Raw genomic sequence first — 106,920 nt, forward strand, 5'->3', positions numbered from 1 at the left:
TTTTTTTTTTTTTTTTTTTTTTTTTTTACCGTTTATTCAGTTTGGAGAGAGAGAGACAGAGCGTGAGCAGGGTAGGGGCAGAGACAGAGGGAGACACAGAATCTGCAGCAGGCTCCAGGCTCTGAGCTGTCAGCACAGAGCCTGATGTGGTACTCAAACTCACAAACCATGAGATCATGACCTGAGCTGAAGTCGGATGCTTAACCGACTGAGTCACCCAGGTGCCCCAGGACCCATTGCTTCTTGATTCCAAGTCCATCCAAACATCCCAAAACCCCTTCCTTTTTTATTTTTTTAAAGGCTTATTTATTTATTCTGAAAGGCAGGGCGGGGCGGGGTGGGGGGGAGCAGGAGCAGGGGAGGGGCAGAAAGAGAAAGAATTCTAAGCAGGCTTTGCGCTGTTAGCAAAGACCCCAATGTGAGGCCTGAACTCACAAACCCTGAGATGACCTGAGCCGAAGTCGGACGCTTAACCAACTGAACTGCCCAGGCGCCCCCCCCAAAATTCCTTCCTTAAATAAATCCATGCTAGTTGGTGGAGCCCTTCCTACAGATTCCCTCTTTAAGGAGTACACTGTGGTAAATAATTTTCACTACTGCCACACCTACTCTGAACTCTAGGAACAGTTACCAAAGACAAGAGGCACGCCTTCCTCTTTCTAGTTACTTGCTTGTTCATTGGGGTGTGCCAGCAACCCTCTTCCATCCCCTAAAGGCCTGCCAAGCATAAAATTGGCCTAAAAATAATCTTAGGTGATTAACACCTGTCTTTTCTCCTCCAGTTTTATTCAAGTAGCCTAGGAACTAATAGGGCAAGTTTATCAAAGCAGTGATAGTCAGTGCCTTAAAAGCTTTATTGCTCCATGAAGTTCAAGACAAATTACGTTGAAAATGCAGTTCTAATACCCTATGTGTAGGAGATATTTTTTCCTAGCAACACACTTGGACTGCAAAGAACTTCTGCCTAGGGAAACACCAGTATCGTCAAAAACAATGACATTGATTTTTCCCCCCAATGTTCTACATTTTCTCTTTTTTGAAATGAGTAATAGGATAAATCAGACAGGTTCTTAGAACTTGCACCTTTGTAGGAGGTGTGGGGGAGCCACGTTGGCACAAATAGGAACTGAGGTATTGTTTCTGCTCTGGCATAGGAAGGTGGGATAAAGCCCTAAACTTCATGATGAGTTCTGATTCACCCTTTGCATTTCTCTTTTCAAAAAATTATTGTTTATTATTATTATTATTATTATTATTATTATTATTTGAGAGAGACAGAGAGAGAGACAGAAAGCACAAGCAAGTAAGGGGCAGAGGGAGAGGGAGAAAGAAAATCCCAAGCAGGCTTCACACGCACTGTGGAGCTGTATCTGGGGCTTGATCCCCTTACTGTGACCTGAGCTGAAATCAAGAGTCGACAACTGACTGAGCCACCCAGGCACCCCTGCATTTCTTTTTAGTGCTCATATTAAACACTGAGGAGGGGCACCTGCCTGGCTCAGATGGAGGAGCATGTGACTCTTGATTTCTAGGTTGTGAGATTGAGCCCCACATTGGGCTGTAGAGATGACTTAAATAAAATTTTAAAAATGGGGGGCACTTGGGTGGCTCGGTTGGTTGAGCGTACGACTTCAGCTCAGGTCATGATCTCAGTTTGTGAGTTTGAGCCCCCTATCGGGCCTTGTGCTGACAGCTCAGAGCCTGGAGCCTGCTTCACATTCTGTGTCTCCCCCTCTCTCTGCCCCTTCCTTGCTCATCCTCAGTGTCTCTCTCTGCCCCTTCCTTGCTCATCCTCAGTGTCTCTCTGTCTCTGAATAATAAATAAATGTTAAAAAAATTTTTTTTTACTTTAAAAAATCGTTATTTTTTTAATAAATGATTTTAATAAATAATAAACATTGAAGAGAGGCCAGTAGCAAAGGGTCTGGGGCACGGGCATGGAGAAGATGAGCAAGAGGTGAAATGGAGCACTTATGCATTAATGGGAGGCAAGAAGGAGGGACTGTAAGAGGAAAGAGAATGGTTGGAAATGAACTGGGAAAGCAAAGAGAAAACAGTGAGAAAGCAGAGGAATAAAGAGATGCTTGCATGGGAGAGAGTATTCTGTCCTTACCATGAAAGACCTGGCATCCCTATCAAGGACCTTTCAGAAGATCCTGTATCCTTACCACTCAACTCCAGTCAGACTAACTTCCTTGCTGCTCTTGAGCACTTGGCTTTAGGACCCTCCATTTGCTGTCCTTCAGGTATTTACCGGGCTCTTGCCTCATTTCCTTCAAGGCTCTACCCAAGTGGTCGCTCTATCCACACCCTACGTAAAATAACACCTCCCTCCTTTTTATCCGACTTTATTCTTAAAGCCTCAATCACCATCCACCACACGATATGCGATTGTCTGACACTCTCCACCTCCCTCCCCAGAAGGTAAATTCTATGTGCGCAAGGATCTTCATTTTCTTCACTGATACATCTCCAGGACCTAGCCTGACACTCTGAGGTGGGGGCGGGGCTCAACATAAGTTGAAGGACTCAAGGAGTGGGTGTAGATGGGCGGAGACGGTGTTCCGAAGGGGTGTTTGGGGGTGTGCTTACAGCTCCACACAACAGCAATTTTTCTCTCCTCCCCAGGCATTTCCTCCCCTAGGAAGCTAGGAATCAGAAGCAGGAATGAGAGAATTAAGGAAGCATCCAAATTAGTCCAGCTCAAATTCTAATTAAAAGTGCAAAAGCGAGAAGGACTGAAAGGTAAAGAATACTGCATACACGCAAAAGTGAGAGTGAAAAGTAAGAGAAGGCTAACAGGCGTCACTCTTTCCAATCTCTCCCTGATCCCCCCCCCCCCCCCCCACTCCACGTTGGGGCGAGGCGCTGCTCGCACACTTCTCTATCGCTCCTGTTGCGTTTCGCAGTCACCATCACTTTGGGGAGACCAGGCCCGCCTTCGCCCGTCAGCTTCCCCCGCCCGCCTCGGCCAAGGCCCTGGCACGCGCCCGCCAGAGCCGCTAAGGCGACCGGGACTACACCTCCCAGGGTGCAGAGCGCGGGGGCGCCTGCGCAGTGCGGCGGGAGGCGGCGGTCTGTTCTCCGCTGAGGAGGAGCGGGGCAGAGGAGGGAGGCAGTGGGTGAGAGTTCAGAGTTCAGCAGCAGCAGCCCGAGCCCATGATTCCCATATGCCCTGTAGTTTCTTTCACCTATGGTGAGTATAATGTGCCCCGCCGAGGTCCCTGCCCGGCCCCTTCCCCGGCCCGGGGCCGCGGGGAGGCGCGGGGGTTGGGGCTGGCTCCAGGGAGGAGGCGGCGGCCGCCACCGGGGCGTGCGAGTGAGTGAGGGAGTGCGAGGCGGGAGGGGGAGGCGGCGCGGCCGCGGCCCTGGCCCCGGCCCGGCGAGGGCGGCTTCTCACAGCGCCTCTCTCTCTCCCTTTCCCTCCCTCGGCGTCTCTGCCCCTCTGCGCCTCTCCTCCCGCCATGGGACCCGACTCTCCGTGCCCGCCGCAGTGCCCAGCCGGCTGGGGGAAGATGCCAAAATGGCGACCGGCAACTACTTTGGATTCACCCACAGCGGGGCGGCGGCGGCGGCGGCTGCGGCCCAGTATAGGTAACGGCTCCCCGCCCTCTCCCTTCTTTCCCCCTGCTCGCTCTTCCGCCCACATCCCGCCGACACAACGCCCCCGCGCCGGCCCCCGCCCGGCGCCCCCGAGTCCCGGCCCGAGACGGGCCCGGCCCGGCGGCCTCTCCCGCCCCGCTCGGCCCGCGACGGGGAGGGGCCCCCTCGGTGGGGGCGGGAGCGAGAGACCGCCGAGGTGTTGGGACGTGGAGGGCCGCCGGGGCTTTCGGCGGCCCCGCAGCTAAAATGGCCTCCCGCGGCCTCGGAGCCCAGCCGCCACCCCCGCCCGGCCGGCTGAGGGAGGGAAGCGAGGCCGGGGCTCGGATCTCACCCCCAGTCTCCGCCCCGCCTGTCCAGTTCCCACCTCTGAACCCCCTCCCACTTGGGGAATGGAGAGGGTGGGCGCAGGGGAGCGCCGAGTCGCACTGCCCACCCGCCTGTTCTGCGACGCCTCCCGTGCGCCAGTCTTCGCCCAGTGCCGAGGCCCCTTGAGCCAGATAACGTGTCGTTTTCTCGGGTACCTTCTCCTTCGGCTACTCCTGTCCCTCGTCTCGAAACCTGCAAACAAACCGCGGGTGTCAACTACATTGGGTTCCTTTTAGTTTTTCCTCTAGGGAGAGATGTAAACATACCAACCACCTGTGAATTTGTAGTTGGTAGACTGGTAAAGATGTGCGAAGTTTCTAGTACTGATAAATGAATCCATGGCCTTATTCTAGCTATTGAGTTTAGGCCGGGGGGGTGGGAGGTGGTAATAATTCCCCTTGGCGGGTCTTTTTCCTCGAGTATGGGGGCGGGTTGGGGTGGGGGGGAGTTCGAGTGAGATTGTACTGACATTGTGATGCATCCAATGAAATCTGTACCTTAAGGGAAGCTCTAATTTCTGAAGTGTCAGTAGTTCATTATACATCTTATCAAAAGAGAAAAACGCGCTAGATTTTTTTTTTTTTGTGGTCGTTGTTGCTTTTGAGTCAGTCTGAGACATTGTGTTCAGATTCAGGCCATAAACCTACAGGGCTCCTAAGCGACCAGCTTTTTATAGAAAGAGATATATTAGATATGTGTGTTAACTATTTGGTTAAACCCAGGGAATTTTTTTATCTCCTTAACTTCAGGTGTTAGGTTGTGTAATGCAAAGGGCATCACTGGGAATCAGAAGACCTGGCTTCCATGTCTTTTTTCCTCTTGATTTTATGTCGTTGGGGGCATCACTTGTTTGGGCTTTCATTTTCCTCATCTGTAAAATGAGATATTCGTCTGTCTTCTTGAGTAAAAGCTTGTAATTCTGAAAAGGTTGCTATATTTCATGGAATTCTAAGATACCGCTTATGTATGCTTTATTTTATATATCACCAAAGAAAGTTGTTGCCAATTAAAGTATACAGTGCTTAAGACCCCATTGGTTTTAAGAGATGTTAAAATGTGTAAATGTACATTTTATTTAAAAAATTGGTATTAAATTTTTATAATTGTTGAATTCCTTTTTTTTTTTTTTAATGTTTGTTTATATTTGAGAGAGTATGCCGGAGGTGGGTAGGGGCAGAGGGAGATGGAGACAGAATCCAAAGCAGGCTGCAGGCTCTGAGCTGTCAGCGCAGAGCCGGAATCCCGGCACTTGAGCTCACAAGCCCTGAGATAATGACTTGAACCAAAGTCGGACACTTAACCGACTGAGCCACTCAGGTGCCCCTGTTAATCATTGAATTTCTTAAACGCATGTGGCAATTTTTACAAATCTGTTTTATCTTGAGACATTCCAGAAAATATTGAGGGCAAGATCTTGGGGCTTTTCAAACACTAACAAATTCTTCGCTACTAACAAAGCATCAGTTACTTTGATAAAAATCTTTTAGAGCTAATAATTTTCATGGAGAGAGGGGAAAAAAACCATTTTCTTTTCCTGGAAAACAAGCTAGCTAATCAGCATCTGTGCCATAAATCCTGTGCTACCAAGTACTATGTGTTCTAGACAAAGCTCTATTTAACCATTAAAAATTTTACTTGTTTCACACAGTATTTTTGTTGTTACTATGGGCAGAGTGATAGATTTGGGGATTATTTGCTGAAAATAGAATGGGTTCTTTGGCAGTTTTGAAATAATTGTTTTCTAGTCCAGACCTACAGATAGAAATGGGGGAGGAGGGGTGCCTAGGTGGCTCAGTCTGTTAAGCATCCCACTTTGGCTCAAGTAATGATCTCACAGTTCATGGGTTCAAGCCCTGCATTGGTCTCTGCTGACAGCTCAGAGCCTGGAACCTGCTTCAGATTCTGGGTCTCCCCCTCTCTCTCTGCCCTTCCCCCACTCACACTCTGTCTCCCAAAAATAAATAAAATGTTTAAGAAAAAAATGGGAGAGGAAATGCTAACTTAAAGACGCTTAACCTTTTTTTTTTTTTTAAAGTTCATTTATATTTTGAGAGGTGGGGGAAAGGAGGGACAGGGAGAGAGGAGAGAGAGAATCCCAAGCAGGCTCTGCACTGTCAGCACAGAGTTCCGATGTAGGGCTCTATCCCACCATCTATGAGATCATGACTTGAGCCAAAAACAAGGGTTGGATGCCTAACCCTACTGAGCCACCCAGGCGCCCCACTTAATCATTTTTTTGATAAAAATAGTTGTATGTATGTGTTTTATCCCAGTATAGAAAAGTAGTACAGAATTTCTGTACCTACTTTTTCTATTGGCTTTGAATCTCAAGTTTCAGTAAACTGTAACAACCATCCAAATTACTAAATTTTTTATCTATATGTCTAATAAGGAAATACTAGTCTTTTAACTATACTTATTTATGCATATGCCAGCAAAACTAATTGTTAATATGTTCTGTCCTTGTATATAGATATAGTACATGGCAAATTGTTTGCTTTTATGGAAAGAAATCAGGCCCAATAATGCTAATCCTACAGCTCAAGGAAGATAAATAGCATTAATAATAAAAGCATATACAAAAAATGCAGTGATGATGCTTATTTTTCTTCCTGTCTAGAAATCACTATAATGTAACTTGTAGACATGGAAGACCAAGGGCTTACTTTGCAAGTTTTTGTTGTTAGTTTTTGTTTTTTATTTTAATTTAAAGGATGCAAACTTGGAAATTTTAAGCATTTACTTGTGGGTAATGTGTTGAATCAAATACAAATAACTCATTGAATACAAGTAACAAAGTAACCTAAGTCTACATTTCATTCTAGTTCTTAGTTTTCTTGGTTATAGCTGTCTGTGTAAGGCTGTAAGTTCTACTTCTCACTGCTAACTTCTAAATAAACTAAGTTTTTTATTTGTATAATGCATATTAAATATTTTCATGATAAGCACTCAGTCCTTGTGCTACATGTTCCATCAGCTACTGTTTTTCTTTTTGTATTTTTTTAAGGCAAGTAAATAAACCTATGCCTATTAGCCACTGTTGCAGATAAAATCTTTTCATTTTTTTGACCTTTTTTCCTCCTTAGAAATGAAGAAATCAAAATACTTTTAAGTATTAGTTTATGTGTTTATATGTATGTGTTTCTGGTAGTATTAATTTGTGGGGCACAGGATGAAGCAGATAAGAAGTATGGTGAGAAAATAGGATGGCTTCATGGCAGAAAGGGGGGGACTTGGTTGGGTAGGTAACCTACTTTAGTAGAGCTAGCCTTTTTTGTTTGAGAAGAAAGACTTTCAGATAAATTTAATTTTGCAATCTTGGAAAAAGTATTTCAACAGTTATGAAGACTTAGTGTAGCAAAGAATGTGGGGAAAGATAGTTCTCAATAGAAAAAAAAGTTTTCTGATAGTTACATAGGCTCAAAATCAATTTTTTAATTCATTCATTGGCAGTGATAGAGAAGTTCTCATAGTTTTTACTTTTTGAAAGGGGTTGTGGCATATACAGATACATGTATATGTAATAAATGTGTAAAATAATATATATCATGTGTATTATATATATAATAAAATAGTAATATAATCCCATTACATTTTATTATTAATAGGACATAAACATTTCTTTGAGAGTTTTAAGTAGCCAATTTCCCTTATTTATTTATAATTTTTTTATTTTAATATTTATTTTTGAGAGAGAGAGAGAAAGAGCGAGCATGAACAGGGGAGGGGCAGAGAGAGGGAGACCTAGAATCTGAAGCAGACTTCAGGCTCTGAGCTGTCAGCACGGAGCCCTACAGGGGGCTGGAACTCACAAACCTGAGCCAAAATCAGAGCTTGACTGACTGAGCCACTTAGGCGCCCCTCCCTTTATTATTTAGACAAGCCTTGGACATACAAGTTCCTTGTCCTCTTTCTATCTAATCAAGCTATTTGTTACCTGGATAACCTAAATCTTTAGCTTTTGCTTAAACTAATTTTCTTTGTCCTATATATAATTCATAATGTATCATTGAATAATTTAAAGTTAGCTATTTGAAAAAATCATTTGGTAACTTTCTTTTTTACCCTTTTTATATCTAATATTTATTGAATTTAAAGGCTTTTGGGTAGAGATTTTATAAAAATATAAAATAATTACTTTACCCCCATATTCTTAGAATCTTAGCAAATGTTGTTTGAGGATAAATGTTTAAGTGGATTTTGACTATCATCTGGACATTAGTTTAAATTCAGCATCTGCTAATTCAAAAGAAGGCATCTCATCAGTGATTCTTAAGATCTGTTTAGTATGTCTGTTCCTAAAGGTTAAGTATCTCCTCACATCACTAAGATAACTTGGGTAGGTTGATAGCTGGTGAATTTTTTTTTCTTTCCTTTTTAGTTTATTTTGAATATAGTGTTAAGAATACTCTCTTGAGGAAAGAATGAGAGTAACATTAGTAGGGTAAAAAAGGAGTAATCCCTAACTGAGAAGGTGAAAAACCAGGTGAACAGGTTTTTGAAACCAATCACGGTGATGGAAATTTACTGGCTCTATAAAAAAAATTCTGCAACTGCTAATTATATCAGCTCTTTCATTGTTGAATCAGAGATCTTAGGATTCATAATGCTTGAATGAGTTTGAAATAATGAAAATTTTCTTTCCAAAAGGATTACTACTGTTACATTGGTGATATTTCTTGCCTGTGTTATTAGTAGCCTTAAGGGTAGTGTGAGCCAGAATATTCCTGTAGAGAATGTTTAAGGTGTATGCTTGACTGTGCTTTTGTAAACTGCTTTACAGTATACTCTAATGGGAAGAGCATGAATTTGGAGCTTGTGAGACTTCAGATTTGAATCTCAGCTCTATCCCATCAGTCATTTGGCCAAATCACTTCATCTTTCTAAGACTGTTCCCTCACCTGACTTACCTTGAGATGAAGATTAAATATAAAAACTTCCTACCCTGGTCCTGATTTTCAGTAGGCATTTTACCAATGTTTATTTTCTGTGAAGTATAGATGTTTGAATAATACTATAAGGGTTTTAAAGGAATTCATTAGTTGATGTCTTTCATATATTTAATGTATAGAGTTTCATAATCTCAAGGTAAAATGTTTTAAAAGTAGGTAATTGAGTATCAATTGATGAGCCTCAATTTGTGTCATTTTGTTTTTTTTATTTTACTTATTTTTAAATGTTTAAGAGCGAGGACACTTGAGGGGAGGGGAGGGACAGAGAGAGAGAGAGAGAGCGCGCGCGCGCAAGGGAGAGAATCCCAGGCAAGTTCTGTGCTGTCAGTGGGAGTCTCTCCAAATGTGAGATCACTACCTGAGCCAAAATCAAGAGTCAGATGCTCAACCTACTGAAACACCCAGGTGCTTCCCACTCCCCCTGCCACCGTGTCATTTTAATGGGGAAGGAAGGAGATTTTTTTTAAGTTTATTTATTTTGAGAGAGATTGAGCAGGGGAGGGGCAGAGAGAGAGAGAAAGATCCCAAGCAAGCTCTGTGCTAAGCCTGACCAGGGGCACAATTGCATGACCAACCTTGAGATCATGACCTGAGCAGAAATCAAGAATCAGACACTTCCCAAGCCACCCAGGCACCCCGGAAATTTATTTGCAAGCAACATGATTATTTTATTTGCAGCCAACAGACAAAAATAAGAGAAATAGTAAGTACTTAGCAAATTTTCTGAATCTATAATCAGGCAGGAATTGGTAACATTCCTGTTTCAGCAATATTGTGTTAGATTATTAAATTTCAAAATAAATCTTTTTTTATATAGCCACAAAACCTATTAAGTAGAAATAGAACTAATGAGATCTACAAAACACTTAAGGAAAAAATACATTAGGATATAAAGGCCATAAAAGAATACATAAATAAATGAGGATGGACTGGGTCCGTGGAGTGAAAAAATACCATCAAGTTATCAACCTTCTTCTATGTAATCTATATAATGCAATTCCAATAAAAATCAACAGTCTTGGGGGACAGGGGTTAACTTGATAGAGATTCTAATGTTGGTAATGAAAATAGTGTTTGTCCAAAAGTAGTCATAACAGTCTTGTAAGATATGACAAGGAAGGTCTTGTATTATCACATACCCAAACTTTATTAAACAGGAGAATGTCATATTAATCAGTTACAGGGATGGACAAATAGATAACCGGAATAAAATAGAGATCCCAGAGATAGAATTATGCTTATGAGCAGTTGGATTATAATGTATAGCTGTTTAAATAGACATATTCGTTAAATCAGCCAAATTAGTTTTCAGAAGTACACCATCATGTTAATCAGAAGACAGGCCTTGGGCTTATAAGTGTAGTAATTGACAAAGTATGTTAGAATTACTTAGCTAAATGATTGAAGGTGTGCAGTGCACCCACTATGCTTGGCCATAAATTGCCCTTGGCACTCCTTCCTCAGAATTAGGGTCACTGTTCAGAGTATTCTATTCCTTAGTGCTGTGTGAAAGCTATGTGCAGTGCAGCTCTTTAATTCAGGCTTGTAGAGGACATACTAATAAAATAAAGATTACGTTGGGCTTTAAAAGATATTTCCTATATAATATGTATATTAAAATACATTTTTAGGGAGTAACGTAATATTTAATGAATATCTACAATATGTATGTGCAGTCTCTGTACTCAAGGAGTTTATGCTTTCGTGGGATGTCCTGTGGGAGGACAAATATACCTGCAAATAACCATGCCATGATAATGATCATACTTGAGTTTAAATGAAATACTAAAATGGGGAATTGGAGGATTCTCACTGTGGAGTTTGAGATGCACTTCCATGGTCTTTCATTCTGAAAATTGAGGGAAGATCATTTTAGACAAAGGAAATGTGTTGAGCCAGGAAGGCAATGTATGATGCTTGATATGATTGAGAGTGGAATGACTTTGAAGTCAGACTACCTGAGGTGAATCCTGGTTCCCTGTACTACTTGCCGTGTGACCATGGGCATTCTCTTGATATTTAAGCTTCGTCTTTAAACTGGAGAAAATATTGTTCCTTTCTTCATAGGATTGAGATTTTTAGAAAGTTCTATGTTGAAGTACAACATAGAGAAAAGCTGCACAGTATAGCTTGATGAACTGTCATATACTAAACTTTACCTGTATAAACAGCATCCAGATTAAAAAGAAAAACATTATCAGCATCCTGGGAGGCTTCTACATTCTTCATTGTGTTGTTTTGATAATTCAGTGACATAGTATTTGCAAAATGCTGGGTACAGTCCCTGGCATATATTACATCCCCATCAGTGTTAGCTATTATATTCAGTAGACATTTGGAATGGAGCTTAAGAAAGGGATAAGAGTTGGTAGTGTAAATCTGGATATCATTCATATGGTAGTGATGCCCCGTTTAGTTGTTGAGCATGGATGAAACCAGAGAAAGTACAATGGCTGACATATGTCATTTAGTAAAAAATTTTGAACGAATGAGAGAAAAATAGAAAAAATAAAGCCATGGTTACAAACTTGGGAAACATCTGTGTTTAAGGTAAGGCCAGAGAAAGAAATAAGTAGGGCATGCACAGAGTTCCTGGAGGGGGGAAGGCCTTCTCCCAGCTTCTCAGCCTCACTGCAGGGTGGATGGGGTAACTCCCTGTGTCCTGAGTCCTTGCTAGAAACCTGCATTTCTGTCCACACACCTTGGACCTTGGTCCTGGGGGCTCAAAAACAAAAACAAACTGAAAAAGTTTTATGGTCTAATTTAGTATTCAAATAAGTTCTTGAGGGCCCTAGAGATCACAGGGGCTTAAAGTATTGGGAAGATCAATTAAGTGAAAATAAAAATTTTAATATATTTTTTATTTCTGGGAAAATATATGCTGTATAAAATTCATTAACATTGATATGGTAATCAGTTTTAAGTGGGAAAGAATGTTCTTAAAAAGATTTGAAGAAATCTAATACTTTTTTGATAGGAAACAACACAAAAACCTTTTAAACGATAATCATCTAGATGAGGGCGAAGTGCTGTTATTTATGAAGATGGCGTTATAGCTTCTCTCACTCTCCCAGTCCTACACATCCCAAACCATTTTTTTTTATTGTAAACAGAATACTCATCATAAAATGTAAATTCAGTCACACCACTTTTCTGCTTAAAATCTTCACTGGCTGTCTATTACTTTGAGAATATCTGGTTATCCTAGTTTTATTAAGGACTTCAGTATCTTATTGTACACATTTATAATTCCTTATCTACATTTATGAAATCAAAAAACTACTGAAAATACTCCTGGTAAGTTTGTAAAACACTTGACAATAAAAAATTGATCTGAAATATCAGGAGCCTATTTTTAGTTTGTGTGTTTTTGGTTTTAATGTTTGTTTATGTTTGAGAGAGAGCGAGCAGGGAAGGGGCAGAGAAAGGGAGACAGAGAATCCCAAGCAGGCTTCACACTGTCAGCGCAGAGCCCCACATGGGGCTTGAACCCACGGACTGTGAGGAGATGACCTGAGCTGAAATCAGAGGAGTCAGTCACTTAACTGACTGAGCCACCAAGGCACCCTAGTTTTGTTTTGTTTTTCATTTTACTTACTGTGAATATTCATATCTTTAACTGAAGAAATGTTAATGTGTTTGTGAAATAATGAAGAATGTATTTTTTCTTGAGTTTGGAAAGTTACAAGGCACTTTGGTTTAATTACCTTATAGTATCCATCAGCTTTTATTGTACCTAATAGTTGGTGAATTTCTTTTTTGAGCAGTTCTATTTATAAACAGTTAAAAGGATTGACATTTCATGACTTGTTCCTTTTTAGAGGTCTTCAAAGAAAATCTGCTTAATTTTTAAAAGTGGAGTAAAATTCATTTTTATCTTGCAATTACTGTATGGATCCATTGGGTCCTTTTTATAAGTCTTAAGATTTACCATATGGGATTTTAGTGATTTTACTTTTCTATGTCTTGAAACATTTTGCTGTTTCATCATCCTAGGAATTATTTCCTCTTGTCACTTATTCCCAACTACACTAAGAAAGATTAATACGATAGAAAAATGGAGGAATGTTGGAATCACCTAGAAGGGTAGTACAATAGTGAAATAACTGGAGGACATTGATTGCATTGTCCTCATCTTTGCATCTTTGAAGAAATATGAAAGAAAGAGACACTACCATTATAGTTGGCTTTTAGTTTTGTCCTTCAGCACAGTTGAGGATTCCAAGCTGTTCATACTTTGTCCATATTGGCAAAGAAAAGAAAATTAACAGGAAGATATTTGACAATTATTAGATAAATAGCATGAATGCCAAAAAACAGGATCACTGTAGACTAATGATAGTGACATTGATTGTAAAAGCAAAATCTCAGACTAAGAATTTTTAGATACAATATCCTAGATGACATTTTTTTTTAAGTCAGGAATCAGTGAGTGAAAAATCAAGTTTTTCTAAGGATTAAAAGGTAAGTATGGTAAGGGCATCTGCATGGCTCAGTCGGTTAAGTATATGACTCTTGATTTCCGCTCAGGTCATGATCTCATGGTTGGTGAGTTTGAGCCCCTCATTGGCCTCTGCACCGAGAGTGAAGAGCCTGCTTGTGTGTGTGTGTCTGTCTGTCTGTCTCTCTCTCTCTCTCTTTCTCTCTCTCTCTCTCTCTTTCTCTGCCCCTCCCCTGCTCTCTCTCCTCTCCTGTCTCTCTCTCTCAAAAAAAAGTAAATATGGTATTCTCATCTAATCAGTCAGTAGGAAGGACTTCTTACATAATATTCTGTGACAAGATCTTCAACATCTCAATTTGCTAGAAGTGTATGTGGCAGAATTCTTTCATCTTTTTGTAATGTTTATGCATCACAATTTACTGGATAGGATTCATCAGTGGACAGATACTGAAGGTACGTATGTATTCAGAGATAATCGGAAGTAAGTTGATGGTGTCGAAAGGAAAAGATTGATTAGATTGATCATTCCAGACTTAAAATTGAAAATGTTTGTATGGAGCAAAGAAGATGACTGTCTCTCAAAAAAAAAAAAAAATGGAGCCATCAAATGTTCTAAAAAACTTTTTAAGCATTGTATTTTGACAGTTCAGGTGCAGGAAGAAGAGCCAGAAGTAATAAATTAGAACTCATTGGAGATACATTTGAAATCTGGATTCCACATTTACGAAATAGAAATGTTGTGGTTTGTGCATAAAAGTTGATGAGCAGTTAGGCTCAGGGAACGTGGTTTGTTTTAAAACCAAGAACATACGGAATAAAAATTTGGGTTTCTAATAGGTTTTTATTATCCCTTAATCTTCTGTAAATAATTTGTTAAAATGATTTCAAAAATATAAAAAAAGTGCCAGGGGCACCTGGGTGGCTCAGTCAGTTAAGTGTCCAGTTCTTGGTTTCAGCTCAGGTTATGATCTCACAGTTTGTGAGTTCGAGCCCCATGTTGGGCTCGGTGCTGACAGCTTAGAGCCTGGAGTCTGCTTCAAATTCTGTCTCCCTCTCTGCTCCTCCCCTGCTCATGCTCTGTCTCTCTCTCCTTCAAAAATAAATTAAAACGTTAGAAAAAAAAGAAAAAAAATCTCTCAGTGCTTTGGTAGATGCATAAAATGCCATAATTTGACCTGGAAAATTTAGAGAAGTCCAACAATGTTGAGCATTAAATTTGGACTCATGAAAAGATAGAATTGTGTTTTGAATGCCATGAAAAAGAAAAAAACATTTTGTCTATCAATTTGACATTTTATCCAAAATTAAAAATAATGCACACACACAGTATGTTTTCCAGAGGAGAAAAAAAAAACACCTTTAATAATTTGAGTGACAGAAGCAGCCTACATTTTCTTGATTGAGACTTTTTCTCATTCCTTTTACAACATTAGGTATTAAACATTGTTTCTGTTTTACAGTGGTTGCTCTAGAAATTTAATATGGATATTTCACACTGTCCAAAGTTAATCATTATCTTTACTCTCCTAAACAATATAAGGACTTAAAATGCTTTATCTTTTTTTCTTTCTTGCCTTTTTTTTTTAAACTTTCTATAATTTATTTTTTATAACTTACATCCAAGTTAGCACATGGTGCAAAAATGATTTCAGGAGTAGATTCCTTAAGCCCCTTACCCATTTAGTCCATCCCCCTTCCCACAACCCCTCCAGCAACCTTCTGTTCTCCATATTTAAGAGTCTCTTCTGTTTTGTGCCCCTCCCTGTTTTTGTTATTTTTGCTTCCCTATAAAATGCTTTAATCTTAATCCTCTCCTGATTTGTGCCATTGTTATACAATATTTTAGATTTTTTTTAACCCCACAACTAGTCATTGTTGAACAAAATTATATAGTCAGTGATTTTTTTTAAGTTATTTATTTATTTTGAGAGAGAGCATGCACAAGTCGGGGAGGGGCAGAGGGGGGTGGAGGGCTTGAACCCATGATCCATGAGATCATGACCTTGAGCCAAAATCAAGAGTCAGAGGCTCAACCAACTGAGCCACCCAGGTGCCCCATATTAGTGATTATTTAAACTTACTTTCATATTCACCATTTAAAAAAATTTTTTTTAATGTTTATTTTTGAGAGAGAGAGAAAGGGAGTGCGAGTAGGGGGAGGGGCAGAGAGAGAGGGAGACACAGAATCCGAAGCAGGCTCCAGGCTCTGAACTTTCAGCACAGAGCCCAATGAGGGGCTCGAACTCACAGAGAGATCATGACCTGAGCCGAAGTCGCAGCTTAACTGAACAACCCAGGCACCTCTATCACTTTTTTTTTTTTAAGTTTATATATTTTGAGAGAGAGAGAGAGGAGAACACGAGCAGGGAAGGGTAGAGAGAGAGAATCCCAACCAGGCTCGGCACTGTCAGTATGGAGCCCAATGTTGGGTTTGAACTGAAGAATCATGAGATCATGACCTGAGCTGAAACCACAAGTTGGTTGCTTAACTGACTGAGCCACCCAGGCACCCTATATTTACCACTTTTTAAACATAAGTGTATTCATTCTGAGATCATTTTCATTTTTCCTAAAGGAAATCTTTAAAAATGTCCTTAAATATGGGTCTACTGGTAACATTTTGTGTGTGTGTTGTGTGTGTTTTTAATCTCATGTTTCTCATTATTGAAAAGTCATCACTTAGGCTCTGTAGGCAAATTGTTTTCCCTCAGTACTTCTCTTTGTTGGGGCTCTTGAATCTCAGGATTGTTATTTTTTTATTAATTTTAGGAAATATCAGACATTCATTTTAGGTGTGTTTTCTTTTTCTCCATTTGCAACTCTACTTAGATGTAACTTACCACTTTTTTTCTTTCCTCCTGATTTTTTAACCTCTAATATTTTTCACCTCATTGTCTCTGTCCATTCTAAGTAATTTTGGAGACAATTTTAAGTTTAATTTTTTTTTTGTCAGCCATGTCTAGTCAGTTATGTAATGCCTTTCTAAATTCCTGATTATAATTTTTATATATAGTGTATTTTGTCTCTGGAAGTTTTGTTCTTTTAAAAATTCATCTGGTTGTGTTTGATCAATTTCTTGGTCCTTGGTCTTAGTTTTGATAGTCTCTTTTACTTTTTTTAGTGTACTTATTTTATATTTTGTATCTAATAATTCTAATGCTTCTAGTCTTTTCAATTTTTTTTTTTTTTATTCTGCAAACTCTTGCTCATAGTAACTTGTTTCCTTGTGGGTTTTGTTGTGTTTTTATTGAGAGCTCCTGTTTCTTGGAACATTGTAGCATTTAGAGAGGAAAATGTGTTTTGTGGCATCTGGAAGCACTATCAGCCCAGAGATACATTAAACGAACTTCTTAGCTGGGAGTGTTCCTAGTTAGAGAATGTGCATTCCAGAGCCCAAACTAGGGGAAGGCTGGCTTGTGATTAATTGTCAGGGGAGACTTCTTTCCCCTTTCCCCAGAGCCAAGGCTGAGATAGTAAAGTTTCTTTTACAATTTTCCCTTAAAAGGGGAAATGGGGGTCCCTGGGTGGCTTTGTTGGTTGGGTGTCCAACTCTTGATTTCTGCTGAGGTTGTGATCTCATGGTTTGTAGGAACCAGCCCCAAGAGCCCTGACGTGTGGCCTCTGTGGTGACAGGGCAGGGCCTGCTTGTTGGGATTCTCTCTCTCCTTCTCTCTGTCCCTCCACCCACGTATGCCTCAAAATAAATAAACATTTTTAAAAAATCTTTAAAAGAAGTGGGGGGAATGGATTTTTTCCTAATTCACCTTCTGTGCTGGTTCTCGTGGGAGTCCCAGAGTTCTAGGCCATTGCTTCCCAATGCCTTTCATGTCTGCTAACACAGAAAATTATGTTTGTTGAGCAGCACAGTAGGCAAAGTGGGAGATTTGGAGCCCTGGATAGGGTTATTGCAGCTGTAGGCAGCAGATATAGGGCTCTGACCATGTGCACTGCTCATTTTCCTGGAGAACTGTTTCCCTGTTACAGAATAGAAGGAAATGTTTTTGTTTAAAGATATAATTTAAAGAGTGGGGAAATGATGATGAATACCATTATAGACTCTAAGTTAATGCTCTATGATAAAATGGTGGTTCTTGAAGCTTACAGTTTTGGGACCCCTCAAGCAGTTACAATTATTGAAGACCCCAAAGAGCTTTTGTTTATGTGGGTTATATTTACTGTCTTAGAATTTAAAAAAATATTTATTGGGACACCTGGGTGGCTCAGTCGGTTAAGCATCCGACTCTTGGTTTTGGCTCAGGTCATGATCCCACAGTTTGAGAGTTCTAGCCCTGCATTGGGCTTTGTGCTGACAGAGTGGAGCCTACTTGGGGTTCTGTTGTCCCTCTCTCTCTGCCCCTCCCTTGCTTGCTCTGTCTCTCAAAATAAGTAAAAACTTAAAATTATTAAGTCATTTTAAAATAAGAATAAAATTACCACATGTTAACCCCAAATTTCTTTATGAAAAATAACTAGATTACTATCCCCCCAAAATAGTGAGACAAGAGGCCTTACCTCACACTTTTACAGAGATTTTTATTAAATTGTTTAGATTAAATTATATGAAAGCAATAAATTATTTGGATTAAATTATATGAAAGCAATCTGTAACTGAAAAAGGGATAACCTCCTGGATCCTAGTAGTCCTTGGATCACATTTTGAAAATCACTTGTATAAAGATTAAAAAGTATAGAGAGTAGCATGGCAGGCTCAATCTGAAGAGCATACGACTTTTGATTTCAGGGTTGTGAGTTTGAGTCCCATGTGGGGTGTAGAGATTACTTAAATAAATAAACTTAAAAAAAAAAAGAGGTATAGAAATGTTTTCCCTGTTACCAGATGCCACTTATATGGACAAGTCATTGGTACACATAGTTGTTTTAATGTCAGTAGTGACTATAACTTTAGTATAATAGCCAACTCATACTAATGGAACTTGCAAATGCTAAAAATGGGCTCAGGGTTGGGTATAGGTTAGTCCAGAAATGTAGAAATTAGGAGTATCTTAAATTTGTGGTGGGTGGTTCGTCGGTTATTCAAGTTGCCAGTTTGAGAATTCTATTCCGATACTTTCATGCTCCCCCCTAGAGTAATAATACTGTAATCAAAAATAAAATAGTATAGAAGGGCTTTTAATGAAAAAATTCCCTTATTTTCCTTCTCCCTTCTTCCCAGTTCCACTTTGTAGAGACCCTTACTTTTAGTGCATTCTGGTTTTATTTCTAACCTGCATATCATGAAATCATATGCTTCTCTGTATCTTAATTTATCAACTTTTTTATGCATTATATTTTGACTTCCTACAGTCAGGAGTTAGTACATACTCTCTCATGCTTCTCATTTCTCCTTCCAAATTCATTGATATGCCTATTTCTCTTACTTCAACACTCCATTTCCATCAAAGGTAGTCAGTTTCTCAGTACTCTCTATTTTAGGAAAAGAATCTTGGAACTCTGGTGCTTTACTTTCCCTCTTTCCCCACCCCATCCCCCAACTTAGCTGTGGTTGTACTTGTGATTAACATTTATGTTATATTCTGTAATCGTAGTTTGTCTTCTGTAATTCAGGTTGATTCTGAAACTTTAATGCAAAAACTTTTATTCTTTTATGATTGTAAATAGTAGTACTTACTGTGGAGCCAAGTGGTGGTGGTGTACGATTATCATTTCTAATATGTTTGTTCCATTTTTACAACCCTGTGCCACTTAATAGAACAATCTTCCTAGGTTCAAGTTCAAATGGATGTTTGTTTTTTACATCCTACTGATTGCTTAACTGTGGTGTCTTTTACCAGGATCATGCCTTTCTTGAGCAATTTCATATTTGCTGAAGCCTTTCATTACCACCCGCCCCCCCCCCCCCCCCCCATCTTTTTGGTGCCTTGATTGTATCTTAAGATTTTTCCAGGCTCCTGGTATACTGTCCCTTGTCCAATCCTGTTTTCCTGGACATTTCTCTCCTGGAGGCCTCTATACTGTTTTTACTTACAGTCTAAGCTCATTGCCTGTGTCGGTCTGCTGCACAGCTGCTGACCTGGCCTCTCCTTTCTCCTGGATTTGGATCCACTGTTTATAGGATCTCATTTTTTTTTCTTGGTTTATTTTTTATTGAAGTACATCCTCATGTTAGTTACTTCGGAGAGGGGGTTGGTGTATAGGTAGTAAACTCTTTCAGTTCTCGAATGTCAAAAAAAATAATAATTCTGTCGTGATGGTTTAGCTGGGTACAGAACTCTGTATTAATAATCATCTTTCCTTGAATTTTTAAGACAGTCTGCTGTCTTCTAGCCACTAGTGTTATCAGTAAAAGTCTGATTTTCATTTATTTGTATACAGCTGACTTATTTTTTTTCTTTCTGGAGACTTGAAAGATTTTTTTTTTTTTAAACCTTGAAGTGTTGTAAAATGCTATGTCTCTAGATGTAGTTCTTTCATTCAATTTTGCACTCTGTAGTCCCTTTAAATTTGAAAATATATGCTTCCCTTCCAGAATGGGAAATACTATTTCTTAATTTCTTTCATTTGTTTTTTTCTTTTCTTTTCAGAATTCTTTCCAATTGGATATTGGACTTCCTAGATTATCTTCTCTTTTCTAGTTTTCATATTCTGATCTTGTCTGTATCCCTCAACTTTATCTTCTACCAGAGTGTAAAGTTTTTATTTTATGGATAAATCAGAGTTTTTTAAATTCTTGTTTGTTGCCTTGAGATATTCATTTTCTTTGGATCAATCCTGTTTCTTTTGCAGTTTATAGTAGACTTTCTTCCAACTGTCTGGTGATTTTGGTCAGCTATCTGTTGTGGTAAGGTCTCTGGTTGGTTTCACTTTCTGGTAAGGAAGGAGAGAAAGCTGGCCATTAACCTCCAGTTTAAGTCCAAGAATATAAAAAGTGTCATTACTCTTTAATATTAATAATTCCCTAAATATTTTATTTTTCAACCCCCAAGAGAAATACCTTTCCATTTTATGTCTGATTCTTCAAGTATTTCATAACCTTGCTTACACATATTTTTATATGTTTGTTTTGTGGTTAATTATTTAGTTTGTCCTGGTTTAAAACTGACTGAAGTTTATTAGACTTAATTTATTCACAAAGGATATTATCTAAATGGAAGCTTCTTCTGAATGAAAATGAAAGTCTTCTTATTTCACAAATAAATTTTTATTACAAGACTTGGGTTCTTAATTACTTGTCCAGTTTTATTTTAAAAAATTAATGACATTAAGCCTTAAATTTTATGTAGGGATATAATTTAAGACCTTTTATTCTAACACTCCAAAGTAGGCACAATCCTTGGTTTAAAATATTTCAACCTAAGACTAATTTTGCTTAAACTAATTTGAACTTGAATTTTTTTTTTAATTTTTTTTTTTAACGTTTATTTATTTTTGAGACAGAGAGAGACAGAGCATGAACGGGGGAGGGGCAGAGAAAGAGGGAGACACAGAATCAGAAGAAGGCTCCAGGCTCTGAGCCATCAGCCCAGAGCCGGACGCGGGGCTCGAACTCACGGACCGTGAGATCGTGACCTGAGCCGAAGTCGGCCGCCCAACCGACTGAGCCACCCAGGCGCCCCAGAACTTGAATTTTTAAAAATTTACTTACTTATTTAGACTTAGCCAGTAGATATTTAATTGAATTGGTATGGTCCAGGCTGGTCATATACATCACATTAAAGGCAGTTTTTCTAAGGATATTTCAAGTTGAAAAAGGAATTTCCCAGATGGGTTTAAGATAACCAGAGAATCTTTATTTTGAACAGCATACAGTTGCCCTAGCCCTTAAACCCCTGGGAACTGGGACTAGATCATCGTTCATCATGATGCTTTTGGTAGAGGATATAGTTTCAGCCCAGATGATGGGTAGGTATCTGGCTAAGAGCAGTTGGGTTAGGCAGCCCTAGGCATGTACTTTATGATAATTGCTAAAGGTATTGACATACTTTTTATATGGTTACTGGGAAGGGTGATTATAAGATTTATTGTTCAAGCCAAGACACATGGGTGTGAGAGAGTACTGTTAATACTTATGAGGGGACAGTGGGCTTAAACCAGAACATATTGTCCTCCCTTTCTTAGTCACAGGGTCTTTTAAGGATCAGAGGCAGTATAAGTCAAATTGACTTAACGTTCCTATTCTATTCCCACTCTCTTTTTTGTCCTGTAGGACAAGTTTTGGGGATCAAGAAGTGTGAACAAATATTTTGATAAATAGCGTGGGGTGAATGGAAACTATATAGGAGTCCAAGACTATCTAAATTTTTATATAAACAAACCCCTTTTATGCAGTGTAGTCTGAATGTGTGAAATTTTATCAGTAAATGTTAAATATAAGTTTCACAGAACTGGTGTATTTATATTTTAAATATAATTCTTTTTCTCAGTTCTAGGAATTTTGAAGAAGTATAATATGTTATTGGCATTTTTTTCTTAAGGCTGTGGAATTATCCATAGAAAATGTCAATCCCAAACCAATTTTCCACTATTTAAATTTCCCTTTTCCTGTCTTTCAGTTGTCATATATGTAGAAATTATTAGCTATTTTTAATATCAAAATGTGGAAAACCTCTTCCAAATATAAATTATAAGAGTTTCTTTGGACTTTGTTCTAAGTTTTTGTTTTTTTTTCTTTTTCATATTGGGCTGAAATCTGCCACCCTTCCATCCATTGGTTCTAGTTCTGTTCTCTGGAGCAGCATGGAGTAAGTCTCTTCTATTAGAAGGCAGCTCTCATATCTTCCCCAGTCATCACTTCTAGACTGAATGTTCCCAGGTCCTCTACTTTTTATGTGAAATAATACCCATAGTTATAAGTTTCATATTGATTCCCTTTGAATACATTATAATTATCAGTGTTTTCCCTAATATGGTTAAAATGTGATGGCCCCAAATTTTAATTGTATGCCATATTTGTATGGTATTGTGCACACCAGTGAAGAATATCCTGTACTATAACCCATGAATCAGACACTCTATTAGTGCAGCTTCAGCTTACGTCGGGTATTTTTTTTCTTAGCTATTCTTAACTTGTTGGCTCATATTAAAACTTACGGTCATCTAAAACCTGTCAGCTAAAATAACTGTTGGGGCTTTCCTTTTTTTAGAAGGCATTTCTGCCTTGATAATAAAACTTAAGTGTAATTCTAAGTGTATTAGAATAAGAAATACACTTTCATGTGCTAACATCTGTAAGCCTTGGTTTTATATGACATAGACTCTCAATTTAAAAATTAAACATTTTTCTGAGAACTTTAGCTGGAAATTTATTTGATCTACAGTTTTGAAAAATGTTTTTGCCTCTTTATGTTTTAAATGGTTATGATTGAAAAGCATCTGACTTAGGTCTTCTTTTGCAACATGTGCTACATTTTTAAGAGAAAAATAAATGTATGTAATGAAATGCTGCCTGCAACTTGGGTAATTTATCTAAAATCATAGATAGTCCATTGTAGGTTTTGTGCCCTAGAGCAAGATTTCTCAACCTCAGCACTATTGACATTCTTTGGATAATTCTTTGTTGTGGGTAGTTGTCCTGTTTATTGTAGGATAAGTAACAGCATCAATGGTCTCTACCCACTAGATGCCAGTAGCACACATCAATCACCACCACCTCCTCTGCAATTTGACCATCAGAAATTAATCTCCAGACATAGCCAAATGTTCCTGGAGGGCACAATCTCCTCCAGTTGATAAGTACTGCCCTAGGGTATCAGAAGTATTTCTTATGTCAAATAAGTAATAGTTTCTCCCTTAAATGTTTTCTGTAATTGGAGTTAGAACTCAATATTTTTAACATGATTTCTTTGTAGAGTTTTTTTAACTATAGAACAAGAATAAAGAACTTTACAAACAAATATTTTTTAAAATTCCTAGTTTCATCAGTTTTTCTTTTCTTCCTAGTACTGCTTTTTATCCCAGTTTGTCATCCCTGCTTTGTGATATGGTCCATGATCTTAAGCGTTAGTATGTGTGACTGTCCAATGTTTTAAAATTAAGGAATAAAAACCATACAACAGTAACAAATACGGTATTGACTAGGAGGTTTATTGAGTTCAAATACTTGGTGTTTTGTAGCCCGTGATTAAATTTCTTGAAAATGTGCTTTGTATTTTATTAAATGCTTAGATTTTACAACTAAATTGTATTATCTTTATTCTTCTACTCCACAATATAGCCAGCAGCCAGCTTCGGGTGTAGCCTACTCTCATCCAACTACAGTTGCTAGCTACACTGTCCATCAGGCTCCAGTAGCTGCTCACACAGTTACTGCTGCTTATGCACCAGCGGCCGCCACAGTTGCAGTTGCCAGGCCTGCTCCAGTAGCTGTTGCAGCTGCTGCAACAGCTGCTGCTTATGGAGGCTACCCCACTGCACATACAGCAACTGACTACGGTTATACCCAGAGACAACAAGAAGCACCACCACCACCACCCCCAGCTACTACACAGAACTACCAGGTAAGAAAACTACTGGTTCCAGTAGTCTTGACATACATGCTTCAGTGGCCATAGTGTGTGATACAGTGTCCAAGCCAGTGCTTTCAAACTTGGGTCTTCAGAAATCTACCTGTAATGATGAAGTGAGTGTGTGTTCATAGGTAATTTAGGGGCATCCTTGCAGTGAGTTTTATGTTAGTAATTCCCCTGAGTCCATTCAACTCCATTTTGTATCTGTGTCTGCTTTAATTAAAAATATTTTCCATTAATTACTGGTTAAATATTAACCAAGGTTTTCAGAAAAATGAAGACATAGTGAAGATGCTCCTTGTTTGTATTATGGCATTATTCATCCATTTGGAACACAGGCTATGTCTCCTCTTTTGAGAACCATGAGCCTAAGCTATATAGGCCAAACAAGTTACATAGTGTTCTCTTGAAATTTAACAAGGACAGAAAACTTGCCTGTACATTCTTCCGCCCAAGGTATTCTTTCTTGGTATGTAACAAATTGATGACTGCTCTTATTCATTTAGTTGCTTTTGGTTCAGTCTTTTGGGGACCCAAAGATCTAATTCCCTTTTATAGTAGTACTATGTTTGTTATGACACTAAATTACTACTTACTAAATTTGGTCCTCATGTTTTAGTAACCTATTTTCTGTTTGTTTGCTTTTAGGATCTGTATTTATTTATTTATTAATTGATTGATTGATTTACATGTTTGTTTTGAGGGAGGGGGTGGGGGAGGGACAGAGAGAGAATCCCAAGCAGGGTCAGCACAGAGACTTACACAGGGCTCAAACTCATGCAAGATCATGTCCTGAGCCAAAATTGAGTTGAATGCTTAACTGACTAAGCCACCCCAGCTCCCCTAGGATCTGTTTTTAAACTCAGATCCTTCTGGACTTTGCCTAGTTTTCCTATATTCTTTCTAAAGTATATAAATTTATTTTGTTCAGTAATGAATTGACATGTGAATCATAACATTAGTATTTTCTGTTACTATTGGGCAAGTTACTAAACTCAGAATTCCTTTTGCCATGTGTGATTGTTTTTATTATGTCCAGAGACACAATATAATAAATCCATTGTTTTTAATAGGGTGTATGCAACCCATCATTTTCTGGGCCTTGCCTATTTTTTCAGCCTTTCCACCTGCATGTCCCCCTCCTCACTTTATGCAGTGCCAGAGTTCACCCAGCTCACCTTGATCTTCACTGCTTTGGAGACTTACATACGGTGTTCTTTCTTCCTGGAACCTGAGTTCCCCTTTCCTCTCCACCCAGAAGCTGCTACTCATCATGTTGTTAATAGTGGTAAAGAATGAAAAGAAAGCCAGAGCAGTCAAAGCTTAGAACACACAGGTGGTCTTTACTATGAGATCCATTTTTAAAGATAGGCATTATTTTTAAATGCTTCAGTGATTTTTTTTCTGATGTGAAAGTTAAACATGCTGCTTGAAATGGTTTTGACCTTATTTGAAGTCCAAAATGATTGCCCTTTGTTTTGGATTTGATTCTTATACATAGGTCTGTAGTTAGTTGTTTTCCTTTATTACACTTTTATATAGTAGAGTTGGGTTTTTTTTCCTGCCACTTCACTTACAGGAAGACTTTCTTTTATTGCCTTTCTTTAGGACTCGTACTCGTATGTAAGATCCACCGCTCCTGCTGTAGCTTATGATAGTAAGCAGTACTACCAACAGCCAACAGCAACGGCTGCTGCCGTAGCAGCTGCTGCCCAGCCTCAGCCTTCTGTTGCTGAAACCTACTATCAGACAGGTGGGTTTTATTAGCATACAGTTTCATTGAAAACTACTAAAATAAATTGTTCACTGTGTTTAATGAAGGTACCCTTTTGAGTTCATCTAAGGTCATTGTGTTACATTACTTAAAAAGAAGTAGGTTTTAGCCTTGTTCTCTGTTCTGCTGTTGTAATGCCTTTGAGTACCAAAGAGAGAAGGCCATGGGGACAAATCCTAATCATGCCCTTTTCTTACAGTTCTCTTCCTGCTGTGAAATAAGCTATACAAAAGGAGTTATGGTGATAATTTCTGGCCACATTCTTATCTTCACTAGAGATGCTCAGAACATATTGCTGCCTGCCTTTGTGTAACCAGTGGAGACCCTTTGAGGCCCCCCACCTTTTTAAGTTTTTAAATTTATTTTGAGAGAGAGAGTGCAACTGGGGGGAACGGCAGAGAGGGAGGGAGAGAGAGAATCCCAAGCAGCCTCTGTGCTGTCAGTGCAGAGCCCCACACAGAGCTGGATCTCAAGAACTGTGACCTCATGGCCTGAGCTGAAATGGAGAGTCGAACACTTAACTGAGTCACCCAGGCACCCTGAAGATGGATTTTTTTTAATAGAGATTGAATTGAAAACTTTTTGAGTTCAGAAAAGTAGACAGTTCATTTATTTTAATTATTTTTGAAGGACTGTGAGAGTGTGGGTAGAACCTTGGATTAGGAAAAAGTAGGACTAGCCTCTAGTACTGACTTTATCACTAATGTGGGTAGTGATTTTTACCTCTTTTCGTCTCTGTTCTCTTATTAGTAACTGAGGTAGTTGATCCAGATCTCTGTAGGGTACTTCTCAGATTTTTATGAGTCTCTTAAAAGTGGTATACAAATATTTTTATAGTTATGACTGATTTTTCTTATAGTTTGTTCTCTAATGATTTGTGAGTACACTGATCTGTAGTGAACTTCCTAGTTAATTATCAAAGTTAGATTGTATTTAAGAGTCAGAAGAGCCTTGGTTTAGTCTTGGGTCTGATATTGACTCTGTGACTTGTAAGTCATTTAGCTCTTGGACATTAATTTCCTTTTGTAAAATGTCCTGATCTGTGTGTTGTGTGGATCAAGTTTCATACTACAGTTTTATAAACTGAACTGCTGTTTATTTAAGGTGCCTTTACTAAACTAAGCATAAGGTACTGGCCCTCTGATATTTGGGCCTTTATCAGGAATTAGACTTGTATGCCTTAATGATTGTTAATAAATGATTAATTATTAATTTAGGGCTTAATAATAAGGTTCCTAAGATTCTTAAAGCATACGGTTTAAAAAATCCTTAAAGCATAAAGTTCCTAAGATTCTTAAAGCAAAATAAATATTTTGAACATGGTCAAAGGCAGCAGAAACCTGAATATTAGCCATTTGAGAACAATTGCACTCAAGCCATTGGACATTTGAAGATTTAAGTCAGTGTCACCTTATGAGTTGAAATTAGACTGAAGTTCACTATGGATGAATTAATAAAAATATGATGAAGTATATTTGAACAAGTTGACGTAATTAAACAATGAAATTTTTATTGTGAATTGAAATACATATTTGAGGCTCGCTATTCCTAATATTAAGCATAATGCTCAAATTAGACTGACTAGCCTAAATACACACACACACACACACACACACACACACACACACACCTTTTCTAAAAACGTTCTTTAAGTAGTACTGCTATTCAGTTAGTTGTAAATTTGGACAAAATGCCATTTTGGAAATACATAGAAAGCATCTGAGAATGGGATATTAGATGAACTTATATAGATGTGTTATTTAATTGGTAGTAAGAATTTCAACCCTTGTGCTAAGAAAAAACTTCTAGCATCAGATTTACAGTTGATGTTTATACTTAGTTTATCAATATCCTTGAAAATTAGAAAAAATATCAAGGTACACCCTTCTAATTTTCTGATGTCTCTTTCCCATTTTAGCCCCCAAAGCAGGTTATAGCCAAGGTGCAACTCAGTATACACAAGCCCAGCAGACTCGACAAGTGACAGCCATAAAACCAGCCACACCAAGTCCAGCTACCACTACTTTCTCCATTTATCCTGTATCTTCCACCGTACAGCCAGTAGCAGCTGCAGCTACTGTGGTGCCATCTTATACCCAGAGTGCTACTTACAGTACCACGGCAGTTACTTATTCTGGTAAGATGGATAAGCTGTGTTTAAATGAAACTACCTTATTTTATGGAATGATCTTCCTCCCAGTAGCCAGAATTGAATTAATTGATAGTTGTTGTTATATGTGCATAATGTAACAAATAGACCGTACCCTAGGTTGTGTTTTTGTTGGTGGTGGTGTTACTGTTTGTTTTTTTATTTTTATTTTTTTAAGCTAGGAGATTTTAACAATGTAAAATGTTCTTTGGGCATTTGAAAGGTAGTCATGAGTCCTGGGCCTAGCATTGCAGTTAGAGAAAATAACACCTAGTATTTTACATGGTCATTTTTTTTTTCCTGACTTTTCCAAATGAATTTGAAAACTTAAGGTTGACATTCAGGGACTACCACTGACAAATTGTATTTATTTCAGCTGTGTCAGGGAGCTGTTTCTTTATCTTTATTATCAGGAATAAGTAATCTTGAAAATATTAGGTAGCTTTTGTAAACATCCATAAGATTGTTCTGTAACACATGTCTCTTAGAAGGACAGAGTAGCTTTATTTTCCTTAAATAATCATATATTTTTTTTTATTATCTTATTAAGGAAAGTATGTATTTCCTTAAGTAATCATTATAGTGAGAGAAATATAATCACTAAAATCTTACTTATGTCCACTGCTTTTCTCATTTCTAGCTGAGGTACTTTGCAGTGTTTCAGTGATTAAAGTCATATGTTGTGGCAGCTCTTTCTGCCCACAGGTCCTGTCCCCGTGCTTTAATAAAACCACCTTTTTAGATTGGGAAAAAAAAATGACATGTTGCTTTTTTGTAGATCTGTAACCTTGCATTACTGTATGGTTTGTTTTGTTCTGCAGTTTATTTCTTAATACCCCATCTTGTTCCATGGAGGTTTTAAAACAATATGGGCAATTTTAGTTCTTCTTGATACTTTGTTGTAGCTTGGTGTTAGAAGACTAACTACAGAATTTAAAAAAAAAAATTTTTTTTCAGAGTTTTGTTTTGTTTTGTTTTTTAATCTCTTACCCTATGCAAAATTAAATGCTTATGCTGGGTGCTAGGTATATAATGGTGAGTTAGGCAGACATGGAGTATTTAGGAAAACCTTTTTTTTCTGGCTGGAATACAGGATACACGGGTAAATCTCAAGATATGAGGCTAGAAATGTCATTGTGAAAAGCCTTGTAGGCTCTGTTATAGTCTTATGGGCCAAAAGGGTGCCAAAGAGGAAATCTGCACAACAGGAGCAGTAGGAGCAGGTTTTAAGTTAACTGTGGCAACCATGCAGGAATGAATTAGGAGTGAGGAAATGTTATTATTCCTAGGTCTGTGATTCCTAGGATTGCCAAGATACTTTTCTGTCTCTCTTTATCTCTGATTAATAAGTTATAACTGCATATGGAATTATTTCAGTGGAATCTGACTAGACACATTTTAAAGTTTTGTTTTTCTCTTTGAGAGAGAAGGTGTGTGTGTGTGGTGGGGGAGGGGCAGTGGGGGGGGGTGGAGAGAATCTTAAGCAGGCTCCATGCCTAGCACAGAGACCAATGCAGGGCTCACTCTCACAACTATGAGATCATGACCTGAGCTGAAATCATGAGTTGGACACTTAATCGACCCAGCCACCCAGGTGCCCCTGGGCACATATTTTAAAAATGTCCACATTAACTTCAAAATAAGGAGTACAATGTATTCTTTCCTATTGTTGCTTCTCTCTTACATGTTCTCCTCCCTCTCTTTTCTCTTTTCCATTGTCTCAGTTGCTTGAATAAATCTTACACAGGATGAAGTTAATTGTTTTTATTTACTGCTATATTACATGAATAATACATGTAAATACATTTAAAACTAGAAACTATAGATAAAAAAGGAGAAAAAATTAAATCATTGGACATCTACTCCTAGATACTTCCTGCCATTAACATTTTGGTGCATGTCTGTCTTTTCTTCATGGGAATATACAGTATATACCTTTTTTTTATAAAAAGGAATTTGTCTAATGCATATTATTTTGTTAATTGGCTTTTTTCTCATTGTGAATGTTCTTTCATGTCATTAAATTAAAATATATCATCCTTTTGATTTGTTTTTCCCCAACTTTTTATTTTAGAAAATTTTAATTTTGCAGAAAAGTTGAAAAAATAGTACAAGTGTACTATATACCATTTAACTAGATTTATCAATTAATATTTTATCATATTTGCTTTATCAAAACACATTTTCAAATGGTTCAGCAGTATATTTACAAGTTGCAGATGACCTGGTGCTTTGCCTAGAATTTTTCAGCATGTATTTCCTAAGAATAAGGGCATTCTTTTACATAACCAAATGCAAATATCATAAAACGAAATTGAACATGGATATTATCTAATTTCTTTAATTGTCCTCAAGTGTCTTTTATGGCTGGGCTTTCTAGGTGTTTGGTGTGTTTGCACTTTTATTTATTTATTTATTTACTTATCTATTTAATGTTTGTTTGTTTATTTTGAGAGAATGTGCACAAGCAGGGGAGGGGCAGAGAGAAGGAGACAGAGGATCCCAAGCAGCTTATGTGGTGTTAGCCAGAGCCTGATGCAGGTTTCCTGCTCAAGAACTAGGAGATGATGACTTGAGCCGAAACCAAGAGTCAGGGGCTTAAGTGACTGAGCCACCCAGGCTCCCCATTTTTTTTTTAAGTTATTCTTTCTTTCTTTTTTTCTTTAATGTTTTAATTAACATTAATGTTGTAATGTTTATTTATTTGGGTGGGGAGAGGGAGGGAGAGAGGGAGACACCATATCCGAAGCAAGCTCCTGGCTCTGAACTGTCAGCACAGAGTCTGACGCAGGTCTCAAACTCAGAAGTCATGAGAGCATGACCTGAACCGAAGTTGGACATTTAACCAACTGAGCCACCCAGGCACCCATGTGCTTCGTTTTAAATTCAGATTCTAATCAAGGAGCATGGATTGTACTTGGTTGTTATACCTTGTTAGTTTCAGTTTTCTTTAATATAGAATAATCTATTTTTATCTTGTCTCTCATGACCTTGACATTTTTGAAGAGTTCAGGCCAGTTGTCCTATAGAATATCCCACAATCTGGATTTTTCTTTCTTTATGCTTAGATTATGACAGCTTTTTAGTCAATAAAACTACCTAAGTGAACTTTTGTATCTCATCACATCAAGAGCACATAAGTAATGTTATAAATTCTGTGTTGGTGATGCCAGCCAGGTATAATGACTATCAGATCTCTCCATTTTAAGGATACCTTTTTCACTTTGTAAGTAACCGAGTAATCTATGGGCCTATTACCCAACTACTCTTCACTCTACGGTGTTAGATCCTTTGAAAATCTCTTAACTGAATTAAGTTCAATGATGGTGGATGTAAAATCCTTTTACATTGATTCTTAGCACTCTTCTCTAAGGAAGAGTCCCCTATTCCTTGTTTTTTAGTATTACTGTGGACTCATTCTTTTTTATTCATTGTAGTATAATCCATTATTCTCTTTTTTCTTTTTGAGGCACACTTTTTCCCAAATTTGGCCAATGGGATCCATTTCAAACTAGCTCCTGAGCCTTTTGGACTTGGCATCGTTATTCTTTGAGCCCCTATTTCGTTTTTGGCACAGTAAGATATTGCTGATACATACACTTAAAGCATTTCCTGCCCGAGTCTCAATAATCAGCCATTTCACAAAGGAGCTGTGATTTCTAATATAGTATTTAGAAATCAAAATCTACGTTTAGAAATACGTAGTTTTTAATGGGTGCGTGATATTTTATTGTATGGATGTACTATATAGATTTTAGAGTTTGTGTCTTGGGATGCTTGGTTTCGTATTAGGGAAAAGCTAAGAACGACATTGAGTTAAATAATCCTTTTATGAAAAGATTTGTGTAGTTGTCAGTTGTTTTCCTAAGATAAATTCCTAGAAATTCCTGTTGTGTCGAAGGGTATGCACTTGAAAAAAATGCAATACACAGTGTGAAATTGTCATCCAGAAGAGAAGAGTCATTATTAGGGTGTCTGAGTTCTGTATATGCAGTTTTATATCAGCTACAATTTAGGTTAGCTATTTTTTTGGTGTCATTAAGATGAGTTCTAGAATATTGGTATGTACTAAATGGTGACTTGTAGCATGCTGAGTTTTCTACTGAAGTGGTATGTTTTTGTTTGTGATATCTTACACTTAAAATTTCAGCTTATTTAACTTACTAATTGATAAGCATTTTAAATAAGAGTACTTTTTAATTGAAACTGTTTTAGCCCTCAAAAATTGAGCTTTTACTTAAAGATGCAGCCTTATATTTGTTTTTCTACAGTGCTTTTACAAGAAATGTACGATTGTTTGCAAGTGTTCATAGGAGATTAAGTAGTAAGCTATAGTTAAGCTTGCCTTTTATTAGTTTTAGACTACATGTGTACAGATGGAGATTATTTTGTAAATAGTAAGCTTAACCTGGTTATTTTTGTGGTTTAGATAACTCAGTGTTTAAAGTACTTCACAATCTCTTAGCCTCAGTTTTCTCATCTGTCAAATAAGGAGATACTTGCCTTAACACACCTGTTTTGAGACTTCACTGTGTCTGGAAAACTGCCTGTCATACTGTGGATTCTCAATTGAAAAAAAAAAAGCAAAAAACTACAAGTCCTGGTCATCTAGCATTGTAGTATGCTGTTGCTGTTACCCTGTTTTTTACTTTATGATACATAATTCATGAGGTTACATTTAAGTGGCATTTTTACAGTTTCTGTATATAACAGCTAGTTATTTAGAAAATATCTATTATAAAGATTCATACAAAAATCATGGTCCTAGCCAGTTTTAATCTAAAGGTAGCTTTAACTAGACAACTTAATGGATTTTAAGAGTGATATTTAAACTATTATTTTGAAGATACTTGGCTGTGAACTTAATTATATTTTTCTATCACATTCCTAAAAAATTTTTGTATTGTTTTTTATTTATTTTTTGAGAGAGAGATAGAGAGCAAGCTGGGGAGGGGTAGAGAGAGGGTGAGATACAGAATCTGAAGTAGGTTCCAGATTCTGAGCTGTTAGTACAGAGCCCGACGTGAGTCTCAAACTCCCCAACTGTGAGATCATGACCTGAGCTGATGTCGGACACTTAACCGACTGAGCCACCCAGGTGCCCCTCTTCTATCCCATTTTTAAATAACAAAGGACATTGGTAAAACTGACCAGAAAAGAGTTCATTGATCTATATAGGTTTTCCCTTGATCATTTACATCAGTTGTTCTCTTTTTTCTTTCTTTTTAAAAAATGTTTGAGGGAGAGAGAGAGCATGTTAGCTGGGGAGGGGCAGAGAGAGAGAGAGACCGACCGACCCAAGTAGGCTCCAAGCTGTCAGCACAAAGCCCGACGCGGGGCTCGATCTCATGAACTATGAGATCATGACCTGAACCGAAATCAAGAGTCACACACTTAACTGACGAAGCTGCCCATGCGCCCCTACATCAGTTGTTTTCTAATTGTTTTTTTATCTGATCATATTCTTAGTATTGATATACCTACCTACTTCTCCCTACTTTTATTTTTAGATGTTTTCTTCTCTTATTACACTTTCTTTCTTTTTTTTTTAATGTTCATTTATTTTTGACAGAGACAGAATGCGAGTGGGTTAGGGGCAGAGAGAGAGAGGGAGGCGCAGAATCCGAAGAAGGCTCCAGGCTCCAAGCTGTCAGCACAGAGCCCGACGCGGGGCTCGAACTCACAAGCTGTGAGATCATGACCTGAGCCGAAGTCAGATGCTCAACTGACTAAAGCCACCCAGGCACCCCTACCACACTTTCTATCTTTAGAAGCATTTATGTAATTTAATAACCTGACATAAAACTCTAGGAAGCCTTTTCATGCAAGTTATTTGGTCTCTTTTCTAGATATTTCCAGTTTTGGATGCCATGATTCTGATTTCCCATGCATCTTAAAATCCTCACCTTTCTAATTAATGTTTTCTTCCCTGCGTGTAGATGCCTTGGAGCTAGTGGGTCAGAAGTCTTATTTTTTTTTTTTTTTCCCAATAAAGCAGTCTGCATTTGAGACATCAAAAGTTCAGTTTTCCTCAAGTAGTTCTTCTTTGCCATCCTGGCAACCAGGAATCTTTTTTTTGAGCCTTACATGACTCTTTTTCCACTCATTTCCACTTCAGAGAAAAAAGAAGTCTTACTGTAATGGGGTAAATAGGGAGTCCACCAAATTTCCAGAGATCTTAGTTTAGAAAGGGGGTAAGTTTTCTAGTTTTGAGGTCCTTTTATACAGCAACTTTGTCAAATTTAAAACTTTTATAGATTTTTAGGTCTATAAATCACTGAACATAAACAACATGTGTATATGTATTATGTTTATGTCAGTAACAAGCTTCATGTGCTTATTCATTACACTTTGAACAATGGACATGGATAGAATCCATACATTCAACCAGAAAATATAGTGCTTTTGTCTCTTTTGGAGGATGAAAAACAGTGTATTTGGTCCTTAAGTCCAAAATCTTCCGTCTGTTGTCCTGTATATTCATCTAAACTCTGGTTCCATATCACAAACTTCTGCTAGGGTTTATTCACCTTACTTCTCCAAACTAGCTTCTGTCAGCCACTTGCTTTTATCAGTTGCACAGCCCATCAGTCAATCAGTGGGTTTCAAAATCTTGGTGTGTTTTCTGTTCTTTTATTTCTTCTGTTCTCTTAGCCATCAAGTATATAAAAATCTTACTTTCATGAGTGTCTTTTTTTCCTACTAGTATCTTAGTTCAGACTCTTCCTCAAATTCAACCCTTCCCAAATTGTATTCAGAGGAATTCTTTTGGGAGAAATATTAACAGATTCCGTGACCATGTAACTTTATCACTCTGTTGTAGCCCACCAACTGAACTATATGTTTTTTGAAGGCAAAAACCAAATCTTAAACTTTTTCTATGCCTCTGTAACGCCTGGCATGTGTTGAGTTAAAAAGTTGATTGACTTCTATAAAAGGAAGATAAAGATTTTTCCAGGTTTTGCGAGATACATATTTGTAAATATGCACATGTAAACCTACCTATATTGGCGGAATTTATTGAATTTAAATTCATGACATTTAACTTGGCCTTTTGTAATTATTTAACATAATCTTTGTTTGATTTTATTTGTAAGGTACGTCTTATTCAGGTTATGAAGCAGCAGTGTATTCAGCTGCATCCTCCTACTACCAACAGCAGCAGCAGCAACAGAAGCAGGCGGCGGCCGCAGCAGCAGCTGCTGCTGCAACAGCTGCCTGGACAGGGACCACCTTTACTAAAAAAGCACCATTCCAAAATAAACAACTGAAACCAAAACAGCCTCCCAAACCACCCCAGATTCACTATTGTGATGTTTGTAAGATCAGCTGTGCTGGACCACAGGTACTTAACGTTGTATGTTTTACCATGAGTCTTCAGTGGGTATTTTTGATAGTTAAGTATGGTTGATATTCTAACTCTTATGCTTACAGAGAAGGTTTACATTTTCTTTCCTGTTAGCTTTTAGCTAACACATACATATTTTCCTAAACAGTCATTTTCAAGGAAGTATTTGTACTGACACATAAGAATTCTGTTAAGAAGAAACTTTAAAAATGATTATGAATGTTAATGAAAAATGGGCAAATTGTACTTTTTTCCGTAAAGATACTTTGCTCTTTAAAGTAAAACTTAAATTTAACTTAGAAGCCTTACATTCAGATTAATTGGGGTTGGGGGTAAGATTGAATTTTTATTTCTCTTTTATCATCCACAGCTTGCTTAACACAGTTGGCTCTTGATTTCCTTAGCTTTTCTTTGAGGTCCATTTTGAGTGTATGGATAGAATTTTACACCTGAAAAAGGATGACCATAGAGAGAATTCAGCTTTACATACTTGCATTAAAGATGAGAGGACTTTGTCAACTGTGCTACTTTTTTGGAGCATATAAAGAGCAGAAGAAAATTGTCTTTCTGAATTTTCAAAATTCTTAAAATAAATTTTTTTCTAATCTGTAGTTTGCAGGGTAACATTTCTAATAAGACTGATTTTTGTATATGCTTTGTAGAATATTACTATTGCTATATAATATCTTCCATGAGGGAATAGGAACTTTGGAAACAAGAAAGATGTGGGGAAGTGTCTTTTTCAGAAATATCAACTAAAGAAGCATAAAGTAAAGCATGAAGTATAGTAAAGCATAAAGTAAAATCTTTATGCCCCCCAACCCCCATTTTGTTTTTTCCCTGATTGCTGCAGTTTAAAATGTGTGATTTAGGCATGAGTGTTTATAAAATCTAATATGTTCAACTCTTATCCCAACATAATTTGTTAATATTTAAGAGTGTGTGTTTTTATATAAAAATTTGATAAGCAGTTTGGCAGATAAAAGGCTTATTGGAAAGGAACAAACTTTGTAGTAGTTTCTTTCAGTTACATTGTTTTCCACTCCTGCCCCACCTGTGTACATTCTTGTTAATTTACTAGATAAGTTCTACTTTTAAATACCTATTTTTTAAGATTATTTTAAATTGTCAGTATTTCCTGTGTTACACCAAATTAGGAAATAATTGTGGAATATTTAATATATGTGACTAGTTATGTAAAACCTTTTTTCTCTCTATTTTGAGTGTGATAGGAAACAGTTTCATTGTGATTACATGGCTAGGGGAGAGGGAACAGGTGGGAATGTTGGTGTTGGCCCAGGATTAAACATGGAAGGACGATATCCTACTCCACGATGGGCTGTTTAGAGGAGATGATGCTATGAGTGGCCTAAGAGATGTTTTGAATATGTGATATACATATAAAAGGATAGAACATAGCTGTAGGATGACAGGTGAAAAGCAGCATTTTAATGAGTATATATAAGGCTGACCATTGTCTAGATTGTTCTGAAAGAACAGGCCAAGCAGGTCAGAGGGCAGTGCCTTAAGGGGCTGATGAGCCTTAGGGAAAAATATCACTGATATTGTAAGTTAGAGTCTAGGTGTAGACATAACGAGGGAGAATAAGTGGGTTCAGATTTAAGGGGCCATGGTTCCCAGTCCTGGCTCCACCATTGTGTGGCTTTGGGCAAGTTGAAGGCCTTTACTTCTTTGGGCTTTTGTTTCCTCACTTCTGTGATAAGGACGTGCCCTAAATAATTGAGCCTCAGAGTGCTTCATGGAGCCAGTTCAGGCCACTGCAGATAACGAGAGGAATCAAGTGGCTGGGTCTTAGGTCTCCCTCTTCTGTTTCAAAAACAGAACAACTTTCTCTACTTCTGTATAAGATTTCACTTGGAGAAAGGATTCTCTTTTTTAAAAATTAGAAAATCACTGTTTTAGGTTATCTTTAAAGTCCCATCCACCTCTGAGATTCTATGATGAAAATACAATTTTTTGCTAATTATACATCTGTCTTAAAAACAATTTTAAAAATAAAACATGAAAGAGGAACTTTTGGCCCCACTCAAGACAAAGCAAACAGTAGTCCTTAGTAGCCTCTTCACTTCTGCCTTCTTCACAAATCTGCCTTCTTTGATCATCTGATTCCAGACAGTTTTTTATACACAATTTCACTATTTTGTTGGTTAGAAGTACAATAATAATTTTTTCCTTGCAAATACATACAATTTTGGCTGTTACCTATTTTAAATAGGCTTTTGTTCGGGATGGCATGGATTCTATGTGAAAATGCATTCTAAGTAGAAAAGTCAGTTTTATAAATAGACATACCTGTTTGTAAAGAGTCTTGTTACCGTTCCATAACTTTTTTTTCATGATGTAGATACAGCCCCCCCATCTTAATTCTATAATGAAAATAATTTGTGGAATCATCACTCTGTCCATGATTATACATAAGCAGTAAAAGATGCAGATTCGTAAAACTGAAAGTGATGTACCTTCTATTGATAATGTGGCTAAGTATGAAAGGCCTTTGTAAATCAGTGTTAGATAAATGTATTCTTGGTAAACAAAGTGCAGAGAACCACAGATAAATATGGATAGATAAATAGATAGGGAATCCCACATGCTGTAATTGCTTTTACAGTTGTTTAGTACTCATTCTTAAATGAGTATTAGAGATTTGAGAATTGAATATTTTAAATGGTTATAGATAGAAAATTAGCAAAGCAAAATTTATCCTTTTTGTTTGAAACAGACTTATAAAGAACATTTAGAAGGACAGAAACATAAAAAAAAAGAAGCCGCATTGAAAGCCTCACAAAATACCAGCAGCAGCAACAACTCTACTCGTGGGACTCAAAATCAGCTACGTTGTGAGCTCTGCGATGTGTCTTGTACAGGAGCAGATGCATATGCTGCCCACATTCGTGGTGCTAAGCATCAGAAAGTAGGTGTTTTTTCCCCACACACCCTTATGTCTTACTCTCTTTTCTTTTACTTTTTCAATGGAGGGTTTAAGTATAGGTGACTTCAAAACTTAAAAACTGAGTGGATTACATACCTTGTTTATATGTTAATATATATAAAAGTAATATCAGATAGTCATTGCTTAACAAGAGAAAGACTGTAGACCTTTTTTCTTTAAATTGAACTAGATCATTTATTCTGCCAATTGGAAATTTGTTGTATGATTATTTGCCTCCTCTTGTCATACTTAAATCTAGGTTGGTGTGCATGTAGCCAAGTTGATTTCATCTTCCTCTGCCTTGGTTTCCTCACCTAGTGCTAGATGGAATATGTATCGAAATCTGCATCACAGAGATTGTTTTGAAAGTAATGAGTTTTGTATATAAAAATACGAAAATATAGTTCAGATTTTCATTGTATAAAATCTTTTAGACAAACTCAAAAATCTACACTTTTTGAGTTTCCTGACAAATGTGCTTTTATTTTGTAGGTGGTTAAATTACACACAAAACTCGGTAAACCCATTCCTTCAACAGAACCAAACGTTGTTAGCCAAGCTACTTCTTCAACAGCTGTGTCTGCTTCAAAACCAACTGCCTCTCCCTCAAGCATTGCAGCAAGCAATTGTACTGTGAATACTTCATCAATTGCAACTTCTTCAGTGAAAGGTCTTACAACTACAGGAAACTCGTCTCTTAATAGCACATCCAACACTAAAGTATCAGCAGTGCCTACAAATATGGCTGCCAAGAAAACCTCTACACCCAAAATAAACTTTGTTGGCAAGTACTGAAGATTCTCTGTGTTCCTCCTAACTCTGTCAAAGTGATGTTTCTTCTCCATTCCAGAACTAACCCATCTGCTTTATGCTCTTGTATCCATCTCCTCCTTTCTTCTCTGGGACCTTCTTTAATCACATACCTGTTCTTTTCTCTTGAATTTTCAAGCAGTCCTCAGTCTTCTAATGGTTTCTTCCTTATAGTCATACAGGTTTCCCTGTGTCTTCTGTAGTCTTAAAAAAATATATATTGTCTTATTACTATAATCTTCTCAAGCTGCAACCTAATTCTTACTTTCTCTACTTCTATGCTTTTTTTCTAGTCCTTAGTCTGTTTTAGTGTTTCCACTCTATTCTTCTAAAACCACTTTCAGAAGTCACTAAAGACCTAATTGCCAAATCTAGTGGCTAGTTTTCAGTCTCAACTTGTTGACCTCTGTAATATTTGCTCAGTTGACTGCTATATCTTAGAGCGTTAAAGTCTCTCCTATGTCCACCCACCTCTTTCTCAGGTGTCTCTATCGGTTCTCCTGCCTTCAAGTTCATTAAATGGCGGTGCTCCTAAGATTGTGATTCTGGCTCTCCTCTCTAGTCACCCAGTGTTCTCAAGTTGTCTCATTCACTCCATTGTACAGGAACTTTGAAATCTTTCGGGCAAACTCAAAACTGCCACCTTTTAGAGCTATTTGTAGGAATTACCTGGTCATTATCTGTGTGGCTCTCTGGCCAACCAGTGTCTCATTCTGTCAAAAGAATACCATGAAATGATCTGTTCAGTTTGCTGCTTTTTTCACATGGAAAACTTCACTGACGTTATTTCTGCTTGTTTATTGCCTCCTTCGGTAGTGTACATAGTTCTTTTATTTCTGTCACCACAGTATCTCTACAAAAAATGTCAGTTTTTCTTCATAGCTACTGCCTTGTTTTTAGGCCTTCAAAGTCTATTCCTCAGAGCTTTGTCTCTGATTGTGTCCAGTCTCCAATGCTTGTCAAAGTTATTTTGTTAAAATATGTGTCAAGTTGTGTTAGTTTCCTGCTTAAAAATTTTCACTGACCTTCTGGCATATCAGAAAAAGTTATATTCCTTATTTATGTCATCCCACAGTCTTCACAATCTGACCCCTGCCTCATAGGTCATCACCTCTGTCTGTCTAGTAATTGATGCTGATGTCTTCCTTCAGTTTATCATAGTCTTTTAAACTTTGTGTTGTTGTACGTGGTGTTCTATTTAAACATCATTCTCTTCTTTCTGCCTGGCCAAGTTCATGTTTGTTACTCTTCTTTCAAAGCACAGCTCAAGGGACACACCCTTGGTGAAGCCTTTCCTAACTGAATCATGTTAGAGGGGAGTGGCTCTTTTTTTTTTTTTTTAAGCATTCCCATAATGTATTTCTACTTACTATAGCAGTTACCACATTGTATTGTAATTATTTGTGTCTTCTCTTAAATTGTTGGCACCTCAAAGGCAGCTACACAGTCTTAACTCTTATATCACCAGAACTTAAGGCATTGCCCAGTTGGGAGGGAACTGGGGTTACAAACATGAATTAAGTTTAGACCCTACCTTTTTAGGTACTTGCTGTTCACTTTTAGGTACTTGATGTTAGTAGAGTCCTGGTAGGGATGGAGAGGATCCTTGGGTGGTGGAGAAGGGCAAACAAAATCCAGACGTGTATTTATTTCATTAATAGAATAAAAAGGCCAAATGGTTTATATGTTCTTCAAAATTCTGATGGATGTCACCAGGAGTTTGACTATCGGTAGAAAAAAATAACTTTATCTGAAATTTTTCCTGTATCAGATTATACATTTACACAAAAAGAAAGTTAAAATTATTGTAATTCTTTTATGTTCTTCCAGGTGGGAATAAGTTGCAATCAACAGGAAATAAAACAGAAGACTTAAAAGGAACTGAATGTGTTAAAAGCACTCCTGTCACCTCTGTACAGATTCCAGAAGTAAAGCCGGACACCGTGTCAGAACCAGTCACACCTGCATCTCTTGCTGCTTTGCAGAGCGATGTGCAGCCAGTAGGGCATGACTATGTGGAAGAGGTATTGATTTGAGAATACCGTTCCTGTGAGATTAGATATAGGAGAGAAGTGTGTGACTTTGTTGCAGGCATGCTTTAAGTCTAAAATTAGATTTAGGTTACTTATGAAGGAATATAATATGGTATGTATTTTTGTTAAAGGTTTTTAAAAAACATGCCTTTGAAGCTTGCCTAAGTGATACCATGATTTTTTTAACTTCTCTCTTTCCCTTCCAACACCATCACTGTGATAGAAGGTAACGTTCCATTTGTTTGGTAGGCATTCTTGTATCCTTCCAAGTGTCCTGCAAATAAGAGTAAAAAAAAAAAAAAATTGTGAGCAGTGAAAATATTGACAGAGAGAGCCAGTATTTCTTTCTGAACAGTCACGTAGTTTCACGTGTAAAATTAAAGGTGCTGATTTAACAGATCGTGTTTATTTGGTTTCTCAAGCTGGTAAGAAAGCTTCTGGTTTTATAGCTAAACTCAGGAAATTGAGGAAAGAGGGAAAGTCAGAGGGTCTAATAAATATTTGCTGTTAGCAAAAGGCCCAACATAGAGTGGTATAGCACTACTCTTTACTTTTCACTGTGTTGTAGAACATATGTAAGTTCTCTGAGCTTCAGTGTCCACATCAGTAAAACTTGGATATTTCCAAAGTTGTGAAGATTAAATAAAGTACCTAGAATAGCGCCTAGCATGTAGTAGGTTTTTGGTAAATATTTGTTCATTTTTTTCTCCCATCAAAAAAAAATTATGTATTCTGTTGTCTTCTTTGTTCACCAGATAGAAAACTAGAATGTGTAGTTTATAAGTAGATCACAATTTTAAAAGTACAGATCTTAAGAGAGTAAGATTTGGTTATCTAAAGAAATATACATGGCCAGGACACCTTAGAGAAATATTATCCAATGACACTTTTTTCCTTTTTTAAATTTACTCATTATTTTCATGAGAGAGAGAAAGTGCCAAGTGGGGGAGGAAGAGAGGGAGTCATAATCAGACTCCATGCCCAGTGCAGAGCCCAAGGCAGGGCTTGATCTCACAACTGAGCATGACCTGAGCCGAAATCAGAGTTGGACGCTTAACTGACTGAGCCACCCAGGCACCCCTAGCCAATTGCATTTAAATCTAAATGTTTGCACATGGATAAAAGTGCTGAAATTAAAGTTAATATCAAAAGCAAATACATGCTAACACATCTTGCATCTTACAGTTAAGAATTTTAACAATTCATTTCTATAGGTTATCCTTTCAAAAAATTATAGACATTGTCTCTTATTTTTTCCCCTACTTCAAACTCTTAATTGTTTACAACATTTTCTTATCACAGAATCTGTGAAGGTTCGTGAATGAAATCTTCAACTGTAGCATACCTGTTATGATTCTTAGGTTTTTGTTGTTTTTTTTTTCTCCCTGTGTCAAGGTACGAAATGATGAAGGAAAAGTAATTCGATTCCATTGTAAATTATGTGAGTGCAGTTTTAATGATCCCAATGCTAAGGAGATGCACTTAAAAGGGCGAAGACACAGACTTCAATATAAAGTGAGTAAGATTACAACTTTTTTTTTTTTAAACACAGCTTGGAACATTCTATGTGGAAAACAAAGCATCTAAGCATAATGCACACAGTTTGTGAACTTCGATTTTAACAGCATATCATGTCTCAGTTAGATTCAGATGTTTGTTTTTACTGATTAGTTTGTTATACTTAGGTAAGAACAGTATAACCATATTTCATCACTTTTAGTGACTTGTAACATTGCTTGGATCCAGTAATATGTAAATACAGATAATTGCTTCACATAAAGTGTTTTGAAAGAAGTATCAGGTCTTCATTTACCTTCTCTGTCTTGGTAGAATTCTCATTAAGATGAATTTTGAGATGAGAAATTCTGCATTGAAAACTTGTTAAGTGTTAAGTTAAATACAAATCATCTATTTAAAGTTTTGCTTAATATTTTTATTTATTTTTGAGAGAGAGCATGAGTAGGTGAGGGGCAGACAGAGAGGGGATCAGAGGATCCAAAGCAGGCTCCAAGCTGACAGTAGCAAGCATGACGCAGGCTCGAACTCATCAACTGAACTGTGAGATCATGACCTGAGTCAAAGTCAGATGTTCAACTGATTGAGCCACTGAGGCGCCCCCTAAAGTTTTTAATTAGGCTAGACTGATGCACTAGATTCATGTTTTCCCTTCTAAACACAGAGGTGGTGAAAATTAAAATAGTTTTTTTAACCCCAACACTCAAACGTTTAGAATCATCTACTCACAAACAAGTAAAGGAAAATTAAATAGCCATTAGTTCCCTAAAGATTTTTTCAGTTGGTTAGCACTAAGTTATGTACTTTTTATGTAAGAAGTATGTCGTCATAAGTTTGGACAAGTAAGAATTTGGGGGTGTGGGAGGGGAAAATGAATGTTTATTAATGTATTCTGAATCTTTTCTCTAATACAACTTATTTACTGATCTTACTCTTATAATAGGAAATTTGAAACTGAAAGCCTCTATGATGAAGGAATATGTAGGATTGTATGATTCAATAATATGTGTAGATTGTTAGAGGGGCTGCTAATTTTTTAAATGTCTTTTTTAACAGAAAAAAGTAAATCCAGATTTACAAGTAGAAGTAAAGCCCAGTATTCGAGCCAGGAAGATTCAAGAAGAGAAAATGAGGAAGCAAATGCAGAAAGAGGAGTATTGGCGAAGACGAGAAGAAGAAGAACGTTGGAGAATGGAAATGAGGTAATATCTTTAACTTCTAGTAACATGATAGTGAGTGGTTCAGCCTTTCTAAAAAACAGCTATTCTGAGTATGTGACTCCCATTCAAAGCAATCCAGATTTGTTTAATGCACTTTTAATTTTCACTTTTCAGGAAGATCCTAGGTCTAGGAAAGAAATGCATTAAAATTAACTTATTGACTATTCTAGTATTTGACCGTGGCCTTGGTATTAGGAATTATGTGGTAAGTGGTACCTTATATATATTAAATATGTGAAGAAATAGTTTAATATTATGTATATATAGATTTATAGATTTCTTTTTTAAAATAAACTCTACACCCAGCATGGGGTTTAAACTCACAACCCCACAATCAAGAGTCACATGCTTTACTGATTGAGCCAACCAGGTGCCCCAAAGTAGTTTAATATTATAAGTAATATTATAAGTTTAATTATTATATTTAATATTATAAGTTTAATATTATATTTAATATTATAATATTATAAGTAAATGGCCTCTGTTTAAAACAAAACAGAACATTTGGTTACATAATAAAAATATCCTGAGTATAAGATTTGGTAGATTCTAGACATAAATAAAGTGTGGGTTTGTTTGTTTCAAAGAAATTTCTATTAAAAAGCTTTAGAGGCTACAGGGAAGGAGAAAGGAGAAAATTCATCTTCTGGAGATATATAAATGTTCGGTTTTATTAGTATAACTGACATATCTTTAAATTATGCAGTTCAGGGGTGTCTGGCTGGCTCAGTTAGTTAGTAGAGCATGTGACTCTTGATTTTGGGGTCATGAGGTCAAGCCGCACATTGGGTGTAGAGCTTACTCGAAAAAATTAAATAGTACAATTCAGTGTTTTTTAAGTAATGTTCACAGAGTTGTGTAACCATCACCACAATCAATTTTAGAACATTTTTATCACCCCCAAAAGAAACCACAAAACCCATTAGTAGTCACTCCCTATTTCCCCCGGAATTCCAGCCTTTACCCCCAGGCAACCACAATATACTTTGTCTATAGACTTACTCTGGAGATTTCATATAAATGGAATCATACAATATGTGGACTGTTTTGTCTGCCTACTTTTGGTTAGCACAATGTTTTCAAGGTTCATGCATGTTATAGCATGTGTCAGTACTTTGTTCCTTTCATGGCTGAATAATATTCCATTATATGGAGGTATAACATTTATCAGTTGGTAGACATTTGTGTTGTTTCTGCTTTGGGGCTATCATGAATACTGTTGCTAGGAGTTTTTGTGTACAAGTTTTAAAATACAATTTCAGAAAACAGGAACAGAACCACAATGTATCACTTTTATAACCTACTTTTTTCATTTATATGTCAACTTTTTAAAAAATGAAGCTGTATCTTTATTTTCGGGGCAGCATAGTATTCTCATATAGATGTGTACTTTTCTTTATAACTTTTCTCATGTTAGATATTTACATTGTTTCCATTGTGTCTTTAATCATTACATTGACAATCTTTGAGGTTGTATTATTGCATAAAACATGATTGGTTGCTAATAATAAAATCCCAGAAACAGAAATACTTGTTTGAAGGAGACCTGTACTTTTTGCCTATACTGAGTAGTATAATTCCAGTGGTTTAAGCTATGCCTTTTATTCCTGTGACTTAACTCATTTCATAAATGGAAGCCTGTATCTCCCACCTCCCTATACCCATTTTGCCTATTTCCCCATTCCCTTCCCCTCTGGCAAAAATCAGTTCTCTATATTTATACGTCTGAATTAGCTTTTTGTCTGTTTCTTCATTTGTCTTTATTTAGATTCCACATGAGTGAAATCGTAGGGTATTTTGTCTTTTTCAGTCTGACTTTTTTCACTTAGTATAATACCTTCTAGATCCATCCATGTTGCAACAGCACTATCTTATCCTTTTTTATGGCTGCATAATATTTTGCATGTGTGTGCCAAATCTCCCTTACCTATTTGTGTATCAGTGGACATGTAGGTTGCTTCCATATCTTGACTGTTAAAAATAATGCTGCAATAAGCACAGGGATGCATTATCTTTTCAAATTAGTGTTTTTATTTTCTTTGGGTAGATACCAAGTAGTGGAATTATTGGATCATAAGGTATTTCTGTTTTAACCTTTTGAGGAACCTGCATACCTTTTCCACAGTGGCTATACCAATTTACATTCCCACCAACAGTATACAAGGGTTTCCTTTTCTCTACATCCTTTCTCTACATCCTTGCCAACACTTGTTATTTCACAAATTGAATTTAAAAAAAATTTTTTTAATGTTTGTTAATTTTTGAGAGAGTGAGAGACTGAGCACAAGCGGGGCCGGGGTAGGGGCAGAGAGAGAGGGAAACAGAATCCAAAACAGGCTCCTGTCAGCACAGAGCCCGACAGTGGGGCCCGAATTCATGAACCTTGAGATCATGACCTGAGCTGAAGTCTGACTCTTAACCAACTGAGCCACCCAGGCACCCCACAAATTGAATTTTATTTCCTGTTCGAGGACTTGTATTTTTTCTGTGGTAATTGCCTATTCACTTTTTATTTACCTGTTGTTGATTTCTATAGATTATTATATTGTAATAGCCTATTATTAGCATGTGACCTTTAGTTTTTGCTGTTATGTGTTTTTATTTTTTATTTTAAAAAAGTGTTGTTGTTTTTTTTTAATGTTTATTTTTTGAGAGAGAGAGAGTGAGCATGCGCGAGCAGGGAAGGGGCAGAGAGAGAGGGAGACTCTGAATCCGAAGTAGGCTCCAGGCTCTGAGCTGTCAGCATAGAGCCCGACCAGGGGCTCGAACTCCATGAACTGTGAGATCATGACCTGAGCTTAAGTCAGAGGCTTAACCAACTGAGCCACCCAGGCTTTTAAATGTTATTTAAATATATCATTCTCATTTTTTAATGAATAATCTGCCTTTGTAATGTATTAGAAATTCTTTGTACTTAGATTACGCAGCTTTTCTTCCTTTGCATATAAATATTTATTAAGCACCTACGATATGCTAGGAAATTGCACATAGTGTGTTAGGCACTGAGTATGGATTGGTAAACAGTGGATAAAAAAATCCCTGCCCTTATATAACTTAAATGTTTCTCTTCAGTAATAACAAAAAACTATTCAAAATTGGTATGTATGTGGTTTTCCAGAGCCTTCAGCTTGTTGTGATTCATTTTTCTTCCAAGACCTAAATAATAGAGAAGTATGTTTCTATACTTCTAAGTCAGATGACCTAAAAAGCACAGCTTATTCCCCACCTGAGAAAATTGGTAATTTTTGCAGAGCTACTTGAGAAGCATACTTCTTTCTTAATGTTTTATATTTAATAAATTTATCTACCAAAACCTTATTGCTATCAGAATTTTCTTTTTTTTTTTTTAATGTTTGTTTATTTTTGTGAGAGAGAACTGGGGAGAGGTAGAGAGTAAGAAGAATAGAGGCTGTGCGCTGACAAGCATAGAGTCCAATGTGGGGCTCAAACTCACAAAACTGAGATCATGACCTGAGCCAGAGTTGGTTGCTTAACCAGCTGAGCCACCCAGTTGCCTCTCAAAATTTACTTTAGAGACATGATTTCCCTTGGGAGTTATTGATATCACAGTATAAAGCTAAAAGTGAAGATAGAACTCGGAGAAAGTGAGATAATAAAAAAGAAGTTAGATTCTGAAGAGGACCATTAAAGCAGAGGTTATACACTAGCTGCCTGCAGTCCCAAGTTCAGCCCATGGGTGTTTTATTTGGTATACATGGTATTTTTAATCTGAACCAACATTAAAGATACTGAAAGCTGTTAATAAAATCTTGATGATTTGGGGATTGCAATCTTTATTCCCTTACAGCAATAATTAATAGAGGCTGGGTGGCAGCTGTTCTGTCTAGCCAGAACATGTGCTTTCTACTTTACCGTAGTCCTCTCCACTGTTAATATATCCCCCAAAATGAGACAGAATGTGAGTTGCCATTTATCACTGTCTTGCACTGTTGTTTTTCCTCATAGTGTACAGATGTCTTTCTCTCTGCCTGTGTCATAAATGGGGAGATTAAAAATAGTCTTAAGAGAGTCTCTCCAGGGGCGCCTGGGTGGCTCAGTAGGTAAGCATCCGACTTCGGCTGAGCTCATGATCTCAGAGTTCTTGAGTTCAAGCCTCACATTGGTCTCCATGCTGACAGCTCAGAGCCTGGAGCCTGCTTCAGATTCTGTGTTTCCCTCTCTCTCCGTCCCTCTCCCATTCGTGCTCTGTCTCTCTTAAAAATAAATAAATAAACATTAATAAAAGAGATTCTAAGGAGAAAATAGGAGAGAGAAAATTCTTGAATGTGTGCTTCAAGTCTTTCACACATGTTACTGGTCTGGCCATTTGAGGTAGCCATTTAAGTTTACCATCTTGCCCTTAAAGAGGGAGAGATTGGAAGGAACTCTGAGGTTTCTGGTGTTTGCTTCCTCAACTTTGACATCAGGCTGTGAAATTTTGTGTTGCTTTTCTCTTTGTTTTCTCACCTCTTCACTCATATTTGCCTCCTTACTTATAGATGGAAGCAAATGAAGGACATTAGATACAGTAGTGGAAAAAAGGCATTAGGTAGGCTGATTTGGGAAGGTTTTTTTTAATTGTGCTTTTTGTCATTATTGATGTAAGTTATTGGGGTGTATTTCTCTGAGGCTTGTAGCATTATTCTGTATTTTCAGACGTTACGAAGAGGACATGTACTGGAGAAGAATGGAGGAAGAACAACACCATTGGGATGATCGCCGCCGAATGCCTGATGGAGGCTATCCTCACGGTCCCCCAGGCCCATTAGGCCTTCTGGGAGTCCGACCAGGCATGCCTCCTCAGCCACAGGGGCCTGCAGTGAGTATCCACTTTGTCTACATAGGGGGTGAACGTGTAAGATTGGTTCAGTATTACAGGATAACAGTTTGGGGGGCTAATGCTTAGATTTAATAGTCTCATAATCTCAATGTAAGTTTTTCATCTGATACAGAATTTTCCCTTTTTTTTTTTTTTTTTTTTTTTTTTTTTTTTTTTTTTGTTAACAGGTTCCCAACTCATGCTTTATATATAAGGAGTTGATAGAGTTTCCATGAGTCTTTTTCTTACTTTCAGTATAAGCTATACAGGAGAAGAGCTTGTTTTTTTTCTTTTTCTTTTTTAAGGTTTATTTTGACAGAGAGCGAATGAGCACACCCATGCAAGCTAGGGACAGAGAGAGAGGGAGGGAATCCCAAGCAGGCTCCATAATGTCAGCATAGAGCCCAACACAGGGTTCGATCGTACAAACCATGAGATCATGACCTGAGCCAAAATCAAAAGTCAGACATTAAACAACTGAGCCACCTAGGCGCCCTGAACTTGATCAACTGTTCTTTAACATTAGAGATTTTCTATCCTTTGTTTTTCTTGAGATCAGCAAGAGCAACCAATTTTGAAGGCAGCTGCTTTGCCTTCAAAATTATTACCTTCCCATTACCAGTTGTTAAGAATCTTTTTTTTTCCTTCTTTGAATCCTGACCATTTAAAACCTACTACTACTTCTGAATTGAGTACAGGATAAGGGGTAGGTAAATGGTTCCACATGAGCATCACACTTTAGGGAAAGTATAGGAAAGATATGCATCTTGAGAGTTTGTGTTCCATGGAAGCTGTAAAAGAAGAGACTCCTGGGTTATGAAGAACATTTCATAGAAGTTTAGATTACAAAAAACAAGAGGATTTTGTTTTGTTCTGTTGTCCAGAGAGCACAGCAAATTCCTCCTCTTTATTTAACCGATTCTCTTTCTCATTTGTCTTTACACAGAATAAGCATTTGCAAGACCTGTTTTATCAAAGCCAAAAAAAAAAAAAAAAGTGTCACAACCACTGGTCTTTAAAATTGAGTAAAAAATATTTTCATAACCTTAGATCTGGTGTTTAGGCAAAGCATATATACATACAGAGATACATACTCTTAATAGTATAACTTTCCATAGTTTGCATTTTTGTTTTTACTGAAATGGAAAAAGAGAAGATAATTTTAAATAGACACTTGGCATCATTGTCTTTTCTTATTAAAAAGATACGAAAAACATGTAGAGTTGAAAAATAGTTTATTTTTGCCCAGGAAACATCGTTTTTAAATGAAGTAACTTTTTTTCTCTAGCCTTTACGTCGTCCTGACTCATCTGATGACCGTTATGTAATGACAAAACACGCAACCATTTATCCAACTGAAGAAGAATTACAAGCAGTTCAGAAAATTGTTTCTATCACTGAACGTGCTTTAAAACTTGTTTCAGACAGTTTGTCTGAACATGAGAAGAGTAAGAGCAAAGAGGGAGATGATAAAAAAGAGGGAGGTAAAGACAGGTGTGTTTTCAGAGTTATTTACTTTGCATATTTTTGTTTTCTTTACATGGGCTTCTTACACCTGAAATAAAAAGTTACAAAGACTGAAAAACTCTCTGGTGTGAATGTACATGTCTTATCTTGCTTGGTCAGATATTTAATGTATTCAGCTGCTGTTTGCTAAAATGAGAAATGCACAGTTCCTTAGAATCTCCAACCTTGTGATTTTACTCATTTTATTGAAATTTGTATAAAACTATTTTGAGTCTGTTTTCAAAGCAGCCTTGGTAATTGGATTCAGCTGCTCTTCAGTTTTTATGTGTTGCATCTGTCCCATTTTCAGTCTTTGTTTTAGCAACTTTTTTTCCCTAATGCATTGACCATAAAGCATAAAGAAGCTTAAGCTTTAGGAGTATCTTTCATATCAGTTTTGCATATAACCTCTCAATAACCTCTCATTTTCCTTTTACCATTTGGAAATATTTTTATATTAAACATGACTCTAATTTATAAAGTGAGACAGAAATGTTAATGTTCTTTGAAATTGTCCCTGTGAGAACTTAGCTCTTCATTTATTTATCCATATTTCTTATCTAAATGAAGTATACTTCTTAATAATATTGAATTCATCTTTATACTGTAGTTGATGAAACTTTTAATAGTGTAAAAAATATTTGATTTACTATTGTGTAGATATTATGATGGCTCTGGTTGAGAAGAGAAATGTCATAATATAATTTGATTTCACTGCAGAGCTTTAAAAGGAGTTTTGCGAGTGGGAGTATTGGCAAAAGGATTACTTCTCCGAGGAGATAGAAATGTCAACCTTGTTTTGCTGTGCTCTGAGAAACCTTCAAAGACATTATTAAGCCGTATTGCAGAAAACCTACCCAAACAGCTTGCTGTAAGTATTATGGAAATGTTCATTTTTACCCCTTGTCTAGTTCAGAAGTTTTTGGCAGGACTAACTGTGCTTTAGCCTAAACCTAAGCCAGCCTTTAAATTATTGGCTTGACTTTCCATATTGAGTTTTTTGCTTGGTTGTGCAAACTGGCAGAACTATTTTCTACTTTGTCTTTTTAGGTTTTATAGTGCTTGTATTTGACATGAAGCCATCCTGCTAATTTATTTAAAAATGTTAAATTTTAGCACATGTCTTCTTCCTGTTCTTTTTCCAAGATTTGAAGCATAGGAGAGAAGGCAGTTGTTATAGGACAGAAAATGGTTTTTCTTTCTTTTTTAAATAAAGAGCCTGTATTGCAAGCTTAAGTTTTGAAAATTCATGAATCTTTTGCCTATTTAACTGAATGCATGTTTTTAATAAAATATAATAAGAAATAGTCTTTCCAGTTTGAATTTCCTCCGTTTTATTGTGTTTGATATATTTTGTTTTTGTTGTTTGTTTTGGTTTTCTGTGTTTATGATGGTAGGAATTACTTCTCCTATCTGTGTCCACTAAGTTATGGCAATGCACAATTAGTAGCATACCCCCTTCTGGTCTTACAAAAGCAAACTTTTTTTGTTTCAAGTTTTATACATTAGTTTGTCAGAATCTCAGATTAAGATTTAAAATAAATATCCTTGAATAATTCAATGTATAAAATTTATTTCAAAACCTTGCAATTTAATTAGGCATTCTAAATCCAAGGATTGACATTTCATTGATAATATGTATTCTACAGCAGTGAGTCAGAATAAATACTGCCTGACAACAGCAAAGCAACTAATACTTTTAAAAAGTATTAGGAACCAGCAGAATTAGCAGTGTTCATCTACTTCTTATTCCACTGTTGAGGCTGCAAGGGCAGTGGGGTGCACAACGGGGGGAGAGAAAAAGGTTTGAGGACCTTGAGAGAATTATGTAACTTGCAAGAAACATCTTGATATTAATTGTGATGCTTAGTAAAACTACAACACAGGAAATATATCCTAGGGAAATAATCAGGCACTTAGGCTAAAAGCAGAATACTCTTTCCAAATCAGTCTGTACTTTATACAAGTGGATAAACAAAAGAAACAGAATTAATTCATCATTATCGTTATCAGAGTTGACATTTATATAATACTTAGTATGTACTAGGCACTGTTTTAAGTGCTTTATGTAGTTAATTCATTTTGTCCTCCAACGGTTCTATAGGTTAGGTAAAATTACAGTCCCCATTTTACAGAAACAGAGGAGTTAAATAAATTGCCCATGTTCACATCACTAGTAAAGTAACAGCTAGAATTTGAATTTAGATACTGTGTTATAAATATAAACAGTATAATTTCTGTAGTCTTCATTCACTAATGTAAATTGGGGCTTATTAAATATCTTCCAAATTGCAGTGATTCCTGGTTTTGTGGATGTTAATAAAGACTTTTTGCTCTCTGATGAAATATAGATCTGTTGATTTCACAATTTACAATGGGAAAGGTTGAATTATGCGTCTGTTAGGTTCAAATATCTATTTAAGTTTCAGTCAAATTCTGCAAATGTACAAGTACTTAGCTACCCAGGTGCTATTTGGAAGGTACAATAATAAATACAGCAGTGTTTCTGTTACCCAAGAATTCATAATCTAAGAGGGACATATCCACATAACTCATGATACAGATAATGGTAATTCTAAAAGGAAAGTATAGTAAGAAACTAATGATATTTGCATTATTGCAAGGCTTCTTGGAGGAAGTAGTATATTATCAACTTTTAAAATGCTTGAGGTAGGGAGGGGCAGCTGGCTGGCTCAGTCAGTAGAGCATGCAACTCTTGAACTTGGGGTTATAAGTTCAAGGCCCATGTTGGGTGTAACGATTACTTAAAAATAAAATTTTTTAAAGTAAAATGCTTGAGGTACCAAGAAAATGAAAGATCCATAATGAAATTGCTTTGTCTGATAATGTAAAAGGTCCAACTAATTTGTTTGTACTTTTCATTACATAGGTTATAAGTCCTGAGAAGTATGACATAAAATGTGCTGTGTCTGAAGCGGCAATAATTTTGAATTCATGTGTGGAACCCAAAATGCAAGTCACTATCACCCTGACATCTCCAATTATTCGAGAGGAGAACATGAGGGAAGGAGGTTGGAAAGCCATTAAGCATTCTACTTTTCTATTAACTTTTTTTTTTCATTTATCTACTCTTTTAAGATGGCATTAAGCCCTAGAAGGCAACATGCTGGCATTAAATATGAATTTGATAGATTTGACTTATAGCAACCAGTTTTGCTTAAGATCACTTCCCAGAAAGTAAATGTTTTTAGTAATGTACTTTCACATAAAACATTCATGGTATTGTTGATTTTCTAATTTTTTTCTTTTCTTGCTAACCTCAGATTTCTGGAAAAAAAAAAGTTCAAAATTATTCTTTCTGACATAGTGGACACATGAAAAAAATTAAAGAAATGTTGGTAGTAAGGGGCCACAAATTTAACTTCTATTAAGAAGTTCTTGTTCTTGCCTTGTCTTACTAAAAAGACAAGAGAGTTTCATAAATAAAATTGGTTTAATACTTGTAATGCTTATACTTTAAGAGGCATTGTTATAAGTGTAATCATGGATTTGGCTTGTCCTCAGGTAAATACTTCTAGTTCTCTGAGGTTGCTCTTTGGTTTGGAGAGTTTTAATAAATGCAGAGCATCCTAATGCACATAGATTTGGGCGTTTGATCCCAGTATTATTTTACTAGATATATTGAAAAATAAATGGTGTAGGTGTAGTTAGTAAGTTCTAGTACAATTCAGGGTTTTTAAACTTACTTTACAATTGTAGAATATGAAATCCTGCTGGTGCCAGCAATGTTGCTTTAGGGACTGTTCTATAACATTTTCAAAGCTTCAAAAGCTTTTAAGCCAAAAAGCATGGTCAGTGTCTGCCTTATGTTGGTTCTGTTGTTTTATGGGTCAGATAAAATTTACTTTGTTTCCTTTCATGTTGTTTTTGTACATCTTAACTTGTTGAGTATGGAGTTAGTCTACACTAATATTTCTTTGTGATAAAGGAGAAGAGAAAATACTATATATTGAATATTAAAATTAACTTGTCTAAAATAGCATGATTAGGCTCTTAGTTGTAGTCCCTTTAAATTTGTTTTTTTTTTTTTTTTTTTTTTTTTTTTTTACAGCAAAACAATTTTTTTAAGGCACTGGGCTTTCCACAACCCAGGAAGAGAACACTTTATTTAAAATGTAGTCATTGGGAGACATGTCTCATATACTTCATATGTATACCATATCAGGGCTTGTATGTTGTAAAAGCTTTGCGTCTTAAAAATAAATGGGTTTTGTGAAAAGGATCTTTTCTATGAACATGAGTTTCCACTCAAGGTCTAGCTGTGGATATTGCTAGAAAAACAGTTCCTGAGTCAATCTGGTCAATTCATATGCAACATATGACCCTTAGGATTTGGGGGAAAAATTCTAATATGATATAAATAAAAGTTGCTATATTTAGGATGAAATTATATTCATATAACCATTTAACTATTTCAGAGCACATTTTATCTAATTATATTTAACTGTAGTTAAATTTGTGCAATATCAAGTCATTTTATTATCTTGCAAAAGTCTAAAGTTCATATCGCATTTGTGGTAGTCTTTGATAACCCATCCCTTCTAAAGGAAACAAAATTATATTTTTGTCTGACCCAGACTTGAGTTAGAATTACTGTTCTGGATTTCATAAATACTTTGGTGAGAGAAATGATCAGTCCAAAATTGGAAGATTTTACTTCAAGACACTGAGCTGAAAAGTTGGATGTGCAAAAACTGTAGAAACATTGATAGAGTGTTCCTTGCTGCAGATAACTGCAGTAAACTATGTCTTTAGCTTCATTATGAAGATTGCTTCTTTCTTGCTGCAGAATAACGGTATGTATTCTCTCTCACTGCAGCTCCCAATGCTCTGTGTCTTAAAATCACGTAAAGCCTATAGCTTGCTTTGGGGAGTTAGTCCAGAGGGTAAGGAAGGCTTTGCCGGAAGAGCAATTATAAATCTCAAGACTTGCGCAGTGTGGTAGCCTCTTTAACGGTCCTGGTTAATACCAAAAATTATCTTTAAATTACTTAAAAGAAATTATTAAATTGCCCAAATAACTGTTAAACGCATGACAGATCTATTTTATGGTACTGTGTTTGGCAGTTAAACATTAAGTTAACAGTTAATTGACTTGAAGCTTGAAATGTTCGAAATGCTCTAACCCTTGCTACAGAGTCTTTTCTGCAGCAAGACAAGTATTGTGTGTGTTTTTTTCCACCTGTAGCTTATCAGGCCCGGTCCAAAGCCTTCTAGCAGAGGGGATTGATTCCTGTCAGGGGTTGCTGCCAAGACATCGGAAGGATTTTTGACCAAGGTTTTCAAAAGCTCAGTGTCACACCTGCCATTTGATTAAGGAGGGATTTTTGGATGCAGAGTCTGGCATTTATTGTCCTTTGTGTGGCTGTTTTGTTTGTTTTGTCTTTGTCTATTTAGAATTGAGCAGTGTTCACACTAGTTTTTAAATGGTTGTGGGTGGATTATATATTTTATATAACCATGTTAATTTAAATTAATACATTCCCATTAACTTTTAATCATAAAGTAGTGTGGACACAGCATGTCTTCTAACTGGTGATTAACCCCTTAAAATTTATGAAATACATTTATGTAGGGTAAGAATTTGCCTTTTTTTTTTTTAAATTAACTGAGTTTTGTTAACTGGGTATTAAGCAACAAGTATGATTTTTGTTTTGTTTTGTTTTTAGTACAGTATACCTAAGGGGTTAATCCACTTGAAATATAAAATGGGTGCAAAAATCCACACTCTAAATTTAACAGAAACTTCCTACTTACAGCTCTTAATTTGTTTTTAAATTGCAATAGGTGTCTTGGCATCTTTGAAATTGTCATTAAAATTTTCAAAGTTATGAATGTGTGCTAAAAGAGAAATTTTCTTACATTTTGGAGGAAATTATAACATTGTAAAAATAACATTTAGAAATTCAGAAACTTTTTAGAAAGAGATTGCACATTGTCACCTATTTGCATTCTAGCTTTAACAAATAATGTAAATAAGGGGACATGGAAAGAGGATCCTTCAGCAGTTCTGTAATCTTGCTTTGAGGAGTGGTTTCTTGTTTCTTTTTTTCTTTCTTTTTCTTTAGTTAGCTGTGCTTTCCTGTGTCCCTTTTCCTTATCTCAGAATAGCCCCATTTCTAATGGTCAGTATGTTTCTGACGTTAGTAGTAGGTCTTACAGGTTTTAGGATTATTTACTGTTTTTTTAAAATATTAAAACATTTTTTAATGTTTGCTTATTTTTGAGAGAGAGACTGAGTACACGTAGGGGAGGGGCAGAGAGAGGAGACACAGAATCCAAAGCAGGCTACAGACTCTCAGCTGTCAGCACAGAGCCCGACACAGGGCTCGAACTCACTAACTGCGAGATCATGATCTAAGCCAAAGTCTAAGACGTTTAACCAGCTGAGCCACACAGGCGCCCCACCCCGTTCACTGTTTTTTTTTTTAACACTAATATTTTGTCTTGACAGTTTCTTTTTAGCACTCAGATTCCTCTTTTAGTGTTAATTCTCAGAATGTGGCGTAGTGTGGTGTAGTGTTCTTGGATTATCTGTAAATCGCCCTTCTAACATGTCTTCTAAAAAAATCTGTATCATCTGATTATTTGAAGAGCAAGAATTAAGAACAGAAAGCCCATGCAGTGGAGAGACTTCTATACCATTTCTAAAATAAGGTTTTTTATGTGTTACCTATTCAGAATAAGAGCAAGTGTCTTTTTTTTTTTTATGTTTATTTATGAGGGAGAGAGTGGGGGAAGGGCAGAGAGAATCCCAAACAGACTGCGTGTTGTCAGTGCAGAGCCCGACACAAATCAAGCCATGAGATCATGACCTGAGCTGAAATCGAGAGTTGGATGCTTAACCGACTTAGCCACCCAGGCAACCCAGGACAAGTGTCTTTTAAGATAACTGAATGCTCATACAAAATATACAATTAAATAACTTAGACCTAAAGTGGCCCTGTACTCTTAAAACCAACTTTAACTTCTTTTATCATATATTTCTTTTGACCCTCATACTCCTTTGGTACCTTCAATGATTTATTAAATTATATCTTAAAAAAATTTTTTTTTATCGTTTAATTTTTGAGAGAGAGACAGAGACAGAGTGTGAGCGGGGGAGGGGCAGTGACAAGGGAGACACAGAATCCAAAGCAGGCTTCAGGCTTTGAGCTGTCGGCACAGAGCCCAATGCGGGGCTCAAACCCATGAACCCCAAGATCATGACCTGAGCCGAAGTCAGACGCTTAACCAACTGAGCCACCCACGTGCCCCTAAATTATATCTTAAGTACTGCATACATCTGATGCACTTAGCCAGAAGACTGTTAAATTCCAGAGACTACTTTCCTGGTATATGATTATACTGTATTTAGAAAATATTTATACTATTAAAATTACCCAAGAGCTATGAATTAGATTGACTTAGTTGCTATTTTGGCTAGTTTGATTAGCAGATATGCTGTTATTTTTATACACACTTTACAGATATGTATAGATGGATACATAGCTGGCCGTCCAGCTATCATGAATATAAAATTACCTTCTTGTCTCTAGTTTTCTCCTCAAGTTTTTAGATAGCTCATTTATGTTTTAATACAATAATCTAATTAAAATCAGTTATTACAATTTTAGACCATACATATTGTTTATCATCAAAGCATTCTGCTTACTTTACTGCATCTCTTCCTTTCTGTACGTATTCTGTTTAATCATGCTGGTTCCTATCGCCCTTTTCCACTTTACCCATTGTTCCTCTACATTTATTCTTTGGAATATTTTATGGTAACCTTTTAAAAGAGCATTTCATATTCCCTTGAAGCTAAAATTTTCCTTGCAGGAGAGAAAGTATTGATCTCTTAGAAATGCTTATCTTTGACTCTTCATTTTTCTCTGATTATTACTATATTGATAAATCCATCTTTATTATTAGTTCTTTGCTATATGAGCCCCAGAATGACATGACCATTTAGAATACTGAACAAACTTCATAGTTTATCATACACTCTTCATTTATTAAGGTGGATTTTTGTGTTCCCTCTTGTCTTGTCTTTGTGCTGGTGCGCTGTGTCCAGTAATCCTCCCTTTTTATTTTGGTGGGTAGGGTTTATATTTGGAGAAACTATTTATTATAAGAGTTTAAATTCTCCTTTTGATCTTCACATTGGATTATGTAAATTTGTTGAAAATAATTCTCTGGGTACATTAATGTGCCGGTAAACTCTCAAATGGCTCATGTGACACTGATGCTACTATAAGGAAGTGTCTTGCTCACCTGGTCAAACACCCATTCCTCACTGCATTTTGCCAATTCAATCCATTTTAGATGTAACCTCGGGTATGGTGAAAGACCCACCGGACGTCTTGGACAGGCAAAAATGCCTTGACGCTCTGGCTGCTCTACGCCACGCTAAGTGGTTCCAGGTTCGGAACATCATTTTACTTTTTTCTTGTAGCCTTATGAGAGAGTAGTTCAGTACAACATGTTTAACTGTGCTTAAACATTTCAAAAGATTGCCCAAGCAATACTATTTTAAATTAAATCTCAGAAAATATGTTAACATAGAAAGCTGGGTATGAAGATCTGCATATTGCAGTTACTATTAATTTGACAATAACCTTAGGTTTTGGGGGTGTTTTGTAGTTTGGGTTTTTTTATTTTCATTTTTAGTAGCTATATTTAAAGTTTACTTGTTTAGGAACATCACATGTTTGTGTATATATATTATATTCCATAAGGCTGCAGATTAACTTTTGCTTTAAATAATGGAATATGTGTTTAAAGCTTTGTGTATAGTTTTAAGATTTTTCCCCCTCTTTCTCTAAGTTAATAAGTGTAGGGAGTGAAAGGTGAGGAAGAAACTGTTTGGTTTAGTGACTTTGCAGTCATGCAAAGGCACAGAAGGGAAACCAAACAGATTTCCTTAACCTTTCAGTCCCTAGACAAACTTTTTAGCTCTTTACTTTTTCTTTTATTTCTAATGTAGGCAGATTTTTTTTAAGTTTACTGTTTTAAATGACACAGGTCAAGGTTCACAGGGGATCAAGAAATATTATTCTTGTATAATCTGTTTACTTTGACCTAAAATACCAGCTCTTAAATACTAACCCTGGCATAAAATACTGCTGTAAATGGCAGCTCATTGAATCCAATTTTAAGTGTGATTATTTTTGTTTTATTTTTACCTGAGCTTCCATTGAACAGTGGTATTTTAACTTTTTTTCATCAAGGGATATTTTCAATATTTCTAAGATTAATTCACCTGGTTTTTGTGTTGCTCTTAAGGCTAGAGCTAATGGTCTGCAGTCCTGTGTGATTATCATACGTATTCTCCGGGACCTCTGTCAGCGAGTTCCAACTTGGTCTGATTTTCCAAGCTGGGTGAGTACTGTGTAACTTCATGGTGTGAAAAATAAACATTTAGGAAATATTTCTGCAGTTTTTGTAATCTTTTATATTTAGTCATCAACTTTATGTTCACTTGCTAAATATTTCTTTCCTTCTCTAGTGAGAAATCCTAGGGGTCATAGAATATCTAATTTTCTGAGATTTTACTATTTGAAGAATTGGACTTGATGTTTCTTTTTGTATCGCCCCCCCCCCCTTTTGCCCTTCTCACAATGTTTATTTTTTAAAATAACAGCAATTATTAATTGGCTTTTACTTACATAAAGGTACAAAGTTTAAAAATAAGGTATTTATCTCCCTATGCCGTGTTCTGTTGACAACTGTTGACAGTTGTTTTAAAATAATGTGCAAAAATTTAAAATTTTAAGAATTCAGAAATCTGGGCTTTTCAAAAATGTGTAGAGTTAGGAAATTCAAATAATGCAGAAAGGCACCAAAAAGTGAAAGTCTAACACTTTGTTGTGGGTTCTTCCAGGAAAAAAAAATGCATGCGTATGCATCATATATATTCCTGTTTTTATATATGTAGTACTAGTATCCCTTTGATGTTGGAGCTTTTTTGGTTCCTCAGTAGCAAGAATTCAGATAGAGAGGGGTTCATCCAAAAATATGACTGGACCTATTGATTCCAGAGTTGGTTAGTGAGAATTAAATAGCCAGGTTACTTTACTTCTTCTTTTTTTTTTTTTAATTTTTTTAATGTTTATTTATTTTTGAGAGAGGGAGAGAGACAGAGTGTGAGTGGAGGAGAAGCAGAGAGAGAGAGGGAGACAACAGAATCTGAAACAGGCTCCAGGCTCCAAGCTGTCCGCACAGAGCCCGATGTGGGCTCACAAACTGCCAGATCATGACCTGAGCCAAAGTAGGATGCCCAACCAACTGAGCCACCCAGGCGCCCGAACTTTTTTTTTTTTTAAGATTTTTTTAAAGTTTATTTATTTATTTTGAGAGAGAGAGAGAGTGCATGCGCATGTGGAGGGAGGGGCAGAAAGGGAGAGGGAGAGGGGGCATCCTAAGCAGGGTCCACACCAACAGTGCAGAGCCCAACGTGGGGCCTGATCCCATGAACCGTGAAATCATGACCTGAGCCAAGATCAAGAGTCAGATGTTCAACTGACCCAGGTGCCCCTGGGTTACTTTACTTCTGTAATTTTTTAAATAAACACAGGGGTGTTTATGCTATTTACATTATTCAGATTTTTCTTAACAAAATGCATCTTGAAACTCTTTGAGAAGGTCACAGTAAAATCTACCTTATTCTCTGCATTGACTATATGGTATTCCCTTTGTATGGATATGCCAAATTTTATTTAACCTGCATGCATTTGATAGACATTTTGGTGGTTTGCAGTGTTTTCCCATTAAATCTTCATTATATTGCTATCAAGCTTTTGTTGAGTACTATGTTCATGTGATAAATTGTTAGGGCTAGAATTCCAAGGTCAAAGAACATGTGCTAATCATTTATCAGAAAGTTGGATCATTGAAAACATCCAAAAACTGTTGGATTGATCATTTCCTTCACACCCTCACTAACTCTGGGAAATCATCACATTTCTTAACAATATAATAAATACAAAATGGTGTCTCATTTTTTATTTACGTTTTTTAGGGTCAGCTTCAGCTCAACTGGTTATTTACATTTCTTTAAGTGAGTTGAGTGATTGCTGGCACTTGTAATTATTTTTTTCTTAATTTGCAGTTCCATTGTTACTCAACATTTTCTTAATAATTTATATCAACTCTTTTTTATAAGAAAATAGCCCTTATCTGTAACAAAAATTATTTTTTCCAGTTTTTTTATCTATTTTTTAACTATATGATCATTTTTGCTGTATCAGAGTTTTACAATTTTTGTAAATTCTAATCCATTGATCTTTTATGACTTCTGGGTTTTGTTTATTCTATTTATAAAATCCTCTTGTATTTTAGGTTATATATTATAGGGCACCGAGGTAGCTCAGTCAGTTAAGCGTCGGACTCTTGATTTTATCTTAGGTCATGAAGTCAAGCCCAAAGTCGAGATCAAGCCCAAGGTCGGGCTGCACGCTGACAGGGTGGAGCCTGCTTGAGATTCTCTTTCTTTCTCGCTCTCTGCCCCTCCCCCCCCATCAAAATAAATGAACTTTAATTTTTTTTTAACATTTATTTTTGAGAGATAGAGCATGTGCAGGGCAGGGGCAAAGAGAGGGAAACACAGAAACCTAAGCAAACTGCAAGATCATGACCTGAACCGAAGTCGGATGCTCAACTGACTGAGCCACCCAGGCTCCCATCGAAATAAATAAACTTAAAAAAAAGTTCACACATGCTTTCCTCTGAAGCCTCCCGCCATCCTCCCCACAATCAAATTATATTTTGGGGCACCTGGTGGCTCAGTCGGTTGAGCATCCAGCTCGATTTCAGCTCAGGTCTGTTCTCACGGTTCATGGGTTTGAGCCCCCATCGGGCTCCCATTGGCAGGTATAGAACCTGCTTGGGATTCTCTCTGTCCCTCCCCCACTCACGCTTGCTCTCTCAAATAAACTTTTAAAAAATTATGTTTTCCACAAGTGTGTATTACATATTTTTTTTAATACATAACAAAAGCTTTGAGAAAGCTATATATCAACTTAAAATTAAAGCACTTATCTCTGAGCAGTAAGAGAAAGGGATGATTATAATAGAGATCTGTAATGTTTAATTTCACCAAGACAAAATATACATATATGACTTAACACAATTAAAAATAATTTTAAATAAATAATCATTTAAAATCATAAGTGGATTTAGCTAAATGCTTTCTCAGACCAATTGCCAATTATTCCAGTACGATTTAACAATTTAACAGTGAAATCTGTTATCCCAACCCCCAGTTTGAAATACCACCATTATTCATAAACCAGTGGTTCTCATGCAGGGGCAGTTTTGCCCTCCAGGAGACATTTTCCTTTATCAGTAGTACTGAGGTTGAGAAACTGTCCTAAACCAGAGTTCCTTTTTTTGTGGGTCCATTTTGGCAGTTGTCTTTTATTACGCAGTCTGACTGTTTTGTTTTCTTGTATAGTATTAAACTCTTAACTATTAAAGCTTCAGAGTATGTTTAAAAAAATTTTTTTTTAATGTTTACCTGTTTATGAGAGAGAACATGAGCAGGAAAGGGGGGTGCAGAGGATCCAAAGCAGGCTCTGTGCTGACAGCGGTGATCCCTTATAGGCTCTAACCCACAAACCGTGAGATCATAACCTGAGCTGAAATCAGACACTCAAGGGACTGAGCACCCAGGCTATTCTCTGCCCCCATTTTATTTCTGCCCCTCATTGTAAACATCGTCTTGCACAGAAGAATTTCTCTGGCTTTTCTTATATGTTTGTTTTTCCAAATGAACTTTACTACAGCTTTGTTCAGTTTCTCCAAAGTTCTCATGATGTTTTTTAAGTAGTACTTCACTGAATTAATAAATTAGTTTGGGGCATATCACTTTTATAATACTGACTCTTCTTGGCCGAGAGTATGTGATATCCTGCTTGCTGAAGTTAATTTTACATACCTGCTCAGATTTGAATAGGTTGTATGCATGTTAAATTTTGGTTTGGGTTGTTTGTTTGTACCTACATATTTAATCTTTTAGAGGTTTTTTTTTCCTCCCCCCTTCACATTTTATTTTCCGGTTGTTGTATATATAAAAGCTATTAACTTTCGGTATTAATTTTGCAACCTGCCACTTGACTGCATTCCTTTATTTGTAATATTTTTTTTCATATGATGTTCTTGGGTTTTCTAATCTTAGAAACATAACTATAAATGATATTTTGCCTTCTTTCTCTTTTCTAATTTAATTGATACTTGTAGAATAAATAGGGAATATAATAATACTTTACATGCATGCTATGTTCATACATGCATTGAAAATGCTTCTTGGAAGAAGGAAAAAAAGTGCTTCTAGGTGTGAAATGTACTAATTAACATGATGATTAGCCTTTTATTGTAGAGCATGCGACTATTGATCTTCGGGTTATAAGTTCAAGCCCCACATTGGGCATGGAACTTAGATGAAAAAAAAAAAGTAAAGAGGGGCACCTGGGTGGCTCAGTAGGTTAAGCGTCTGACTCTTGATCTCAGTTCTGGGTTGTTAGTTCAGGCCTCACATTGGGCTCCCCACTGGGCATGAAGCCTACTTAAAAACAAAAAGTAAATAAAAAAAGAAGAAGCAGGAATGGAAATTGAACTTTACCAGATAATTTTTCAGGGTTTATTGACCTAAATGTATAGTTTTCCTCCTTTCAGTCTGTTCAATATCATATATAATACAAATAAATTATCTCATATTGAGCGAGCTTTGCGTTCCAGGGGTGATTCTCATATATATGAGAATATTAATGAACTATTAAATTCTGTTTGCTGATGGTCTGTTTAGGATTTTTTTTGGTGATAAAATTTTTTTCTAGTTTTATTTTTATCCTTGTTTTCAGATTTAGAATAAAGAATGCACTAATGGTATAAAAACAATCTGGAACCTTTTATTCTTTCTCTGAACTCTGAAACAGTTTTAATAGGATCAAACTACTACTGTCATTTGATGATACTGTTTTCCAATCTCTCTCTCTTTTTAATTTAATAAATTTTTATTTTCCAAAATGTTCATTTGGTGAGATCTCTTCATGCATGTTCACCAGCAGCTGAGACATCTCCACCCTTGGTGCTTCTGGTGTAAATTACTTGAGCTCTGTGCTTTGAAACCAGTTAGTAGGTTCTTTACTAACCAGCTCCTAAGGGCTTTCCTGGCCAAGAAAACTCAAATCTTCAGTCTGAGACAACAGCTGGAGTTATAACCTTATGGTTGGGAACTTCCTTACAGAGTGTCATATGTTGCTTTGTCGAACAAAACCAGGTTATCTATTGAGCTTGTCCCAAATTTTGCCTTTGGGCCACTTCTTTTTGGGCCCGATTCGTTCATTGGGTCTTTGTCTTTTTTGGCCAACTTTCTGCCATCTTTCTTTTTGTCCTTGGGTGACATTGTGAAGCTCAAAGAGCAGCAGCCACCTATTTCCCAGTGTCTTTCAAGAAATGGGGTAGCATTTTCTCAATTTTTTCTGTTGATTAATTAGTCTAATTTTTCTCTCTCCTGAGCTTCATTTTGGCAACTTCCATTTTCCTAGAAAAATTGACCAATTCAGCTAGATATTCAGATTTTTACATGATAGAATTTTGCTGTCTCAGGGTTTAAGTACTTGCAGCATCTTTATTATTTTGTTTCTTTGTAATTCTCCTTTTGATTGATCACACTAGCCAACAATTGTAGTTAGCATATAAGAGCAAAATGAATGAGTGTTTCAGTATTTATATGTGGTCAGAATTCACAAAATTCTTAATATATTTTAATATAAAATTGCATTAAGCATTACCTAACTTCATATTTTTTTAATGTTTATTATTGTTGAGAGAAAGAGAGAGCAGGGGAGGGGTAGAGAGAGAGGGAAACACAGAATCCGAAGCAGGCTCCAGGCTGTGAGCTGTCAGCACAGAACACGGTGGGGGGCTTGAACTCACAAACCCTGAGATCATGACCTGAGCAGAAGTGGGAAGCTTAACTGACTGAGCCACCTAGGCGCCCCCAAAATGGTTACTTATTTAGTTTGAGGCAGAGAGAGAGCAGGGGAGGGGCAAAGAGAAAGGGAAACACAGAATGCGAAGCAGGCTCTAGGCTCTGAGCTGTCGGTGCAGAGCCCAGTGCAAGGCTCGAATTTATGAACTACGAGATTATGGCTTAAGTTGATGTCGAAATCCCAACCAAGTGAGCCACCCAGGTGCCCCTCAGGTTTTTAGTGTATAAAAATAATATGCCCTATACATCATCATTTTGCTTTCTGCTTCCTTTAACTTCAGTCCTCTCCACCCAGGTGCCCTTGAGGCTATTTCACCTGATGGCTGATCTTTTGAAATCGTGTACATATAACAAAAATACACCAATTTTTTGATTATTTATAACACACCAGAATGTCAGTATTTTGACATTTAAAAATGTCTTATTTAGGCAGTGGTTTACTTTTCATATTATTTTTTCCTGTCCCCAAAGAATCAGCTCCTTGGGTTTATTTGCCAGATCTACCATTTTCCTATTTATTTCTAATTTCATCTCTTTATATTTTTTGGGTGGGGGGTTATTTTATTGTTCTTTTACAAACTTTTTGAGATGGGTACTTGTTTCATTCACTCTCTTTAATTCTAATTCCAGTATAGTTAACATACAGTATAGTTAACATACAGTTAATATTAGTTTCAGGTGTACAATGGAGTGATTTAACAATTCTGTACATCACCCAGTGTTCATCAAGACAGGTACACTCCTTAATCCCTATCACCTATTTCACCCATCCCCCCACTCTCATTCACTCTTTAATTATGTAGAGGTTTTAACACAGATTTTGGCTATATATGTAATATTTTCTTTTTATTTTCTATGTAATCTGAAATTTGTCTTCACATGGTCTTTAAGCAAAGAGTAGTTTTGAGGGAATTTTTGAATTCATTGTGATTGAAGGAGGGTTGCTTTTATTTCTGTAAATAAGCTCTAGTTTTTATAGCATTGTAATCTGATAAAGGTATTCTATTTACAGTTTTTAGAATTTAAAGTTTTGCTTTGCAGTCTGATATATACCATTTTTATAATCTATATGGGCACGTTAAAGAGGTGTTCTCAGTAAGATATTGGGGCACCTGGGTGGCTCAGCCAGTTAAGGGGACAACTCTTGATTTCGGCTCAGGTCATGATCTTACAGTTCATGAGATTGAGCCCTGCGCCCAGCTCTGTGCTGACAGCATTGAGCCTGCTTGGAATTCTCTTTTCTCTGCCTCTCCCCCTGTTCTCCTCTCTCTCTATCCCTCCCTCTCAAAATAAATCAATATTTTTTAAAAAGTTACAGTGGGGCGCCTGGGTGGCTCAGTCGGTAAAGTGGCCGACTTCGGCTCAGGTCATGATCTCACGGTCCGTGAGTTCAAGCCCCGCGTCGGGCTCTGTGCTGACAGCTCAGAGCCTGGAGCCTGTTTCAGATTCTGTGTCCCCTTCTCTCTGGCCCTCCCCTGTTCATGCTCTGTCTCTCTCTGTCTCAAAAAAATAAATAAACGTTAAAAAAAAAATTAAAAAAAAAGTTACAGCAAACAACATTCACTCCTTAGTTCAGTTTAATCATCTTTCTATATTTTTCCTTACATATATTTTGTCTACTTTGTTTATCCATGGATTGATGAAAGAATTAAAATCCGCTATTTCTATTGTATTTCTGTTTCCTATAGTTTGTGCTTTACTGTTTTGTTGCAGTAATAATTTTGGACATAAACACTTAATATAGTTTTGTCGTTGTGAATATGAACCCTTTCCCATTATAAAGGGCCCCCCGTTTTAACACTTTCTGCCGAGAGTTAATAAGCCTTGTTCATTGATTAATATTGAAACTCTAGTTTTCTTTTCGTTAGCATTTGTCTAGTAGGAGTGTATTTCGTGTTTCCTTTGTTTTCTTCTGTGCTTTACCATAATTCTTATTCTTTTCTTGTCCTTTTTATGTGTGAATTTTTTTCTTTTTGACTATTAATTGTTGCCCTTCTATTTTATATACTATTCTTATTCATCTATCTCTTTTAACAGTTTTAGATAATATCTGCCAACCTCTCACCTATAAAAGCTGAGAAAATGATCACTTATACATCCTCCCCTTACCCCTTCCTTCTTGGGTTTGTTATTTCTTTTGTTCATTCCATTTATTTCTTTAATGTATTTACACCTGTTTCTTGATTAACTTATCTTAATATATACTGATTCCATTTAGAAAACAGGTCAATTTACACAGTTACGCGTTTTAAATTTTAAAAGTGTAAAAATAACTACATTTACCTTCTGTAGCCATATTCTGTATGATTGTTTAATGTTCTATATTTTAATGGCTCAATGCCAACCACTAGGTCTTTTTACTGGGGCTTTGCCTTTTCATTTCCTGATTGACTGCATTTTATCATCAAATAGTTTTTATCAAAAGATGTGTAAGTTTTTAAAAATTTCTCACATTTGAGAATCTCTGCCAATCGCCATTACTTTAATGAGAAATTCATTGTTAGGTCAGTTTTTCCTCTCTCCATTTTTAGTTTTGCTCCACTATTTTCCAGCATTGTGTATTGGTAAATCTAAATTCAGCCTAATTTTTTTGCCCTGACGTTTTTTTTACAGGCTATTGAAAGAATTGTTTCTTTATTCTTCCATATCATTACCTTAACCAAATTATGTCTTGGAATCTATTGTTTAATATCAGCATTTTTTTTTTTTTTAATCTTTATGTCCTTTTGTCCTGGAGATTTGGTTTTTCTTTCAGTTAGGGGAGAAATAATCTTCCATTACGTCTAATTTTTTTTTTTAATTTTTTTAAAGTTTATTTCTTTTAAGAGGGAGCAGGCCAGGAAGAGAAGCAGGCTCCTTGCTGTCAGCACAGAGCCTGACCAGGACTCAAACTCTCGAACCCTGAGATTGTGACCTGAGCTGAAATGATGAGTCAGACACTTAACTAACTGAGCCATCCAGGCTCCCCTCTGATTAATAGGATTCTCTATTTTAGGGAAACCAGGTTTCCTTACGTTGGATTGCCTTTGTCTTGCATATCTTTTATCTTCGTAATTATCTTAAGTCTTGTTCTCTTTCCTCTTGTATCCCTATGATTGTCTCTTCGGCAGTACCTTGGTTTTCAGTTATGTTGTATTTTTCTTTACTATTTATAATTCATTTATTCTGTAATAATGTTATTTTATATTTCAGTGTGCTTTATTAGCTCTAATCTTGCTTTTCATCTCAACTTTGAGTTCTTAATTTTATTGGCTTTTTGTTGATCAGGTTCTCTCTTACAACTCAGAATGTTAGCAGAGAGATTCTTTCAGAACAGGTTTTTTGTTGTTGTTGTTGTTAAGTGTATTTATTTTTGAGAGAAAGAGCAGGCAGGGGCAGAGAGAGAAAAGGAGACAGAGAATCCCAAGCAGTCCCCACACTGTCAGCACAGAGTTGATGCAGGACTCAAACCCACATAGTGTGAGATCGGATGCTGAACTGACTGAGCCAACCAGGCGCTTCCACAGCAGGTTTTTAAATTTTTTTTTTTTTAATAGACATTAATTTTTTAGAGTAGTTTTTGGATCTTCTGCTCTCACATGTTCACTCCCTCCCTGTCAATATTCCTCACCAGAGGGGTACATTAGTTACAAGCAGTGAACCTGTATCGACACATCAACATCACTCAGTTCTGAGAATAGATTTTTCATCTCTGTTTTTCATGGTACATTCCACCCAAATATAGAGATGTAATGTCTAGTTTGTTTTTGTTTTTTCTTCTCCTTAGTTGTCCGTTCGATTACAAAATTGTTTTTGTGCTGAGACATCCAAACAAGAATTGTCTTTGAATCTGTCTGTGCCTTTTAAAATCCGTTTCTTTTTCTTCTCCTGTGAGCTCTGCTTTGAGGATTGTTTATTGGAAAGATATATGGATTTGCTGTATCCAGCCTTATTCCAGACATAGGCTGTGCTCTCTACTATATCTTGGTTGAATGTGCTGTGCTATTGTGTGAGGTAGATTCCATTGACACATTTCAGGCTTTAGTGTTCAAACCCAGGGTGGACACCTAGAGCTTTTTCGCCTATGCAGAATCTGCTCTCTTCCCCACCCCTACCCCCACCCCCGCTCCAAGCCTATTTACCTTCTCCTTGTAGAAACTACTTCCATTTCCCTGAACCAACAGAGTATTTGGGTATGTGATGCCACTTTGGGACACTTGAGAGTTTACAGCCATCCTTGGTAATAACATTTTTCCTACCCTTACTCCTTTGAAAGATCCTTTTTTTTCTTTTTTATCTACATGTTAGCCAGATGTCTGTTTAGAGATAATTAGATGTGGATAATTAAGATTCTTGTTCTTTCCTTCCTCCTTTCTGCAAGAGTCTTCAGGATGGTGAATTCTACTCTTTTCCTTTCTCTGTTAAGATGGAAGGGGAGGTAGAAGGAAAAGGGGTTTTTACATTTAGAAAAATTTCTTCTGGAATTACCTTCAATATGACTTGTTACATCTTTCCAGCCTCTCTGGGTTGGAAAGTTATTGCTATAATTTTTTGGAGTTTTCTCACTCAACTGCCACCCCCACCCCCATCTTCTGTCTAGAGAACCAAGTTGGGAGCTACATGGAGAGTTGCCCAAGGCCTGCAATTTCTTGGAAAGTTCTTTCACTGACCTTTTCCTCTGTTTTTGGTTGAAGCTGTTACATTTTTGCTTGGGTGGTATGTGTTGTAACATATTTCTTAATCATGTTTTAGGCCAGAGATGGTGAAGTTTGGGTTTGTGCTGTCACCTTAAGCAAAGAGTAACTTTTCTTGATTTCATAAAAGAAATTTGAAATTTTTTATGAACTTTATTATCTTTAGTTTTATTTAGCATTCAGATTATTTGAGTAAATCTTTAAGTAACAGTGCCTGCTTTTAGGCTTTCATTTACCACTACAGTGAGTACTGAAATGGTACTTTGCCTTCAGAGTAGTTCTTTTGTGCTAAACCCATGGTGATGAAGTAAAGAAAAGACAGAGCTGTTGTCAGGTTGGCCTGGCATCAGTGTTGCTATGTGGTATCTCAACCTCTTTTAGAATGGTATACCTCTATAATGGTATACTATGGTATAATTTACAAAGGACATATGATTATTTTTTTAATGTTTATTATATATTATATTTATGAACAGTATATATGAAGTTAAGGAATATTTTATAAAAAGAATAACCTGTCACAACATAGATGAACTTCCAAAATACTGTGTTAAGTGAAGGAAGCCTTAGACACAAAAGGTCACATTATGTGATTACATTTGTGTGAAATATCCAGAATAAACAAATACATACAGACAGAATGCAAATTGATGGGCTTCCAGAGACATGGGGGGAAAGAGGAAATGGGAGAAACTACTTAATGGATAAGAAGTTTTACTCTGAAATTATGGCAATGTTTTGAATTAGAGGTGTTAGTTGCACAACATAGTGAATTATTCACTTTAAAGTACTTGATTTTATTTATGTGACTTTTACCTTACTTTTTAAAAACTTGTATGTATTTATTTTTGAGAGCAAGTGGGTGAGGGGCAGAGAGGGAGAGAGAGAATCCCAAGCAGGCCCTGTGCTGTTGGCACAGAGCCTAACACGAGGCTCAAACTCATGAACCGTGAGATTGACTGGAACCAAGATCAAGAGTTAGACGCTTAACTGACAGAACCACCCAGACGCCCTGAATTTTACCTCACTTCTTTTGTTTATTTAAAAAAAATTTTTTTTAAAACGTTTATTCATTTTTGAGAAACAGAGCACGCAAACGGGGGTGGGGCAGAGAGAGGGAGACACAGAATATAAAGCGGGTTCCAGGCTCTGAGCTGTCAGCACAGAGCCTGACGAGGGGCTCAAACTCACAAACCATGAGATCATAACCCAAGGCAAAGTCTGATGCTTAACTGAGCTACCCAGGTGCCCCTACCTCACTTTTTAAAAGAATGATCTGCCAAATGTTAAAGGACAGTTCTCAAAGAGGCTGAGGGAACTGCCGTAATTCTTCTGCTTTGTGCTCAAATAGCTGTTGAAATATGTGATTATTTCTTTCTACATATTTTGTTGTGTTTTTTCCCAAGAATATAAGTAATTTAGATTTTAGTGGTGGTGGCTTATGGTAAGAGAGTTCCTATCACTTTTTTCTTTTTAAGTAATCTTTACACCCGACATGGGGTTTGATCAAACTCGCCACCCTAAAATCAAGAGTCACATCCTCTACTGACTGAGCCAGCCAGGTGCCCCCTGCCTGTAACTTTTAGAACCAGTGAAGAGTTTTTAAATGATAGGACACTGACATTCAGGGCGAAGAAATAACATTGTCTTAGCTTGTAAAAGAATCAGCAAATTACACTTGAAGGGTATTGTCTCATTCACTTTAGTTTAAAAATAATAATGTAGCACTTAGCTACCCCCCAACAAAAACCATCTACTTAAACCATCTACACATGTACCCCCTAATCACCAAAAGCTGTAAAAAAATTATTCTCACAAGCCATGACAATTTTTACCAAGAATTGTTGAGTCTGAAATGAGGTGTTACTGCATAAATGTAATACAAAAATACAATATCCTGCAAATGGACATGGGAATGAAAGTCTGTCATGCATGTATCAATATTAACCTGTGTCAACTAGAATATAGAAATTGATTTTGTGTATACAGTTGCTTGTTGTAAATGATATTCATAAAGTCCTATTTTATTATTACTAACATCTTCATCTGTCAAATGGGAATAATAGTCCTATCTGCCCCTAAAAGGTGATTGTGGGAATTTACATTGGTTAATGTACATAAGAGCTTAGAATAGTGCTTAGTTTATAATAAGCACTCAATAAGCATTAGTTTTAATAAAGAGGATAACTACTATTATTTGTTATATAACCAGACTTCCTAGTGTTAGATTGTGCTTACATTAAATATAATAGCCCTATTGTAAATCTTTGAGCTTGTCAGTTGTATGCTAAAAAAGGGTTTACCCGTTTACTTTGCCACCAAATGAAAGTATCTGTGTTCTCACAGTCTCAGAAGATGTTTTTTTAAGTCAGTGGGACACTTGGCTGGCTCAGTCAGTGGAATGTGCGACTCTTGATCTTAGAGTTGTGAGTTTGGACCCCACATTGGGTGTAGAGACTACGTAAAATCTTTTAGGGAGGCCTAGGTGGCTCAGTTGGTTGGGTATCTGACTATTGATCTCAAGTCTTGATCCCAGGGTTCTGAGTTCAAGCCCCATATTGGGCTCCACACTAGGTATGAAGCCTGCTTAATTAATTAAATCTTTAAAAAGAAAAGAAAGAAACTAATATCCAAGGAAACTAGTTAACTGGTCTGGATCACCCATTGATAAAGGATATACATTGCAATATAGTTGTAGTTTTTAAAAACAAAAACATTTTAAATCAGACCTGGGTTCAAATCTCAACCTAATTTTTACAGTTTAGCTGCATAACCTTGGAGAAGTTATTTAACGTCTTTAAGATTTTTCCCCCCCAGTCTTTAAAATTCAGGTATAGTAGCATCTAGTTATGAGGATTAAATTAAATTATGCATTTAAAGTGCTTATTAGCACGTGGGACACCTGTGTGGTTCAGTCGGTTAAGCATCCCAACTTCGGCTCCGGTCATGATCTCACCTTTGGTAGGTTCAAGTTCCGCATCTGGCTCTGTGCTAACAGCTCAGAGCCTAGAGCCTGCTTCACATTGTGTCTCCCTCTCCCTCTGCCCCTCCCCTACTTGCGTGCACGCGCTCTCTCTCTCGCTCTTGCTCTCTCTCACAAAAATAAATATGGGCGTGTGGTGGCTCAGTTGGTTAAGTGACCGACTTCGTCTCAGGTCATGATCTCACAGTTTGTGGGTTCAAGCCCCATTTGGGGCTCTATGCTGAACACTTGACCGGAGCCTGGAGCCTGCTTCAGATTCTGTGTCTCCTTCTCTCTCTGCCCCTCCCCCACTTGTGCTCTGTCTCACCCTCTCAAAAATAAACAAACTTAAAAAAATTCTTTTTAAATAAACATTTAGAAAAATAAAAATAAAGTGCTTAGCATAAAAAATAAAGTGCTTAGCATGGTGCTTGCCACATTGTAAGCCTAATTAGTACAACTAGAGATGAGAAGGAAAAATAGGCTTCATAAGTGGTTTGGGTTACGGGGCAAATAATTTTTTTTTTTTAAACAATACACCAAAGAAACATGCAATACTGCCAGCATTGGATGAAATCCTGGGCCACAAGTCTGCACACTCTTTGGCAGCTCCTCCTGTGATAGCAGAACCTATCATTTCACCTTTATTGTTTACTGTGACCCTTCTGTTATCTTCAAAATAGAAAAACACACCATCTTTTCTCTGGTATGACCTTCATTGACAAATTACCACTGCTGGTCGTACCTTCTTTCTGAACTCTGGTTTGCCTTTCTTCACTGTGGCCATCACCATGTCACCCACAACAGCAGTGAAAAGTCTGTTCAGTCGTTGCTTGATCTCCTTCACAGAGACGATACACAGTTTTTTGGTTCCTGTGTTGTCAGCACAGTTGATCATGGCTCCTACTAGAAGACCTAGGGAAATCCAGAATTTCACACTGAAGGACCCACCACATCCTCACTTCAACATCTTGAATGCCAGAAAAGAACCCATGAGTGTATTTGTGTAAAAGTTTATTTATTTTGAGAGAGGGAGAGAACAAGCAAGCAGGGGAGAGGCAGAGAGAGGGAATCCCATGTAGGCTTTGCGCTATCAGCACAGAGCCTGATGCGGGGCTTGAACTCATGAGTCATGAGATCATGGCCTGACTTGAAACCAAGAGTCAGACACTTAACTGACTAAGCCGCCCAGGAGCCCCTCCCCCCACAAGTGGCTTTTAAAGCAAATATTAAAATTGTAGATCTCAAATAATTTAATATGGAGAGCTTTTCTCTCTCTATAGCTTCAGCTACCAAGATTCTTTATAATCTAAATATTATTTCTCTTGATTCTGTTCATCTTTAATGTTTACTTTTTACTTTCAAATGCATACATTTCAGAGTTTATAAACCACGTGCATACTATTTTTTTGCTTTCCCAACTGTAGACATTTGCTTAGAAAATAACCATGTTCTGAAGAAAATTAATATTTTTATTTTATTTATTTTTTATTTATTTTTCATTTTTTTAACGTTTTTATTTTATTTTTGAGACAGAGACAGCATGAACAGGGGAGGGTCAGCGAGAGGGAGACACAGAATCTGAAACAGGCTCCAGGCTCTGAGCTGTCAGCACAGAGCCCGACGCGGGGCTCGAACTCACAGACCGCGAGATCATGACCTGAGCCAAAGTCGGCCGCTTAACCGACTGAGCCACCCAGGCGCCCCGAAAATTAATATTTTTAAATTGCTTGTTTCATAGCAAATGATCTCAGAAGGCAGATCGTTGACCTAGTTTTATTGTGGGTATTTATATATTGACTTTGGTTTTCCACAAGTAATTTATTTCCTTCTTGGTTTTTAATTAGTCCATACCTTTATTTGCAAGTGTAAATCATAAATCCTCACTTTTCAAGGTTAATAAGTAGATTTTGATAAAACTTTGAATTACTTGAAACACACCCTGTGTCTTGACATACCAAGACTACAGCTGATTATTTAATACTTTTTTTCTCTTAACATTTTCTAAAAGTACTTATTAAAAGTGTGAGGTACAGTTGACCCTTGAACAACGTAGGGGTTAGGGGCACCAATCCCCACACAGTTAAAAATTCGTGTACAACTTTTGACTGCCCAAAAACTTAACTACTAATAGCCTGCTCTTCATGGGAAGCTTCACAAATAACACAGTCCATTAACACATTTTGTATGTTGTATATATTACATCCTTTGTTCTTATAGTAATGCCTAACTTTTCTTAAGTTCTTTTGATACATCAAGGCTACATTCATCTTGTTGTCGTTAATGTTGATGTTATTTATTTTGAGAGAGCGAGCGGGGAAGGGACAGAGAATCCCAGGCAGGCTCCCCACCCAGCATGGAACCCAACACAGGGCTCAATCCCATGACCATGAGATCATGACCCAAGCCGATAACAAGAGTCAGACGCTCAACTGACCGAGCCACTGAGGTGCCCCTCATCTGTCTTTTCAAATTATCACAAATGTCCAAAATATTGTCCTGCTTATTTATTAAAGATTTTTATTTTTAAGTGATCTCCACACCTAATGTAGGACTCAAACTCACAACCCTGAGATCAAGAGCATGCTTTACTGCCTGAGCCAGCCTGGTACCCGTCTAATATATTTATTTTTACAAAATCCATGTATTGGTGAACCCACACCAGTCAAACACATGTTGTTCAAGGGTCACCTATATTTGTGAAAGCTGCATATTTTGTAACTCAGTGTTGTATTTTGAGCACAGCATCAGGAATTTTGATAATTACCACCTTTAATTTCTCTTATGACCAGGACTGTTCTCACATTGTTTTCAAAAGCATTTTGTTTCCTAAACATTTATTGAGTAATTTCTACATGTTGGCTACTTATGCTAGGCACAGGAGTTCAAAATAAATGACACTGATCTTCTCTTCAATGATTTCACAGTCTGTTGAACATCTTAAAATAGTACTTGATTTGTCTAAAAAGAGAGAGCCATTTATTACACATTCATAGAGTTGTCTGAGTAACTGAAGCTGATTCCTTAGAATTCTCAAAAATTTTTTAGGTTTATTTTTATTTATTTTGAGAGAGAATAGAGAGCAAGTGGGGGAGGGACAGAGAGAGGGAGAGAAAGAATCCCAAGCAGGCTCCTTGCTCTCAGCTCAGAGCCCAGTGTGGGGCTTGAACTCCCAAACTGTGAGATCATGACCTGAGCTGAAGTCAGACTCTTAGCTGACTGAGCCATGCCACCCAGGCACCCCTAAAATTCTAAAAATTTCTAAATGACAATCTTTAAACAAAATGCTTGAACATCTTCCTGCATTCTTCTGAGTAAACTGAACCATCTTAATTTATTTCATTGTGATTTGCATTTATCATATGAACATTCATTATTTTCATTTTTGTTAATCAGTGTCTCATGCTGCCGGCTATTATTTTTGTACCTGTTAATTGCGTACTGTTTCTTTAAATTTCCAACTCTCTTATAATTTATTCCTAATTTGTTTGGGGCTACTTCTCCACATGTCCAGACTTTTTAGTTATTGCTATTTAAAGATCTGACTAATGCAGGGGCACCTGGGTAGCTCAGTTGGTTGGGCATCTGACTTCAGCTCAGGTCATGATCTTGCAGTCTGAGTTCAAGCCCCACGTCGGGCTCTGCGCTGACAGCTCAGAGGCTGGAGCCTGCTTCAGATTCTGTCTCCATCTCTCTCTGCCCCTCCCCTGCTCTCACTGTGTCTCTGTCTCTCAAAAATAAAATTAAAACATTTTAAAATTTTTTTTAAAAATCTGACTAATGCAGCGCCTGGGTGGCTCAGTCAGTTAAGCCTCCGACTCTGCTCAGGTCCTGATCTCACTGTTCACGAGTTCTTGGGCTCTGTGCTGATAGCTCAGACCCTGGAGCCTGCTTCACATTCTGTGTCTCCCTCTCTCTCTCTCTCCGCCCTTCCCCTCTTTGCACTCTCTCTCAAAAATAAATAAAAACATTATTAAAAAAAAAAACAATCTGACTAATGGCCTTAGGGTGAATAGGTTGATATGGTAAATCTCAGATTATATAACTTCATAAGCATTTTAGGTACACAAAAATAGATTCTGACTAAGGTATTTTCAGCTTCATTATTTTTGTTTTGTTTTGATTTTTTCTTTTTTTTATTAATTTTTTTTTAATTTGCATCCAAATTAGTTAGCATATAGTGCAACATTGATTTCAGGAGTAGATTCCTTAGTGCCCCTTGCCCATTTTGCCCATCCCCCCTCCCACAACCCCTCCAGCAACCCTCTGTATGTTCTCCATATTTAAGAGTCTCTTCTGTTATGTTCCCCTCCCTGTTTTTATATTATTTTTGCTTCCCTTCCCTTATGTTCATATGTTTTGTATCTTAAAGTCCTCATATAAGTGAAGTCATATGATATTTGTCCTTCTCTGACTGACAAATTTTGCTTAGCATAATACCCTCTAGTTCCATCTATGTAGTTGCAAATGGCAAGACTTTATTCTTTTTGATTGCCGAGTAATACTTCATTGTGTATGTGTGTATGTATATATATATATATATATATATATATATATATATATATATACCACATCATCTTTATCCATTCATCCATCGATGGACAGTTGGGCTCTTTCCATACTTTGGCTATTGTTAATAGTGTTGCTATAAACATTGGGGTGCACGTGTCCCTTTGAAACAGCACACCTGTATCCCTTGGATACTTACCTGGTAGTGCAATTGCTGGGTCATAGGGTAGTTCTGTTTTCAGTTTTTTGAGGAACCTCCATACTGTTTTCCAGAGTGGCTGCACCAGCTTGCATTGCCACCAACAATGCAAAAGAGATCCTCTTTATCCGCATCGTAGCCAACATCAGTTGTTGCCTGAGTTGTTAATGTTAGCCATTCTGACAGGTGTGAGGTGGTATCTCATTGTGGTTTTGATTTGTATTTCCCTGATGCTGAGTGATGTTGAGCATTTTTTCATGCGTCAGTTGGCCATCCAGATGTCTTCTTTGGAGAAGCGTCTATTCATGTCTTTTGCCCATTTCTTCACTGGATTATTTGGTTTTTGGGTGTTGAGTTTGATAAGTTCTTTATAGATTTTGGATACTAACCCTTTATCTGCTGTGTCGTTTGCAAATATCTTCTCCCATTCCATCAGTTGCCTTTTAGTTTTGCTGATTGTCTCCTTCGCTGTGCAGAAGCTTTTTCTTTTGATGAGGTCCCAGTAATTCATTCATTATCATTTTTTCAATGTTTATTTGTTTTGAGAGAGAGCAAGTGGGAGAGGGGTGGAGAGAGAGAGAATCTCAAGCAGGCTCCATGCTGTCAGCACAGAGTCCAGCGCAGGCTTGATCTCAGGAAGCTTGAGATCATGCCCTGAGCCAAAATCAAGAGCCAGATGTTCAACCAACTGAGCCACCCAGGTGCCCCAGCTTCGTTATCATTTTAAGGATTTTATTGTAGTTTCAATCTGTTTAGTTTCTTTAAATATTATATTGGTGGTCATACTTTTTAAATTTCAGTAAAAACTATCACAAAATGCAAAAGGCCATATTTTATATTTGTTCCATTTGTGTGAAATGTCCAGAAAGACAAATCTGTAGAAATAAAAAGTGGTTTACTGGTTGCCAGGGGTTGGAGGAAAGGGAAAATGGATAATGATAGCTGGTGGATATGGAGGTTTTTTGCGGGGGTTGGGTGGAGGTGATGCAGTATTCTGGAATTAGATAGTGATTGTGGTTAACAACTTTGTAAGTATACTGAAAACCACTGAATTATACTCTTTAAAAGAATGGATCTTATGTGAATTATATCTCAAGTTTTAAAATCTAAATTAAAGCAAATTTTCTAATAGACCATTCAAACCATATTCTGAAGTGGTTTCTTTCTAAATCTATACTTTTACTTTTGTCTTTTATTCATTGGTTTAGATTTTGAGTCTCTCAGATGTAATTTATTTATAGTGAAGGCATAATTTGTATTTTCCTTAGGGATAATATAAGTGCAGTTGTGCATTAAATGAAAATTTAGATAATCTACATTGTTTTTAAAGAAAAAACAAGTCTTCTTTACTTGAGATATTGATCTACTCTAACTGTAGGTATTAAGGAACAAACATGTGACCCCTAAATATCTAAAGAATTTTAAGGACTGTCATTTTAATAGGAAAGACCAGCAATACTTAAAACTCTAACAAACCAAACTCAATTAATTTATTTTGCATTTTTCTTCATTAAGCATAAATTATAATATCTTTTTAAAGTGTAGGGGCACCTGGGTGGCTCAGTCGGTTAAGCGGCTGATGTCGGCTCAGGTCATGATCTCGCGGTCCGTGAGTTCGAGCCCTGCATCGGGCTCTGTGCTGACAGCTCAGAGCCTGGAGCCTGTTTCAGATTCAGTGTCTCCCTCTCTCTGACCCTCCCCTGTTCATGCTCTGTCTCTCCCTGTCTCAAAAATAAAAAAAAAATAAATAGATAAAGTGTAAATTATATATTGCCTCATGAGTTTTGTTTTCATTACTTGTTTTATTTCATTTTGATTGTTTTTATATTTAATTTTCTGGTTTTGTGATTTGTTCTATGTAACGTTTTCAGTATTTAAAACTTTTAACAGCAACTTAATAAGTAATTTTTCATTCTGATGTTTGAAAATGAGTAATTCCTTTGGCTGTAAGTTATTAAACACAGTTTTTATTTTTTTATTTTTAGGCTATGGAGTTACTAGTCGAGAAGGCGATCAGTAGTGCTTCTAGTCCTCAGAGCCCTGGAGATGCACTGAGAAGAGTTTTTGAGTGCATTTCTTCAGGGATTATTCTTAAAGGTAAGTTTTGGCTCATTTTTAATGTTTGTGCATTTGATAGTTGAATAATAACTCTTTCTTTTACAAATGGATAATGCTAATGCCTTTTTTTCTCTATGGTGATTGTAGGTAGTCCTGGACTTCTGGATCCTTGTGAGAAGGATCCATTTGATACCTTGGCAACAATGACTGACCAACAGCGTGAAGACATCACTTCCAGTGCACAGGTACCAGTGTATTCCTAATCCCAAAGTTTTGTTGGGTCACTGCCCTTAAGGTTTTTTGTGGTGTGTGTGTGTGTGTGTGTGTTTTAATGTTCATTTTATTTTTATTTTTGAGAGAGAAGGAGGGACAGAGAGAGAAAATCCCAAGCAGGCTTCGCACTGTTAGTGCTGCGCCCTGTGCGGAGCTTGAACTAACTAACCGTAAGATCATGACCTGAGCCGAAACCAGAGTCAGATGTTTAACTGACTGAGCCACCCAGGTGCCCCAAAGTTTTATCTTTTTTGTAATTGTCCTTTAGAAATCATTGTATAGTATTTTTTTTTCTTTTCAAGTTTTTAAATTCTAATTAGTTGGGGCATCTGGGTGGCTCAGTCATTTTAGTACCCAGCTCTTCATTTCAGCTCAGGTCATGATCCCAGAGTCATGATATTGAGCCCCATGGCAGTATTAATGCTGAGTGTAGAGTCTGCTTAAGAGTCTCTCTCTCTCTCTCTCTCTCTCTCTCTCTCTCTCTGCCCCCGTCCCCTGCTCGCTCGCTCTCTCTCTCTCTCTCTCTCTCTCAAATTTAAAAAATAAGTAAATAAACACACACAGATAAATTCTAGTTAGTTACCATACAGTAAAATATTGGTTTCAGGAATAGAATTCAGTGATTCATTACTGACGTATGACACCCAGTGCTCATCATAAGTGCCTTCCTAATACCCACCACCATCTACCACCCACCTTCCTCCATCAACGTTCAGTTTGTTATCTATCTTTGTCTTTTTATGTTTCGTTTCCCTCTCTCTTTTTTTTCCCTCCCGTATGTTCATCTTCTTCGTTTCTTAAATTCCACATATAAATGAAATCATATGGTATTTATCTTTCTCTGACTGACTCTAGCTCCATCCACGTTGCAAATGGCAAGGTTTCATTCTTTTTTTTATACTTTAGAACTTTTTCCTTAATGTTTATTTTTGAGAGAGAGAGAGAGAAAGAGAAAGCTCACACACAGGAGCAGGGGAGGGGCAGAGAGAGAGAGAGAGAGAGCGAGCGCGCGCACCAGGATCCGAAGCAGGCTCCACACATCCAGTTGAGGTTCGAACTCAGCAACCGTGAGATGACCTGAGCTGAAACAAGTGTCGGATGCTTAACTGACTGAGCCACCCAGGGTCCCCAAAGATTTCATTCTCTTTGATTTCTGTGTGTGTGTGTGTGTTTGTGTGTGTGTGTGTGTGTGTGTGTAGTGTTTATATATACATAATGTGCATGTGTGGGTATTTATCAGTCAGTGGACATTTGAGCTTTCTCCATAGTTTGGCTTTTGGTTAATAATGATGCTGTAAACATCAGGGTGCCTGTACCCCTTCTAATTGTTTTTTGGTTGTTGTATCCTTTCTGTAAATACTTAGTAGTACAATTGCTGAGTTGTAAGGTAGTTCTATTTTTAAGTTTTGGGGAACCTCTATAGTTTTTCCAAGTGGCTGCACAAGTTTATTCCCACCAACAGTGTAAGAGGGTTCCCCTTTCTCCACATCCTCACCAACACCTGTTGTTTCTTGTGTGTTAATTTTAGCCATTCTGACAGGTGTGAGGTGCTATCTTATTGTGGTTTTGATTTGTATTTCCCTGATGATGAGTGATGTTGAGTATCTTTTCATGTGTCAGTCAATAGGATGTCTTCTTTGGGATGTATAGTATTTTTTTGTGCTTCTTTAGTAAGCCCTTGGAGGAGATATAATTTAAACTAGATTTCGCTAATATAATCTTAACTGCATTATTTTAACTATAATTTATATGTCTAAGTAAGTATATTATATAAATATAAAAATACCTCTGTATTTTCAGTGTCTTATTAAATCTGAATATTAGGTTATATATCATGATCAGTTTAGGAACTGTTTATGTCCTCTGGTTTTAAGAAGTGATGTGCTGTGTGGTTTTTGGTAGTTATTCCTATAATTTAGCCTCCCCTGCCACTGGAAAGGCTGTCTAATGTAGTTAATTAAAAATGTAGTCTCTGGAGTCAAGACTCTCTAGGTTTGAATATAAGCTCTTCCATCTTATCTATAAAACAAAGACCAAAGCAGTATCTGTCTCAAGCAGGATTTGAGGGAGGATTAAATGAGTTAATGTGTATAACTATTAACTGTATCTGATATATGGAAGGATCATAATAAATGTTAGCTATTATCAGTTAACAGTTTTATTAGAAGAATTATGGAAAGGAAAAACTGTGTGAACCTAATGGAAAAAAAAAGTCTAAAACTCCTATAACTTTCCTTTTTTTTATTCCAAAATTGTACTAAGGGGAGAAAAGGCAACTAGCTATGAACAGAAATACTTCACTCTAAGATATTAAGTTGTTGGGCTTAAGTTCTTGATTTGTTGTCTCTTCTGGCAACGGTAATTTAGAATTTGAAAGATGTTAAGATTAAATTGTGTCAAAAGTATATTAAGGGGTAATTGGTAGTAATAGAACCTTATGATTATCTTGCAGACTTTATACAATTACTAATTCGTGTGTATTAGACAAGTTTTGTTTTTATTTCTCTGGGTTTAATTTTTTTGGGATGAAGATGGTTACCCTAAGTGGCTTTCTTTCTTCCTTGGTACTTAAAGAAGGAATTACTTACAAATTCTAAGGGAAATGAAATTTACGGTTGGGAACAGGGCATTCGAAAACGAATAGAATTCACTTTTGAAAGGCACTTTTTTTGTTTAAACGTGACTTCGAAGAAAGTGGTCTGACTTTAGGAGGTAGTGACAGATGTCCTTGTTAATAGTGAAGGAGTTAATTGCATTATTCCATTTCTGTAACATTCATAAAATAACATAAATACAGAGATGGAGAACAGAGTAGTGTTTCCTAGGAGTTTGGGATGGGGGTAGGGATTGTTACAAGAAAGGGAGTCTTACAGTGATGGCACAGTTTAATATCTTTTTTTTTTAATGTTTGTTTATTTTTGAGAGACAGAGAGAGACAGAGCATGAGTGGGGAAGGAGCAGAGAGAGAGGGAGACACAGAATCTGATGCAGGCTCCAGGCTCTGAGATGTCGGCACAGAGCCCAACACAGGGCTTGAACTCACGAACCGCGAGATCATGACCTGAGCCAGAACCAAGAGTCCGACACTTAACTGACTGAGCCACCCAGGCGCCCCTAAAGTTTATTTTTTGAAAGAGAGCGTGCACAGTTGTGCATGTGAGCAGGGGAGGGACAGAGTGATTGAGGGAGAGAGAGAATCCCAAGCAGGCTCCACACTGACAGCACAGAGCCTGATGCAGGGCTCAAACTCAAGAACCATGACTGGAGCCAAAACCAAGAGTCAGACTCTTAATCGACTGAGCACCTGGGCGCCCTATGGTAGAAATGTATTAATATTCATTATTGTATACCAGGTATCTTTGGATATTTTCTGTTAATACAGAAAAAAATTACTCTGTTTATCTTTCATAAGTCTCTCTCAGAGAATTTGTATTCTGTTATGGTAAATATTCCTAGTTCTGGCTTCAGAAAGTTGCCTTATAGCTTAAAGGAGATAGAGAAGCACCCACTACTGGTGAAAATCCGGAATTACAAACTAAATAGAATACCTTATCAAGTCCTTATGAACACAGATGATTTGGGGACTTTTAGGATTTCAAAAGCCAATATAATGTGGCACAAAGTTCTAAGGAACTGAAATTGTATAATTGGGGAAAGTTTTAGAATAGTAAATTCTCACACAGATGACTATAACCAACAACTGTATCTCAGCTGAAGAAAATCAACAGGTATTAAAAATATTCTCAATAGCAGCCATTTGGAAAACAGACTCCGAGGTATATTCCCAAGACAACCGAAAACATGTCCACACAAAAACTTGTACAGGAATGTTCGTAGCAGCATTATGCATAATTGTTAAAAAGTGGAGACATCCCAAATGCCCATCAACTGGTAAATGAATAAACAAATACGGTATATATTCTGTACAGCGGAATATTATTTAGTCATTTAAAGGAATGAAGTACTGATACATGCTATAACATGGATTAACCTTAAAAACCTTATTCAGTGAAAGAAGTCAGACACAAAGCTATATAATGTAGGAGTCCATTTATATGAAATGTCCACAGTCTGCAAATCTTGTAGACATAGAAAAGTGGATTAGTGGTTGTCACTACCTAAGGGTGAAGGGGTTGAGGAATGACTGCCATTGAGTCATAGTTTTGCGGGGGGCGGGGAGTTGTGTGTGAAAATATTCTGAAATCAGTGGTTATGGTTGAACAACTTTGTTAAGTATACTAAAAAACACCGTACATTTTAGAAGGGTGATTCTTAGGATATGTTAATTATATCTCAAAAAAATAGTCTGGGGTGCCTGGGTGACTCCGTCAGTTAAGCTTCCCACTCTTGGTTTCAGCTCAGCTCATGATCTCACGGTAGTGAGTTTAAGGTCCAAGTCGTCAGGTTCTGCACTGACAGCGCAGAATCTGCTTGGGATTCTCTGTCTCCCTCTCTCTCTGCCCCTTCCCTGTTCATGTGTGTTCGTTCTCTCTCTCTCTCTCTCTCTCTCTCTGTCTCCGTCTCTCTCAAAAATAAATAAATAAATGTAAAATTAAAAAAATAGTCTAAAGACGCCTGGGTGGCTTACCGTCAGTTAAGTGTCTGACTTCAGTTCAGGTCATGATCTCATAGTTTATGAGTTTGAGCCCTGCATCAAACTCTCTGCTGTCAGCACAGAGCCATCTTCAGATCCTCTGTCTCCCTCCTCCTCTCCCTCCCTAACCTCAAAAATAAGTAAACATTTTAAAGAAGTAGTCTAAACAGTTACATTGAAGGTTATAACCATATAGTAAAATTTGCCATATAATCAGATGATTACATCTTCTTGAATTAGTTTATTCCCAGAAATTTGAGGAGTAGATTATGTTTTGTGAAATCTTGTGACATTGATGCCTAACATATGTATGCCTGTGCGTACATAACCATGTAATGAAATTTTTATTTTTAGTTCATGAAGTAACAAGTTAAAGAAATGGCCTTCTTTAAACCTGAGGAAGTGTGTACATGTATATATGTGCAGCCTATACACATGGTCATCCACAGAAAAAATGGGAAAATACATGACTATAAACCAAACAGGGATTTACTGTATGAGTGAGAGACACTTTGTTTTGCTGCATATTGTTTCAAGGCTTTAAAATTTTTTTTTAATGTTTGTTTATTTTTGAGAGAGAGAGAGAGAGGGAGACAGGGTACAATCAGGGGAGAGGCAGAGAGGGAGAGAGACACAGAATCTAAAGCAGGTTCCAGGCCTCGAGGTGTCAGCCCAGAGCCTGACATGGGGTTTGAACTCATAAACCCTGACGTCATGAACTAAGCTGAAGTTAGGTGCTCACCTGACTGAGCCACCCAGGTGCCCCTCAAGATTTTTTCAAATGAACATAATACTGAATTTTTTTTAAGATTTATTTTTTAATTTAGGTTTTAAAAAGCAAAATAGCATGTATACAGAAAAGTCTGAACATATAAAACAAGAACAGTATTTCACAGTATTTCAGTTGTGAAACTAATATTATTGAAGTTATTTCACCAAATATGCTTTTTTATATTGTTACATGGAGACCTAAACCTAGTTAAGAATGAATATTTTTGTCTTTAAAATTAACTCTGAATTTTGGCTCTTTTTGTTGCAGTTTGCATTGAGACTCCTTGCATTCCGCCAGATACACAAAGTTCTAGGCATGGATCCATTACCCCAAATGAGCCAACGTTTTAACATCCACAACAACAGGAAACGAAGAAGGGATAGCGATGGAGTCGATGGATTTGAAGCTGAGGGGAAAAAAGACAAAAAAGATTATGATAACTTTTAAAAAGTTTCTGTAAATCTGCAGTGTTAAAAACAACAGGTGCCCATTTGTTGGTTGTTTTTCATTCATAATAATGTCTACTTTGAAAAGTTTATCAAGAATTTAAAGAATTTCATGGAAGAACCAAGTTTTTCTGTGACATTAATATCTTAATGTACAGTGTTAGGTATTATATTGAATGGAAAGACACCCAAAAAAAAAATTGTGCTCCAACTAGGGGAAAAACAGTGGTTCAGATTTTTTCCCCATTATTTTGGTTTTATTTACTGGTTGCCCTAGCTCCCCCTATTTTTGTGTCTTTTATTAACTAGTCTTATTAAATCTTTACTGTATTTAATGCAGTATTTGTGCTTCAGTTGCTATGTGTATTTTGATATTTTTATTTAGTTTTGTTTGCTCTTTGACACTAGATGTTACTTTGTGTTATAGATGATATCCTTTGCCCTTCTTAATATTTTACAGCAGTACGTTTTTTTGTAACGTGGAACTGCAGAATTTTTTCTTTTTGTTTTATTCTGTATGTGACGGATTTCAACACAAAAAGTTATCCTGCCATTTAAGTGCTCAGAACTGAATGTTTCTGCAGATCTTGTGGCATTTGTCCCTAGTGTGATATATAAAGGTGTAATTAAGACAGATTTCTGTTAATCTAATCAAGTTTGCTGTTAGTTGTGCATTAGCAGTATAAAAGCTAATATATACTATATGGTCTTGCAACAGTTTTAAAGCCTCTGCATAATTGATAATAAAAATGCATGACATTTTTGTTTTTAATAGACTTTTAAAATTATAATTTTAGGTTTGACACGTAGATCTTTGTACAGTTGACTTTTTGACATAGCAAGGCCAAAAATAACTTTCTGAATATTTTTTTCTTCTGCATAAGTGGAAAGGGCATTTTTCATATATAAGTGGGCTAACCAATATTTTCAAAAGAACTTTATCATTGTGCAACTAACAACAGTAACTAGCCCTTAATTATGATGACAGTTCCTTATTGGTGTGTGTGAGATTACTCTAGCAAACTATTACAGTGTAACACAGTTGAATGATTCCTCCCCCTGCCCATCACCCACATAATTTACAGTTCTCATAACAGTGAGGTTGATAAAGTATTACTGATAAAAAATTAAGGTTATCTAAGGAGAAAAACCAGAAAATTATTTGGTGTGGCCATCTTACATGCTTATGTGTCCTACAAAAAGCTAAATATTCTAGCAGTGGTGTAATGAGAAGTTACATCTTACTGTTGATGTATGTATGCTCTGGTACACAGATGTCATTTTGTTGTCACAGCACTACAGTGAAATACACAAATAAAAACTTAAATTCATATAATGACTTAAATGTATTATATGTTAGAATTGACTCATAAACTACTTTTGCTTTAAAATGACTTATGCTTCAGTAAAACCATATTCAAGTTTTTTGGGTACTTACATCTTGTTATGCTACCTGAGCACATAATTTCAGAAAAATTTATAATTCAGTAGTCTGTTGGCTTAACTTCTTAATTTGGTCAGAATCTTTCCCTGGACCCTTAGAGAACCAGGAAACTGTAGGAGACGACTGCCAGAGAACTAGAACGAGAAACTTGGGCTTTTTTACCAATTTTGTCGCATATACTATGTAACATTGGCAAGCCTTTTTTTTTTTTTTTTTTTTTTTAATGTTTCTGGGTCTCCTTTTACTCTTTTGAATAATTAGTTGCCCAGTAAAATTTTGGAATTTTGTTTTTCACAGTTCTCTTGAGAGAGAAGGCAAGAACTGACATTTTGTCACGCACTAATGACACAACATACCATGCTTGGTCATTTCCCGTTTTAACCTATCATAACGATAAGAATAAGTGACAGTGCTGTATTTCTTATTTTTCAGATGAGAACACTGAAGCCCAGAGTGACTAACTAACAAAAGATCACAGATCCACTTATGTGACAGGATTGAAATTGAGTCAGGTTTCAGTAGGAACTATAGTTAGCGCTGTTTAAATTTTTTATGAAAATAAATGTTCCAGTACTACTTATTTTTTGCATGATGTAATGGTTTCATAGTTGTGGCTAGACCCACATTAACCATCTTGTGTGAAATAACTTGGATTTGTTAATATCTTCTGCTTAGACAATTTTTTAAAGAAAACTATAAACTTTAGTTAAAAGAGGCATTGGTTATCACCCTGATAATACATTCTGGAATCAGTTGTTTTGGTAACTAATTATTAGTTATTCTCTGCATCTCAGGCTGGCTTTCCCTGTTACTTTGTTACAGTAATTTAATGATGACCATAATAAAACAAATTGATTCCTCTCACCTACCTCCATTTAAATGATACACTCCAAATTAGAATTTTCTTTTTCTTCACCACTACTATTTCTTCTGTTTCTTTGGATAAGTTAGAATTGAAAATGCAGAACTGCATGAACAGCATAGCAAAAGATCTCTAGTTTTTATTGTTTTTTTCAATGTTTATTCATTTTTTGAGAGAAAGAGAGCGATTGGGGGAGGGACCAGGAGAGAGGGAAACACAGAATCTGAAGCAAGCTCCAGGCTCCAAGCTGTCAGCACAGAGCCTGATGCAGGGCTCAAACTCCTGAATGGTGAGATCATGACCTGAGCCAAAGTCAGATGCTCAACCGACTGAGACACCCAGGCACCCCCAGATCTCTGGTAAGTCAAGAGTATTTTAAGTAATTTTTTCCTGCTTGTTAACAAAAACATGAATAAAGATTTTTCCCAATAAAGGGCAAATTTTATACTGTCCTAGAAAGATAATGTTCATAGCATTGGTCTCAAATTTGACTATTCCATGAGAGTTGTCTGGAGAACATTCTAAAAAGATTGAGGAGGGCCAGAATAAGCCTCTTCTCTCTCCTCTCCCTTCTCTTCTCTCCTCTCTCCTCTCTCCTCCTCTCCTCTCCTCTCTCCTCCTCTCCTCTCCTCTCTCCTCCTCTCCTCTCTCCCCCCTCTCTCCCTCTCCCTCTCCCTCTCCCTCTCCCTCTCCCTCTCCTCTCTCCTCCCTCCTCCCTCCTCTCTCCCTCTCCCTCTCCCTCTCCCCTCTCCCTCTCCCTCTCCCCCCTCCTCTCTCCCTCTCTCCCTCTCCCTCTCCCTCTCCCTCTCCCTCTCCTCTCTCCTTCCTCCTCCCTCCTCCCTCCTCCCTCCTCCCTCCTCCCTCCCTCTCCCTCTCCCTCTCCTCTCCCCTCCCTCTCCCTCTCCCTCTCCCTCTCCTTCTCCCTCTCCCTCTCCCTCTCCTTCTCCCTCTCCCTCTCCTCTCTCCTCCCTCCTCCCTCCTCCCTCCTCCCTCCTCCCTCCCTCCCCTCTCCCTCTCCCTCTCCCTCTCCCTCTCCCTCTCCCTCTCCCTCTCCCTCTCCCTCTCCCTCTCCTCCCTCTCCTCCCTCCCCCCTCCCCCCTCCCCCCTCCCCCCTCCCCCCTCCCCCCTCCCCCCTCCCCCCTCCTCCCTCTCCCCTCTCCCCTCTCCCCTCTCCCCTGTCTCCGAGAGAGAATTCCACGCAGGCTCCATGTTTTCTTGCTCAGCGCAAGACCCATGTTTTCTTGCTCAGCGCAAGACCCAATGTAGGGCGCAAACCTAGGAACTGTGAGATCATGACCTGAGCTGAAGTCAAGAATCTGACACTTAACCAACTGAGCCACCAAGCACCCCAAGGCTGTACATTTTAAGATGGCTTTCTTGTAGGTATTTACTTGAATGGATGGTTTACACACACGTTTAAAATTTTAAAGGTGTAAAGGAATATATGGCTTAAAAGGTCTGCCTCTTGTGTTGCCCCTTCCCAGAGGCAGTCAGTGTTATCCATTGTATGTCCTTCCACACATGGTCTGTGCATGTGGCATGAACGTGTACACCTCTTTGCTTTTTTACAAATGGCTGCATACTGGGCTTATTCTGCACCTGCCTTCCTTTCCTTTAAATATCTGAGTCCTAGAGATTATTCCATATCAGTACACATAGGGAAATTGCATTTTTATCAAGCACTATAAGATCATTCAAATTAGAATTTTTTTTCTTTAAGTATAGGTGGTTCTGATTGAGTGGTACATTGGTCATTCTTGAATAAATGTGCGTTATAGCAGTGACCATCATTTACTCTAGAGTTCAAAAGCTATTTTGTGTGTTTTTGTGTATACATTTGTTTAAATAAGTTTTATGCCCAGCATGGGGCTTAAACTCATAACCCTGAGATCAAGAGTCACATGCTCTACTGCCTAAGCCATTGAGGCATCCCTACAAAACTGTATCTTAAATTTTGTATTCTAAGTATTTTTTTTTTTTTTTATCAGCCACACATTATATATGGCAATATATGACTGGATGGCTCAGTCCGGTAAGTATTTGACTCTTGATACATTGGCTCAGGTTATGATCTCATCTCACAGTCATGAGATCAAGCCCGGTGTTGGGCTCCACACTGAGCATGAAGTCTGCTTGAGATTCTCTCTCTCCCTCTGCCCTCTTCTCTCAAAAAAAATAAAAATCTTAAAATGTTAATGCTTAAGGTAGGGGTTTGGAGGGAAGTTCAAACCTACATTACCAATAACAGCTAATTTTGGTGAGATAGCATTGGAACTTCTAACCTGGAAGGAACTCCCTGTGTCCCTTATCTGATATCCAAAGAGAGAGAAATATATCCTTAGCGTTGGTTCACACCAATGTTCAGTTTGGTGTTCAGTTCTGGGCTGCTTCTTATTGATGTTGTTGTTGTTAACTGAGCTTTAGCCCAATGTGGGGCTTGAACTCACAACCTTGAGATCAAGAGTCATTTGCTCTACTGTCTGAGCCAGCCAGGTGCCTGTCTGAGCATTTGTTGTTGAGTGATAACTTGGAGTGACCAAGGTAGTGAAAATTTGAAACTAAACTCTACAGTTAGAACCACAGCACAGGAGGAACAAGAGATGTGGGGGAGAGAAAGGATTAGAAGTATCTTCAAATATGAATATCTATAGAAAGCATAGTTTTTGAAAATGTTAACTGCAACAATAAAATAGATGAATGTCACTGGAAAGAAGTTGGTGCCTGTGTTCAAATATAACCACCTGCTTAACATTTTGGTTAAAGGTTCTGGCATTAAGTATGAAAGTATATAAGCTAACCAGATCTTTTCAAAGTTTAAGATGCTGCTACCAGGAATACCTCAGATACTTGGAGGTTCAGTTCCAGACCACCATAACATAGTAAATGTCACAATAAAGTGAGTCAAATGAATTTTTTGGTTTCCCTATATATAGATAGAAGTTATGTTCATCTATTAAGTGTGCAATACCATTGTGTCTTTAGTAAACATTGTACAGGGGCATTTGGGCGGCTCAGTTGAGTCAGTTAAGCGTCTGACTCTTGATTTCGGCTGAGGTCATCATCTCACAGTTTGTGAGTTCCAGCCTGGCGTCGAGAGAGAGGTGAGCGTGTGTGCTCTCTCAAAATAAATACATAAACTTAAAAAAAAAAAAAAAATGTACATACCTTAACTCTAAAAAATAAAAAAATTAAAATTTTAAGAAAACAATTTTTAAAGCAAAATGCTAACTAACCATCATCCATGCTTTCAGTGAGTCATAATCACTGATGACAGATCACCATAACAATTATAATAATAATGAAAAAGTTTGAAATATTTTGAGAATTAGCAAATGTGACACAGAGACACTATGTGAGCAAGTGCTATGAGAAAAATGGCACTGAGAGACTTGCTTGATGCACAGTTGCCACAAACCATCAATTTGTAAAAAAAACAAAAACCACACAGTATCAGGGCACCTGTCTGGCTCTCAGTTAAGTGTAGGACCTCAGCTCAAGACATGATCTCATGGTTCATGTTTTGAGCCTCGCCTCAGGCTCTATGCTGTCGGTGCAGAGCCCACTTTGGATCCTCTGTCCCCCTCTCTCCCTGCCCCTCCCCTGCTCGTGTGTACTCGCACTCTCTGTCAAAAATAAACATTAAAAAAATTACAAATTTATTTATTTTGAGAGAGAGCATGTACGAGGGAGCACATGAGTAGGGGAGGGGCAGAGAGGGAGAGAGAATCCCAAGCAGGCTCTGCACTGTCAGCACAGAGCCCAATGTGGGCTCTGGCTCATGAACCGTGAGATCAGGACCTGAGCTGAAGTCAAGAATCAGACGCTTAACCGACCGAGCCATCCAAGCACCCCTAAAAAAAAAAAAGAAAAAAATCTTTAAAAATAAAAAAAGCCTAAATATCTGTGAAGGGCAGAAATAAAGCAAAGTACAATAAAATGAGGTATGCCTTTATACTGTTAGTCCATGTGCCTAGTAAAGATCATTTGAATACAATTCAAATAGCCATTGTCTCAAAGTTGATAATTATTTCATGGCAGCCAAAATGCAGGCATGAATAAGATTTCGGCAAAGTGGAGGCTGGTTTTGCTCTATACCTTGTTAAATGTTCCCTTGTTTTCCATGGCATTGAAATTCCTGGTTCGTTGGTTTTATTTCCTCCTACCTCTCTGAACATTCCTTTTGTGCTGCTGCTTCTAGGTGGCACTTTCCATGGTTCTGTCATCAACATCTTCTGCATGTGTACATGCTATTGATGATCTCATCTACCTTTCAGGATTTAGATACTCCCTTTGTTAAAATTATTTCCAAATCCTGCCTTTTTCCAAACTCCAGTCTATTCAGCCAACAACCCCCAGATTATTCCTCCTAAAGCATCTGTTTGATTATGTCACTGCTACTCAAGATACCTTCAAGCAACTCTACATCAATGTACTGAACAGTATGTATTCATCCTCACATTGTATTTACTACACATGAGTAAACTAGGGTTTGAGATTAAGTAACTTGCTGTTTCTGTAATAAAAGGTCACTTGAATGATAGAGTTTCTTGAATTGGGTCAGATCATCAGAAAGCTACATATTTGGAGAGTTCTTTGACTTCAAAGCCTGAGCATTTAACCTTTATGCCATGTACTTCCCATAGATGTATCCTGCAGCTAAGCCTCTTTCTGTACAATTTTAATGCTTAAGACATGGATTTTAAGTATCCCAAATTTTGGTCTACTCCAAAGGCCTACCCATCAGCCCTTTTCCACTCTTCAGATTCTAAAGAATTCACAACACTACTTCTTTTTCAAAGGTCAGTGGTTAAGTAATAATAGGAAAAGGGAATGCCATCTCCATTGCTCTGCATTTTAACCTTTACCTGAGCCAGAAGTCGTATCTTATGTACTATATCCAGGATATAGCTATGTCTTATTTGGCCCAAACTGTTAAAAACAGCCAAGGGGCGCCTGCGTGGCTCAGTAGGTTGAGTGTCCGACTTCAGCTCAGGTCATGATCTCACAGTTTGTGGGTTTGAGCCCCGCATCAGATTCTGTGCTGACAGCTCAGAGCCTGGATCCTGCTTCGGATTCTGTGTCTTCCTCTCTCTCTGCCCCTCCCCTGCTTATTCTCTGCCTCTGTCTGTGTCTCAAAAATAAACATTAATTTTTTTTTTCTGCAGTTTTATACCTTTATTTGACAATCAGCAATTCTCATCCACATTAACAGTCTGTAGATTTTTGAAAGTGGTGACAGGTACATAGGTAACCAACGTATAGAGCTTGTTTGGTGAATCCTCATCCTCGTTACTTTTTCTGGACAACCGCACATGGATACAGTACGGAACATTCCTTATTCCTTTGGCCCAGACAGCTTTGTTGAGCCTGGTGTCAATATGCACATCTGGGGTTCCCATCTCCTGCATAGCAAATTTCCGGATCTCTTTGAGTGCCCGAGGGGCACGCTTCTTGAAACCCACTCCATGGATGCGCTTGTGAATGTTGATGGTGTATTCTCTGGTCACTACCTCGTTGATGGCAGAACGGTCCTTCTTCTCGCCACCCTTCTTGGCAGGAGCCATCCTGCCAGGCCCGGATTGGAAAGGAAGACCACGAGGTATTGTGGGAGAGGGAAAGCAGCCTAAAAAAATTTTTTTTTTAATTTTTTTTTTAACGTTTATTTATTTTTGAGACAGAGACAGAGCATGAACAGGGGAGGGGCAGAGAGAGAGGGAGACACAGAATCCGAAACGGGCTCCAGGATCTGAGCTGTCAGCACAGAGCCCGATGTGGGGTTCGAACTCACGGACCGTGAGATCATGACCTGAGCCAAAGTCGGACACTTAACCGACTGAGCCACCCAGGCGCCCCCCCAAAATTTTTTTTAAACAGCCAATGTTAAAGAACAATTTCATAGGGGCACTTGGGTGGCTCAGTCAGTTAAGCATCTGACTGGATTTCAGCTCAGGTCATGATCTCACAATTCTTGAGTTCAAGCCCCACCTCTGACTCTGTGCTGGCAGTACAGAGGCTGCTTGTGATTCTTTCCCTCTCTCTCTCTGCCCCTCCCCTGCTGGTGCTCTTTCTCTCTCTCTCTCAAAATAAATAAATAAACTTAAAAAAAGAAAAAAGAAAAATTTCACAGGAAATCCCAATTTGACTTCTCAATGAATCTGAATTTGACTTCTCAATCAATCTGATGACAGAGGGCATGTGTTCCTCTGTGGTAACAATTAACTGAAGCTGAGAGGAATGGCTATTCCCTCTGGTGGACACATTTAAGACCGTCTTCTCTGGAAAGTTTATCACAGCCTCTACCATTCCCTATTTTGTCTACCAGGCTGGCCTTGTGTGCATTTGATTTTATGACATTAGAGACCCCAGCCATTTTACCTATGGACTCCTAAATTTAGTGTGCAAACACATCTCTTAAACTGAGGCATAATCTCAAAAATTACTTTCAGTTCCCAAATTCTTCAATTCTGTGATCACATGTTTCTCTTCTTAAACAGTAGGATACTTGATGTCCCTCACACTTAGTATAAAGGACAGTCATAGGGGCGCCTGGTTGGCTCAATCGGTGGAACGTGTAACTTGATCTCAGGGTTGTGAGTTCAAGCCCCATGTTGGGTGTAGAGATTACTTTTAAAAATAAAATCTCAAGGACTGTCATAAACACTCAATGCACTTCCTTCATTGATTGTTTCAAGAGAAATGTCAGGAAGGAGACCTAAAATTTAAGCAAACTACATATTCAGGGAATCCTTTATTTCAAAGCAGAGACCAAAATCTCCCAGAAATCTCATGGTAATGTTGGAGCAGCCTGTCTGTCCTCCTGTCTGCTCTTTGGTTGGACTTAATGAAAGAGGTAGAAGAATCAGTGGGAGTTGATGAGGAGCAAAGATGGGCTCAAAGGAAAATAAGATTTTCTAGATGACAAAATTCTTAATTGTATGAGTTTTTAGGGGCGCCTGGGTGGCTCGGTTGAGCATCCAACTTCAGCTCAGGTCATGATCTCACCGTTCATGAGTTCGAGCCCCGTGTCGGGTTCTGAGCTGACAGCTTGGAGCCTCGTTCAGATTCTGTGTCTCCCTTTCTCTCTGCCCCTCCCCCGTTCACACTCTCTCTCTCTCTCAAAACTGAATGAAATTTTTAAAATTGTATGAGTTTCTAAGTTTTTTCTTTTTATGAAATTTAGTGTACAACAAAGGAGATGAAAAGGAGAGGGCTTAGTCTACAGTAAAGTGGGAAGGCAGCTACACCTAAATTATTAATTGAAACCACATTTAGATATTTTTAATGTTTATTTTTGAGAGAGAAAGGAAGTGGGGAAGGGGCAGAGAGACCAGGGGACAGAGAATCTGAAGTGGGCTCTGCACTGATAACAGTGAGCTCAATTCAGGGCTTGAACTCACGAACCTCATGAACTATGAAATGATGACCTGAGCCAAAGATGGATACTCAACTGAGAGCCACCCAGGTGCCCCTTGAAACCAATTTATGAGTGCCAGTTCGCAGTAAAATGAAGTAAGCACCCTCATCCCTGTCTGTCCCTCTGAATGTAATTATAAAATGTGGCTAAAATACATAAAACAGCAGTTTGAGGACTCTGAAACAACTAATGGCAGGCAAATTGGAGAAGACGAGAACTGACGTATCATCAAACTTAACAGTTGACCACATTTCCCCCTTCCAGAGGTAAAATCACTGCTTAGCCATGAACTTGAATAGAGCCATGGAAGTGTGTGGCAGGCAGCAGTAACTAAACCCCAGCTGGGACTTTTCCTGGCCAGAGGATTGAAAGGGGGAGTCCTGGGTAACTAGAACATACTGGGCAGATTGGGGAGAGGGAGAAGCTAGGGTAAGTGACCCCATAAAGTTATCTATGAATAACTTCACAACGATTTTTTCTGGTGCCCAACCTCAACTTATTTTATGAGGCCAACATTACCATGATATCAAAACCAAATAAACACAGTTCAAAGAAAGCTCAGGACTGTCTGGCTGGCTCAGTTGGTAGAGCATGTGACTCTGGATCTCAGGGTTATGAGTTCAAGCCCCACATTGGGTACAGAACTTAACTTTAAAAAAAAAGTTCAGACCATTGTACCTGATGAAATTAGATTGAAGAACCCTTAATGAGAGATTTATCAAATCATATCCAGCAATATATGTGAAGAATAATATACTACAACCAAGTGGAGTTTATCTTAGGAATGTAAAGTGGGCTCAATAAATGAAAATCAACATACAAATTTTACTACTAAAAGTATGAAACTACCATATCCCAGAATAAAATTTAAAGTCAAGGGGCACCTGGGTGGCTCAGTCAGTTGAGTGTCCGACTTTGGCTCATGCCATGATCTTACGGTTCGTGGGTTTGAGCCCCACATCGGGCTCTGTGCTGACAGCTCAGAGCCTGGAGCCTACTTTGGATTCTGTGTCTCCCTCTCTCTCTATCCCTCCTCAGCTTATGTGCATTCTCTTTCAAAAATAAATAAAACTTTAAAAATGTTAAAAAAAATAATAAAAATAAAGTCAAATAACTAGGGAAGCCATTACACCATAATATAACAGTTGGTATTAATAAAGATATTCAAATCATTTGTATCTGATTCCACTAAGAAAAGAACTGGACACAGGCATAAAGATTTGTTACCTAAATGGTCAAGTATTAAACAAATGGAACATGCATGTAGTGAACCATTGCATATAATGTTGTAGCTATGTACTCACTGGCATACCGAGATGTTCACAAATAATACATGTAAAACAAGTATCTGTGTAAGAGTCCACTATTGCCATACAAGCATCTACATATGTATACACATCATAGAAAAAGTTCTAACTCAAAACTGTTAGCACTGGTTATCTCTGGGTTACAAGATCCTCAATGACTTTTTTAAGAGATGCAGATGATTTGACAATGAACATGGAATACTTTGGTAATAAATAATAAGATAAATTTCTGTTTGAAAGTGTAAATGAACAATATACATGAGTGGACAATTCTCAAAAAAAAATACAAATGGCTGATAACCATATGAAAACAAAATGTCAACCTTACTACTAAGAAAACACATGCAAATTATTTTTAAAAGGTCATAGACTTTTTGTCAGCCAGATTTACAAAGATTATAAAGATTGAAAATATTAATGTCTGAGCTAGTAATAACCAAAAATTGCAAAGGCAAAGGCAAGGGTCACTCATTCAGTTGACATCTAAATTGTCTCTTTTTTTTTTTAATGCAAATAAACAGCTGAACTTCAAAGAATTTATCTTAAAGAATTAAATCTAATTAGTAAGTTTACAAACTGTGAGTTCAAATATATTGACTGAAACATTCTTAGCAAATGTGTAAGATTAAAAACAATTAAAATGTCCACGAGTATTTTATTGAAATACGGCTCAACCATCTAAATGGTATCATAGACCAAAGATTCTAAAGAGGAGTGCCCCTCAAAAATCACTGCTTGTTCAACCTGTTACTCATGACTTGGTGTTAGCTCCCTCAGGAATCTTAGTTCAGGAAAAAAGTTGAAAATAACTATGCAGGGGCGCCTGGATGGCTCAGTCGGTTAACCAAGTCTTGATTTTGACTCAGGTCGTGGTCTCATAGTTTGTGGGATCAAGCCCTGTGTCAGACTCTGTGCTGACAGTGCAGAGCCTGCTTGGAATTCTCTATCTCCTCCCTCTGGCCCTCCCCTTCTCGAGTTCCCTCTCTCTCTCTCAAAATAAATAAACTTAAAAAAAAAAAGAAAAGAAAAGAACTATGCATAATAATAATAATACACGAATAAATTTACTTTATAATGTTTAATGAAAAAAATCAGATCACAAAGCCATGTGCAAAGTATTATCCCTTTTTATTTTAATAGATAAGTATATATAAAGACTGTTCTTTCTCCAAATCTTTACAGTGGTTACCTCTTGTGTAGTATGATTATGGTTTGTTCAGTTTGGGACTTTTACTTCTACCTGATTATGAGATTTTCTTGTTTCTATGTTTATATAAATTTTATTACATAATAATAAGTGATCACCTGATAATTCTTAATTACCACATCATTCTTGAAAAAGAAAAAAAAATGGTGTAAAAAGTCTTCACTAGCTCCACATACCTAAGGATAAATTACAAAATCCTTAGCCTAGCATACAGGGCCCCCTAAACGACAGCTCCAGCCTGTCCTTCCAGTGCCATCTCCCACCACTGCCTGTACTGGAACCAGCAGTGTGATGCCAGGGCAAATCCCCAGCTCTTGCCTCTGCCCTTGGTGCACACACATCCTGTCCCCTCTGAGGTCAGCCTTATAGGCCAATGTGGGTGCTCCTTTTCTTACAGAGCCTTTCCTTTGGGGATAGGGAGGGTGTGGCCCTGGCACACAAGGAGCCCAGGAAAAAAGTAGAGTAGAAAAGCCTTCTAAAATGAATCCAGGGGCGCCTGGGTGACTCGGTTAAGCGTCTGACTCTGGGGCTCAGGTCATGATCTCACGGTTTGGTGAATTCGAGCCCCGCATGGGGCTGTGTGCTGATGGTGTGGCGCCTGCTTGGGGTTCTCTCTCTCCCTCCCTCCCTCTCTCTCTCTGCCCTTCCCCTACTCACGCTGTCACTGTCTCTCTCAAAATAAATAAATAAACTTTAAAAATTAAAAAGGAAAAATAAAGATGAATCTGGATCGTTGTGAGGGTTAGGCGGGGGAAGGGGTGTGCCTGGCTGGCTCAATCAGGGGAACCTGTGATTCTTGATCTTGGGGTTGTGCATCTGAGCCCCAAGCTGGGTGTAGAGGTTACTTAAAAAGGAAATAAAGAAATAAAAGGAAAAAAATGAATCGCTTATTTCTCTAATCTTGGGTGGTTTCAGATAAGTTTCTCTTAGTATTTTCTCTTCAGCTGATGTTGTCTCACATGATGTGGGAGAACGCACTGATTCCCCCTCCTCCCCCCACCACCTCTCTGGGCCCCCAGTTTCAGCTGAGCCACAGAATTTCTTTTTGGATTTCTTAAACATGTGTAAGATATTTGCAAAGGCTGAAATTGTCTTGCCTGGTGCTTTGCTTGGCTGCCCCGAGACTCTGTTCCAGAGACCAGGTGAATGAATGGTGAATAGACCCCAGTGTCCTGCAGGGAAATAGGGAAATGGGGAAATGGCCACCCATTAACAGTGCTCAAGCAGAAAAATGACTCTGTAAAAAATATTGAGATGTTTCTTTGCAGTCATTTCTATCCCTTGCATTCTCTCTCTCTCTCTCTCTTTTTTTTTTTTTTTTTGCCTTTGGACAAAAAAGGATATTTAAAAAACAATTTTGATTACATTTTCACTTTGGGACAGATAACTATTTCAGATATAAAACAGTGGGCCTTTCACAACCTCTATGTTCTTTTACAACCACCTGAACAATGAGCCTTTCAGGTTTTCGGTAAGTAGGAATGGGTCAGCCAAGCTCAAAACAGGCTTGACTGCACTTTCAACAAAGATCACATACCCCGGCAGGGAGGGAGGGGCAGCCCGTTTGTATTTGAAAAGGTTCTCCTGGCCCCTGTGACACCAACAGCTTCCTTCTGCCGTCTAAGATGATTAGGCTGCAAAAACCGGTGGCCCTCCTCCGTGGAGAAGAGGTGCCCACCCCCACTTCTTCCAGTTTCAAACCAGGTGCAGCCCTGAACAAAACCCGAAAGGAAGAGAAGATTCTTTCAGTGCCGTCTTCCTGCAAATTAGAGACTAAACACCCTGGGTGTCAGGTCCCTCAATTTTTCCCAACCACCTCTGGAGTACCAGGACTTCTAAGATCTAAACGTGGTGCTTTGGGGTGCCCTAGTGGCTCAGTCGGTTGAGCACCCCTCTCTTGATTTTGGCTCAGTTCATGATCCCCGGATTGTGGGGCTCGGGATTGTGGGGCCGAGCCCTGTGTCGGGCTCCATGCTGAATGTCAAGCCTGCTTGATATTCTGTCTCCATCTGTCCTTCTCCCCTGCTCATGCTCTCTCTCTCTCTCTCTTAAAAAAAAAAATTAAACAAATGAACATAACGTTTTGATTTCAATTAAAATTTGGAGGAATAATACATTATTTTTATTTTGTGATGCACATTCTCCACATGATTGTATGACATGTGAAGCATGAAGTTGTGTCAATTTTAATAATTTGAGATATCGGGGAACCTGGGTGACTCCGGTCAGTTAAGCGTCCGACGTCAGCTTAGGTCATGATCTCACATTCCGTGGGCTCCAGTCCCGAATCAGGCTCTGTGCTAACAGCTCAGAGTCTGGAGCCTGCTTCATTCTATATCTCCTTCTCTCTCTGCCCCTCCCCCCCCCACCACTCTGTCTCTCTCTTTCAAAAATAAATAAACATTAAAAATGTTTTAAAATAATAATAATTTGAGACAACAAACTTTTCTCATTCCTCTCCTGGAGATCATCTCTGAATCAGATGCCAGATCTTGACTTCTATCATCCTGGGACGAGTCAAGAGAAATCTGAAATGGAAAGCCAACCAAAATAGCAGTTTTTTTCTGCCTGCTGCTTCCTCCTGCCCCCCCCTCCCCATGCCTGTGCCCCCCGCCCCTACCTGGGGCTCTGAGCTGGGCAGAGAGCTAACCTGGGAGAGAAAGAGCAGAGTGAGAAGCAGGTGGTGTCTGTGCACTAACCCTGCTCCCTGGTTACCCCATCACTTAGGAAAGCTGAGAGAGGGGAAGAGGGAGCCTGGGGGTGCGAGCCTGAGCCTGGCACCCCCAGAGGGGACTTGGAGTATGTGGTGGCCCTGCTGGCAGTCTCTCCTCCCCTGCCTCCAGGCAGAGCATGGTTGAAATTGTGGTGGCCTTTCCAGGTGCTGGAGACCTTGCAAAGCCCCTTGACACTTCTGTGTCTCCCAAGGGCTTTGGAAATGATCCACAGTATTCAGTGGCCCTCAAGTGAGACATAGAAAGTAATTAGGAAAGAGGGCTGAGTGCCTCACAGAGGAAACGGGGACACGCCATGTCAGCCAGCTGCACAGGGGCAGGACGGAGAGATCACAGGCCGAGTCTGCACCCTCTGAACCCAGCAGCTTCCCTGCCCAGGAACACGCAGCACCAGCAATGGGACAGAGGCAGGGAGGCCAACAACCTGTCCTGGCCCCTGCCCCTGCCCCGCCCCAGGCCTGGCTGGGGCTTTGTGTACCTTACAGCCTTTAAAATTCAACCCAGAGAGTAGGAGAAGGGAGCTGGGAAATGGATTGCGAATGGCTTAGAAGACTTGAAGTGACAAAGACAAAGCTCAGAAGTAACCAGAATTAGTTGCCTGCGTTAGACCCCTCTCTCTGGCCTAGAACTCACGTTTGGAAAGAAGATTGTGTTACAGAAATAAGTCTCAGGGTGGCCCTGATCAGCGTGATCTCCGGCCAGTCATTTTACTTCTGTCCGCCTTGTGACATCCCCACCCCCCACACCCCCCACTCCTCAAAACGAAGGGGGTGGCCTAGCCGCTGACTCAAGCAGGCTTTCTCCTGCAGGCTGCCTGTGCCTGTGTGCACAGAGGGCGCCAGAGGACGCTTGTGTGCCCAGAGGACAGAGAAGGAATGGGCCCAGCCTCCTCCTCCTTTATCATCTTTCTTGATCACCTGCGGAGCTGAGGAGATTCCCCAGCCCGTGCTGAGAATACAGGAAGTGAAGCATTCCTATGAAGCCTATTCTTTTTTTATTATAATTTTTAAAATTTAAATTTTACTTAGTTAACATACAGTGCAACATTGGTTTCAGGAGTAGAATTCAGGGAAGCCTCGGTGGCTTAGTCAATTAAGTGTCACACCCTTGATTTCAGCTCAGGTCATGATCTCATGGTTTATAAATTCCAGAGCTCTGCGCTGGCATTGAGGAGTCTGCTTGGAATTCTCTCTCTCTCTCTCTCTCTCTCTCTCTCTCTCTCTCTCTCTCTCATTCTCTCCCCTGCCCTCAAAATAAATAAACATTAAAAAAAGGAGTAAAATTCAGTGATTTGTCACTTACATACGATACCCAGTGCTCATCATAATGAGTGTCCTCCTTAATACCCTTCACCCATCTAGCCCATCCCCACACACCTCCCTCTAGCAACCCTCACTGTGTTCTCCACCTTTAAGAGTCTCTTGTGGTTTGTTTCTCTCCTCTTCCTCCAACCCCTCCTGTCCCATGTGTTATCTGTTTTGTCTATGAAACCTATTCTAAGCCTAAATGGCATAAGCAAAGAAGCAATTACCATCTGTAAAAGAAAAAATTGTCTTTATTTTTTTATTTTCATTTGCAAAAACAGATACTAATGTGGGTCTTTTGTAAAGGCAGAGTAGTGTAACACAAACTTTTGGATAGTGGGGGAAATCTGTACCTTCCATTCACCACTTTTTAGATAGTCCTGTAGAGGGCACAGTTTCCTTGTCCCAGAGGCTTCCAGGGTTCAGGAATGTCAGTGACTCCAGCAGGTTTTCCATCAATCTGATAATCTCTTCAAAGCACCAAGGATAGTGCTTTAGGAACTATCTAGAAGCACAGGGGGGTCTCCTATGACCCTGAGAAGCTCCAGGCATAGCTGTAGGAAAGAAGACAAAGGTGAGGCCCTTTTGCAGTGATTCCAAGACATATGCAAGTACATGGACCAATGCAGCATACAGATCCTGGTTGCCTAGGGATTCAGAAGAGCTCTACCCTGGTTCCGACAGTCTCCGAGGAAGATGTCAAAGAGGTGGTAACATTGAGGTCAGACCATGATGGATGGATCGATTTGGGAACTACCATGGAGACAGAAAATGGCAATGCCTTATAAAAAGCTCTTGCTTTTATTTTTTGTAAGTTTATTTATTTATTTTGAGAGAGATAGGGTATGTGCGTGCACTTGGGGGAGGGGCAGAAAGATAGAGAGAGACAGACAGACAGACAGACAGAGAGACAGAGAGAGAGACAGAGAGAGAGACAGAGAGAATCCCAATCAGGCTCACTGTCAGTGCAGAGCCCTACTTGGGGCTCAATCTCACGAACCGGGAGATCGTGACCTGAACTGAAATCAAGAGTCAGATGCTTAACCGACTGAGCTACCCAAGTGCCCCAAGTCTCTTGCTTTTAAATTAAAATCCAACGTATGTATTTTAATTGTTCACTTTATTTATTTATTATTTATTTACTTAAAATTTTTTTTAACGTTTATTCATTTTTGAGAGACAGAGCATGCACGAGAGGGGAAGGAGCAGAGAGAGAGGGAGACACAGAATCCGAAGCAGGCTCCACGCTCTGAGCTGTCAGCACAGAGCCCAACTCAGGGCTTCAACTCTGACCATGACCTGAGCTGAAGTCAGACGCCCAACCAACTGAGCCACCCAGGCGCCCCTATTGTTCACTTTAAAATAGCTAATTTTGGGGCACCTGGGTGGCTCAGTCAGTTAAGCATCTGACTTCAGCTCAGGTCAGAGCCTGGAGCCTGCTTTGGATTCTGTGTTTCTCTCCCTGCCCTTCCCCTGCTTGTGCTTGCTCTCTCTCTCTCTCTCTCTCTCTCTCTCAAAATAAATAAATAAACATAACAAAATAAAATGGCTAATTTTATGTTATCTGACTTTCATCTCAATTAAAAAAAGTCTATGGGAGATAACTGTTTCTGTGTGTGTGTGATTTTAAATTAATTTGTTGTTGAGCTAGGTAATAATTCTGATAGTTTAAAGTCCAGAGGTATAAAAGAAAGTACAGTGAAACTTTTCTTTCTTTCTTCCAAACACCTAGTTCCCCCTCTAAAAGCAACTAGTGTCATATTTCCCTTTGTATCTATCCAAAGGTGTTCTATGAAAATATGAGGATCTATGTATCCTAGTCTTTATTTCCACTCTGTTTTACACAAATGGTAGCCTACTCTGCCTGCTGTTGTGCATCCTGCTTTAATCACTGACTGTGCTGTGTCCGTCACACCTTATGTACCAACATTCTAAACACTTTATATTCATTAACTTATTTAATCCTCACAACAATCCTATGAAGTAGATGCCATTAGAATCCTCATAACCCTCATTTTAAATATTTTTAAAAGTTTGTTTGTTTACTTAGTCATCTCTAAACCCAATATGGGGCTCAAACTTCTGACCCAGAGATCAAGAATTGCATGCTCTTCTGATTAGCCAGCCAGGTGCCCCCAGTAACTCTCATTTTATAGGTGAGAAAATTGAGACTAAGAAGATAAATGGCTAGTTAAAAGTCACACACATAATAATTGTTGGAGCCAGGACTTGAACCCAAGCAGCCTAACTCCAGAATATTTGCTTTTTAACCACTAAACTTCACAGCCTCTACCTAAAAATTGTCTCATTCTTTATTACAGTTGCATAGTATCCTGCTCTATGGCTGTACCATAATTTATTCAAACAATCCCTACTGATGAACATTTAGACTTGTCCAAACTTCTGTTGTTTTAAAGTTGCTACAGTGAGTAGGCTTGGATACATGGCATTTCACACATGTATGAGTTTATCTGTAGGATCTTTCAGAAGTGAAATTATTGATACAGTTTTTGATGGATATTGCAAAGTTGCCCTCCCCCTTGCCCCATCAATTACCCCATCCTCCCCGCCCCACCAGTAATGGATGAGAATCTCTGTTTCCTATCTTCACTGAGGGCTCACTTAATATTGTGGCATCCGATTCATGGTTATTAGCTAGTTATAAAGGAGTCTATCTCTACTCTAGAGAACTTCTAGTCTTATTGGGAGAGTCTGGGAGACAAGTCACAGTGAACCATCAGTAAATCTTTATTTAATGAAAAACGAATCAGGCCATTAACTTGTGTTTTGAAGAAGATAGAATATAGATCATAGAGTAGGCTCATCAAGAACCCCTAACATGTGACCATCTTAAGTTGTATGTTTTATAGGGGGAAAAATTACCAGAAAAGTCTTTGTTTACAATTCTGAGTCTGCCTAGCAGGCTGTCATATTGTAGTACCACAAGATTGAGAACAATCCAAATATTAAAAAAACTTCTTTTTTTTAATGTTTATTCATTTATGAGAGAGAGAGAGACAGAGTGCAAGCCGGGGAGGGGCAGAGAGAGAGGGAGACACAGAATCCAAAGCAGGCTCCAGGCTCTGAGCTGTCAGCACAGAGTCTGATGTGGGGCTCGAACTCACAAACTATGAAATCATGACCTGAGCCGAAGTCGGACGCTTAACCAACAGAGCCACCCAGGTACCCTCAGAGAACAATGCAAATGCTTCCTTCTTTAAAAAAAATTTTTTTATGATTTTATTTTATTTTTGAGAGAGAGACACAGTGAGGGCAGGGGAGGGGCAGAGAGAGGTGGAGACAGAATCCAAAGCAGACTCCAGGCTCTGAGCTGTCAGTGCAGAGCCCGATGTGGGGCTCGAACTCACAGACTACGAGATCATGACCTGAGTCAAAGTCAGACGCCCAACCGCCTGAGCCACCCAGGTGCCCCCAAATGCTTCTTAATCCAGGTCCATTATTCACCATCCTCAGAAGAAGGTTGAAAGAGCCCTGGCTACAGCAAGAGGCTAAAGAATTTTCTTTTTCCCGTGAAAGAAGAGGGTAAGTCTTCAGATCCAGACCATTTGCTAAAGTTGAAATTTGGCAAGTGGCCATTAAATGACATGTGCATCTTAGTCTTTGGATATATATATATTACATATGATATATGTAACATATGTTAATATAGTATATTATATGTAATATATCATATATAACATATAATCATATGTATATTACATGTCATATGTATATCATATATTACATGTATAACACATTACATGTAATACATAATTTGTAACATATAATATATATACATATATATTATATATATATACACACACACATACATACATTATTTATTGATTTTAAATTCAGACCCTAGTTTAAATTTGGCCTAGTATCTAAGTGATTTAAAAGTGGAGGTTCTAATCTGGATGCCAAAGTTCAAACTCTTGCTTCCTCCACTTAGTAATCAATTGCTGCCCGGGATGCTTTTCATCTGATAATATTTCACTCACTCAGGTGCAAATATTGGTAGAGTTCCTACTACATGCCTGGCACCAGATAAAGATGAATAACACACACAAATAGGCTGCTTCAAGTGACTCCAAAGAGGAGGAAATGCAAATGTGGCTAGGCTTAACTATTTACCAAAGGAAACCGTTTTCTGTCCATTTTGGAACATGCTGTCAGTTTCACTTGTCTGTGGGAAGCACTGCCTTTGGTCTGGCACTTGTTTTCATGTGAGCTAAGATTTGTTCCTATTTATAATTCTCCGAGAAAGCTTAGGGCAGTATTAGGAGAAAAGAGTGACTTTAAACTATTGTGTGTAAATTAAACTATTTCAAGGTCTAAGGGCTTCCATCTGTGTTTATTAATAGATGGAGAATTATTTGACCTCAGCATGACAGGAATTTTTCAATCAGCTGAGAGAGACTCTCCCAAGGAGATCTGACCCACACCCTAAAGATTAAGTAAAAATATGCTCATAGCTGGAGAATCTTAAGACCAAGATGGAAACAGATGTTAGTTTATTCTCCATCTTTATTCCCTTACTGCTCCTTAAAGAAAACATGTTTTGTTTTTTCATTTGTTTGTTTATTTTCATTTTTTTCTGCAGAAAGGCCTTTGCTGGGCACACAGGGGCAAGTCTAATGTCAGGGTGACAGGGCAGGGCACATCCTGCAGAAAAGCAGGGGTGGCATCCCTGCCCAGGGGCAGCCTGAATGCACTAAGGGCTGGCCCTTCAGACAGGCTCAGGGGAGGTCCGCCCACAAGGGCTTCAGGCCCCTCCGTCATGGAGATGCCATCCTGACATGGGGAACATGGGTCCTTGCTCTCATGGCTGCTTTGGCTGCTCTCAGGGAGCACTGTGAGGTGGGATAGAGGGCTTGGGAGGGCCCATCAGGAAGGAGACAGGCTACATGATGGAGAGGAGGGAGATTGGGCTGTGTGGTAGGCCCAGAAACTTCTGGGCACTTCAGTCGTGATATCTGGAAGCAATGGGAGATGCTGGCCCCAAGATTGAGGTCCAGGTCAGAGCAGAACAGTTGGATCTAGAGCTGGTTTTAACTTGGGCTCTGCTGAAAGTGAATGGTTATCATTGGAACAGAGAACTGAAGAGAAAGGGGAGTTAGTCTCCAGCATTCTCCGTAGCACACAGCTCTGGGCACACATGTGGTACACATTCCCCATATTCACACAGATAGATGCAGGTGGCTGTACACTTATGTACAC

The 106,920-nt window shown here is 37.9% G+C and overlaps 2 protein-coding genes and 2 pseudogenes across 6 annotated transcripts; 1 reads left to right on the plus strand and 3 right to left on the minus strand.

Annotated features, from left to right (window-relative positions):
• Positions 1-2,925: 2,925 nt before the first annotated feature.
• Positions 2,926-86,766, plus strand: ZFR (zinc finger RNA binding protein). 5 transcript variants are annotated; one of them, XM_027075031.2, is made up of 21 exons: positions 3,040-3,196; positions 3,495-3,594; positions 22,038-22,061; positions 23,534-23,816; positions 25,434-25,578; positions 27,518-27,736; positions 34,846-35,093; positions 37,837-38,028; positions 38,539-38,830; positions 40,687-40,880; positions 42,285-42,404; positions 43,461-43,606; positions 48,281-48,443; positions 49,732-49,937; positions 50,670-50,820; positions 52,840-52,981; positions 58,278-58,375; positions 59,238-59,333; positions 79,273-79,384; positions 79,493-79,590; positions 85,252-86,766. In XM_027075031.2, the coding sequence occupies exons 1-21, from the start codon at positions 3,160-3,162 to the stop codon at positions 85,429-85,431; spliced, it is 3,246 nt and encodes a 1,081-aa protein (XP_026930832.1). In that variant the 5' UTR covers positions 3,040-3,159; the 3' UTR covers positions 85,432-86,766. The 5 variants fall into 5 exon arrangements, 4 of the variants coding, with proteins under 4 accessions (XP_053057679.1, XP_026930832.1, XP_026930835.1 ...); XM_027075034.2 differs by lacking the exon at positions 22,038-22,061; XM_053201704.1 differs by lacking the exons at positions 3,495-3,594; positions 22,038-22,061 and having other exon boundaries at positions 2,926-3,196.
• LOC106979743 (40S ribosomal protein S25-like) lies at positions 63,887-64,452 on the minus strand (annotated as a pseudogene).
• LOC106979742 (60S ribosomal protein L23-like) lies at positions 73,082-73,549 on the minus strand (annotated as a pseudogene).
• Positions 86,767-92,885: 6,119 nt separating the features above from the next.
• Positions 92,886-93,342, minus strand: LOC106979747 (60S ribosomal protein L31-like). The gene has a single exon (XM_053201715.1). It carries the CDS (start codon positions 93,298-93,300, stop codon positions 92,923-92,925), a length of 378 nt encoding a protein of 125 aa, XP_053057690.1. The 5' UTR covers positions 93,301-93,342; the 3' UTR covers positions 92,886-92,922.
• Between the last annotated feature and the right edge of the window lie 13,578 nt (positions 93,343-106,920).

This window comes from Acinonyx jubatus, chromosome A1 (genome assembly GCF_027475565.1).
Source record: "Acinonyx jubatus isolate Ajub_Pintada_27869175 chromosome A1, VMU_Ajub_asm_v1.0, whole genome shotgun sequence".
NCBI lineage: Eukaryota > Metazoa > Chordata > Mammalia > Carnivora > Felidae > Acinonyx > Acinonyx jubatus.

Coding starts and splice junctions, on each gene's coding strand:
- ZFR (XM_027075031.2), top strand. CDS start 3,160: ATGATTCCCATATGCCCTGTAGTTTCTTTCACCTATG. Junction 48,444..49,731: donor CTCAGCCACAGGGGCCTGCA/GTGAGTATCCAC, acceptor TTTTTTCTCTAG/CCTTTACGTCGTCCTGACTC. Junction 79,591..85,251: donor ACATCACTTCCAGTGCACAG/GTACCAGTGTAT, acceptor TTTTTGTTGCAG/TTTGCATTGAGACTCCTTGC.
- LOC106979747 (XM_053201715.1), bottom strand. CDS start 93,300: ATGGCTCCTGCCAAGAAGGGTGGCGAGAAGAAGGACCGTTCTGCCATC.